The sequence below is a fragment of the Manis javanica genome, chromosome 13 (assembly GCF_040802235.1).
Source record: "Manis javanica isolate MJ-LG chromosome 13, MJ_LKY, whole genome shotgun sequence".
Taxonomy (NCBI): domain Eukaryota; kingdom Metazoa; phylum Chordata; class Mammalia; order Pholidota; family Manidae; genus Manis; species Manis javanica.
Genome location: NC_133168.1, coordinates 52,272,034 through 52,416,212, shown reverse-complemented (window position 1 = coordinate 52,416,212; position 144,179 = coordinate 52,272,034). Strand labels below are relative to the sequence as shown.

The 144,179-nt window shown below is 37.7% G+C and overlaps 3 protein-coding genes, 1 long non-coding RNA gene and 4 other non-coding genes across 10 annotated transcripts; 4 read left to right on the top strand and 4 right to left on the bottom strand.

Moving 5' to 3' along the window:
- Positions 1–76,883: 76,883 nt before the first annotated feature.
- Positions 76,884–80,379, bottom strand: RPS12 (ribosomal protein S12). Of its 2 annotated transcripts, none has more exons than XM_017660262.3 (6): positions 80,356–80,379; positions 79,386–79,437; positions 79,104–79,220; positions 77,943–78,045; positions 77,397–77,498; positions 76,884–76,976 (listed from the first exon to the last, which is right to left on the bottom strand). In XM_017660262.3, the coding sequence occupies exons 2-6, from the start codon at positions 79,397–79,399 to the stop codon at positions 76,914–76,916; spliced, it is 399 nt and encodes a 132-aa protein (XP_017515751.1). In that variant the 5' UTR covers positions 79,400–79,437; positions 80,356–80,379; the 3' UTR covers positions 76,884–76,913. The 2 variants fall into 2 exon arrangements, with proteins under 2 accessions (XP_017515751.1, XP_017515750.1); XM_017660261.3 differs by lacking the exon at positions 80,356–80,379 and adding an exon at positions 79,561–79,667.
- Positions 77,109–77,238, bottom strand: LOC118967825 (small nucleolar RNA SNORA33). The gene has a single exon (XR_005055074.1). It is a non-coding gene; the product is annotated as a small nucleolar RNA SNORA33 (small nucleolar RNA).
- Positions 77,585–77,661, bottom strand: LOC118967827 (small nucleolar RNA SNORD100). The gene has a single exon (XR_005055075.1). It is a non-coding gene; the product is annotated as a small nucleolar RNA SNORD100 (small nucleolar RNA).
- Positions 78,805–78,876, bottom strand: LOC118967823 (small nucleolar RNA SNORD101). Its single transcript, XR_005055070.1, has one exon. It is a non-coding gene; the product is annotated as a small nucleolar RNA SNORD101 (small nucleolar RNA).
- Positions 80,380–80,511: 132 nt separating the features above from the next.
- On the top strand, positions 80,512–90,999 carry LOC118967597 (uncharacterized). The gene is made up of 3 exons (XR_005054775.2): positions 80,512–80,672; positions 90,290–90,364; positions 90,840–90,999. It is a non-coding gene; the product is annotated as an uncharacterized lncRNA (long non-coding RNA).
- Positions 91,000–91,161: 162 nt separating this feature from the next.
- SLC18B1 (solute carrier family 18 member B1) lies at positions 91,162–118,674 on the top strand. The gene is made up of 13 exons (XM_073219625.1): positions 91,162–91,318; positions 92,498–92,637; positions 97,954–98,061; positions 98,388–98,461; positions 99,756–99,891; positions 102,249–102,405; positions 105,641–105,646; positions 106,488–106,624; positions 109,362–109,463; positions 110,714–110,803; positions 113,031–113,121; positions 116,707–116,800; positions 117,150–118,674. The coding sequence occupies exons 1-12, from the start codon at positions 91,276–91,278 to the stop codon at positions 116,715–116,717; spliced, it is 1,095 nt and encodes a 364-aa protein (XP_073075726.1). The 5' UTR covers positions 91,162–91,275; the 3' UTR covers positions 116,718–116,800; positions 117,150–118,674.
- Positions 118,675–119,219: 545 nt separating this feature from the next.
- Positions 119,220–119,326, top strand: LOC118967809 (U6 spliceosomal RNA). The gene has a single exon (XR_005055042.1). It is a non-coding gene; the product is annotated as a U6 spliceosomal RNA (small nuclear RNA).
- Positions 119,327–123,240: 3,914 nt separating this feature from the next.
- Positions 123,241–139,442, top strand: VNN2 (vanin 2). Of its 2 annotated transcripts, none has more exons than XM_017660263.3 (8): positions 123,241–123,391; positions 126,151–126,379; positions 126,502–126,632; positions 129,933–130,125; positions 132,350–132,638; positions 133,897–134,270; positions 135,188–135,358; positions 138,157–139,442. In XM_017660263.3, the coding sequence occupies exons 1-8, from the start codon at positions 123,369–123,371 to the stop codon at positions 138,346–138,348; spliced, it is 1,602 nt and encodes a 533-aa protein (XP_017515752.3). In that variant the 5' UTR covers positions 123,241–123,368; the 3' UTR covers positions 138,349–139,442. The 2 variants fall into 2 exon arrangements, with proteins under 2 accessions (XP_017515752.3, XP_017515753.3); XM_017660264.3 differs by lacking the exon at positions 123,241–123,391 and adding an exon at positions 125,524–125,674.
- Positions 139,443–144,179: the final 4,737 nt, after the last annotated feature.

The following is a 144,179-nucleotide window of genomic DNA, read 5'->3' as shown; positions in this document are numbered from 1 at the left end:
CCAATAGGATGTCTCACTGCTGAGCAGTGAGAACATCAGGGAACAGCTGACCGTCAGTACTGCTGGGATACCAGGAAACACACCTCTTTGTATACTGATATTGGCTAGTCTGAAAATTCTGGGTGGATAAGGTATTGCCTGTAAATGGATCCAATGTTTAAAAGAGAGGTTACGGCCACTTGACAAAGACAGGTAATCTTAGTCATCATAATACTGACCAGGCTACCGTCCGTGGCCATAGTAACTTATGCTGTAATCAGAATGACCAGTAAATAGCCTATCCATCCAATTAAGTCCTCAGGATAATTCAGAAGGTAGTTTCCTTGACTCTTCCAGAAAAACTAAAATGAAATCACGTTTTAGAAAAATAAAATAAAATAAAGTGGTCATCAGTGTTTTTGCATATTTTTGATGCCAGGAAAGAAGAGTTCAATAGAAAGTTCTCATTGACCTCCATTAAGGCACTGGATGAGGTTCTAATAAGAATTCCTCAGCCACATGGGATTTTAGGAGAAAAAGCCACAGGTGAGAAGAGGTCACACATGGATCTCTCAGGTCAAATTCATAATTCGTTTCCTATGACAAGTCATCCGTAGTATTTGTGAGTTAAACCTTAGTAAATAAGGTTCCATACTTCATCTGTTTGATGATCAAGCACCCTTAATACTTAAAAATAGTACAGCACAATTGTAAGACACTATGATTGAACAAGTTCTTATTCTTGGAATTAGAGTGGAATGAGAGACAGATCTGGTGCGGAGACAAGAATCTGGTTGATGACCTGACCATTTGCTAATTTGGAGACCTTGGACAAGTTTTTTGATGTATCTTACTTTCCTCAGCTAGAAAGTGGCAGCAATAATAATTCCTATTTGATAACACTGTTGTAACTATTGATCGATTTTACATATGTATGTAAGGGTGAGATATATTTATATATATATCCTGGCAGATATACAAGTCTTTGCTACAGCTGCTGTGGCTGCTGTGACCTAGGTGCCCAGCAAAGTACAGCATGAAATAGCTATCACTTACCAATATCTATCACTTCAGGAAGGAGCTGAAAAATGGCAACAGGTTGCAGAGAATGATTCATCAGTGTAAACATACTGATTTACAAAACAAGCAATAACCAGAGGCCTATGTGCAGTTCACTAATATGGAAAAGGAAAGAAACATTTCTTGAGAAATCTTGAGATGATTAAGACTGATTTATGAGACATACAACAGAGTGAGAAAAGCATTAGACTAAAGTCATCAGTCACAAGACATAAGAGAGAACAAAAAGAAGGAGACGATTGGAAGAAAGACATTGTTTGTCAAAGGAAAGAGGTAAGAATGGGTAAAGAAACGCTGAATCCAGGGACTGCAATGAGAGTATATAGCCATTAAAATTATGTGACTTCCCCAAAGCACTCTTAAATAGAGTTGTTGGAGCAGAGAGGTCCTGAGAAATACTGATATACTATCAAATTAACCAACCTAATCAGAATCCATTTACAGCTCAGATGTAAGTCCTGAAAGACACATAAAGTACATAAATATTATCTTAAATAAAATGAAAGGAAATGAAGGAAAGAATGTTAAAAGATATCTGTTTCTGAAAAGATGCTCCACATTGCTAGTTATCAGAGAAATGCAAATTAAAACCACAATGAGATATCACCTCACACCAGTAAGAATCGCCACCATCCAAAAGACAAACAACAACAAATGTTGACGGGGTTGTGGAGAAAGGGGAACCCTCCTACACTGCTGGAGGGAATGTAAATTAGTTCAACCATTGTGGAAAGAAATATGGAGGTTCCTCAAAATGCTCAAAATAGACTTACCATTTGACCCAGGAATGACACTTCTAGGAATTTACCCTAAGGATGCAGCACTCCAGTTTGAAAAAGACAGATGCACCCCTATGTTTATTGCAGCACTATTTACAATAGTCAAGAAATGGAAGCAACCTAAGTGTCCATCAGTAGATGAATGGATAAAGAAGATGTGGTACATATACACAATGGAATATTATTCAGCCATAAGAAGAAAATGAATCCTACCATTTGCAACAACATGGATGGAGCTAGAGGGTATTATGCTCAGTGAAATAAGCCAAGCGGAGAAAGGTAAATACCAAATGATTTCACTCATCTCTGGAGTATAAGAACAAAGGAAAAACTGAAGGAACAAAACAGCAGCAGAATCACAGAACCCAAGAATGGACTAACAGTTACCAAAAAGAAAAAGACTGGGGAGAATGGGAGGGTAGTGAGGGATAAGGGCGGGGAAGAAGAAAGGGGGTATTATGATTAGCATGTATAATGTGGGTGGTGGGGGAAAGGGGAGGGCTGTGCAACACAGAGAAGACAAATAGTGAATCTACAACACTACAACATCTTACTATGCTGATGGACAGTGACTGTAATGGAATTTGTGGGGGGGACTTGGGGTAGGGGAGAGCCTAGTAAACATAATGTTCTTCATGTAATTGTAGATTAATGATAACAAAATTTTAAAAAAAAGGAACTTAAAAAAAAAGATATCTATTTCTATTACTTCAATAGCTACTTCCCTTATGTTGGAAAACCTCATCTTGACCTCTTCTGAGCACCAGACCTATATCAACACCCAGATGTATTTTGGACCCCTCTGATAAACTAGTCCAGAGTTGGACTCATCCCTTCCACTGCCCCCTCCTCCAAAGAGCTCCCCCTTGTTTGTCAGCAGATGACATCACCATATTACCAGATGCTCAAACTCAATGCCTCTCTTCACCTCTTTCATTCATCTCCTTCACTAACAAAACAGTAAACCCTGTTAACTCTGCCTCATCCATCCCTCTCAAATCCACCCAGACCATTCCCTCCCAGACACTGCCTTGTCTAAGACATATGATCTTTTCATCCCCCCCACTTCAAATACGCCACTGGCTCTCCTTCAGCCATAAGTGAAATTTCAAGGCAGACATGGGGGATACTTACAGGACCAGTGTTTTGCTGGTCTGCCATGTAGAGTACTTTAGCTCTCTGAAATGTTTTTCATAAACAATGAAAAGAGAAAGAGCACCTCACTAATCATATTGCTCCCTATTGAGTCAGTTCATTAAACTTCTATCACACAGCATGCCATGAATTTTTCACAACTCTGGACATTTGAATGTGTTATTTCCTCTCTCTTCAACTAGCAGGCTCCTACCTATCCATCAAGATTCAGTTCAAATGTCACCTGCTCTATACAGCTTTCCCCAACTTCCTTAGGCAAAGTTCATTCCCCACCACTGCGTTCCCACGGCATTTTTGTACCTCTTTCATGAAATACATTTTTCATTTTAAATCTCAATGCCAGGATCTCTAGGGCCGGGCTCAATTCACAGAAGGTACTTAATAAACATCCATTGAACAACTGAATCTAGAGGTGTCCAAAATGATAGCTCCATCAGAAGCAGGTAAGAAAACAAATGTATCAATTAAAATAATTCCTCAAAGACAGATGGATGGAAATCATTTAAACAGGAGAGAATTCCCAGAAGATATGGTTGGCAACAAAACATAGTTTTAAAGGAGCTGGAAAAGTCTCAGAAGAAAAATAATTTATACCCCAAATCATTATTTACTTGTGGTTCTAACTTTGAAGACATGTCAACTGCATGAATGTATTCAGATTTGCGAGGAAATCTCAAGTTTTTCATTTTCTGGTATAAACCAAGCAGTACACTAACTACTCTTTTCCCGCATCACCAGCCCTCACCTTGTCTGCAAAACATGTACATTGTCCACCTTTCCATGCTCTCCACCCTATTTCAGAATCTCCTATGTCTACCACGTTCATGGGCAAAATTAGGTGGCACTGACTACTTGACCTTACCATACAACTGGGGTGGAATAAAGGAATGAGGGGCCAGCCTCATTCCTCATGGGCATCTCTATGAGCCAGCAGGTATATTGGGAGGGCACTTCCATTCAAGACTTCAGCAATAGCATAATTTTACTGTGACCGCATTATAGCTCCCAGCCATGTCAAAGAGTTTCAATGATTTGTGGCATCCTTTCGGACTACAGCCTGTCTGAGTGTTGTCTATTTGAAGGTGGACACCATCTATACTCACAGGCTGGGCCTACATGAGGAGAGCTGGTTACAGCTAAAGGTCCAAACATCGGTAACATTTATTCTAGTTATTTTCATAAAACCATTCTGTAGTTTGACACCTGTCCTGACACTGTGAGTGACTATGAAGGCTAGTGGGTCCATTTGCAAACTTGACCTCAAAGTTTTTGACACCCTCTTATTGAGAGGTGGAGTCTATATTCCTCTCTCTTAAATCTAAGCTGTGATTCCTTGACCCATAGCCAGTTTTTGCACTCAGACCTGACAAAATTGGTAATTTCTACATTCTGTCTTTTGGAACACTTGCTCTCAGAATATAACCACCATGCCCCTAGGAAGCCCAAGTAGCTCAGGTACAAAGGAACTGAGAGGCCTAGTCTCACAGCCCTCACTAACCTCTTGAGCAGACCAACTTGCCAGCTGTCAAAGATTCTTTTCTTGAACACAGTTTAGTATGACTCCTGAACCAACTCCTAAACCCATCTGTCAACTTCTTTATAAAATCTGTTTTAGCAAGAATCCCACTTTGCCAGTTAAACCAGAACCTCCTGCCCCTCTCAATATCCTATCACTCTTGGTAATCAGGTTCTTTATCCTCCATCCTCTCCCAGGTGATGTCTGATCACCCTGGACTGTTTTCTGCAGGAATCCTGTTAGGTCAGTTTAGCCAGAATCCCTCTTACCCTTGATGTTTCCTCTTAACTTTTCCACCCACCGACCACCAGCCACCCTGCTCCTGGGCTATAAATTCCCAGCTTGCCCATGTGTTATTCGGCCCTCTGTCTCTCCCCAACTCTCAAATCCCTTGCAGTGAGTGGTCCCTATCCTTATCATGAAGGTCCTGAATAAAGTCTGCCTTGACATCTTTATGGAGTGTCATTGAATTTTTTTTTTTCTTTAACCCAGCCAATAGCAGTGAGTCACCTTGAAAGTAAATTTTCTAGACCTCAGGTGAGCCTCCACAGCAGATGCTGCATGGAACCAAGATGAGCCTTGTCTAAAGTGCAGACCGAGGAACAAAATAAATGGGTGCTGTTTGGGCGTGTTTGGCACACAGCAATACACAACTGACAGGGCAAGTAACTGACTAACGAATGACAAGAAAGCAATCAATTTCAGACCAGGTTCTCATATAAGAAAACTACATTGGACTCGTAAGCTATTTTGCTGAGGAAGGGAAAAAATTTAACTTTTTATTCTGAAAAGTTTAAATCATACAAAAACTGTGAGATGGTCATGCACATACCCACAACCCAGCTTAAAGAATTATCAACTCAAAGGAAATCTACCATGGATTCTAGAGCAAATCCACGGCATGCAGTTTCATTCTGAAATACTTCAGAGTGTGTCTCTAAGAGGGAGCTATTCTTTTAAAAACATAATATCATTTTCACATCTAAAAAGAAATTGACAATAAGTCTTCACTATTTCCTTTGTATTACCAAATATTTTACCACTATTCATATTCCCCCAGTTGTCTCTAAAGTGTTTTATTTCAGTTTCTGTGTGAGGATCTCAACGGGCATTTAGTTTGATTCATTGCTTGTCTCATTTAAAAATTAACAGATTCTTCCTCTTATTTTATATTTTCTTTTAATGTTATTTATTGAAGGACCCTAGTCATTTGTCCTGCGGAGTTTCTCATTTTCTGGCTATTGCTGGCTGTCTCTTCATGGGTAGGTGTAACAAGTTCTTCTGTCCCCTGTATTTGGGTGGTTGCTTCCAGAAGCTTGGTGTACTCTGAACAGATTTTTTAAATTTCTTGTTTTGTTGAAAATTGACGCTTTGATGATTTTTCTCAAGACTTTTATTTGGATCATGAAATGTACATTACAGGCTTGTTCTATAGTCTTATCAGTAGAGAGCAGTGGCCCAGCCCGCACTTGTTTATAGTGCCAGTTACTTACAGAACAACCCTTGTGTCTTGGGACAGCAATGCAGGCTCCTTAGACACAGAGCAGATCTTCTCCTGAGTAACTCAGACTGTTCCTGCCTTCCACAAAAACTAAAAGGAACTTATTCATTTTACCAACAGTTAATGAAGATGAGTGAAGTAAAGTAATAGTGTTCAAGAAGACCATACTCTAGTGGAACACAAAAATGTAAAATTTATAGAATAATGTGGCAGCTGCAATTTCAAAGATAAACAATATTATGGAGATAGATACCTGCCGGGGTTACTTCTCCATTGACAGTGAATGAAGCTTTCCCTAGGTTACAGGCAGAGGGACATGTAGAGTGGTAGCTGAGAATATGGACTCTAGCACACTGTCTGGTTTCAAATCCCAGCAACACCAGATCAAATCACCCAACCCCTGTCTGCCTCAGTTTCTTTATCTATAATACAGGGACAATAAAATAATAACAATAGATTATTGTAAGGCTTAGCAAAATTAATGCATGTAAAACACTTAAATCAGTGCCTATGTCACACTAGATATTAGCTGTATGCAAGTGACCATGAAAGCATATGGATCGAACAAAATGATTTAGGTCTTTATTGAGATGGTAGACAACTAGATCTGTACCAAAGAGTCCAGCTTGTTGGAAAAGACTCAGTCTTGGCTGCAAACAGCATGAGTACAGGGTAGGTTTTCCTAGACTACCCAGAATATCTAAACACAGGGCCAGCCAGCCCTATCCTTAAGCAGAGTAAGAACTGATTTAGGACTTGGCCTAACTTCAACCAAACTCTCTTCCCACTGGGCCACTGAAAATGCCTCTGGGTCAAGAATTTCAGAAGAGATGGACTCATGTGTCTGAGAAGAGGTGATGCACTTAGATCATTACCCTGGAAGAGATTCATTTTTCAGATTAGTTATTTCCCATTCCTCAAGGCATTCCCTGAGTAATCAGATGCCAAAGTCAGTTTGATATTAAGAGGTCTTGAATGTTCTAGGACTTGAAATGTGTCAGCAGGATAGATGTTTTGTTGCCCTTGTCTAGCTTGGATTACTACTTAGTCTATAGGCACACACCTGATCATCTACATTTGCCCTCTTACAGCACTAAACTATGTTTTCTACCTTTATCTTGCATCTACCTACCACTTCAGCATTTTATTTTAAAAAATAATAATAATAATAATAACAATAATGGAGAAATGTGGGATTCACATATAAATCAAGTATAAAAATCAAACGAATATTCATATTTGACCTGATTGTTTATAGTTCATAATGCGTGATCAGAACCGAAAGTTTCTGTGATGAATGCCCTTGTACTGTTCACCATGTAAGAACTTATTCACTATGTAAGAATTTGTTCACCATGTAAGAACTTGTTCGTTATGCTTCAGAAGATTGGAGACTGTTGAGAATTAGGCTTGGGGTTGATTAATGATTGTGCATTGAGTCCCCTATACAGAATTTTATTGTTGTTAACAGTGTTTACTACATTTACCCATATTATCAAGTCCCCCCCACAGCCCATTAAAGTCACTGTCCATCAGCATAGTAAGATGCCACAGAGTCACTACTTGTTGAAGCAGATCATTTTTAACACTCCCCCCATTCAACAAAATTATCTCCAGTAGTAATCATGCAGTGAAGCAATAATAATATGACCAGAGAAGAAATGAATGTGGTGAATTATTTCTTTTATTAAACTTTGTATATCTATTTCTGTTAGTTAAAAAATTAAAAATAAAATAAATGTTTCATTACAAATTAGAGGAAAAGGTAATTAATATTTTTATACATTAAATGTGTACTTATACACTAATGTATTTTTTGAAAGAGGTCAGACTTTCATGTTGGTCTGTCGCAGTAGTGAAAAATAAACATTATATTTTCTGTTTCAGAGGTTAACTTCTGCAAATTTGAAAATGCTTTTGTCACAACTGACTTTTGTGTATTCATAAGCAGTATAGTCAAATTTTTAATCTATCTTTATTTATAGTTCATTAAAGAACATTTTTATTAATTTTAACTTTCAAGTTTCGTTCTTTTCACAATCACTATCCTATTATCATTTATTTTGAATTCAGTATTTAGAAAACAAGACTATGTAGTGTCATAGTACTTATGAGCACAAACTGCCCCCAAAGTGAGCTAGAAAGATTTGGAGCCCTTAAGAACAAACCCTTAAGAACTTGCTCTAAAAATGAAAATGCATAGCTGAGTTTCATGTGTTGGGGTCACACTAAAACTAAGATTTTCTGAATGAGCTTTCATGTAGAAAATGATGTTTACTAAAGGATAAGTAATGAAAATGTGCTAATTTGAAGCTTACACACATACACACACACACTCATATATGTATGTAATTAAAACTGAACAGTAACCTTATCAAGTGTTTAAACTTAAACAAACAAAAGATATTTTTCCAGAAATAGTTTATAACTAACTTTGTGTAGGATTGCTGGCACGTGGTCATAACAAAAAGCAGATTGACTAAAAGTTGGTCTTATTATTGTTGTCAAAGTCTTTAAGGGCAGCGCACCTGCTTACTGCCTTCCCTCAAGGAAGACTGCTCCCCAGCTCTGACCTTGATATGTCACTGAGGGAAGAACAGTAAGTAGAGGTTAATTTGGAATTTTTTTTATAGTTGCTATGTAAGAGAGTAATTACAATAGTAGTTTAAAAGTGTCAAATGTTCAGTGAGACTACTAATGTTCCTTTTTTTTTCACATTTGTGTTCATGGGACTTAATGCGAATAGACTGGGATTAGATCAAACATTCACTAGTCAAAAGTTTAACACTTTTGGAAATAACTGAATGTGATCACATTACCATTAGATAAAGTCTTAGAGGTGTAGGAAGAGTTGAATAGGAAGCACTCAATAAATACGTTCCAAAGAATGAACAAATTGTGCAAACTCACTGCCACTGACGATGATGGGAAAAGAGCATCTCACGCAGGGTGGAGTTTGTCTTTTGACCCACCTTAACGTCCTGCCCCTTGTTTTTCCTTTTTGCCAGCAGGCAAAGTTGACCTTTCTCTTGGTCTGCATTACCTGCAGGTCAGATCAAACATGTATCTATTAAATTATGAATCAGTGTGTATTATAACTTAATTTTCAATAACTTTTACATCACAGTGTATCTAGACTGCCAAAGAAATATATTTTCTCAAAGCTGGCAAGGACACTGCGCCCAGTACTTCAGAGTGAGTTCAGTGTTCCCCAGAGCTTTCTGCGAGTGGACTTTATTATCCATCACAGGTTTTACAGATAATCACTCTGCACCTCTGAGCTATTACCTGGTTTTTGGTCAATCGCTTGAAGGTGGCAGAGTTAAGCTTGAACCTATGATCTTCAGATTTTAGAGGAAAGAAGAAAGGTTAACATATCGACAAAGATAATCTGGATCATCTTGGGCTGGCAAATCCTACACTTTCAGAAAATTTTGATTCTTAAAGATGCAAAACAGAGGAATTTGTAAAATAAAAAAAAAGGACAAGGAAAACTGCTATAATTTGGAAGACAGAGCAGAGGTAAGAGCAAGGCATTTCTGACTTTAGACTCCCTGGAATAGCCCCTTTAAAGGATATTTAACATGGAGTTGACTGGTTTATATGAGATGATAAATATATTTTCATTGTTGTATAAGATTAAAGTTTTTGTGGGGAAAAACTGAAATTAGTGGTTGATCTTAATAATCTTAATAAATCTAACTAGAGATAAGCAAAGAGTTAAGAGAAGTCTAGTTCATTTTATCTGCTCTTTTAGTAATGCAGGAAATTGATGAAGAAATAAAACTCTTTTCTTAAGTCTAGTCTTTATTTATGACTTCCACCTTCTCAAGCAGATTAATAGCTACAGTGCTTGTCAGATAGTTCTTTGTGAAAACCTCAGCTACGTCAAGGGCAAGGTTTGCTAAAATCAGTACAGAGTCCTTTCTTTAGCTGAATTTTAATAATTCTTTCTGATTAAATGAATTATCTTCCTTTGGGTACTCATTGAATAACTTCTTTCCATCTTAAACTTAAATTCTAACTCTTTTTGATATGTATGTAATTTCAAAATAATGTGTGAATCCCTGTGATTTAAGTTTCCATTTTTAAGTCCTTCCTTTTGTTTAGTCATTTTAAGATCTGTAAAACCTGACAATAGCATATATATTTGGCATTACTGATAAAGAACACTTTGAGCCATTCTGATTCTCTAGAACTCAGTAATTCCATCTATTATTCACTGACTTAATGGTTTCTGCTGCTCAGCACACATCAATGCATTAACTTGCCTTTTTGGATTTTAAAATCTGGGAGAATTTCATTTTAAAAAGCAGTTCAAGAAAACCCCTTGGCTAAAGCTATAAGTAGAGACAATTATATGTAAGAGTTGCAACACAGGCTGGTGTTGTCCAGAAATTTAGGAGGTAGAAATTGAAATATGTATACAAAGGAGGGTTGATGTGGAATAATTAAAGAGGTAATAAGACAGAGGACATTCCACTTGGACAGAGGCAGAAAATATGTGAACAAAGTGAGAATGTGGTACCTAAATGGAAATTCTGAGAATAGTGATCTGATTAAAGAAAATTGCTTAAGTGGAGAAGACAATGTTGGATAGTAAAGTGAGCCAGATTTGGGACATTCTGAATGCCAGTACCAGAAGTCTGAGTCTGATATGAAGGGACTCATTATAGATTCTTAAAGGAAATCCAGGCTGTAAAGAATCAATATAAATGATAGAACATAGTGAGAAAAGGCTAAAAGTGGGCCAGTCAGAGTGATCCAGGCAGGAAGAATTCTGTGCACAGGCTAAGATCACGGCTTTTGGAAAAGGGAGGAAAACACACATGAATGTTACCTGAACAGATTGATGAAAGAAGAGATATAAAAACAATAGAGAGAAAAAAAAGATGATTAAATTTTCAAAACTGAATATCCACAAAAAAATCATTTTTGCCCACCTGAAATAAATCTTAATCCTAAATATTCTAAAAATATTTTACCTTGAGGGGATTTATGGGTAAGAATTTAATTATGAAACAGGGAACTTACCTTGGGGTACTGAAATTACATTTTGTAGCTCTGTTTTTTCTTATTAAATGCTCAAATAAATTCAAGAATTATCTTTGAATTTAGGGTGCACTTTAGCAACATAGAGACTATTTATTAGACATAAATTACTCTTATTTTTAAAAGTAAACAGTGGCAGAACACCATGAATATGAAAAGAGAAACACTTCACCAAATCTAAGCTGGATGGCAGTGTCCACCTCGGAAAGCATTAAATATTTTGTCAAATCTTTCAGTAAACTTACAGAGTATAACTTTTATGAGTGAAATACTAAGGTAAATGGTTGGTCTTATCCTCATAAGTAATTACTAAACTGTCAATAAGTGAAAAGTTAAGTGTCAATAACTGAATAATAGTTCATGAAATTGAATACAGAATATTATAGCCATTTTTAGATCTACTATATTGTATGTGAGCACAATTTGAGTCCATGTGTATGAAAATAAACATGTTAATTAGGATTTTACTTTTAATGATCAAGTTTTATAAACAATGATTTTCTCGTAAAATTTGTCAGTTTAATCCTGTGATGATTTTCTTTTGTTATCATTAATCTACAATTACATGAAGAACATTATGTTTACTAGGCTCCCCCCTTCACCAAGCCCCCCCACACACCCCACCACAGTCACTGTCCATCAGCGCATCAAGATGCTGTAGAATCAGTACACAGCCCTCCCCATGCTCCCCCTACATGCTAATTATACATGCTAATCATAATACCCCATTTCTTTTTCCCCCACCCTTATCCCTCCCTTCCCACCCAACCTCTCCAGTCCCTTTCCCTTTGGTAACTGTTAGTCCATTCTTGGGTTCTGTGATTCTGCTGCTGTTTTGTTCCTTCAGTTTTTCCTTATTCTTATACTCCACATATGAGTGAAATCATTTGATACTTGTCTTTCTCCACCTGGCTTATTTCACTGAGCATAATACCCTCTAGCTCCATCCATGTTGTTGCAAATGGTAGAATTTGTTTCCTTCTTATGGCTGAATAATATTCCATTGTGCATATGTACCACATCTTTATCCATTCATCTACTGATGGACACTTAGGTTGCTTCCATTTCTTGCCTATTGTAAAGAGTGCTACAATAAACATAGGGGTACATCTGTCTTTTTCAAATTGGGCTGCTGCATTCTTACGGTAAATTCCTAGAAGTGGAATTCCTGGGTCAAATGGTGTGCCTACTTTGAGGAACCTCCATACTGCTTTCCACAATGGTTGAACTAATTTACATTCCCACCAGCCGAGTAGGAGGGTTCCCCTTTCTCACAACCTCGCCAACATGTGTTGCTGTTTGTCTTTTGGATGGTGGCGATCCTTACTGGTGTGAGGTGATATCTCATTGTGGTTTTAATTTGCATTTCTCTGATGACTAGTGATGTGAAGCATCTTTTCATGTGTCTGTTGGCCATCTGAATTTCTTCTTTGGTGAACTGTCTGTTCAGCTCCTCTGCCCATTTTTTAATTGGATTATTTGCTTTCTGTTTGTTGAGGTGTGTGAGCTCTTTATATATTTTGGATGTCAACCCTTTATCGGATCTGTCATTTATAAATATATTCTCCCATACTGTAGGGTACCTTTTTGTTCTATTGATGGTGTCCTTTGCTATACAGAAGCTTTTCAGCTTGATATAGTCCCACTTGCTCATTTTTGCTTTTGTTTCCCTTGCCCGGGGAGATATGTTCATGAAGAAGTCACTCATGTTTATGTTCAAGAGAATTTTGCCTATGTTTTTTTCTAGGAGTTTTATGATTTCATGACTTACATTCAGGTCTTTGATCCATTTCGAATTTACTTTTGTGTATGGGGTTAGACAGTGATCCAGTTTCATTCTCTTACATGTAGCTGTCCAGTTTTACCAGCACCATCTGTTGAAGAGACTGTCATTTCCCCATTGTATGTCCATGGCTCCTTTATCGTGTATTAATTGACCATATATGTTTGGGTTAATGTCTGGAGTCTCTATTCTGTAGCTCTGTTCTTGTGCCAGTACCAAATTGTCTTGATTACTGTGGCTTTGTAGTAGAGCTTGAAGTTGGGGAGTGAGCTACCCCCCACTTTATTCTTCCTTCTCAGGAATCTTTTGGCTATTAGGGGTCTTTGGTGTTTCCCTATGAATTTTTGAACTATTTGTTACAGTTAATTGAAGAATGTTGTTGGTAACTTGACAGGGATTGCATCAAATCTGTATATTGCTTTGGGCAGGATGGCCATTTTGATGATACTAATTTTTCCTAGTCACGAGCATGGGATGAGTTTCCATTTGTTAGTGTCCTCTTTAATTTCTCTTAAGAGTGTCTTATAGTTTTCAGGGTATAGTCTTTCACTTCTTTCATTAGGTTTACTCCTAGGTATTTTATTATTTTTGATGCTATTGTGAATGGAATTGTTTTCCTGATTTCTCTTCCCGTTAGTTCATTGTTAGTGTATAGGAAAGCCACAGATTTCTGTGTCTTAATTTTGTATCCTGTAGCTCCTCTGCCCATTTTTTAATTGGATTATTTGCTTTTTGTTTGTTGACGTGCATGAGCTCTTTGTATATTTTGGATGTCAACCCTTTATTGGATCTTTCATTTATGAATATATTCTCCCATACTGTAGGGTACCTTTTTGTTCTATTGATGGTGTCCTTTGCTGTACAGAAGCTTTTCAGCTTGATATAGTCCCACTTGTTCATTTTTGCTGTTGTTTCCCTTGCCCAGGGAGATATGTTCATGAAGAAGTTGCTCATATTTATGTCCAAGAGATTTTTCCCTATGTTTTTTTCTAGGAGTTTTATGATTTCATGACTTACATTCAGGTCTTTGATCCATTTCAAATTTACTTTTGTGTATGTGGTTAGATAGTGATCCAGTTTCATTCTCTTACATGTAGCTGTCCAGTTTTGCTAGCACCATCTGTTGAAGAGACTGTCATTTCCCCATTGTATGTCCATGGCTCCTTTATCATATATTAGTTGACCATGTATGTTTGAGTTAATGTCTGGAGTCTCTTTTCTGTTCCACTGGTCTGTGGCTCTGTTCTTGTGCCAGTACTAAATTGTCTTGATTATTGTGACTTTGTAGGAGAGCTTGAAGTTGGGGAGTAAAATCCCCCCCCCTACTTTATTCTTCCTTCTCAGGATTGCTTTGGCTATTCAGGGTCTTTTTGGTGTTTCCACATGAATTTTTGAACTATTTGTTCCAGTTTGTAAGAATGTTGTTGTTAATTTGATAGGGATTTAATCAAATCTGTATATTGATTTGGACAGGATGACCATTTTGACGATATTAATTCTTCCTAGCCAAGAGCATGGGATGAGTTTCCATTTGGTAGTGTCCTCCTTAATTTCTCTTAAGAGAGTCTTATAGTTTTCAGAGTATAGGTCTTTCACTTCTTTGGTTAGGTTTATTCCTAGGTATTTTATTCTTTTTGATGCAATTGTGAATGGAGTTGTTTTCCTGATTTCTCTTTCTGTTGGTTCATTGTTAGTGTATAGGAAAGCTACAGATTTCTGTGTGTTAATTTTGTATCCTGCAACTTTGCTGTATTCCGATATCAGTTCTGGTAGTTTTGGGGTGGAGTCTTTAGGGTTTTTTATGTACAATATCATGTCATCTGCAAATAGTGACAGTTTAACTTCTTCTTTACCAGTCTGTATTCCTTGTATTTCTTTGTTTTGTCTGATTGCTGTGGCTAGGACCTCCAGTACTATGTTAAATAACAGTGGGGAGAGTGGGCATCCCTGTCTTGTTTCCAATCTCAGAGGAAAAGCTTTCAGCTTCTCACTGTTCAGTATGATGTTGGCTGTGAGTTTATCATATATGGCCTTTATAATGTTGAGGTACTTGCCCTCTTTACCCATTTTGCCAAGAGTTTTTATCATGAATGGATGTTGAATTTTGTCGAATGCTTTTTCAGCATCTAAGGAGATGATCATGTGGTTTTTGTCTTTCTTTTTGTGTATGTGGTAATCCTGTGATGATTTTTTACAATACAAATCATCAGTGAAAATGTAGTTAATTTATGGGATTTTTATGCATATCAGTTTTTATCCATGTCAATTTTTACCTATACCATTGTGGATTTTTTATTTTTTAATTGTGTGTGGGGCTGTCATTTGTTATCTGTCCAAGACTAATGTCCTTTGATCCCATTTTGTACACCTAGATTTGGCCTAGAAAAGGAATTGTGAGCAGATCTGAACTTCATCCATTCTATTTTTTGTGATTTCCTAGGACTATTTTTTCTGAGTCAAAATGCAGAATAGAACAATCCTATATCCTATGTTGAGATCAAAACCTCTGCTACACATAATGAAATAACCAGAGCAGAGCCACTATTAGTAGGAAACACATAGTGAGTCATCTTGAACGTGTATGGTGTAACAGCCTGCTTCCACTGAAGTAAAAATGAGTTTCTTTAGCAGCAAAAATCACCTCATTTGTCTGATTTTTAATTTTAAATTTCTCACTGTTAACCACATTCACATGCTCTTAATCTGCCAACAATAGGAGAGCAATAAGCTCTCTATAAAACTTGCTTCAAGCTAAAATTTCTGTCAGAAACTTAATCTTGTCTATGATTGTGTTACCTGTTCTCATTTAGAAGCTTGTTTTCCCTAATTAAATGCATGGTGATTTCTAAGACTAGTCCCACTGCTAATTGTTGTATAGGCTCTCTGAATTCTGTGGGGCCGGGAAAAACAGAAAAGTAAGTTCATAGATTTCAACACTTATGGATCAACTGGGCATGCCTCAGACTACAGTAAAATGCTTTGGAAATCTCTTTGCCCTGCCTTCTGAACACCTAGTAAGCATAATGCCTTCTAAGAATTCTGCTCTCCCAATTATTCACATGTCACTGGCAAATTTCTTGAATATATTTCTAGTCCTTGAGACATAACAAGAGAATATGTTTCCTTAGGATGAAGAAATTGGTAGCATGATGGATGGAATTCAGGAACATTAGACTAGCTGGTTGTCTAAGCTTTAATGAAAAACACACTTGAATCTTCCGTGCTAGATATGAAACGTTATACGAATTAGCCTGCAAGTGTCACAGTCCCTCTGTAACTATATCTGGAATAATTCTTGAGCTGGTCAAAAGTCTGCAGTAGAGACAATCTAAATGAAATGTACTAAATGAAAAGTAGTAGTAAATCCAAATATAAGCAACTAAAATTCACACACTTTAAAAAATAAGAAAACCTGCTGGGAAAAAAAAGCCCTTTTGTTTCCATTCTCTAAAGCAAGCCTTTTGACCTGTGATGCAACTCAACCTAGTTCAATGACTAGAACTGTGAGTTAGCCAATAATTATGGTATTATTATGGGAATACTGAAGTGTTATATAACATATGATTCTAGAGGCAGGTGGGAAAATCACTTAAGTGCAAAATCAGGGAGAAGAACCTAATCTGAGCATTAAGAATTCATTGCTTTCCATTTTCATTCCAAGAAACATTGGAACAACGATGTTTCTTTGTTTTGCAGCCTTATACGTTAATGAACCTTATTTGAGTTTCACATTGTTCTGACTCTTGTATTTCATGCCATTTTGTACAGAGATCATAAGCAATTTAAATAAATAAAAGATCAAACAAAATGTATTCATTTTAAATCATTCATATTATGTTCAACATTATAAAAGATAATTCAAGGATCACTTGCTTTATCCAGATAAATATATCTGTTCTTTAAAAAGTCCTTTTTTTAGTATGTAAAGAAAAAAGAGTTTACATACACCTCATTTGACAATAATGAATGTATTGTTCATAACTGAGACATTGGTGGTTTCTCTCCTGATCAGCATGCCATCCCAAAGAAGGATTATCATGGCAGCAATTTATTTCAGATTTATTCTGTCAGATTAGCTATTGATGACTTGAGACCACCCTATCTGAAGTAGAAAATGGAGCTTTTTGTTGAGAGAAAAAAGTGTTCATGATTTTTTAAGCCATCTCATTTTTTGTTTTACAGAAATATGAGAAGTGAATATGATTCTAACAAACTTGAGTGAATTTTCAAGTGCTGCTCTTGTCCACTTCTTTCACATATTTTCTGGTTATAAGGAGATTTGGTTCTACCCACTATATTGAAATGAAAAGGCAAAATAAAATTCCAATACTTTAGTTCTCCCCAGTAACCATCAAAGAGAGAAATTTGGACTGAGAACTAGGAAGAAATGATAAAGGAATGAAGTTCATCATGACATTTTTTTCAAATTATATGATTGGCTCTACTTCTCCAGCATTTTGGAAATTTCCCTACCCTGAATTTAAATGTTATTTTATTTCCAAATGTTTTGTGTAAGAGAAGTATTTAAGTGCTTCCCATGTAATATGTTCTAAAATTATATTTTCGCTTTCTTTCATTGAATCAGTAATGACTCAAAATTTTTACCTGATATAGTCTATGGTATTGCATTTTAACAATTTATTAACTAGAAGACATGATTCAACTTTGACTTCCCTCTGTGGGTAATTGTTGAAAGGTCTGATTGGGGTTTTCAGATTAGCCAATTCTGTCCTTGGTATCTATTTTTTAGCCTAACAGTCAATGTATGCTAAGTGCTCAGTCTCTGATATCACATATTAACATATGATCTTGGACACAAAAGTTAAACCTTCTCAGCCCCACATTCCTCAGTTGCTAAGGGTTACATATAATAGTGCCCTGCTCATAAGGCTGTGTGAGGATTACATATGATAATGTGTTCAAAGAGTTTAGCCCAGTGCCAGGGATGTGATAAACTCTTAATAAATGCAAGGTGCTGTTGTTACTGTTTTATGTTGGTCTTTTGATCCATGATTCTGAAATTTCTCTAAGTCTTTGGCACATATTAGGAGTTCCCAGATGGTAATTCATGTTATTATTTCCAAAAAGGATGCTTGTTTTAATTAGAATTCTTTTATTTGTAAACAGCAGAGACCAATTTAAGTTTGTTAGGCAAAACAGAAAGAGAGAGAAAAGAATGAAAAACAGGAGGGAGAAGTTTATTACAAGAAAATTCAGGAATGTCTCAGAATCCAATGGCAGATACATAGCTAAGCTTCCAGAAAGAATCAAAATGGAAACTGGAAGCCAGAGAAGTGTTCTCTTTCCACCTCTTCTCACTGCTTTTCTCACTAAATCTACATCTTGTTTTGAGGCAATCTGAAAAACCTATCCACCTGAAAAAAAATGAGCACACCACATCACTTATACACCTCCTGCATCCAAGAGACTAATCCAGAAGACCTAACTTTCTGGTCCCAGTTTCTATTTCCTTAAAGAGACAATATGGTTATCCAGACTTGGGTCCACATATCCACCTCTGACCAAATGCACTGTATTCAGAGATACAACTATGAAGAAAAATTAGGCCAAAGCTGAGACCATCTATGAGCCAGAGATGAGGGACTAGCAAGATGACCCAAGAGTGTCTATTACAACATTAACTCTAAAAACATAAACTATGTCTCATATATTCTTGTCTCCCCTAGAACACATAGCCCTGTTCAAGGTTTGTTAAAATGTTTGAAATGAATGGATGATTTGAATTATCATCAGTTTTTACACCTGGTCTTAATTTTCTGTTCTCAATGGAGCTGGGAACTTTATACCTTGAGGACTGTGACTTAACCTTTACTTCTCCAGTTTGAGTCATTCCAGTTTCTTTCAGCGCTCCTCCTACTGGTGTCTTCCTAATCTATAAGAATATTTTTGGTAGCAATGGCTTTATTTTTCTCTTCAGAAAAGAGCTAAGGAGCATATCTGGTATTTTAGTTACATGACCACAACTGACCAGTGAAAAATATGAAGAAATTACTTTTCATTCCCTACTCAGTTCTTCAAAGTGTGCTTAACTTTGTAATCATACACACTTCTAATATTCTCTAGAGGATATTCTCCTATGCTTAAACATTGTCTGATTTTGTTTGTGTAGTCAGTTTACTATCATCTTCAATAACTGAAGAGGAGATTAAATAGAGTTTATACCCCAAGGATAAAAAGAATCATACACCTACACATACAGATGCACACAAATTAATTCTCAGATATAATATTGTCAGTGATATTGTTGGTATTATTATTCTGAGGCTGTTATGTAGATAATGTGGAAAAGCAAATTAGTAGTAAACAAATTAGATGATATTCTAATTCTAACAAATTCTTGAGAACCAGGGTTCTCAGCATGAGAGGAAAGATACACATATGTAAACTAAAGAGACTAGGATCATGTAGTCTCGTGGAAGCACCAGTATAAACTTTAATTTTGTCTTTGTGTGTGTGTGTGTGGTATTTGTACAGTCTCCTGGTTTACTTCAAAATAACATGGGAGAAGAAAAGTAAGTTGAGATGCAAAATTATTGGCCATGAGATAATCTGGATGTTGAGTATATGAACATTTCTGTACTATTCTGTATTTTCAGATCTATTTAGAATTAATAAATTCTATAATAAAACTTTTTAAAGTAAAAAATAATCAACTAATTAAAATGCAGTGCAATGTAATGAAGGAAACTCTAAACAAGATGGTGGGAAACATACCTGTTCCAGTTCCTCATGAATAATATATAAATAAGATGCAAGGCCTAGAGAAAGTCCTTTATCTTCTCAAAGCTTTTATTACTCCCTTGCAGAGGTAGGATATAATTTATTAGTTGCAGAATAGGGACTGAACCAAATTTTCCATGGTCTTCATTTGAAGCTCTCTTATAATTATTGTTTTATAAACACATCTAAGTTCATCATGTTTATGATTGAAATTAGATCATAAAGCCCAATTTGATGTTTGGGAAGCCATTATCCATTGAATTTAAATATGTCCAAATCATTCAGACCAAAAATTGGTAAAGCTGTAACTGTTACTAAAAGCATGGTTAATAAATAGCAAACTATTGTAATTTTATCATGAAATTAGATTTCTGTTGATAATGACAACCAGTTGTACCTCCAAATCCATAATTACACCAGTAATGTAAATATAAAAGAAAAAAATTCAACAAGCTCTAAGCAATCTTCATTCTCACCTTGAGTAGTTTAATAGTCATAACAAAATCCAAATATAATGGAAAATATAAGAAAAATTGCAAAGTATTCTTTCAGAGAGGCATGTCCAAGATCAACTTTACCAACAGCTTTTCTAAAATGTCTACTACGTAAAATAATAATTAAAGCTATTCTCTCAAATCAGGCCTAAAACTCACTCAGAATGTAGTAAAGAGTTCACCTTTCAATTCTGTCAATTGTGCATTTCTACAAGGGTTCAGATGGATCTATACAGAACACTTTAAGTAGTAGGATTTTCTCTCACTTAGTACCTTTTACCAACAAAATAACCAGGAAAATTTTTACTTTTGCAGCCAACTAAATTTAAAAAAAGAAACTCATTTTAGGATTTGCCCTCACTCACATACACATTCATTCAGCAAGCTCACATACGTGTGAACACACATTTCAGTTGTACTAAACTTAATGTGAAATTTTAGATTAGAGTCTCATTTATTGGCAATTCTGGGAAAGGGTATTAGCTTAATCCCCAGTTAATGAAACCCTTGCTAGTGAATTTCCTTTGTCAACACTGCATTTAATGTATAGTGCTTCATACCTGCTAGATCATCAAAACCCACAAAGCGATTAGACTCAATTGGAATGCAAAAGTTGGAAGGAATGATTTTTGTAAAACTGTATAAAAAGACTATGCTCAGAAATGACATGCACTGGCTCTATTTAAGAAACTATTTTCCAACTTCTGTGTTTTGCTATTCAAAGTAATGAATAACTTTGCTTCATACATAACAAACCATTTCTTAGAAATCAAGACTCATGGATATACAGTTCCTAGAGGAAAAGCAATAAGGCCAGATATGGCTCAGAAAAATTTGGCACAGCCACTGTTTCTTCTTTTGCTTTTTCAAGGCTGGACATATACACAGAAATGACTCCAAAGATATTACAGCAAATGCTTATCCAGAAGATTTGAGAAATGTGCCTATAATAATCAAACAGTAAAGTTTAAAAAAAGTGACCAGTGATTCATACATTATGTTTACATTACCCATTTTCAAAATGATGGGCTATAATTACATTCAATAAAGACAAAATGTATGACACAATTTCTCTTTAGAAGTACAGGAGTCATTTCCAGATTTGGTTGTTTTACAATACGATTCCCAAAGAGAATTTCCACTAACAATGATAGCAATCACAGGGCAGAAACAGGCATTACAGAGACCATCAAATACAATACTTGCCTGTTAGTGTGAAAAATCTATGAAGATGAAGTTTATTTTTATTGAATAGTATAAAATAGAATTCTTTTAGCATAAAGTATAATGACAATTCCACCTTGACCCCTTCCTACCCTTTTGTTGTTTCTTCAAGGGAATAAATCCATAATTCCTATACAGTACAACTTTGAAATGATAAATACTGATTCTTATTCAAAATAAAATAAGGTCCTAGCTACAGGACCCAAAGTTTATAGCAAAACATCAATATACTGTCTATATTTAAAGTTCATTTGCTTATACACCATTTCTTACATGTAGAATCTAAACATCAAAACAAAACAGAAATAGACTCATAAACACAGAAAACAGATTGGTGGCTGCCATAGGGGAGGATATTGGGGGGATGGGTGAAATAGGAGAAGGGGATAAAGAAGCACAAACATTCATTTATAAAATAAATTACTCATGGTTATGGTATGAAAGCCCAGCACAGGAAATATAGTCAATAATATTGTGATACTCTATATTCACAGTAGCTACACCTATTTGGTGGAGCATTTAGTAATGTATATTAGTGAATCAATATGATGAGTGAATTATATATAATATAATATTGTATATCAACTGTATTTCAATTAATAATTAATTAACTAAAGTTACACTGCTTGAAATAACTCTTTTCTTATGTTTCTATCAATGTTTTCTTTAAACTTGCAGGACATTAAAGTACAAATAGTATGTTGTTCAGTCAAGAGCTTTTCAGAAATCCTTGAGTCTTTCCAGTTTGATTGTTACCATTTTTATCAGAAGAAAAGCTAAGAAACTGAATAATTATGACTTCAATCCAAAATGCTGTATAATTTCAGAGATACAATTACTTTGAATGAACTTCCTCAATTACATACACACAAACTCGAAGGCATACAAAGAACAGAAAACCCAGATGGAGTCCTACCTCCAGGCATAAAAAAAATAAATGTCTCCAGCTCTTGACTGGAATTGGCTTAACTTCTTATGCAACCGTGTGAGATTTGATAACCCTATTCTGCCCTTTTAGAAATAAAACCAAACATTTGTCTGCATGGCCACTAGCCCTGAACTTATCAACCTGTTACTTGTGAAAAGGTCATCTCTCTTATTTTCTCTAGCTGTACTATTTATTAATAGAAAACATTTTCGAGATCTTTTGTTCTACATAAAAAGCTGTCATGATATGCATGACTTTGGCCCTGTTATTTAATACAAGAGAAAGAAGTTACATCTACATATGTTCATGTATATATATTTATAGTACCTGGTATTATAATAAGGATATTAGCTGTTAAGGAAAACTATGCATCAAAAGAGAAGTTGAAGGAGGGGGGAAACAGTGTACAGTCCTTCCTCCTGACATATATACATAAATAGTCTGTCATCACCTTAATCTGTGTGAAGGCAGAATGGTCTGTGATACGTCAGGAGCCTTTTCCCAACTAGAATATCTTTTTCTTTCATACAGCTGTTTAAGTAGGGAGTCAGAACTCTTTCCCTTCCTTGAACTGGGGAAGAGGGAATGTGTGCATGCCTTCTTTACAAGGATATTTTGGAATATATAACAATATAACAATGTACTGATTTAAATCTTTGCAATCGGTACTGTAATAATAAGAGCCCCTAAAGAGCTTTGAGCTTTTGTGGAAGCAAAATCTCTATAAATAGTAATGAGGTCAATTCTCTCATATTTTGAAGGGCAGGAGTGAAGGTTTATAAAATAACATGAGCAAAGGGAGACTAGGCCTGGATGTAGTGATTTCCAAGTGTTTACAACACTCCTGCTCCAGTGACAGAGCAAAGTTAAACTTATAGTCTCTTTAAAATATGAGACTCAAGCTCATTATTTCCATAGTGGGTATTCTCTCCATTCTTTTATTGCTCCCTTAAACCATTCCTTCAGTTTACAGGTAAGTTTGCAATATTTTAAAAAGAAAAGAAAAAAATCATAAATAGACCAATTAAAGTAGCAATTTAAACAGATAGCACAAACACCATTTTGATGCAAGTATGTACTCAGAAGAAAAGTAGAGAAATTGGGAATTTTTTAAGTTTATTGATTAATGCCAGTTGGAGACCTGAAGGAATAAAAGAATGAATGAGGTTCACAAGTTTGGCTCTTTGATTTCAAACAACAGACATATACATTCAATTGTATAAAATTTAGTATACATAACATTAAAACATAACTTCCTTGTAGTGAAGCTACAGAAAACAGTTTTTCATAGGTTCTCACAAGCAAGACCCTATATAATATAACAAACATCTACTTAATGTAGACTTAACAACAAATTTAATAGGGGCATCTTTTTTTAAATTGAAGTATAGTTGATACACATATCATATTGGCTTATTGGCTTCAAGTATACAACATGGTAGTTCAACAGTTACACACATTATTAAATCCTCACCCCAACTAGTGCAGTTACTATCTGTCCACACACGAAAACGTTACAGAATCACTGGCTACATTCTCCAAGCCATACTACTATCCCCGTGAGGAACTTATATTATGATTGAGAATTGTCATGCTCCTTACCCCCCACCTTCATTTCTCAGTGTCTCTGAATCTACTGCTATTTTGTTCATTTTGTTTTCTTTATTTTTATATTCCACAAATAAGTGAAATTATATGGTATTTGTCTTTCTCCACCTGGCTTATTTCGCTTGGCATAATACCCTCTAGATCCATCCATGTTGTTGCAAATGGCAGGATTTTTTATGGCTGAATAACATTCCATTGTGTATATGTGCCACAGCTTCTTTATCCATTCATGTATTGATGTATATATACTTTGGTTACTTCTATATCTTGGCTACTGTAAATAATGTGGCAATAAGCATAAGGGTGCATATATCTTAACAAATCAGAGATTATTTTTTCCTTGGAAAAATACCTAAAAATGGAATTATTGGATTGTATCACATTCTATTTTAAGTTTTTTGAGCAACCTACCTACTTTTTTCCACAGTGGCTGCACCAATTCACATTCCCACCAATAATGTAGGAGGGTTCCCTTTTCCCATATATTCACCAACACTTATTTATTGTCTTTTGGATAGTGGCCATCCTAACTGGTGTGAGGTGACACCTTGTGGTTTTGATTTGCATTTCTCTGATGATTAGTGATGTGGAGCATCTTTTCATGTGCTTATTGGCTATTTGTATTTCTTCTTTGGAAAAACATCTGTTCAAATCTTCTGCCCATTTTTTAATTGGATTCTTTGGGGTTTTTTTAGTGTTAAGGCATATGAGTTCTTTATATATTTTGGATGTTAGCCCTTAATCAGATAAATCATTTATGAATATATCCTCCCATACTGTATGTTGCCTTTTTGTTCTGTTGATGGTGTCCTTTGCAGTACAGAAGCTTTTTAGTTTGATGTAGTCCCACTTGTTCATTTTTTAGTTTCCCTTGCCAAAGGAGATGTGTCCAGAAAAAAATTGCTTATGCTTTGTTCAAGATACTTTTGTCTGTTTTCTTCTAAAAGCTTTATGGGTTCAAGTCTTACATTTAGGTCTTTACTCCATTTTGAATTTCCTTTTGTGTATGAGGTTAGACAGTAATCTAGTTTCATTCTCTTGCATGTAGCTGTCCAGCTTCCCCAACACCATTTATTGAAGAGACTGCCTTTTCTCCATTACATACTCATGGCTCTTTTATCATAATTAATTGGCCATATACGCATGGATTTATTTCTGGGCTTTCTATCCTGTTCCATTTGATTTATGGGTTTGTTTTTGTGCCAGTACCATACTATTTTGATTACTGTACCTTTGTGGTATAGCTTGAAGTCAGGGAACATAATACCCCCAGCTTTATTCTTCTTTCTCAAGATTGCTTTGGATATTTGGGGTCTTTTGTGTTGCCATATGAATTTTAGGATTATTTTCTCTAGTTCATTGAAAAATGCTGTCGGTATTTTTTAGGGATTGCACTGAATCTGCAAATTGCTTTTGGCAGGATTGCCATTCTAACAATATTAATTCTTCCTATCCATGAGCAGAGGATAGATTTCCATTTATGTTTTCTTTCTTTCATGAGTGTGTTAGAGTTTTCAGAGTACAGGTCTTTTACCTCCTTGGTTAGGTTTATTATTAGGTGCTTTATTCTTTTTGATGTAATTGTTTACCTTATTTCTTGTTCTGTTAGTTCATTGTTAGTATATAGGAATGAAACATATTTCTGTATATTAATTTTGTATCCTGAAACTTTCCTGAATCCAGTTATTAGTTCTAATAGTTTTTTGGTAGAGTCTTTAGGGTTTTATATGTATTGTATCATGTCATCTGCAAATAGTGACAATTTTACTTCTTATCAATTTGAATGCTTTTTATCTCTTTGTCTTGACTGATTTACATGGCTAGGACTTCCAGTACTATGTTGAATAAAAGTGGTGAGAGTGGACATCCTTTTCCTGTTCCTGATCTTAGAAGAAGTGTTTTCAGCTTTTCACAATAGAATATGATGTTAGCTGTGGGTTTGTCACGTGTTGTTTATTATGTTATGGCACATTCGCTCTATACCCAACAAACAAAAGTCCAGGACAAGATGGCTTCACAGCTGAATTCACAGCAAAGATTTAAAAAAGAGCTAATTCCCATCCTTATTAAAGTATTCCAAAGGTAGAAGAGGAGGGAATACTTCCAAACTTATTTCATGAGACCAGCATCCCTCTATACCAAAACCAGACAAAGTCACTACAGTAAAAGAAAATTGTAACCAAGATCCCTGATGAACAAAAATGTGAAAATCTTCAACATAATATTAGCAAACTGAACTCAAAAATACATCAAAAGGATCATCCATCATAACCATGTGGAATTTATTCCAGAGATGCAAGAATGGTACAATATTTGTAAGTCAATTAATGTGATATACATTAACAAAAGGAAGGCTAAAAACTATATGATCATTTCAATAGATGCTGAAAATAATTTGACAAAATTCAGCTTCCATTCATGATAACAACTCTCAATAAAATAGGGCATCTTCAAATAAAGTTGGTGGTCTCTTGCCAAAGTACAATTCCGTAAAAGCAGTGGGGCAGAAGAGTGAGGTGGAAATAACAGTTGTGCAGAATTGTAGGGTTTTGTGGCTTAATGTTAGGATACAATTTAGAATATATATGACTGGGTTGATAACACATATTTCAAGCAATGTTCCATACATATGCACCTAAACTCTTGAAATCTATTGAGCAACATTAATATGTAGATTAAAATTCTTACCAAGTACCAGGAGTTATAAAGCAAGAGAAATATGTAACTTTAATAAAAGATAATTCTAGAAGATTACCAGAATCTCAATGAAAATATCAATGTGATAGTCTTTATACTAGAGGGAGAAATGAAAAAAGGCCCTAACATTTAAAGGACAAAACTTGTGTAAGGATTCAAAAAATAGACAATGGAAAATGAAGATAATGATGATTAGATTTACCATCTATTAAAATTCACTACAAATTTACAATCATTAAATTAATATGGAACTGATATAAGATCAATAAGACAGAGAAATGATTCTAAAACAGATCTTTGTTAATACATATAAAAATTTAATAAATGCTGAATAAAGTCTTAGAATAAGACTTTAGAAATGAGAAATTCGAGAAATATTTATAAATTTCACTAGAAGAAAATAAGCTATTAAGAAAGAAAAATAATTTGATATATTCAGCAGTCACCATAACCCAAATAAATTCCAATTGAATATAACAATTTCCTGTTTTTAAAAAAAGGGAATTAAAAACTAGTTGAAAATATAGGTGAAACTTATTTAATCTCTTCTTAGGAAAAGATTGTATGTAGAGACATACAACAGATGCAATGTATGAAACTTGGATGTTGGATAAAAAATTTAATGGATATACAAACATTTATTTGGGGGACAAGAGGGTAATAAGAATATGAACTAGGTATTAGATATGAAATATTGTTGTCGTCTCAGGTGTATTAATAGTACTGTAGTTATGTAGAAGAGCATCTTTATTCTTAAGAGCTAGACAATGAAGAATTTAGCAGCCAAGTGTCTGAAGCTTACTTTCAAATAGTTCAACAATAATGAACATCTCTTTCTCAAACACATGCACACACACATACATACAAACATATACACATGAGAGAGAAAGATAGGGTAAGAAAATAAGACAAAATATTATCAGCTAATGAATCTAAGTGAAACATATACAGAGCTCATTAGATTATTCTTTCAATTTTTCTCTAAGCTTGAAAATTCAAAAATAAAAAGTTGGAAGGAAAAATTTTGAATAAGAATAATAGATTTAATGAACTAAAAGCACAAAGCATCTATATGTAAAACAGTATGATGCTTCTAAATTTGACAAATGGTTATACACTTAACAAAGTTCATAGATGTTCTTAAGAAGACATTGGAACCTCAAAAGAAAAAAAGAGCAAAGGATGCACACAGCCACTCCTCAGAGGAGGTCCAGTGACTAATAATATATGAGAAAAAATGTCAATCTCACTATTTATCAGAGAAAATGAAATACTATTTTCCCTTAGAGGAGTAACAGAGGATTTTTGGCTTATTTATTTTGTTTTTAACAGTTATACTTAAATTACAAGTGTGCAGTCTTTTCACTGTTGAAGGACTTGTAAGATGGTACAGGTATTCTGGAAAGAAATTTAGAAATGGTTTTGTTAAGCAGAAAAATAGATATGCGCTGGTGGAGGTAGAATAAGGACAGTAAAGCCACTCAAAGGGACACACAGAGTTAACCAGATAAAACTAGAGAACCAGAAAGGACTCACAGAGTTAATCAGTTAATCAGTTGAAGCTCCAAAGGCCAGAAGCAACTTGGAATATCCAGATATGCCCCAGATAAACAAAACCATCCAAGCACAGCCCATGTCTTCATTGCATCAATTACATCATGTCATTGTAAGGTTTACTTTAGCCTGCTAAAAGGCCCAGCTTATTCTTTCCAAGAGTTTTATGGTTTCATGACTTACATTCAGGTCTTTAATCCATTTTTAATTTACTTTTGTATATGGAGTTAAACAATGGTTCAGTTTCATTCTCCTACATGTAGTTGTCCAGTTTTGCCAGCAACATCTGTTGAAGAGACTGTCATTTCGCCATTGTATGTCCATGGCTCCTTTATCAAATATTAATTGACCATATACGTTTGGGTTAATGTCTGGAGTCTCTAGTCTGTTCCACTGGTCTGTGGCTCTGTTCTTGTGCCAGTACCAAATTGTCTTGATTACTATGGCTTTATAAAAGCTTGAAGTTGGGGAGTGAGATCCCCCTACTTTATTCTTCTTTCTCAGGATTGCTTTGGCTATTCGGGGTCTTTGGTGTTTCCATATGAATTTTTGAATTATTTGTTCCAGTTCACTGAAGAATGTTGCTGGTAATTTGATAGGGATTGCATCAAATCTGTATATTGCTTTGGGCAGGATGTCCATTTTGACGATATTAATTCTTCCTAGTCACGAGCATGGGATGAGTTTCCATTTGTTAGTGTCCCCTTTAATTTCTCTTAAGAGTGACTTGTAGTTTTCAGAGTAGAGGTCTTTCACTTCCTTGGTTAGGTTTATTCCTAGGTATTTTATTCTTTTTGATGCAATTGTGAATGGAATTGTTTTCCTGATTTCTCTTTCTATTGGTTCATTGTTAGTGTATAGGAAAGCTACAGATTTCTGTGTGTTAATTTTGTATCCTGCAACTTTGCTGTATTCTGATATCAGTTCTGGTAGTTTTGGGGTGGAGTCTTTAGGGTTTTTTATGTACAATATCATGTCATCTGCAAATAGTGACAGTTTAACTTCTTCTTTACCAGTCTGGATTCCTTGTATTTCTTTGTTTTGTCTGATTGCCATGGCTCGGACCTCCAGTACTATGTTAAATAACAGGTGGGAGAGTGGGCATCCCTGTTGAGTTCCTGATCTCAGAGAAAAAGCTTTCAGCTTCTCACTGTTCAGCATAATGTTGGCTGTGGGTTTATCATAAATGGCCTTTATTATGTTGAGGTACTTGCCCTCTATTCCCATTTTGCTGAGAGTTTTTATCATGAATGGATGTTGAATTTTGTTGAATGCTTTTTCAGCATCTATGGAGATGATCATGTGGTTTTTGTCTTTCTTTTTGTTGATGTGGTGGATGATGTTAATGGACTTTTGAATGTTGTGCCATCCTTGCATTATCGAAATTGGAAAAAGAAGAACAATTTCATCCCTGGGATGAATCCCACTTGGTCATGGTGTACAATCCTTTTGATGTATTTTTGAATTCGGTTTGATAATAATTTGTTGAGTATTTTTGCATCTACGTTCATCAGGGATATTGGTCTGTAGTTTTCTTTTTTTGGTGGGGTCTTTGCCTGGTTTTGGTATTAGGGTGATGTTGGCTTCATAGAATGAGTTTGGGAGTATTCCCTCCTCTTCTATTTTTTGGAAAACTTTAAGGACAATGGGTATTATGTCTTCCCTGTATGTCTGATAAAATTCCGAGGTGAGTCCATCTTGCCTGGGGGTTTTGTTCTTTGGTAGTTTTTTGATTACCGCTTCAATTTCGTTGCTGGTAATTGGTCTGTTTAGATTTTCTGTTTCTTTCTGGGTCAGTCTTGGAAGGTTGTATTTTTCTAGGAAGTTGTCCATTTCTCCTGGGTTTCCCAGCTTGTTAGCATATAGGTTTTCATAGAACTCTCTAATAATTCTTTGTATTTCTGTGGGGTCCGTCGTGATTTTTCCTTTTTCATTTCTGATACTGTTGATTTGTGTTGACTCTCTTTTCCTCTTAGTAAGTCTGGCTAGAGGCTTATCTATTTTGTTTGTTTTCGTGAAGAACCAGCTCTTGGTTTCATTGATTTTTGCTATTGTTTTATTCTTCTCAATTTTATTTATTTCTTCTCTGATCTTTATTATGTCCGTCCTTCTGCCGACCTTAGGCCTCATTTGTTCTTCTTTTTCCAATTTCAATAATTGTGACATTAGACCATTCATTTGGGATTGTTCTTCCTTCTTTAAATATGCCTGGATTGCTATATACTTTCCTCTTAAGACTGCTTTTGCTGTATCCCACAGTAGTTAGGGCTTTGTGTTGTTGTCGTTTGTTTCCATATATTGCTGGATCTCCATTTTGATTTGGTCATTGATCCATTGATTATTTAGGAGTGTGTTGGTAAGCCTCCATGTGTTTGTGGGCCTTTTCGTTTTCTTTGTACAGTTTATTTCTAGTTTTATGCCTTTGTGGTCTGAAAAGTTGGTTAGTAGGATTTCAATCTTTTGAAATTTACTGAGGCTCTTTTTGTGGCCTAGTATGTGGTCTATTCTGGAGAATGTTCCATGTGCACTTGAGAAGAATGTGTATCCTGTTGCTTTTGGATGTAGAGTTCTGTAGATGTCTATTAGGTCCATCTGTTCTAGTGTGTTGTTCAGTGCCTCTGTGTCCTTACTTATTTTCTGTCTGGTGGATCTGTCCTTTGGAGTGAGTGGTGTGTTGAAGTCTCCCAGAATGAATGCATTGCATTCTATTTCCTCCTTTAGTTCTGTTAGTATTTGTTTCAGATATGTTGGTGCTACTGTATTGGGTGCATATATATTTATAATGGTTATATCCTCTTGTTGGACTGAGCCCTTTATCATTATGTAATGTCCTTCTTTATCTTTTGTTACTTTCTTTATTTTGAAGTCTGTTTTGTCTGATACTAGAATTGCAACACCTGCTTTTTTCTCTCTGTTGTTTACATGAAATATCTTTTTCCACCCTTGACTTTAAGTCTGTGCATATCTTTGGGTTTGAGGTGAGTCTCTTGTAAGCAGCATATGGATGGATATTGCTTTTTTATCCATTCTATTACTCTGTGTCTTTTGATTGGTGCATTTAGGCCATTTACATTTAGGGTGATTATTGAAAGGTATATACTTATTGCCATTGCAGGCTTTAAGTTTGTGGTTACCAAAGGTTCAGGGTTAGCTTCTTTACTATCTTACTATCTAACTTAACTCGCTTGTTGAGCTATTATAAATGCGGTCTGATGATTCTTTATTTCTCTCCCTTCTTATTCCTCCTCCTCCCTTCTTCATATGTTGGGTGTTTTGTTCTGTGCTCTTTTTAGGAGTGCTCCCATCTAGAGCAGTCCCTGTAAGATGCCCTGTAGAGGTGGTTTGTGGGAGGCAAATTCCCTCAACTTTTGCTTGTCTGGAAATTGTTTAATCCCTCCTTCATATTTAAATGATAATCATGTTGGATACAGTAGTCTTGGTTCAAGGCCCTTCTGTTTCATTGCATTGAGTATATCATGCCATTCTCTTCTGGCCTGTAGGGTTTCTGTTGAGAAGTCTGATGATAGCCTGATGGGTTTTCCATTGTAGGTGACCTTTTTTTTCTCTCTTTCTGCCTTTAATACTTTGTCCTTGTCTTTGTTCTTTGCCATTTTAATTATTATGTGTCTTGGTGTTGCCCTCCTTGGATCCCTTGTCATGGGAGTTCTGTGTACCTCTGTGGTCTGAGAGGCCATTTCCTCCCCTAGTTTGGGGAAGTTTTCAGCAATTATTTCTTCAAAGACACTTTCTATCCCTTTTTCTCTCTTCTTCTTCTTCTGGTACCCCTATAATGTGGTTATTGTTCCATTTCAATTGGTCACTCAGGTCTCTTAGAATTCTTTCATTCCTGGAGATCCTTTCATCTCTCTCTGCATCAGCTTCTCTGCGTTCCTGTTCTCTGTTTTCTAGTCCATTAATGGTCTCTTACATCTCGTCCGTTCTGTTTTGAAGTCCTTCCAGAGATTGTTTTATTTCTCTATTCTCCTTCCTTAGTTCTTGCATATTTCTCTGCAAGTCCATCAGCATGGTTATGACTTTTGTTTTGAATTCTTTTTCAGGAAGACTGGTTACATCTATCTCCCCAGGTTTCTTCTCAGGGGAAGATGTAGCAGATGCCGAAGCTGTCCGGGTTAATCTTGTCTGGATCAAATTTTTTTGCCTTTTCATGTTGACAGGTGCTATTGACTGTCAGCTGGGAGAGCCAAACTTTCCACTTGCTACTGGCCTTTCTTTACTGGAACAACTGCGACCCCTAGTGGCTTGTGTTGGGCAATTGTGTGTAGACTGGGTCTTTGTGTCTTGCCCAGCCAGTATGGAGGAAGCTCCCTTGCTGAGGGCATGGACAGCCTCAGGCTGCTTCTCTGCTTTGGCAGGGCCCTGGAGGAGTAATGGACAGGGGATTGTTTGGCTGTTTACCTCCGTGAGGGGTCTCAGAGCTGTTGTCCAGGTAGTTAGTGCACCTGGGTTTCCCTGGAATTTCCAGCTTCTGGACTGTGACCTGGGTTGTTTCCATCCAGTTGTTGCATCCCTGTCCCTTTAAGACTTTCAAAACACACTCGCTTTTCTTTGTCACAGGGGCATCAGCTTCGGGACCTGCTCAGAGGTCTTGCTGCCCTGTTTCCCTAGTTTCCAGCCCTCCACGCATGCACTGTGTTTGTGCTCTGGTGCGGATGGCTAGGGCTGGGTGTTTAACAGTCCTGCACTCCCTCTCCCTCCCTGCTCCAACTCTTCTCCTCCCGCCGGGTGTTGGGGTGAGGGGCCTCGGGTCCCCCAGGGCTGGGGCTTGTATCTTACCCCTTTCACCAGGCGCTGGGCTCTCGCATGTGTGGATGTAGTCTGGCTGTTGTCCTGTGTCTTCTGGTCTCTCTTTTAGGATTAGTTGTATTTGTTGTATTTTCAAAAATATATATGTTTTTGGGAGGAGATTCCCACTGTCCTACTCACACCGCCATCTTGGCTCTGCCTCAGGCCCAGCTTATTCTTTAACTTAACCTATATGCTGCTTTTTCCTCTTCCTCCATCCCCTAATCAAGTAACTTTGTAACCAGGGCAGGAGACAGACTTCAAAAGTGCAAATAAACCCATGTGGACAAAGAATGCTGAAGTCCCAAACCAACACAGTCCCCTAAATAACTTTGTTCTTAAGGCAAAACTCCAAAGGAATTATGAATTACCTATACTCATCATGCCTTATGCTGACCCTTACCCAGAAAGTCCCTATAATATCCCAGACCCCAAGCCCTTAAGCCTGCCTCCTCTCTGAAGCTTGCCCACACTTGCCTTTCTTTGAGTGTGTCACTCTCTCTGTCCTACTTCAGATAAGTAGGGAGGGGCTGCTGAGAGCGCTGATTTGGGCTTGCAAGTTCCTATTGCCTGGGTAACACAGACAGTACTATAGCTGTACGATCTTGCTCTTAGTAGACTGCTTAGAAATCTCTTTTCTTTGCCTTGGTGAAGTTCTCAGAACATAATCTCACTCCACACAGTGCTCTGTGGCTCCCCCAAATTCTGAAGTAGCAGGGACTTACCTCTCACACCATGCAGATTCAAGTGGATACTGGAAGCCAGGAGACAGTGGCTTTAGGAGTTGACAAGGGATTATGCCTTTAGGCTGAGTGACAGTTCAATGAGCTTCTCTTTTCTCTTTTCCTTCCTCTCTGCTTTATTCAAGCAAACCTGCCTTTATCTACCTTGACTCTGGGCCACTCCTCCCTTGGAGTATATTCAAGTAAAACTTTTACGTGCTTCACTACCACGTCTCTGCGCTTCAGTTCTTTGTTGTGGCAGGGACGAGAACCAAGGAAAATAAACTCAACCTCCCCCCCAACAGTTTCAGGAACATGAAGAGTGTACAACCTTGGACTACATAATATATCCCATGGGAAGAACAAAAATTTGGACAAACGTTATATGCGGAATTGCATTATCACATGCTGCATTTATAATAAAGTAAAATAGGAAACAACCTCAATGTCCACTAAAGTAAAGGTAAACCAAACTTATACTACATAGCGCATCCATTTAGTAGAGCATTATGACATTATCAAAGATGCTTATGAAGACTAGTGACACAAGAAACTTCATACAATAAAATATTAAGTGGAAAGCACAGGGTAGTGAGCCACATATACAGTATGACCTCAATTAGGGAAAAACCTAACTGAAAAAAATACTGTAGTATGACAAAATTGGAACAATTGGTGCCTGTAGGTAGTGTGATTATCTATGTTTTTTTCTATTTTTTGTACTATTTCATATCCCCCAAACTTTTCTCTCTGAGTCATATATGCTGTTGGTGCTCTACAAATGAAGTTCATTTGTAAATGCTTGAAAAAGGCGTTAATAAAGAGAAAGAATGGACTCTCCAGAGTACTGAGGTAACCAAAGCACAATGGAGTCCATTCAGCGCTAATTTGGTAATATAAATATATATTTACATTAAAAGAAACAAAACCAAACCATTTGGGATGAGCCATATACCTCAGGGACCAAATGACACTTTTTGAAAACTTTCCAGGCAAGTTTTCCCTTTCTGTGTTTTTATAAGGGTCTAAATATTTCCTGGAGGTTTTTTGCTTGCAAATGTTCCGTTTCGTTTTCTTTTTAATTTCAGATAAAAGGAGTTGGAAGTTAAATTAGTAAGGTGGGAGTAAAGGAAGTCATGAGACTCTCATCTCAAATGAAGCACACAGAATATGTGATTCCCCACTGCATAACTCCATACTTGTAAATTAGAAATTTTCTGAGCTCAGTTAAGCTCTTCAAATTATAAACAAGGCAAGTAGCTGAGCAATGTCAGGCAGCTTTACATCAAAAATCAATATACTGGGAAAAACAGAGATGACTGGTTTTTAATTTGTATATATATTTTTTAAATCTCCAGTTAAACTTAAAGACAGGAAGTGAAAAAGCCAATCATTTTGTTTGCACATTATTTCCCCGTGCTTCCTAATATTCTTCTAAAGAACCAGCCCATCCCCCATCTCAAAGAGCCTTTCCTCACAGGACTCACTGAATGGGCAGCAAAACCTGTAACCCAAATCCAGACCATAGCTGATTGGAGCAGAAAGATATCTCACCCGAGCGAGGTCTCTGAGCTTCACTCTTCTGGGAATCTGCAGTTAAAACACAGGCTGAATTGGTTTTCTGAGGGTACTCTACCTGTCCAGTTACCAAACTGGTGACTGAGACTACCAAAGGAAGACTGTGTGTCCACCATAATGAGCTAACAGACAGAGCTGCTCTGTCGGTGGGGAAACCAAGAAAATGATATAGAAACAAAGAGCAACATGAAGAATACAAGTAGTGCAAGGAAGAAGTGGTTGATGAAGAGTTGTGGTTTCTGAGATTTTTCTGTTTCAGCATCTCACTCAGGCCCAGCTACACATTCTACCTCTCATTTCAAAAAATACGCCTGATGTCTTATTAACACTCTCCCCTCATTTAGGTGTTATTTTGTTACTTGCAACCAAAATATCCCTGAGTAAATGATATACCCTTCCTTTCTAAATTACACTGAAATGTGGATCTGGCATGTAGCTTTCATCTACCTTTAAGAGATCAGGAGCTGAGTCAAATAATGTAACGTTATATGACAAGTTGCTGAAGCCCTGTGACTAAAAGTTAGATCTTCCAATTCCAGCTCTTCTGCTATTAATCCTTTTCCAATCAGAGGTAAATACAGCCACTGCTATTCTAGTAGCTACTAAACACATTAGCAGAAGTCTCCCTACAAAGTGGTGTAACCAGTAAGCAGAACCTGGGTTCTGCAGTTTGAGCACCATGTGAAGAGACCCTGGGTGAATGGTTTAGTCCAAAGCATCAGAAAGGCTTATTTGTAGCTCTACCATCAAACTTGTACAAATACCCAAGGAAATTATATTTTGACATTAACTGTTAACCAAAATTTATTGCACCTTCTATTTTAACTACAGCTGTTGTTTCAGTGTTGAATGGTTCTTTTCATCAAGAGAAAAGCCAAAGAAAACACTCTAGTTCTAGTGTTAAAAATATGCTATAAACTCAAACATCTTCAATTCTATCTAATAAGGAGCAAACGGTTGAAGTCAGTCAGCTAGAACGTACTCTATGCTCTTAAATCTCTGTTTTATGTAACTAAACAAATATAATGAAATTAGTAAAAACTATTATAAAAGCTACCATTTACTGAGTCCCTATGTTGTTTGAGGCACTAGTCTAGATGTTTTGCACACATTATTCATTCATTCAACAAATATTTGTTTTACTGAGTATACTACTAACTCTCACCATTCACAGGTGATACTCACCAAGAATATGATGAGCAAATATAATGAAGTCCCTGCTCTCAAAGAATTTCTTAGATTTCATATAATCTTATTGAAATCACCTTATTGTTGTTACCATTTTTTTAAAGAAGAAAACACTCCAGAGAAGTCAAATAATTTACCCAAGTTCACACAACTGATGAAGGGTAGTCTAGGCTTAAAATCTCAGGGTCTTTGCTTTTGACCATACTGCTTCTCATTAAATTACTATGGAAAATGAGACATATTTATAGCTATGTGAACACTGTTGAGAAGCTGATAATCACTGATAATCCAGGCCCAGACCTTCTCACATATATCAGTTCCTTGATGCATTTACTACAAATGTGGATTGCTTCCATAAATTAATGTTCCCATTGAAACCAGTAATTTCTTAAAATATTTAAATGACCTTTGAAATTTATCATTGGATTATCACTGGATTAGAATCTAAAATATTCCACAATCAATACAAACAACTTCCTAGGTGTTCAATGTAACATGAATACAAGTGACTTTCTTAAATCAGATCAGGCTGATTTTGTTTCTAATTGATTCATTCATATATATTGAGTGATTATTATGTATAAGGCCAGGTGCTGAGATACAGCATGAAAAAAAAAATCCATCTTCTGATGGTATTCACTTAAAACATATATTTTGTCATATAGTAGCAAGTACAGTAAAGAAAAATAAATCATAGGAAAAGGCTGGGGTATAAAAGGGCAGGACTTGTCATTTTAAATAGGCAGGTCAAGAGGGGCCTCATTGCAAATGTGAAATTTAAACAGATTCCTAAAGGACTTGAGAGAGTGAGCTACAAAGAGATCCAAAAAAAGACACATTAAGTTCAATGCCCCTGAGGTGGGTATATCGATCAAGGCTACCAAGAGGGTCAGGGTCAGAGAAGTAGTAAGCACCAGATTATATAAGGCCCTTATGGACCATTGTGAGGAATTTTACTCTGAGTGACATGGGGCATCATTGGGGAATTTTGAATTAAAAAATGGTATTATGTGTCCTAACTTCTTAAAAGTTCCCTGGCTATTATATGGAGAATGGACCATAGAAGAGTACAAGCTGAACACAGGGAGACAAGTTGGAAGACTTATGATAACTGTGGCAGGAGATGATGGGGGTCTTCCATCATGGGTGGAAGTGGCTGGATTTCTACCTGTGTTTTGATTTTAGAGCCAATAGGATTTGCCAACAAACTGGATGTAGAATTTTTGGAAAAAAAAAAGAAGTTAAGGATGACACCAAGTTTGCTGGCCCAAACAATAAGAAAGACGGAGTTGCCATGTACTGTAGGAGGAACGTATTTGAAAGATGGTGACTTCAGTTTAGGGCACATTAAATTCAGTTTGGGGACTGGAGAAAGTATTTCACAGAAGTAAGCATGTGTATCAAGTCTACTGAGAAGGTGAGTGATACAAAAACTGAAAATTCACTATTGGATTCAACAGTAGGAAGGTCTTGGTGACCTGGACTGAGCTGTTTTGGTGGAAGAAAAGAATGGGGTGGAAGTGTGTATTCAAGAGTCAGTGGAGAAAAGAACTGTAGGAGAAAAGTCAACTCTTTAGAAATTTTTTTATTTATATAGAGTATTTATATTTGCATATATACAGAAATGGTCAAAACTTGAAAGAGAAGGTAGAGTTGAGAAGATTTTCTTTATAACAGGTTGAGACAGAAGAAACATGTTTGTGTGTTAATGGAAACGATCCATCAGAAAACAGAGTATAGATGGAGTTTGTTCTTGCATAAGGAGATGAGATATCTTGGAGAGGTTGGTTTTAGAAGTGTGGGCAGTTCATCCACATCAGTATACATTCTTTTATGATTACAATTAATCAACATATTACATGACTTTCATAACTATTCCTATACTAGCGTTATTGCAATTAAAACTGTTTCAGTTTGCTAAAGGACTGTGCCTATTTTCTCATACAATATATATTAAAGTAGCGAAAATGAGTAATCTAGCTCAATTTTCATTGCTATTTTTCTACATTTATTCAATAATAAATATTTCCGTGTGTACACTAATGCTCACATGAAGTAGTAATGTATGCATGAATGTTGAGAGGAACCTTGTGAATTAAAAAAGACATGGTTTCCCCCTAGAATCTGCCCTTCTCCCACTTCTCTGTTATATGGCATACAATTAACTTTGCTTTCTGCCTGATTCATCTCCTACCTGATTGGCCAGTCCTGCTCTGTCTCCAAGTAATTTTTAAAATCATATTCTATGGAGGCATGATTCCATCCTCAGCTTTCCATATCTTCTCTTTCTCTACCCCATTAGACAATTTATATGGTGATACAGTGCAACTACAAATTCTGGAACATGTCCTCACAATTTTACTTCTTGCGTCTCTTGATATGTAGTTGACAACAAAGTGCCTACATTTAAAGGTTATGAATTTACCTCAGAGAAACATATTAAAATGCAAACAAATTACCTCTTGGTTTTGTCATTTGTGACACTATTCTGCCACCTAGGTTTGCAACCTCTAGGTCAGGATGAATGTCTCCATTTCTTTTTCCTCTCCAAATGCAAAGAGACAATAGAGTGCTCTGATTCTTTCAATGCAATTGTATTTCCTCCCTTTTTCTACAGCCAGTCTTGGGGGACATCATTTCTCACCTTATACCTGTATTGAGGCAATCAACTTCTAAATGGGTTCCTGCTTTCAGTCTCTCCTGGATTCAAGTCATTCTGCACAACAAATGTCTGGATAATATCTTTAAAATGTAGGTTTCACCATGTGACTACTCTAATTAAAAAGATTTAAATTGTAAATCTTCAGCAGTCCATTCAGACCTTTCCATCAATGAGGTTTTACAAATTCAGCTTCACGTGTTCCATCACATTTTTCTTTCTCATCTATATTATGGACAGTCCACTCAAAATAGGCCTGGCTCCTTACTTTCTTAAATGTACATCATGTGTCCTTTCCTCTCAGTCTTTGTTGTCCTTGATATCCCTCTCCCTTGGAGCTATCCATATCCACATCTTCCTCACAGCCCAGATTCACACACACTCTCCAGGAACTTCTGTGACAATTACCTTTCTTGCGCTCTGACTCCCCTCTGTTTGCAGCTTAAACTTGGTGAACCAGGCCTTGAATAAGCAAAAATATCCTGGGCACCACGGTTTTGTCAATGACAGAAGTTACAACATAGGCAGAGCTGTGGGAAAGACCCACATTCTTAGTTCTCCATTCAAATTCTCTCTGGATTTCTACTAAAAAGACAAAAGAAGTTTCAAATTCACTTTAAATGATTTTGTGATTGGCTATGTTACTTAGAGTCAAGAAGTGTCACCAAGTTTGATATTTCACACTTTATTGAAAACAGACCCTTTGACAATTACAAAAGTCTGATTATTTTTGTTTTGAATTTTTTGACAAGAACTTTCCAAATCAAAAATATATTTCTACTTACTTTGAAAGCACAAGAATTGTATTTGAGGCTTTGTAAATACACAGAGCAATCTTAATTTTCTTAAATTAGAAAACAGAGTTAGAAAGCAAAGACTGCAGGATCATACACTGCACCTTTCAAAGGTATATATTTATCAATTAATCATTAATCTATTCACTCAGCACCTTATCCTCTTGTATATTATGAAATTGATGCTAAAGTGAGATTCACTGTTTCATATTGACAATAACAGACATTGTATCAGTTATTCTCTGTGAAACAGAAAACACTGCTCTTACATTTGTTGAACATATAATCTTAAGAGATAAGTACTATTATTTATTTCCACTGTATTTAGGTAAACTGCCCAGGTTACAAAGTAGAACTTCTGGGATTCAAATCAAGTCTGTGTGATTCCAGAAGCCAGCTGGAGACCATTATCCACTACCTCACATTGTTATCTGTAACACGGTACTTCTTCATTCTACCAAATTCAGATATAATTTTGACATACTTCTCTACCTAAGAAAACACTTATCCACAAGAAAACTATTGTTAAAAATCCAGTTTTTCCTTAAGTAAAACACCTTAGAGACTACAAAAAAAGTTAATAGATAAAATATTTACGTATGTTCACTAACCTGAAGCCCTAAGATATGGATTGGCATGTTTAAATTCAATTGGGGGAAATTCTTGGCCAAATATATTTTGAATTTTGAAGAATTAGATGGGTCCAAATTAGCAGGAGGGATGAGATAAACTATTTCCACATGGAGACAGATGGACAGATGGGAACAAAGAATGTGAAGTGGAAAAGAGAGGACTCAATGCAAGCATAGGACAGGGATTTCCCTGGTCAAAGCAGGGATGGATTTGGCTGAAAGATCATGAGTAGTAGATACGTGACTATAGAGACACATTCAGTGCCATCATGTGTCATAGTTACGCAAGTGACACCTTTCTTTGTAGAATGGGTTTTGAGAAACAAATTGCCCATACATCTTCAATTAATCTTTATTTTTGTAAGGCAATACAGTCTAGAACCTTGCTACTCAAAGTACTGTCCAGCAGGAAATAGCAATATTAGAATCTCTCGGAAGATTTTGATAGGAATGCAGAATCTCTGGCCACACCATCAACAGAATCTCCAAGTAATTTTGAGCAGCTCTGTGCCTGTGCTCTAATACTGCTTTGGTCATTTCCTTAACATGGAACCCAAGGCAAATTCTTTCATCTCTAAACTTAAATTGCTCATCTCTAAAGTGGGAAGGATCCCTGCTATAATAATTCGGGGATTAATAGAAGAATCAAATGCAATGAACTATGAGAAAGCACGCTGAAAGCTGTAAATCACCATTGGAAGTCTGCCCTCGATGGGCATCTGTGGCCAGGGGAAATCCAGCAGACCTGGGCAGATGCCTGGAATGTCTTGGCCACCTCCCTCTCAGCTGCCTCCACCATCCCTGTGTAAAGCGTCTGCGAAACGTTTCACTTGGTAAAACAAATGCTCAGGTTTATGAAAGTGTCACAGGGCTGAGTTATCCCAGGAGATTCATGGGGTGATGCCTGACCCAGCTGCTCCAAACCAAGCCAAGGGATTTGCTGACATGTCAGCACACCTGCCGCCACTCTGTTGACATTGCTCCTTACTCCCTCCACACTCTTCCCATCCCTCACCAGCACCCGCCGAGGAGTGTGCGAAGGCTGGAGGAACCAGACAAGGCAGGCACTGGGGTTTTCTGAGTGTGGGCACGTCAGGTAAAAGGTTTACAGGCTCTGGACGCTCTCCAACAATGAAAGCAAACTGTCACAGGCCAGATCTTTCAGTCCCATGAGAACTCTCACCGGGGAACTTACTGGCCCAGCAAGCCTCTTTTACATAATGGTTTGAAGTTATTAAAAGTTAATGTATTTGTATAAAATTGTGTTCCACAGGGCCCTGCCCCTGGGGATGTTTAAAAAAAAGGGTTCTGAGCTCAGGTAAGTGTGGGGTGCTGCACACCACCCCTCTTCTGGAAGATCACAGAAAGAATCCTGTTTAACTTTGCCTAATCACACATTTTCCAAACTTATTTGATGGCAGAACACTTTGTTGCAGTATTGCCTATTAATACACTGCAGTTTAAACAGTAGTTACATTAAGAACATTACTTTGAAAATTACCAGTCTTTTCGGGTTATAATATTTATTTAATGTAACCTTGGTACACACAATAAACCATAGCATGGAGCACTTTTATGGAAGAGAGCTATTCTAGACCAGAAGCTTTTTGACTACAGAAACTGTGATTTTTAAGTCTCTGGCACTTGGCACGGTACAAGGCATTTAGCCAGTTCTCAGGGAATGTTTGTTAAATTTTTTAAATCAAAACAGAACCCTTTTTTGCATGAGAAAAGACATCTTCACTCTACCTCCAAAGGATGCAAAGAGTCCTTAAGTGGGTTTTGAGTGATGAAGATGTACATTCAAATAATTTATATGGGCTGATTATTTGCTACTGTACATAATGAGGAAAGGCGGCCATTCCAAAAAAAAGGGATTTGTATATAAATATACTGTCAATTTAGTCTCCGCCAACATAGTTTCTTAACATTTGCAAAATCTTTCAATATTTCTAAAGAACCAGAAATTCCTTTTTCTCAGAAGACAGGAGCCAGTGTCATTCTCTATAAAATAGTGTAAAAGGTGAATCATCTACAGGGACTTGGAACCACCATTCAAAGTTTGTAGTCCTTAGTTATCAAACTGCTGGTAAAGCAGAAAAATACATCCTGGAGGCCTTGATTGTTTTAAGTCAGGGCTAGTTTTTTGGCATGATATCCCAGGTCTCTTACACTGTGTCCTGAGAGAGGCATTCTGAGTTGCAAAGCTACCAGAAAAACAGAAAGGGAAGGGTTAGTGGGGAGGAGAAATGCACATTCTAAACTAAAAACAGAAACATGGATGGTGATGCTAACAAATTTTCCTCAAGGAGAGAGCCCTAGGTAAGCATGCGGAACTTTGAAGTGACCCACAAACATCTCCCGTTTAAGAACATTCTCCATCTCACCCAGATTGTATTTCCCGTAACAGGAAATAAAAACCCTTCGGGTTCTATTCAAGTGAATGATTTGCCACAGTCACAAGACCAAGTGACTAAATACTCTTAGCAAGCTTGTGTATTTATTGAATCCTGCTTTTAGAGCTTGTTTCAAACCTTGGCCTTGGAAGGATCAAGAGAAATATAACCTGCAAGCAAAAGTCCTGTTTTCTTGGGCTCAGAAAGGGATTTGACAAAAATTGCTTTATTAACAAAATGTCCTTTGTTATAGCCCCAAGGAAAAAAGAAGTCTCCACGTGCAAAAACATTTTCTAACGACTGTCCCAAGGACCCTATTGGTTTCTCACTGACTCTCTGGGACTGCCATGCCAATGTAACCCCTCTTCCATTTTTTTGACCTTCTAATATTTATTTTCAAATATTTATTTTCATATGTTTTTCTGATGCTACCAATAACTGAACAATATTAAGTTTCAAATTCAGATTGAGTATTTTTTAAATATCTTTATTACATTAGGCTTTATACACTGTTTAGGCAAGCATTTCTATGGAGATTTTATATACACACACAAACACATATTTACACAAACTCAAACAATAGTGATTAGAACTGGTTTTGGGTTTAAAGATACCATTATCACTGTAATACTCACATAAGACAAATATCAAATGGCAGGAAATAAAAACCCAATAGAGGCTCAATAAAATATGCACTAAGAACATGATAGATCTGGAAAAAATACTTCACTTCTTGAAACCTCAGTTTCTTCAGCTGTAAAATGCGGAAATAACAGAACCTATAATACAGTGTTGGGTGAATTAAAAGAGGGTACTTGGCCTTATAATGTTGGCTACTATTATTGATGCTGTTGTTTTCATTATCATTTTCATTATTAAAGCCCTGAAGATTATTATTCAATAGAAATTTACCGTTGCTAAATACAGAGAAGCAAAGGTTTACTGCTCATGTCACAACCTAATTAGAGCTAGGGACAAGGGTTTCTGAGTTCTGAGCCTGTTCTGAGTTCCATTCTGATCTCTTCTTAGAACTTAACTATCACTGGGAAGTCAGTACTTCTGAAAGGAGAATATAAAGGAATCTACCAACAAGTAGGTTACCCAAGTTTCCTGATGACTGAAATAATGTGAGTCCCTGTTCATATATGAATTGGACCCAACCAAACCATTCAATTTGAATTTGAGCATTTGCATTAAAAGTCATGTAAAATACAAAAGTATTAAAATTATTGCAACTTCATTTCCACCATAGATTATTGTGACTCACAAGCAGGAAAAAAGATAAAAATAAAAGGTTCAAAAAGAAAAAGAAAGAAAAAAAATGTATGCCTATTCCCTGTATGTGATCTGTGCTTTATTTTGCATCATGCTGGGAAAATCAAGCAAAAAATATCAACAATATTCTTATATTACATGTTTCTCATTTTTTGTTGTTTCTCTGAACCTATAGATTCTGGAATGTGGAAAAATTTCACATAATTATTTTGGTAAAATAAACATAAGTTTCTTTCTGAGAACTTGCAACTTCATATTTTACATTCAGAGGAATTTTTCCCAAGATTTTAGATAAAATATCAAATCTTCCACCTAATACACAAACCTGGCACACAAGAAGTTCTCAAGATAAATACTTGTTAAAATAAAGAATACTAATTTATTATGAAAGGGCCTATTAGAGTGCATATACACAATAGGCCTTTAATAATGATTATTGAATCTTAATGTTCCCTCTTCTTTACCAAATAACAACACAGAACTCTAATAAAGGATTAAAAAGTGGCTGACCATCATTCAGATGCAAAACCTTCTAGACTGCATTTACCTCTGTGTGGCGATAGGAAGGTTCATAAGCACCATAGGTGGCCTTCAAGGGCAGAGTGGATGAACTGCACTTAATGGTATTTCTTCACATGGCTAGAACTATCCTAAATCAACTGGCAGAAAGGATATTGATTATACACAAACTCTTGATAAAGTCTTTCAGGATAAATTTGTAGGTGAAATAAAGATCACAGATCATGTTATATCTATTTCTAAGACATATCATGTGGTTTGACATAGTAGCACTTAATAAAGTTGAAACACTGAGGAATATGTCCTAGGGAATACCACATTAAATGGATTCATAGCTGGCTAAATATGCTTATTAATCAATGCACAACTAATGCACAATGGTGAATAAAGGCTCCTCATAATAACCTTGCATTTATCAGGCCTTAAGTTTATAGAGTAAAAAAAATAACGTCTTTTTTACCTAGTATTACACATGAGTTAGTTTCTCTTAGTCAGAGACAAAAATTACCTCTGGTATATTTAAAGCAAACATATGTAATGAGAATAACAATGTGTAATGATTTGATAAATATTTTGCCCAACACATTTATTGGCTATCCTTATGTATCTTTTATCTTTTGAAATACTAATGTTGAAACAGGCAAGAAATTAACTAAAGGCTGAACACTAGTATGAAAACTGAGCAGTACTAGATAGAACTGGAGGGCAGGGAGTTTTGAAAGACCAGATAGAAAGGGACGGATGAGAAACACGAAAACACAATGGATTTTTCTAAAAACAAAGTACTCAGATAAATAGAAACAAACCTAGAAAAGAGGATAATAAATCAGAGCAATGTCTAAGGCACCAGAGTATCAGAAACCTCCAAGTATCCTAAACTGTAGAATTAGTTTTGCTCCTTACAAGCTATGCACGTCTGAATTTGGCAAAATCACATGGCTAGAACTATCCTAAATCAACTGGCATAGAGGATATTGATTATACACAAGCTCTTGATAAAGTCTTTCGGGATAAATTTGCAGATGAAATAAAGATCACAAACCATGATATATCTATTTCCAAGACCTATCATGTTGCTTGACATATAGTAGACACTTAATAAAATTGAAACAATGAGGAATATGTCCTCGGGAATACCCCATTAAATGGATTCATAGCTGGCTAAAATATGTTTATCAATCAGTGCTATAGAGAACATGTAACAGTCTCTATCTTTGCATACCAAGCCTGAGGAAAGGGTACACAATAAACATTTTCAGATCAATTTAACTTGGAGGGACATATCCAGTGGCTATCATAGAACTCTCATGTTTATCTGTGTTTTGAATAAATACCATAGTAGATTAAACTAGTCAAATGTATAGATGATACAAAGTTTGAAGGATATTTATTTTCATATATAAGATGCTGTAAATACTTTATTGATCAATAGAGCACCACCACACATCTTAAATACAGTAGTTAATGGGAACTACAGTAGCAACATTAATTGAGTGAAGTCAGAACCATTAGAAACAACTAGACACAAAGGTAATTTTGGGGAAAATGGTATTGCCTGCTCTCAAACAAGATTATTTTTCTCCTCTGGATGCCATTTAATTAGGTAGTATAATTTTGAAATTGAGTCTAAGTAAATATGTAATATATTTAGTTATGTCTGATTCAAAATTATAGGTGCATTTGAAAAACATTGAAAAAAGGTTTGGAAACTTGGTCTAAAAGCACATAAAGAAGCAGTTTCATGACATGACTCAAAAAATAAATTTGCAGAAGATAACATTTGTTACATAGTCACCAAATAAAATGTGACTAACCATCTAATTCAGAAAAAAAATTATTTTCCAGGGTTGTTAAAATTATAACATAAATAGGTTTTGAATAGATCCTTGGCTAGAAGTGTATCCAATTAAAGCACAGGGTCCATCTGGCACACTCTGAGCTTGGGACAGGGCCATGAAAACCAAGGGACTCCAGCTTACACTTAGTAGCAGTTCTATTTTCTAAACGGGAGACCTCTGAACCTGTAGGACAGCAGGGACCAAAATGTGCGGGACCAGGTTCCTGGGTAATGTTTCAGCAAGGGACGCGCATTTCATGTCACATGAAGATGAAAATAGTAAAGACGATGTCCTCAGCTTCCACTCCTTTTATTTGTTTGTTTAAATGGTTTATTTCCTACCATTTCCCACAAAATAAAAAGACCTATTCAGAGGTAAATTTCTATATTAGAAATAGAAATTTCTGACACATGCAGAAATGTGCAGTTAGATTTTTGACTATGTAATTTTATCCTCTATTTTCAGCTAGAGCTTAGAATTTTTTCCCGTCATAATTTTTCTAATACATTGTCATCTCTACATGACAGCAACTTGAAGGAATAAAAAAATTAAGGGAAGGAAATTAAAATATCATTTTAAAAGGATAAGAACTGCCATGGAGCAGCTCTGAGACTTCAACAAAATAGTCTAGCGAACAACATTTTGCCAGATCATTTGCTGAAATATTGACATGAGAGTTCCCTGAAAACTGTCTTAAGTTTCCAAAAATTTCACTGAGGAAATTGCTAAAAGAATAAACAATTAGTTCAGTTGCATACAGTGAAGAATAAGGTCTGCATCCAATGTGCATATTCTGTTTATAGCTGGGAAGAATTTATATTACTTTCCTAGTATTCCTTTTTCTTTTCAAGTATAAACGAACTCAAAAAATTAAGTAAAAATTGATGATCTAGCAATGTTTCTCTGGCTGCTATACAGCACAGGCAACGAGTTCTAGACTCCAATTTATTGGTTTGTCAGAAAGTTTGGTTATTTTCATCAATTTAGCTTTACATTTAACATTCCTCCACCTAATTGAAACCATGCGGACACATTTGGTTAGCATCCACATTTCTACTAAAGTAAAAAGGGTACTTTGTTTCAAATTCTGCACAGTTTACCAGTAAGCTATATTTTTCTTGTAGTAACAATTAAACACATAGTTGACACTTAATAGAAGACCTTCCTAATTCCTACCATCAATGGGCACAACTGGGCTTTAACAAAATTCCCTCGGCTGGTGGAGGAAAGAGCATTATCCATAACTTTGTTTTAATAATTGAATAAATGGTTTTCCAGGGACTAATCCTAGGGTTTTAAAACATGGCCCTTTGAAAATTACGATCATTTTAGAAGATTATTTAACCCACATTCTCTACTACTTGCCCTCCTGGGACCCTGCACCAAAGTGCTGGCAGAAAGGCAAGATCTGAGGGGTAAACAGGTAAGCGCTACAGCTCATAACTCGCTGTTCTTTATTTTTCAGTACCATTATTCAAGATGACTCTGGATGGGTTTATGAAGTGAATTACAGAAGTAACAGGTTGTTAGGATTTGTACTTCCTCTGCTTTGTCAAAGTAATTACAAATAAGCCAAAGATACAACAGCAGGATACTTTGAGGTTGACTAACTAATGAAAAAAAATGATGTCCAACCCCCTTTCCTCATTAGGAAACATGCCAAGACAAACGAGCAAAAACGAGAAGAAAGCATGATCAGAACGATGTGTTAAAATGTCTCCTAGTGACAATGACAGGATAGTCATGATGGCTCAAACTATCTATAGAGTTAGAATTGTCCTCTGGCATTTATGGATAGGCCACTGTTGGAGACAGAACATACATTCTTATGGCGAATATTTATTGAGCATGTACTATATACTAAACTCTGAGACATGATTGCTACACTTGTCATTTTCATAGCCATGGGGAGACCAGCAAGGTGGATAGAGCCTTGCCTTCCCATGTCTTACATTCCAGACACCTGCACCCTCTTCTTCCTCTTCCTCAGGCACAGAGGCCACAGCGTGGTTGCCATTCCAGTCTTGCCAAAGACTGGAGCAGGGAGGCCATACTGACATGAAGGAAGACAACAAGGCCTGAGTGGCTGAGTCAAGATAGGTCCTCAGGTCAAGTGGTGAGGGAAAGTTTCAGAGAGGGTGTCAAGTGCATGGTTGAGGATAGATGACAGACGGCCCACCACGTATTAGTTCTGTCTGCAGAGCCCATTGGTTGGTTGCCTGTGCCAGACTTGCTTGCCCTTCTTCCCTTTGCACAAAAGCAGTGCTTTTCTAGTGTAATTATGATCCTGTCACCATCTTTAAAATATTATTAGTGACTTTCCATTCATTGTCCTGAAGATAAAATAAGATACCATGGCATATAACATCTTTATGATCAGAGCCTTTTCTATTGCTTATTGCCTTTGACCCTTGACCTTAATGTGCCAGCATTCTGAACTTCTACTTCTGTGCATTTGCCCATGCTGTTCCCTCTGAGGAGAAAACTCTCCTACTCCATCTTGCAACCCCATTTCCCTGCCTAAAAGCACCAGAATTTCAAGTCTTGGTTCAAATGTTACTTCTCCCAGGTAATCTTCCCTGGTGCTCTAAATCAGCTCCTCAGAGTGCTTGTATAAAATATTTCCGGGTGGACCCACTCTGTGTTAACTGAATCAAATTCTCAGGGTTAGGCCCAAGAAACTGTATTTTTAGCAAGCATTCTGCTTAGTCTAATGTACAGTAATGGTTCAGGACCAATGACTTAGACTCTGGGATGATATAAAAAAAATACTAAACAACCCATACTTCACAGTCACTAATCAATCAAAATGGACATAGTGGCCAATCAGGACAGATGCCATGGCCAACTGAAGTGGACTCTGGCTACCAGCCTCTCCCATGTAGTAGCATGTGCTGACAGTAAGCCGCCTCTCTGCAGGGTTTCACTGTGCTCCTCCCTTCCTGCCAGCTGGATATATACTGGCTGATATACATTGAGCACTTCCTTTGTGCCAGGCTATTGTTCTAAATATCTTTCTTATATTACCTCAATTAACTTTCAAGATAATCCTATAAATTAGGTGCAAGTATTATTTTGACTAACAAATGGCAGAACTGAGACACAGAGATGTTGCCCAATGTCACATTGTCATAAGCAGCAGAGGTACAGTTCAAATACAGTCTGGCTCCAGAGCCCTATCTTACACTGCACCTGTCATGCTCTGTCCGGGGTTTTATTTAATTGCCAGCTTGGTTGTTTGACTTCCTCGCTGCATTGTGATCTCCTTCGGGGCAAACCTGATACATAACAGGCTGTCAATAAACTTTTGGAGAATGAATGGGTTTATTGACATTTTGAGGCTTGCTTTTAAAGAATTTCAAGGACAAGGAGCTTGGAAGCTTGTGGGACTTAGCACCTAACTCAGACAACCATCTGAGGCCACTGAAATCCACGCACCTAGGAAGTACCAGCCATAGCATTGGCTTTCCTGCCCCAAGCACTTTCATTGAAAGTGATGAAAACAGAACTGACATGCATACTCCTGGCAAGCAAAACCACGTCGGAAAGATTAGAACCAACATAGGCGAGAGGCCTCCTCCATAGTCCACAGAGTTTATTTCTTAGAAAAACCTTTCCAGAATGCCTGCTAGTAAAGCCAGCTGGAGCCCACACCTTCAGTACTGAAACTGGTTGTGACATGCAGATACACTACACAAAACCAAGACACGGAATCGCTTTCCCCAACAATAGAAGCTGATTTCTTCTCTCAGGCTGCAGCCCTGAGACTGTTCCCACAGCCTTGATTGTTCTTAACTGGGGCCCTGTCTTGAACTTTTCATAACTGCTGCAGCACAGAGAGCTCTCTCACTTCATCCTCTCAGCCTTCTTATCTTCTCTAGGCTGTTGTCAGCCCCACATAGGTTTCTTCCGAATGCCTTCCCTAATTCCCATTGTGTTGCTCCCTGGACTGCATTTAGGCAAATAGTCTTCCTGAAACCCTCCTTACATCAAGACACTATACTTTAAGACTCAGGGCATAAATCAATAGTTCGCCATTACCTTCGGTACAAAGTTCATACTATGCAGACCAACTTTCAAAGCCCTATATAACTTTTACCTGTGTTTTAGCCAAAATTCCTCACCATCTTCCTTAACAACACTTCCCTGCCATCAGGGAACATACAAATACCTGTTCTTCTCTCTCAATGCCCTGAGGCCTAGTTGGTGGCACCTCCCCCCTAGACCCCCTTGATCACTGCAGCCCGTGTAGTTCTTTCTCTTTCTGACTTTCCATAGCACTCATGCTTTAAACCAATCCCATCTTGACATAGATCATATTCTGCATTAATTTGTAATTGAACTGCCCACACTTAGCCCCCAGCACTCAGTCCAGGACCACTCAAGAGCCATAAAAGTTGGTGGATGTAATTCAACTTAAAATGAGTCTAAAATCATTCTCTTAGTGGCCTCCTGCTATCTTAAAAAGTATTCGGATATTTTGGGGGAATATGACAATACTTATTTACTGTAATTCTCTTCATAAAAGTCAGCATCTTGGCATCCATCTCAAGGAAGGAGTCCAGAAATTAGTGGGCAGAGTAAGATCCTGGTAGACTTCTGGCATTGCAGTGGGACATGGAGAAAGGGGTACTAACTGACCAGAATCAGGAGATTTCATAATGTTTAAAACTTATTGTATGTGCTTCCAACTGCTCAGGGAAGCCACATTCTTTTCCTTTCCATCCAAGCACCCCAAGGTCCCTCATTATTATTCAAGTTGCAGATCTTGGGGATTGGGCCCTGTTCTCTTTTCTCCCTCAGTTCTAAAAGAAATGCTTGAAGGTCTAGGTCTGCCTCTGATACTCCAACTACTCCTCACCTTAGTCCTGGTCCTCTGAGACTTTCCATGGTTTCCCACAGCTGGACTGGACCTGGCCTATATTATCCTCTCTGTGTTTGGACTCAGTCTCACAACTGGCCCTTTCCCATGGTGGGGAAACAGGGAGTGGGGAGGTTTGGGGAAATACAAATTAGAGGATTCATCTTCCTTAACTCCACTTCCACCTGAGAGCCGACTAACTCCTGGCTAGCCCATTTCCCAGCCTCCCTCAACCAGCACCGGGTGCCCACCCCAGCTTGCACCAAGCTTTAATGGTGGTGCCTCTCAGAACTAGGATCTAAGGCACGGTTGGAAGGGAGTACAGCCACTCTGAAGAACTCGAGTGTTAGGGAAAAAGTGAAATTAGTACATTAAATCACACAAGGAAATACCAAAACTACTGAAGTTTTGTTTCTGTTTTTAAGAATGGGGTGTTGCTTTCAAAATGAGGAAGAGAGAAAGTCTCAAGTTCTAAATGAATAATTGCAATTGGATGAAAAAACTAGGGAGGGCTTATAAGTAGCCCAGTAACTATCTGGAAAGATGCACTTATATAGCTGCAAGATTTTTACTCTGATTCTACACTACACATTGCCATTATAATCCTGTTCACTGTTTTTAATCAGTTACTTGTTCATAGAGGGAGTAAAGATTAACTGAAATGTTGCCCATGTTTGAATTGCCAAAGATTTGCTATCCCTATTCTAAATCAAAAACTTTAGCTCTGTTACCCAGGGAAGAGAACTCTTAACCAGAGATACTAAAAACTCCTTGGATGTGGACAGTCAACAATAATCTCAATGCCACTTCGGCAATCCTCTGGTGATTGGTCTTCCCTGTAATGTTCTTTACCATCCAGACTTCTCATCTCAAGATTTTCCCTGACTTAAACTTCAATATTTGGTTATCTCTTTTCAGAAGACAATTCTATTTCACATATACATTTAATATAGATGTGCCTTTTTGAAAGCAAATTATAATAATGAGAAACATATATACATTCAAGGAGTACTTATGTGACTCACTTTTCATCCAGCTAGAGTGCTGCTGACATGGAGAAATCACTCAAACTCTGGTTTTTTAGTTTATAAGGTCATTAGGCAAGTTCAGTGGAACTACAATCTATGTGTGCAGTACAGACACTAGACTCCTCTAAGGAAATATTTTACATTTCCTAAGGACCTGATTCCCCAAAGTCTTTCTGATTATGTTACCCACTATGAGAATAAAATTGGGACAGTTTATCATTCCAATAGGTTTTTCTCAAGAGAGTAATCTTCATGGAAAATAATATCACACATGTACGTTGGTAACTTGGCTCTACTGTTACAAGATGAATTAGAATTTCTAATTTCTAAGTTACCCATGTTAGATATAAGTGCAATTAAGAAAGTTTTGTCAATTTCAAAACCCCAGGATATAGGAAGAAGTTGCAACATCAGATTAAAAAGTAAGACCAATTATACAGTCTGCATTATTGCCCCATTCAGTGTGGATACTTCAATGAAGGTTTTCAAAACTATTACATTATCTATTTTATTTTTGTTTTTGGCCACTTCATTCTCTACAATCAGAAAATCAATATAGCATTTAAAAGGATCATACATAACATATATATAGGTTTACTATCTTGAAAATGTAGCTCCCTTTAGGAAGTTTAGGATGGCTTTCTTGGTTTCTTGCCTTGACTGATACTTCATAAGGGTTACATCCATGAGTGAGGTCTGAGAAATCTGGTAACCAACCATTTTTTCATAACACAATGTAATTCCCTTAGCAGTATGATGCTAAAACCAGGGAAGTGAAATTTCCTCCAGTATCTTTGGCTATAGCTATGAATTTCCTTCTGAAGAGACCACAAAGCAGGACCCAACCAGGTTAATAATCCTAATAGAACCAGAGTGAGTGAAAGTAATGAGCATAGACAGAGAAGCTGGGGAAACGTGAAACAGTAGGGAAGGAAGTCGACACATGGACAATCAGTCACCAACATCAACTTCACACTGGTTTATAAACCAGGATCTTGGGGAGAGTGGGGGTTGAGAATAGGAGCTGGGAGGAAGGTTGTTTTTAATATAGTGTTTTTCCTTTTAATCCTGTGGTGTTGAAAGCACAGCTTTCTCAAAGAAAATCTGACCTGTAGTCAACATTATAAATCACTCCCCTAACCTCATAAGCCAAAGGTCTGCAATGAAAATCTGTAATCAACACTGTGATTCATTCTTCTCTTCTAACCACATAAGATTAAAAAGAAGAGAGGAGAGAGAGAGAGAGAGAGAGAGAGCTCCTCTAACATCCTTATAGTCAGTTCTAGAAAACAAATACCAAGATAAGGTGAACTTTTTTTCTCAGAAAACTTTATATATATTAGCATCACTACTTGAAGATATTACTTGTTAGTTCAAGGCTCAATATCTTGAACATGAATCCCCACCAACATTTCTGAAATCAATAAACGCAGGACACAAAGTAATGGGAATAGTAACAGCAGAGGTAACAATTAGGTTATACCTCAGATCTTAAAACAATGAAAATTTTGCTTTTAAAATTCCAATTAATGTTATCAGAGTTTTTCCAGTTATCTCAAACTGTTCTCGTGGGTAGCCCGCACATCAGTCTCCCGGCTTCCTAGTAAATAGGCTGGGTTCTGCATATCACTTACACAAACAACCATGAATCTGTAAGACAATATATAAAAATCTCAGATCCTGAGTACTCAGAGGAGGTGCCAGAAAAGTGCCAAAGACAAAAGCCTTGAGTAGGAAAATAAATAAGAGAATAGAATACATCACAGGATTATGAAATAACAATTTGGCTCCAGATTTAGGAAAATTTCAATGTCATTATATTTTACATTGGTCAGAACATTTCTAGATTATTGTGACTGTACCTGCATATTACCTTTTTAGATGAACAATACAAAAGAAGGCAGTGTCCACTGGAGACCAATTGTTTTAGAAGCCATGAAATGAAGCAAAGCTGCAAAAACTAATTTTCGTGACAACTTGAGGAAAAAGAGATGAGGGTACACTGTGATAGTATAAGTCAGAGATGGGAGGACTAGACTGGTTAGTCTCTGTATCTTCAGAAGACACAACCAGACAGTTTTGCTAATACAAAATTTTACTCCACACAGAGCTAAGTGAAGTGGTAAAAAGAAATAGAGGTGGCTGAGTATTACTTTAAGCAACCAGAGATAGTATGATCATGTGCTAAGGGGGATGATGAAGAGATTCTTTACTTTCACCCAACACAGTGATTCTTCCTTCTCCATATCACAAATTAATATACTTAGTCATCATTAATCTGAACATATATTTATGTCCTCATTATAAAAGGGCATACTTTAAATCCATCTCTTTGGATTCTACATGCTTTAAAAGCATTAATGTCCACTACATCAGGCCATAGTTTCAATAATTATTTTCCATTGATATAAGGAATTATTTGATGGGAATTGATTAGAAGTTTTGAAATTATTATTTTTGAATGATTTGTTTGTGAAAGCTCCTGGGTCTTCTACTGGTGATTCCATTTCCTCATTCCCACACTAGTGACTGCTCCTAGAGTTGGATGCATGCCAAGAAGAACCATAAGAATCATTAATGTTTGGTACCTATATAGCATTTCCCATGCTCTCTATTATCTTACCTTGATTAATATCATTTCACAGCACTTGGCAACTCTTTTCATAGGTCTGCAACCTTTTTCCAAAACCCTTGGGACTAGTAGTATTTCAGAATTCAACTTTCTGAAGAATTTTTATGAAGACTTCATGGCATACTCTCATTAGGGTCTGTTTCTGTTCCTATAATCTAATATTAATATTTCTTCAGTGCAATTAATGGGAATTCATATGAAGAGGGATCAGCAAAGACTACAGATAGCTTCACCTTTCTCCAGATTGGGTTTCGCTATCAGCTCAGTTCAAGTCAGGTCAGGTTTTGCTGCCAAGTGAGTGAGAAAATATTTTTCAGTTTGAAGAACTTGTTGAATTTCAGAATCACAGATAAGAGACAGCAGATCTGTAATTATTTACTTGTCTATTTTCAGTTCATCCTCCCATTAGCATTTCAGAATCATGGATAATTGAACATTTTGTTTATCTTTTTCACTTGTTTCTAAAGCCTAGAATAATGAAAGACTCAATAAGTAGCTGATGAATGAATGAATGACTGGATGATGAGATGGTCTGGCATTAGAGCTCTGCCTAATAGGAGAATCCATATTTTAAAGCAGATCCTCTCTCTTAGGGACTTTATATAGTAATAACAGAGTGGGATACAAGCTGTGGACTGACACAAACACTGAAAAACATGACAAGACAAAACTGCCAATGGATAGGAAAGGCATTAAGTCAAAGCAAATGAGGCAATAAAAGGTGTAAGTAAGCAGAAGCCCTAGGGGAGAGAGAAGGTCATTAGCCGGAAGTATTAGAAATAACAGAAAAAGTGAAAGAGGGATGCCTGGTGCACATCGTGATAGGGTCTAAGACTTAATATCAGTGATAGCCTACAAATTCGCAGAACAAATTTCCACCAACTAACTGGCTATTGTTTGAGTTTGTTTCTTGCAGCCTGAAACAACTAATACCTGAGGCTCAAATCTTCATATCTTCAATGATAAGTTTGGAGAGATGATGCCAAAATTTCTTCCAACTAAAATAATTGTGGGCAGAGAGTGGTTCTCAAACACTGGAATGCAGAATCACTTGGAAGAATTATTTAAACTCAGATTGGTGGACCCATGCCCTATTTAAGAAGACTGGAGTGGAGCTGGAGAATTTGCCTAAGATGCTGCTGATGTTGCTGGTCTGGGGACCACAGTTTGAGAACCACCTGTTTACTCTAGCAGCAATATTTATTTTAAAAGGCACATGTGAGTCATTATCCAAATTCTAGCACCCTCTGCAAATTATTTGCATTTATCCATGGGTAAAGGCATGTCCAAGTTTCCCATTCGCTCTTGATATCAATTTGATTTCCAATTCTAAAATGCAGAACTTCTAGGGAAAAACAAGGAGACAATCTTTTCTCACCTTGAAGCTGATCTGTCCATAAAGCTAACGTTTTTTTGAAATTAAATGAAAGTTATGTTTAATCTTGTCTCACAGACACCCTGAGATAGGCTTCAAAGAAGAGAAATCTCAGTTTTCCTGTTCCCTTTGGATCTACTTCTGGAAGCAGCTTATTTTCTGGCAGCCAGACATCTTAAATTTCAAATGACATTGGCACAGTGAATCTACGTCCAATTGAGTTTAAGGCTCTAACAAAGTTGCTCACTTCCTGGCAGCAGGTTGTTATGAACTGAAAACTTCACAGAATAATTTTGATTGCTCTTACCAATGCAAAAAAGAAGCTAAATGGTTTGATTTTTTTTTGACAGTAATATCAAAATAATCATCAGAAAAAAATGTTTCAAATATAGCAGACTCAAAAAGTAAAGTCTCAGAAAATCTAGAATCATCAAATAATAGAATGACTTCTTTGGGCATAATTCTACTTCAAAGAAAGTAAATGCCATTGTGCACTTGCAAAGACAAGAAAATGTGTGTAAAATCTCTGTAAGTGCTTCATAGCTCATTAGAAAACTTCTTGGAAAATATTTTATTATCAAATGACACGTTGGCAAAACTATCCACCCACTTTCCTGTGGGAGGCAAATTGTGGTTGGGGCAGAGATAGCCCGGAGCAGTATTTCACGGACTGATCCATGGGTGATTAATTATCACATACAAATGTGGGTGGGACAAGGCCTATAAAAGCCACTCAAAGTGCACATCTGGGTCACCTGATCTTATAGAAACGAACAATGGATTCCTGAAGACTGAACTATGCATGGTACCATAGTCAGGAAAAAGAAGATGGAAAAGAAGGATTAAAAGGTTGACAGTGAACTTTTTTTTTCTTGCTGAAGCCAATTTAGTTTTCTTTGAGCTAAAAGGATTCTGCCTCAAGGCTGGAATAAAGCAGCCTTTCTAGGAAGCCACATTCATCACATCAAGGAAAAGCACCACAAAGGAGACAGGATGATAAATACCTGGTTTCGGGATCCTATGACAAAGTGTCCAGAAATGAGGATAAGAATTTATTTACCTCCTTGAAGCCTGGGCTCCAGCTCAAATAATATTCTCAGCAAAGTTTGCTTCATACCCAATCTATTCATCGGTTTAAAGCATTAAGTATATTAATTACATGATGTTTCATCATATTCTAAAAAGGTTTATGGAGTTGTCCTCTGATCTAGGACACACATGCAAGTTATTTGTTATGGTGACTGCTTGCTTTGCAGAGTCTCTGCCCTTGACCCAGTCCCATAGATCAATGTCAGGCCAAGTGAGGTCTCCAGCAAGGGACAGCATGAACCCTCTCATCAAGGGTAGGCTTTCAAAGCTAAAAGTTGGCCCCTGGATTCTGCAGTCAAACTGATTTGGGTTTAAATTTTACCTCCAAACTTAAAGGTGTATGACCTTAAGTAACTTAACCTCTAGAAGCCTCGATTTCCTCCTGTGTAAAATGAAGCTAATTATAAATCATGCCTGAAAGGATGCTTGTGCATTGAATGTGAGGTATTATACAAAAAGTGTCTATGCCTGGCGCATAGTAAGTGTTCCATAAATATCAGTTACTGTTACTATTACTATATTATTTCTTATAGTGGAGTTTCTCTTAATGACTTTCAGTTACCTGATTTGCCAGATTAATTCACCATACTATCCATTCCTTCTGCTAAGCATACAGACTAATAACCATGGCATTCTAAATGCTCTCAACAGCAGAGAAGCCTGTAATGGTACAGCTCCTGCCAGTTGAGTTTTATATTTAACAAAAGTCAAGTAAGCTTATTCCCAAACCTGATTGTAACAGTTGTAATTGTTACTGGAATTTAGTAATTTAATAAATGTTATGTAAACTTACAAAACGTAAGAGCAAAACAAAGAGTTGTTATCTCTATGGAAGCCAAGTTAAATGTTTTGGAAAGATTAGTGGAAAAATCATTTCTGCCAAATTAAGTGACAAAGCTACAGAATGTTAGAGGAAGAAAATTACAATAATCTAGGAAGTACTGCACGTAAATTATCTCGTAAGGAAATGTAAGATCATTCTACATTGTAAAGAAATGGGAGCAGAAACTGTAAACGTGGCATCTTGTATGTTGCTTACAGAAGAAAGATCCTGGAGAGCTCTGATGAGCAGAGTGTGTGTTGAGAAAACACCGTGGCCCCACACATCAAATGAGTGATGCAGAATATCTGCACGTATTTTTTTAGTGAAAATAGAATGTTTGATATATGAATATATCATTTCCCCTCCGCTTTAAATGATGTTTTAAAAAGCCAGTGAGATGACACCAAAAGTGAACTCTGATGTAAACTGTGGACTTGGGGTGTTGATGGGTCAGTGTAGGCTCACTGATTGTAACAAAGGTGCCACTGTTGGGGGGCAATGCTGATAGTGGGGGAGGTTATACATGTGTGGAGCAGAGAGCATGGGAAATTCTCTGTACCTTCCTCTCAATTTTGTTGTAAAGCTGCCCTAAAAAAATTAAAATATGTTGGGGATCACGGGGAAAACAGTGTAGCACAGAGAAGGCAAATAGTGGATCTGTGGCATCTTACTACACTGATGGACAGTGACTGCATTGGGATATGGGTGGGGACTTGATAATATGGGTAAATGTAGTAATCACATTGTTTTTTCATGTGAGACCTTCATAAAAGTATATATCAATAATACCTTAATAAAATAAATAAATAAATAAATTTTTTTAAAAATTAAAATATTTTAGAAAAAGAAAAAGAAATGAGCATTACTGGTCCAGCTGAATCAGCTAAAAGGGTTCCTATAGCATCAGGCAAATACCCTTACTCATTTAGCTCCATTCTTAGAGACTTCGAAATTTAAATAGGTTAAAGGAAGGGAACTACTTTAGCAAGCAGGTAGGGACTTTTTTTTTTCTTGTGATTAACCCACAGCCATATTCAGTCACATAAAAATACATTTCCTGTAGTACGAGCTCCAGGACCAAAAAGCATCATCACAAGGTAGCAAAAGTTGGGCATATAGAGTTCTCAAACGCTGCTCTACTGACTGGCAGCTTCAACATTAACAGAAAGCTTTCTAAAAGTACAGATTCCTAAGACCCATGTGCAGTACTCAGGTTTAGGAGGTGCAGGGTAGGACCCAGGAAACTGGTTTTTGTTTTTAAGTTTCCCAGATGTAATTACCTGATGGGTAACCAGGTTTGAGGAAGACTGATGCAAAGCACTACTGTCTCAACGCAAGCCGCAAATGTGAGCCGCATTTTCTGGTAGCCACATTTTTTTTGTACATACAATAAAATGTACAAATCTTAGTGGACACTTAACTGTAAGTGCTCAACAGCCACATATTGGCTCCTGGCGACACATCGGGAAGAGCAGATAGTGTAAAAGCGTAAACTGTTTTAGCAATGTCGTCAGTCTTGGTGACAGTACTGTATTTTGAAGGTTCACAACTGCTAAATGCTTGAGGAAAAGAGATGATTAGGAAGGTGAGAAGGAGACTGAAACAGCATGGAAATATAGGATGAATATGACATTTAACTCTTTGTTAACTGGAAGGTTTATCTACTATTAAGTTAAAGAAATGCACATCCCCCCACTGATGTCCACATACACAGGAAGTGAGGAAGCTGGAGAACTCAATTAAACAAGAGTAAAAATTGTCTACCATGGAACTCCAGGTTTTAAGTTCAAAAACAGAATTCCCAGAGTTGTTCACCTTTCAGAAACCTGTGGGACAATAGAGTATGGGCTAGAAATACCTTCATTGAAAAAGTAAACTGCTCAGTATAAAAGCAACTTGTAGAAGTATTTTCAAATGTTTTAAGCTGTGCACACACTTTTTGCATTTATCACGCTATTATGTTATTGAAAGCACATTTTTGGGACTGAAATAATAAGTTGGAATAAAGGGCTTAAAACATAGAACTGATGCGCGTTATTCTTTGGGAATTCAACTTATTATTGTTTTTTTTTGGTAAGATTTCAGCAGTAAAGTATTCTGACCAGGAATATCACAGCTCAAAGTGCTATAAATCAAACAAAGCAATTGTGAAGGAAAGTTCCTTAATTCTTCACCAAACACTTGTATCAATGAAAAAACAATCAGAATAGAACAAATTCCATGTCAGAGGTTAATGGAGATGTGTGAGGTATCAGGTTGCAGACTTTTATTATACAGTATGTAAAAAGTTCTGTAGGAGCCAGTGTTACATGTCAAGCCTAAAGCTGCATCTAAATTTACATATGAATCCAACATATGAAATACATTTTCTCACTTTCCTCACTTAATGACCACAGATGGCACAAAATTAGCTTTTGAAGCAACTATGGAGGTATTGATAAAATTCCAATAATCCAACTTCAAACTGAATTCTTTTCTATGCAATTTCATAAATACATACAGCTGATGGTAATGATCCTCTATCTAGGGATACATCTTTTATTTGTTCATCCATTAAAGGAACTGGATTTTCACCACACTGCCATCTATACTTTTGCTCAGGTTAGAAATGGCTAAAGAAACCTAGGATTCATATTAGAAATAAGCAGTAATTTAACAATATGAGCATCTAGTTTCCATATTTATACACACAAGTCACAATGGCTCTATATTAATGATTAATAAATTAATTGACTTTTCTGTAACTCCTTTAGGGATAGATCCAAAAAATGTTTGAAATCAGCAATTAGCATTTACCAAAGTATCTCTTTGACATGTTTAATAATTGACTATTAATTGACAATAGATCCCAATTAAAACTACAATCAGTTAAATAAACAAAACATTACACTGGGAACAAAAGTGTTAATTTATCACTACGCTTGTAGTTTGTGCTTATTTTTCAGTAGATTTTCATTTATCCATTTAAGTAATGATTGCATTATCAATATTCAAAGCCCCTTGTTAGGGGCTGAACTAAGTTAATATAATTGTAAAGAAAACAGTTTGTTCTTAATGTTCAGTCTATACGCACTATGCATACACGCAAATCCAACTGCAGATCAATGCACACACATTTGAAAAACCAGGCTGACTGACCCTGAGTGCCCAGCCTGCTCCACACAGATAAATGCCAGCTTTTCTTCCAAAAGTCCCTCTACCATTGTAGAATTGGTATATAAATTGCTTCCCAAGTTCTGCGGCCATTCTCAAGTTTACTTTTTTCCTTCTGCTTATTGTATTTTCAGTTTCTCTGGCCGTGCAAGTGCCCTCTCACTTGTCCTTCACAGATGTCTTCTCCTTCAGAGCTATGTGACACAGGAAAACTGGTGGTAGTCTGTTAATCCTATTTTACAAAGCAATATCATGCAAGAATCACAGGACGTGCTAAATAAATGTAACACCAAGGGGGGATAGTAAGGCTGGAGAGCTCAGATGCCCAGGAAATAGAAAAAGTGAGTTTTCATCATCATTTTTCCATCAATCTTTGATTGGCTGAGACTCAATATTGAGGAAGGGCATCTATCATCAGTCTGTAAACTTCTCCAAAATGTATCCTAATTCATTTCCTACCTAGGTGAGGATTAGCCCGGACCTGGGTCACCTGGCATCAGGCTGCTTTATTCTCTGTATGCAGTGAATGCAAGGGTTGTATGATGGGTGTTTTGCATTAGAACCATAGTCCCCCCGATTTGTCTTCAGGACTCTGTACAAACACCATCAGTCTGCAATCTCCCCAGTCCTATTGGGCACCCTAAAATTATTGTTAGAATACCCTGTGCTCTTCTATCAGTCCTGCTACCATGGAGAAATAAGTGGCACATTGGTTGGATAACTGAGTAAAGTTCAGTAAAGGAATAATTTAAAAAAAGAGTAAGCAGAGTTTGGCAAAAGAGTAAGGAATGTTGTAGTATCCCAGAACTAGCAATAGCAGATAGCAGCTACTGCCCTGGGGAGAGTAGGGGCTGCCCTGTCGACCTATAGGGCCAGGGTAAACCAACATGGAATCCCAGACTAAACCCACCCCCACCCCGCCTCGGCCCCTCCCACCCTGCTGGCACCTGTGATTGGCAGGACACAGCGCACTGAGGTCAATCTCTCCACAAACTCGGAGAATGGTGGGAAATGTAGGTAGACAGGCAAGGAGAAAATCCTGAACACAAGCTTGAGATGATGCCAAGATTTGAAGCGTAACAATGGAACTGACATTCTGATGGTTGCCTAACACCTGGGTTCTCTTTCTCTTCCCGATAAACTACAACTACCAGTTTCACTGGCAATCACTATCCTCATCTAACAACCGCTTGTGCAGCTCTGTCTTCCACGAAACCACTTCTCCTCACCTTGTTAATTGCACTGGCCCCATTAACACACAGCTTTTGTTTGAAACAGACTTGCCCTGGGAATTGCATAGGGTATTTACTACACTGAGCAGAGATGCAACTTCAAAGTGACTAAAATGTCACTGTCCTCCAAGTTGACTTAGTGTTTCCTAATACTAAACTCCTCCTAAGGTTTTTACTCCTTACAAAGCTCCAGCATGCTATCTTCTCCCTTCCCTGAATACTCTGCCCCCAACCTCCTGATGCTGGGACTCCAAGACCATCCCTCGCACTCAGTGACTGTAGTGGGCACAGGATGCCTTGCCTAGTCAGTGCAGCAAGTGGTCTAGTGGGTGATGAAGTGACGCAAGCTGGCCCAGGCATGCTGCTCCACTCCTCCAACTAGTCACCTGCCCCAAGACGGCTCATCAAAGTTCTCCCCTGGAATTTCTGAACTTGAGGCCAGAGAGACTGATGCACAGTTACTCTCTGGTCATCAGTGTGTTGAACTGAGCCTGGGAGCTCCTGGTGTCCCTGATTTCAGCCATCAGGAAGGAGTCCAATACGAAGGAACTTTCTTAGTCCCTTGTTCTCACCATGCTCCTGCCCACAGGAAGAAGGCCTTTTCATGTGTATTTCTCTTTGCCTGGAGGGAACTCCTTCCTCTCAGCCTATTTAGCTTCTTCATCTCCTATATCTCAATTCAAGAATTACCCTTACCTCCCTGTTTATAAAAATGAAGATTAAATTCTAGCAGAGGGAGACATACCATACACAAATAAATAATTTAAATATAGGGTGGTAAATGGCAAAGAGTGGTACAGAGACAAGGAAGTGGAGAAGAGATGGGGAGGTCTAATATGAGAAGGGTTTTTATTTTAAATAGTGTGATCAAGGGAGATCCTTAATGATAAGGCATCATCAAGGCAGAAACCTGAGGGCAATGAAGAAGTGAGGTTTACAGACACAGAGAGGAAGACCAACCATGCAGAGAAGACAGCAAGTGCAAATCAAAGGTCCTGAGGCAGGAATATGCCTGATCCTGGTAAAGGATAGCAAGGAGGCCAGAGTGACCAGAGGGAGAGTGCGGAGAGAAGGGATGCAATATACAGACCAAGAAGAAGAAGTTAACGAAGCAGTCAAAAAACGGAAGACAAATAAAGAAAGTATTTTCATAGAGGAGGGAGTGATCAATTGTCAAATGCTACTGAGACATCAAGAAAGTTAAGGACTGAGAATTGACCATGAAATTTAACAACATGTAATTCACTGGTGACCTTGACAAGGAGGAGTTCCAGAGGCATTTTCAGTGAATACTGATTGGAGTGGGTTCAAGATGAATTGGAAGTAGAACTGAAAACAGGGAGTCCAGACAACGCCTTTGCATAGTTTTGTTGAAAGTGGAAATTGAGAAATGGGGACAGGAGCTAAAGGGGATGTGGAATCACATACTTGGTCCATTTATTCTGTCACTGGCCTGGATGTCTCCTCTGGCTTCAAATCTCTACCACTTCCTCCCTCATCCTGATTCTGGCTGGTGACCTTGCTTCTTTATTTCACTGAGAGAAAATAGAAACAATCAGAAAGGAACAGCAGCTTGCCTCCAGGACATCTGCCCTCCTCCCTGCATCCTTACATATGCAACATGGAACCGGGTGGTTTGGTTGCATGCCTTTCTGCAGCTGTGCGGATGCAGGAGTGGAGGAGAAATATTCACTGGGGTTGCAGTTTTGCTAGGTGCTGATGACAAAGGGCGCTGGGGCAGAGATAAAATAATTATAAAAACAAAACTGTGATACATTCCATTCTTTATGACTCCTGAGAGCAAAAAGCTGCCTGACTGTCGGAGCCAGGGCCCTGCCAATTCACTAGAATGGCTGAATCTTGGCAGAGATCCCAGGATGTTGGCAGCTCACATTAGCTTCAAAGTTCGGAAATCTACTCCAACCATGCTTCACCACGTAACTATCCATTCTACATTTCACCTCTGCCCTTAACCAGACTTCTCTTTTCAGCCTGTACCATCCCATGGAGCAATGTTGTTTACCAATATGTAAAACAATTTTCTGTTTTAATTCTTTCATAGATCAGACTAAATTATATAGGAAAATACTAGGTTCATCTTTACCTTTCATGATCCCTGTCAGAGTATTTAACTGCCATCTTTCCAGGATGAATAACTTCCATTTTAGCCTAATCATATTTGGCAGTGCATATATCCCCAGTACACAAAATAGAACCACGGTTCATTTTCATGTCCTGCTTTCTAAAGCAGCTTTTGAATAAAACATCATATTAGGCATTTGGGAAAGCATATTAGAAGAATGTTCCCTACCTTCAAGAAACTCTTTAGTATGCAATCTATAAGCTAATATGGGCTGTGCAAATGAGGGGCCAGAGGAAGGAAGGAAGGGTAGGGGGAGAAGAATGCAGAGTAAAGGACAAGCTTTTCTGACTTTATTGCTTAAAGAAATAAATTGTAATCAGAAAAAAAAAAAAAAAAGCAAAGGACCTACACTGAAGAGTTTTCAAGGTAGAAATTGTGGAAATATTTAAACTAATTTTGTTTCTTAGATGACAAAAAATTCTACAGAAATAAAAAGTAACACATTATGTTAAATACCCAGTATGTAAGTAGTGAGCTAACAGATGTCCTGTTTGGGAAGTGCTGTTCAGAGTAACAGATCTATATGGGCACAACCAGTGCTCTTAATATGCATGTTATCTATGGAGGCACAAAGCCACAGTTGAGAGCTGAGGCCAAGGGTAGGGGTCTGAAACAGACAAACTCCCATTGGGCAGAACAACTTTCTACAATCTTTCTAAATAATCTTTAGACCAGCTTCTATGAGCCCTTAGGACCAGGGCCCTAATAAAGTCCATGGCCTATGAAAGCTATTTGTAAAACTTTTCTGAGAAGGTTACACAAATATATCATCTCAAGTACTATGTAACTGAAAGTTATGACCTATTCCATAGAGGATATCCAAATGTTTAGTAGACCTTAAAACTATCTTTATATAGGTTAGAGCTTTTCAAAGAAAAAGTAATCTGTATTTTTCATATATATGTAAATCTGTGATAATTCTGTCTCATCATAATGATAACCACAGCCATTTATGTTCTGGACGCTGGGCTGAGCACATACTATCTCAGTTAATGCTCACAAAACAATAATGACAACAACTATCAGGATTCCTATTTTAGAGAAAAAAGAATTGGGGCTTATATAAGTTAAATGACTTCTCTAGAGTCTCACAATCACTAAGTGGCAAAGCCAGGATTCACTGCCACCAGGATTCACCCCCTGACTATAAGGCCAATGTGGGCTAAACAATCACCATGTGGTTGTATGTACATATGTATGTGTATGTACATGTGTGTGTATATATATATACATATACACACACATATATAATTTTGTGTATATATATGTAATTTTTAAGCCGTTGCATTCCTGTCTCTGAGTTACTACTTTTCAAACACATCGTCATAGACACCCTAACAATCTCCCCTAACCAATCTGATCCTCAGTGACTGGCCCTACAAAGACAGCACAAATCCCTGTCAAATCCCATTTTAAAGGCCTTAGATATAAACAGGGATGAAAATTTGATATCAAAAGAAAATGAAAACAAAAGTGTCTTTTTTCACCATTATTTAATGAGGAAGCCCAGGATGTTGAAAAATAAAAATGAAACAGGTTTTAAGATCAAATATTCCCTTCCGACTACCTATGGGAGCCAGTATAAGCCTCCAACTGCATTCTGCTTAAATGACTATGGTTTTCATTTGTTCAAACTCACACTCAAGTCATTATTTCTGATATAGTAACCCTGTGAGTGATACAAGCTACCAAGTGATAGACTAAATTTCAGGTTCACCTTAGGGTCTCTGGTGAACCCATAAAAGCTGTATTTAGATATTGGTTAACCCAGGATTTTAATGGAAAAAGAGTTAGCCTGTTAATAATATGTTCTGTTTAAGTACACACAAGTCAAATGTATGCCATTAAAGAAGGGTTGTTTTCTCAAAAAAAAAAAAAAAAAGAAGTAAGCATTGCTCAAAGCAGATTATATGCAAGCATGAGGAAATTAAAGCTCAAAGGTTAATGAAAAGGAGCTACAGAAATCCATATTTTAAAGGTAGGGTATGAGGCAATATCTCCTAAACAAGACTTCTAAGAATTCAGAATTTTTAAATGAAGGTAAAGGTTGGAGGGCAACTCTCCAATTTAAAATAATCCTTTGAATCTTTCCTTTCTTTGCCAGGTAAAGACTTAACATAGGTTGCAAGAAAACTTCTTCATTTAGGTCTTTATTTTTACTCTTTTTTTCTTAAAGCCAATAAATTTTGATTCTCTGGGTACTCTTCCAATAAACAGTTGGTTAAATTTCCTGAAGGAAGCTAAGAAAGAATATTACAAGTTCTCTACATACATAATATATGTAAATTGATTTACAGATACTTTTTTAAAGTATTTCAGAAAACTGTATGTAGGTTGCACATTAAAGGTTTGTATTCCTTGGAAGGTGCTTCCTCGGAGATAGGTACCAAACTGGATGCTAACAGGAAGCTGAGGTTTTAGAACTTGAGACCTTGAGGCCCATGGATTTCCATCTAATTTTTTCTCTCCTGCTCTAACATTGCAACGAAACAATAGTACTAGTTCAGGTGCATAAATGTAGTTCTATTGATCTGAAATCCAGATTCCTTATTCATTATTATTAAAATCTGTTTAGAAATTTGAGAATATGGAAAATGGGTGTCTAGAATTTTTAGAAAATGATTACTCCATAAAAAAAAAGAGAGATTTAAAAAAATCCCACAGCTGTAGAACCAAGTTCTTTGTTAGGTTTGTACAGCTTGCTAAATCCCATAAAAACCTCAACATCTGACCCTTTTCCATTTTCACAAAGGAAAAGGCTATTACACTGAAAAATGTGTGTAAATGTCTGCAGCATTCAGAGGCATTAAAGTTTTATTTCACATTTGCTTCCTATATATCCTGCTCAATAAGACACTGTAGCGCCTGCTGCTGAAACTCTACTGTCTACCCATCAGCTCTCTCAACCTCCTCTTTTTAGAAGGGATTTGTTTGCACTTCTTTGCAAAGGGCTGAGGGCATGCTGCCATCTCCTGTTCACTGCCCAGAATGTAATGAAATTACCCTCAAACAGAAGGCCAAGTAGAATTAGGTAAAACTATGAACCAGAGACTGTTGGCTCTTTTATAATTTTTTTAGCCAAAAGATGAAAACCAATGTTATTCAACATGGCAATGCCATAATAATTTTGTTCTAAATTCAATATGTATTAGATAGAAGTTATTCTAGAGAAGTTTTGGGGTCTTCTGCTAAACATTAAATTTGGTAGTTCTGATTTCTCTAAATACTGTTTTTTCATATGACCTAAGTTTCAGTTATTTGTTTCATACAAAGTAAGTATAAATAAAACTTTTAAAAACATTACTATCATATATATTGAATTTTAATATTAGCTAAACTGTTCTCAGGAAGTTGATTTCTCTCCAATGATTCCAAATCTAGAAAATACAAAAAAGAAGTACATGATAGATAAAAGTTAACTAGAAATTACAGTCTTAGTTTTTGGAATTTTACCAAAGCACAGATAAAAGAAAATAAGTAACTTTTCAAAAGTTTCTTTTCATCTCCAAATTTTAGAATCTGAAAACATATCCACCAGAGAGTCCCTTATCTTTGAAAAATTGTTTTTCTTTTGCTTTTTGCTATAAATCAATAGCACTCATTCGTTAGCACAATTGCCTCCCCAGATTTGTATGGATAGGAACTGCATTCTCATCTCGGATGAGAATTCCGCTTAGGCTCATTCCTCTTGGAGAAATCCTTAAAAGGCAGGCTCTTCTTTGATAACATCAACACATTTTGTCAACACTATCTCAGAAAAATAGACACCTAGCCAAGGATTATTTTAAAACAGAAAAGTTCAATGCCTCTAACGATCAATTATAGAGAGTAACTTTAAAGTTATTTCTACCTGCTTCTGAAAATTAAGACTAACTTATTTACTTTATTTAATGGCAAGACAAAGCAGCTAGCTAGCTGCAATCATTTGTAAAACACATCCTCATTATTTGTGTCCAGTTTTTCCTCATATTGCTCTGTCCTGGACACACTGATCCCCTTATCTTCAAAGACTCATTCTTGAAGCTGGTAGCTCACCTGTTCATTGAAGTCTGCTTTGCCACACTCTGTATCACTGTTGTCATTTCTATTGTTGCCTGGATAATATGGAATAAATGCAGATCAGGAAAACACTTCACAGCAAGACTCAAAGTGAAGTGTTGCTCACTGATGGCCAATGGAAGATTATGCATGTACATTTTAACTTTGTATAAACATTCTTGCACATCCTTACACACCTCTTGTGGAAACCAGCTAAACTGCCATTATTAAGTTTATTTTTCAGGCACTAAAAAGTGCATATGTACTCATAGTATGTTCATGGTTCTCATCACTGGTATTTTTCACTGACATAGATCAATTTACAAAATATAATCCTTTTACATATATTTAATACAGAATATTTTAATCTTCAACAGAACAACAAATCCTACAATCTGTCAGTTTACCTACATGTCCAAAGATGTTTGGGGCATATCCTAGGATACAGAGCTCTGTCTTTTCAGGTGGAAATCAAACGAGATCATTTCTCAAGTTCTTCCATCTTAAAAGTTAAGATTCTGATTGCAAGTAGAGTCTGCAATGGGAAAATCTTATCACATCAGGGCTTAACTCCACGCCCAATTCTCTCTAGGCAGAGAGAGCATCTTCTCCAGAAATGTAGGAAGAAATTAGCAAGGTAACTTTTTAGTCACTCCAAATAGTTACTTCTAGAAAATAACATCATCAGTAATGATAATAGAGGCAAAGTAGCTAATGACTGTCAGAAAATCAATTACAATTGCCATTAATGATTACTTTAGGTGACAGTATTAAAGACGACCACTTGTGTCATTATGTAGAGCAGTAAAATCCCCTACATTTTGTATTTGGAAATAAGCTTAACTTTGGGAGGTGATCATGATAGACAGTGTAGAAATACAGGTTTTTTTTTCAAACACTAAATGGTTAGTCTTGAATAGAGCCCAGAATTACAGAAGCTCCCCTTCCTGACAGACCCTCTTCAAAGGACTAAGATCAAACATAAAGCCATTTGGCAATTGTTTAAGATAGCAAATGTCAGAGTAAAAGAAGTGTCTATTATTTCTTCACACAATTGTTTAAATCTCATCATCGAGGTATGAAGGAAGAAACAAACAATCATAAAGTTACAGGGTTAAAAGGAACAGTTTACAGGTTCTCCCACTTAACTCTACAGAGGATTTTGGTTTTGTTACTTATTATTTACATGTTGGGAGGGCTGTGGCTTATTGTTTTCCAGTGTAGATAAAGCAATGTAATTGTTATTAAATATATTCTTTTTCCTTAAATAAAAATTTGTATCTCTTAGCCAAACTGACTGTTAATTTCCAAATTTGAATGCCTTACTAGAAAGATAGTTCCACTGTATAGGAAGGACAAACGTTTCATTCTGCTGCTCTGAGAAAAATTTTCAGCGCCCACCAGTCTGGGGATTGGCAATCATTATGAGCACTTCAGCTTTAATAAAATACCATTTCAGTTGAGACTGGTGGTGATCACCAGGGAAAACAACTACTAAGGTTCTACCCAATGCAATAAAGGCAGAACTGGTCAGCTAATATTCAACTAATACATACTTATTTTCATCTAATGATTTATAAAGTTGATTGCTGACCTTCCAAAAACAAAGGTGAATTTTGACATTTTCTCATTTTTTTAACTGAAAAAATAATGTATGGGATAAGTAAAATATTTTGTACTAATTTACAATAACCTAAACATACTTTCTGATTCTCCCTCCTTCCTTGTCTATCCCTTTCTCTGTCTACATCTCCTCCCTCCCCCCATTTCTCTCCCCTTCCCCCACCCCTTCAGAAACATGGCTCGCTGTTGAGATATTACCTTCGTTAACCACAAATAAACTAAAAACTCACTTGCAAATTGTCATTATGCTGTAGGGTACTGGATTCATCGCTCAAGCAGGTTTCTGCTTCATTAAAGGTCCTGCTGCCACTGTTCTTCTGCTATGACAGGGGAAACACAGTGGTTTTACCAAAACAGAATTTGATGACCAATTCATTTTTTACCTGTTTTATTTTTACCGCCCCCCTAACACAATAGTTTCAAATTGTAACAATGGTAGCTAACCCTACCTCTGCCAGCATTCTGTTACCCAGCGCCCCAGATGGCAGCAAGGCAACCTTGAATGCTTTAAATAAGACTCACTTTACATGACAAGGTGACAATAAACGTAATAACAAGTGTGACTCTCATGCCTTGATCATAGTTATTTAAAAATCCAAGACTTAATATTTATGTTGTTTCCTCTCCACGCAGGGCTCTGCATTTTGCTTCCACACTTTAGCATCATTCATGCTATCATTTTTGTTTTTATTTTAGAGTAAAATTTCTACTTTACATGAAAGAAATTTGGAATATAAAATTTTGAAAGGGATTTTATTTCAAAATGCAGTTTGTGGATGGGGTTAGAAAATATTTTACTTTCTTCTTAAAAATTATACTTGTGCTCCCTCCTGAATTAATGGCACACTGCAGCACTTTATGATCCACGTGTGGGTTAAATACCTCCCAGCAAGACGTGACATGAGCCCATTTAGCAAAACATCTGCTAACCCCTGGCATTCACCAAGTATATCCAAACATCAAATCTACAAGAAATCTATAATCTGTACCATTTTGTATGTTAATATTTTATTTTCCCCTTATGGATTCCGTATTTATTTTTTACTGTGCATTTTGCTCCTTTTAACCTGGTGGCAGCGCTGTGAAGTATCACAGGCCTTTCACTTGGTATTTCTCTAACAAGCCAACCAGGTACAAACAGGATTTTTATATCCATTTGTAAATTTTAGTTGGGGGCAGTTGAGAGAAGGAAAAATAAAAAGACAAATACTACATTTGTGTAAGGTTTAATTCACATCACTTGTACAATACTGTGCTGTTGGCATGTGTCTCAATAAATAGGCTTCAAAAAGAAATTACTGCAGTGTAAAAATAGTTTCCCTGAATTCACATGCTTTTTACTGTTCCCAGGTCTCAAAATGGCTTTTTAAATTATTTTTTCAGACTCTTAGAGCTATGTTCCCCACATTGTGATAGGATATGTTTCTCTGCCTGCCCAGCTCCCTAGAGTGGAGTTGAGTGAAGGGAAGTTGAGACAGCTTGGCACAATTCTATTCCAAAAGAGGCCTAACTTGAGAGATGTACTCTTGCTGCCAGAAAAAAAGGAACACAAGAAATGAAAGTGTCAAAAGAGGTTGGCAGTTTAAGCCAAAGATGAAAATCCACTAATTACCTAAACAGGCAGGTCAAATCTATTCATCCAATAGAAAATATTTGAGTGCCTACTACATCAAACATTATTCTAGGCACCAGAGGTACGGCATGGAACAAACTCAAGTGCTTCCACGGGGCTACTATGCAGATTGTAATCTCCGAAGTAAATCCATAGCCTTGACATTCTCCAAATCATGCCCGTTTACCAGAATAGGCCTGCTCTGAACACTTTTGGTCTTCAGGTAGCTCCAAATCCTCAAAATAGTGGAAAAGAAAGGGGCCTAACAAAAATATACAATCCACCATTACAGATCAAAACTTTCTCCTCTAGGAGTAAGTCACAGAGTTTCAATTTCCTAGCTGTGTATAAAATAACTACAGTAACCTCACTGACAACCTCCCAAAGCACAGGATGGAAGACCTCACCATCTAGGGGGTGTGGATTCTGCAATACCAAGTAAAAAGTGAATGCTGCCAGGTGTAGTAAGCTAAAGCCCAACAATCCTCAAAGTGGGAGAACAATCTTTTCCTGAGGAGATCTTGCACACTGTATGTATATGCAGTCTGTGCTTCTCTTCTGGGCTTGTATTCCACTGATGGGTCCGTCACCAGGCACCAGCTTCTTACTGCCCTCTGCTGGCTAGATCTGAATTCTCTTAAAGCTGTTTTATCCAAGTGTTATTTTACTAGACAAGCATATAAATTCACTTGTCCACAACACAAACATTTCTAAAACTTTTGCATTAATGGTACTTAAAATTAGCCCCAAGAAGTTCCTGTACCAGTATTTCATTTATTAAAATGAAATTTTAAGTATCTTCTTACTACAAAAGCAATACGTGTTGATTAAAGAAAAGAGAGACTAGCTAAAGGAGAAAGAAAACATCTTTTTCCAGAAACAATCATTAAAACCTTGTGGTATACCTTTCCAACCTTTCTTTTCTGCAGGCCTGCACCCTTACATTCCTTTATTATTTACTCTTTTTGGTAACAAAATGTGGTCCTACTATATACCATTTGCGCATTGCATTGCTTTAAAAATATTTGCATTAACAAAATGTCCTTACATATTTTTATGGCAACATATCAATTATGTATATGTGCCACACTTCACTTAATCATTCTCTTCCTTCAAGCAACAAAAATTATTACCAATAGCTCTGTGATAAATATACTTACAGCCATAACTATTCTTTCATTTGTAACTGGTCAGTATGTTCTCGTAACTGAAGGCATTCTGAACTGAGGCTTTACCACTCATCCCCAACCCATTATAAAAAAAGAAAAAAGGCAAGGTTAATAGAATAGATCCCCCTGGGTTGCCAGGGACACAGATGATCGCCAAGGTCTCTGTCTACATTTTTCACAACTCAGTTTAATTCACACAGAGGAAACTGGAGACTGCCTATGAAAGCACTTCTCTCTTCTCTAGTACATTTCCTTCCCAAAGCCAGTTTGCTGTGGAAATCAACTAGGAATGTGGTGACAAAGATGGTCAGTGAACACGGAGCAACAGAAAAAGTAGGCAACTCTGAAGGGATGTTTCATGCAAACTAGGAGACTCTGAGCTTTAGTAAATGACCCTTCAGTGATTTACATAAGGAACCTTTAGGATCACCCTCCTCCCTTATTTCTCTTTTCCCAGTGAAAGCAAGATTGCAGTGCAACTTTAATTAGCAGTGAGATTAGGCTCTGTAGGTTTTAAACAAAAAGCTGGCTGAAACATCTCTCTTGGGATAGTTTGAATTTAGGTGTGCTTGTTATTTCAAGTCTAAGCCATGTTTTTTAAAAAAAGAACTTATTTTTGCCAGGGGGTGGGGGGCACTGAACTCCCATGTTTTAGTGTTTATGTAGCTCAAGGCCTGTAAATACCTGAGTACTCTAAGATTCATCAACTTTGGCCTCAACAATCCCTGTCCCCAGCACCTGGCCACCAGCAGTGAATCATAAGCCACCCAGCAGGTCCTCTCTGAGATGGAGAGCTGGGTGGCCTCTCGGGCGCCTCCATTACTCTGCTGGGAAGTTCTGGTGTGGCGGGCTCTCTGGGTTGAGCGGAGGAACCTGACTGGTAGGACAATGTCCTTCCCACAGCCCTCAGCCTGCCCCATCCTCAGTGTGGCGTGCTAAGAACTGTCTTATTTCCCCTCCTTGGCTAATGTCCTCCCCCTCCTTTTCTTTGGGCCTCTATAAGTGCAGGAAGAGGTATTAATAAAAAAAAAAAAAAAACAGCATTCCTTAAGCAGGACTCTACATATACTCATCTAAAAAGAAAAAAACTTCAAGCTCCATTTTAAGAACCAGATTCAATATATTTCCACACTTTGCTTGAGTTTCTAACACCTCTGCCTATAGAACACCTCAACAAGCCAGTTGAAAAGTTTTTAATAGTTATCAACATAACACAGCCTCTTTAGTTTTTCTATTGGTATCCTGGTCCATTTTTTTCAAGAATTTAAAGTGGCTTACTAAAATACACATAAATCTCAAAAAACTCAGGACCAGGTAAAAATTAAAAAGCAGAACAAGAGTTAAGAGCAGCAAGAAAATGGAGTATTTAGCTTGGTGGTTTCAATCAAAACAGGCGTCGCATTGTCCATGGGAGCAAGAAAACAGTACCAACTACTTGTCTCAGATGCTTTGGGTACATCAGGATGTCCTCAAAAGAATTCTGAATGCACACAGCAACTGGTTTCATGTATTTTCCTAGTAAAAAAAAAAAATTACATCTGCTTCCGCCTTGGCACTTTGGCATGGATGGGTGGTCCCCCTCAAGGGTCCCATGAATCTTTACGGACAAGTCACACCTAAAGCTAGTGACATTTGAGCTGGGTCTTTAAGACTGCCAGGTAGATAAAGGGGCACTCCAGGCAAAGGCAAAACTAACAGGGAGAAGTCACGGAGATGAGCACGATCACTTTCCAACTCTCAGCACTATCTATGGATGAGTGAGGCAAGCAAGCGACTCACAGTATGAACAGCAGTGGGGAGGCCATCAGTCACCTGGAGAACCTAAGACTAACACAAAGTACGCAATTGAGGCTGCCCTATGCCTGACCTAGGAGACTGGTAGGAACAGAATCAATGTAAATACTTGCAGAGCCTGATACACACTTCATATTAAATAGCTTTCCTTCCTTCTAACCAAAAATACAATTTAAAGGGTAAGTGTGCCTTTGAGGTCTACAAAATTTGAGGAACTCAACTGTGTTCACATTAAAGCTGATCACATGGCAGATCTAGAATGAACATGTCTGAGGCAGGCTACCAAGGTAGCCAGTCTCACTCTGGACTATTACAGAAGCATGAACAAGGACTGGAGAACCTGACAGTGGCAAACTCCAAATTGTGGACCAAATAAAAATTTCTAAAAAATGGCAGTGAGAGCTCATCAGAAAAAGACCAGGAAGGAGCTATTGGATTCAACCCTGAGAGGTCTGCGTACCCTCATTGATGTTTTAGCTGAAGACAAAACCCAGGAAAACTGAAGATGGAGACAATCTTGATCAGGATTTTGAAGAATGGACACAGCCAGTAATATTTAGAACAGTGTCACTTTCAGAGATTTGTGTGCTTAGCAGCTGAGGCATCAGTAAGTTTCTAAGTTATCAAAAACCCAAGCCTAGTCAGGTCAGGGGAAGGAGGTAATACTCAGTAAACCTGTTTAGCTTTAACAAGTTCCCAGCACTAATCTCAGAAGGGCAAATGAGCAAAATGGACACACACTTCACACTGTCATCAGCCATTTTCTCCAGCCCAACCTAAGGAATTTCCCAGCCCTTACACTGTGTTCAATAAATACGACTGTTTTTCACTGCCATCAACAGCTCAGTGCCAGAGAATAGGGACTCAGAATGTTTAGGTACAGATACAAGGAAATGAGAATTTAAAAGCAGAATAGATCATTTTCTTTAGAATGGTCAAATGGCTCAGTTGACGTTTAATGACATCAAATGCCAGGTCACACCAAGGGACCTAACCATGGTTCATAAAACCTTTCCATCCCAGAGCTTACAGCTGAGGCTGTTCTTCCCACTAGTGGATACAATGCTGAAGACAACCAGCCTGGTGTGTGAAGACACTCCTTGTGTTCCAAGGACTGAAAATTCCTTATACACAGATAATTATACAAAACCAGCACTCCAAAGCAAATGTGGCTGAAGTTCACAGCCTCACAACACATGCCCCGTAACCGTATAGCAAAACTGGCCAACTACAGAAGATAAATTCAAACCATCCTAGTTGTCAATGTACCAGTAATTCAGGTCACAAAACTTTAGTCCATACATGAACATGCCCAACCTGATCCAGTTTGAAATATTCTCCACACTGACATGAGTACACTGGAGCATAATCTTGCTTCTGTACCTAACATTTAGGTCAACAAAAACAATGGACACCTTGACCTTTCCCAGAGGGTATGTCCATAAGCACTTCTGGACATCACACATTTCCTTATGTCTCACGGCCTACATCCGATCCTGACCACTTTTGCACTTTTCCATTGACTTGTCTGGCTTTTGCCTTAATCCACTCACTGTCCAGCTCCAGGATGATAACTCAACACCCACACCTGATTTACCTTTGGCCCATTTCTCTGCATTATAGGTTGGCCTCAACAGTTGTAACCATCCACTCCCAAGAAACTCTGGCAGGCTGTTCTATTTGCTAACACTGAAGCTACTTATTGGTCACTTAGAAACCAAGAGGAACCAAATAGCCTGCTTCCAGTTATTTTACAATTACCTTCTGTCCTTCACTGGCCAACCTCTTTTTACTGCCCCAAATAAAAAACCAGAGATGAGGAACAAAAACCAAGTTTTTTATTTGTTCACTTCTTGCATTTGAAGTACTCCTCAATGACATCCTTGGCCTGAGACTCTTTGCCATAGTCCTAAAAAAGGAAAAAAAAAAAAACTGATTTTTAAACTAACATTTACAAACTCCATCAGGTTGTTAGCACTAGTTATAATTAAGCACTAAAAAATTAGCTCATTTAATGAAAATGCTTCTCATCATCACAACTTTTTGTAGCCATTTTCAGGGACCTTAATGACTTCAATGTCTTAAGGCTCGTAACATGGCTTTACTATTGCCAGCTTTCTTGACATTTCTGCAGAAACATATTCAGGTAAGCAGACTCACTAAGCTGGCTTAATTATGCCTTCTTTTCCTCTTCTGAAAAGAAGAAAACTATTTTGAAAATCACATTTTTTCCTTTAAGAGGTACTTGACTTACAGAACAATTTAGACTCATTACAGGATTACTCCTGGTTACCCAGCAAAACCTTCCTCCCCAGAGAGAAATACTCACCTTCACCACCACACAACTGCAACCAACCACTTTACGGGGCTTTCCCTCTCTGTCAATTTTACAGAGGCCTACCCATTCCCCTAGTTTCTTGTTGTCATCAACCTGTTGGGGGGAATATTAAGAAAAAGAAATCACCATATTAGGAGACATTAATGTTACTGGTAAAAAAAACCCAAACCCAAGAGGTAGCTGCAGTCAGATAGGGGTGACATGGCAGTTTCCTCAGGCAATTCAGTAGAGGGAGCCAGATGTCATCATGCACAGCACCAAGAGCAGTTAGCAGCAGTTCTTTCTACACCAACATCAAAATTAATCGTTCTACAGGAATAAAATGCTTCTATTAACTAGCTTTATCATAGCCCACAATGCCAAGTGTATGTTGTATTTTATTCTTTTCACATCTGCAGAAAGCAATGAGCTGATACTTTACAAAATTTGTCCTGGTAGGTGTGACAAAACAGCATTAATCCAGACACATGACCCTGACTGGCCAATTTTCATCAAGTTATCTCTTAGCAGTTCAGATAAATTAAATGGGTAACTTACCTTAATCAGGTTGATTTGATGTTCAGCACAAAGGGCCTCCACCAACTTGACATACATAGGCTCGTCACAGTTGGAAGCCAGCACACAAAGGTGGGCTTGGCGCCTGAAATGCAAAACCCACAGAAGCTTAAATTCAGGCCTATATCCACGACTCTAGTACTTTACAAGGTAGTTATCTTCGCACTAGCAAAACACAAGCAGCACACCCAATAGGGAACACAACTGCTTCACTCTGAGGACCGTTAATGAGCACAATTGTCATTCACCTATACCTAAAGTTTCAGTACCTCCTAAAAAAAATGCCCAGTGTATGTAAGGGAATGAGAATTTGTGACCCAAAAAAACACACGTTCTCTCACAAGCCAGCCTTACATTTAAAAACTGTTAGGTTGAGCACAACCAACCAGATAGGAAGTGTTATCTGGCCCAATCACTGAATCTTGTGCAGCACTGCCACGGTGCAAACTGTGCAGGGGTGATCATATCAGAACTGAAGTACTTCCAACAAGGAGCACTGTTTCCACTAGATTCAGGGCGCCAGTATAGACCAAAATCAAAAGGACTTCAATTTACCTGACTTGGAATCTCTCCCAGTGCACTGAAGTTCAGCTCATTGAGTTAAGCATGCAGTTGTCTTGCCAATGCAACCAGCTCAAAAACTGAAGTGAATACAAGTATTTACACACTCCACATTGGCATTGATTTCTACAGCTACGCTTACAATAGTCCATAAGTAACTGAAAAAAGCAGCTTCCAATTCGTTCATTTAACTTAATGGTACAGTTTTAAAATGATAAATTCCAAGTGTTCCTATCCGTCTTCAAGACCACAGTGAAATTAAAAGTAGCTCCTCGACCTACAGGTTTGTCAGACTGCTTAGTTTCACTCATAAAAGAGTGAAGGGGTATCCGACAATTTAAGTCATCATTCAAACACTGTAGTTTGACTTAAAGAATCAACTACTCATCCCCATTCCAACCAAAAACCTGCGAACTTTAAGTGGGCTATACAGATCCAAGTTGTGATACCTTTTTCTAGGTTTCCTGTAGGACGGATGCCATTCACCTTTTGTGCTAACACCTTGAACTTCACGCTCTCTTCCCTTGGCTGCAGTTTTGTTCCGGTTCCAACAACCCACAGTATTGAGACTGATACACGTACTTGTCTAAGGCTTTGGCAGCTTCGCGAATTCCACGTGCTAGGCCATCGTGGATGAGAGCGGTCTTCAGCACTTCTTGTAAAGCAGTATTAACGTCCATTACACCTCCAGCAGCAATGCTGAAATGCAACAAGTGAAAATGATCAGTGAATTCCCCACACGGCATCTACCATATTCGCCTTGGACTGGGCAGTCGGCGGTAACGGGAGCTGCGCTTAGGGTGCCAATGCTGACCAGAGCGGCCCCACGCCTTAACCACACCACGACCCCGGCCCTGTGCTCACCCTTCCTCGGCCATGGCGGTGGATTACGGGTGAAGTCGAATCTTGAAATGCACTACAACACAAGAAAACCAAACTGGTTGTTAAAAAGTTGTTTAGGCCCAGGTGCTATCGCCAAACCCAGCAATCACGCAGCTAGCCACGCGCACCACAAATACTCTTTCCCCCAGCTACTCACCCCGCGCCTCCGCCTCCGCGCGTGTCGGCGGCGGCAGGGAAAGAGGCCGCAGGAAGCCGCACGACGGTATTTAAAGGCTTCTCGGGACCACTCCCCCACCCTCCCCAAGCGCATGTGCACTCCCTTTCATGGAAGAGGTGGCTCTGGCGCTGCCGGGCCTGGAGAATATCTGTTTCCGTATTGAGGCAGCTCTGACACCGGGTACTTGCTAATCTGATTCAGGCGGTCGTTGTTACGCGCAACAGGCACCAATGCGGGCAGCCTCTCACAGAGGCTCGTTTCCGGCAGGGGGCGGGGCCTGTGGAAGCCCAGAGAGCTCGTTCTACGGAGCGCGGGAAGGGACAAGAGCTTCTGTCTGTGCAGTCTTGCTAAAACCAGAGGAGCCCAGATGCCCTCAGAGCCCTTTTTAACCCTTACCCCACCGAATTGTCATTTCTTGTGGACCCCAGTAACTGGGAGAACTTCCTGAGCAACACCGTCTCTGCCTTCTTTTCTAAGTCACTCTGAATGTCCGCGAATATGTAATTCTGTGGGTGATCCTCATCTGCGTTTTTCGTGAAACGAAAACCAACACGTATTCACTACTTTCAAGCATATTGTAAATTCCACTTTGGCGGAGATGTGTTAGTAAAGTGGAATCTCAAGCCAAGTGCTTGGCTCCAGTTCCTAGATATAGTTGGTTCTAAATAAAGGGTCTTTTTTCCCCCTTCCTTTTAAACTCTAGATTTTGGCTTGAATTCGTAATCCTGCGCGATCGGGATTCAGTGGGTGAATTTAAAAGACTTACAAACGTACCAGACACAGGATAGGGTCTGGGAATGTAGAGATGAAAGTGCGGCCTCCGAGAAACCTGGCATTCCAGCACCGCAGAGTGTGGAGTGGAATCGAGAACTCTAAAACCGGTTCTCCCGAAGAAATATTTTGAATTTTCTATTGGTTGGCAGTCCCCCCCGCGCCTGCACGTCCTGAGCAAATAACAGAAGATGAGCGAACGTCATCAGGAGTCTTCTTTCACTGCTCCTGGCAAGTCGCCTGGCCAGTCAGCAGTCACTATGCGTTTGACAGGTGCAGGCGCTGTTGAACAGAGCGAACAGCGAACAAATACATTCAGGGTTAAGAGTGCGAGATAGAGTTAATCAAAAGAGATATTCTGGACTTTGAAGACTTGATAAAGTTCATTTTTAGCTTTTCAAGTACTTTCATTTTTTCATTTTGTGTTGAACCTACGTTTTCCTATCATAACTCACCCTAAAAAAGTATTCCCTTAATTGTCCATTAATTAATTATTGAGCCTTGATTTTTTAAAAAAAGAGGCCAGAGAGTTCATAAAGACATTTGTTCCTGCCGGGTGTGTGGTGGGATTAAGATTTGAGTGCAGGATTAGAATACCTAAAGCTGAGGGACAAAGTGGCGTGGAGGTCAGAGTGGGCATGGTGAGGCAAGGGAGAAAACGGACTTTATTTTTAGGCTTGTGGCAGCATGTGAAATGGGCTCAAAACAACAACAAGCGAAAAGGCTTCCAAACAGGGAGAACGAGAGGAAAGGGGAGGATATTCTAAGTGGAGGAAAGAGTAAGGCCAAAGCGCACAGACACCTCCCTGGCTTTTTTGGAAGTCATTTTAACACATTCATATTTTTGAAAGAGAATATGGTAAATAGTGTTTTAGTAAATTTCTCATTATCTAAAGTTAATATGCTAAGCATGTTAGATTTTTTTCCTTCAATCCCCCCTAAAAAAAAAAATCTTAAGGGAGAAGGCAGGGAATTTGATAAAAGGCTCAGGAGACATAAATTGTGGAAATAATCATTGCCAAACAATGTATATAGGGGGAAAATGATTAAGTAACTTTAAGCTTAAATTATTAGTTTCTGTATTTTAGCTGCTCACAATCTGTTCTGTAGACTCTAGTATAATGAGCCTATACCTTAATATTTCACCTTATAAATACCTTTTCTGTCAGTTGTAAATCTCCCTCCTAAGAACCAGAAGTAGTCCTAGTTGTATGACTGGTTCTAATCCCAAAAATGAAATTAAAGGTCACACTGGTGATTCAAGGAATCTTTAAATAGATTCTCTTCCTTCACTTGTTTAAAGTCACCTCCTCTCAATTTTAGATATTACCAAAGGTGGAAGACAATACTAAATAGAGCTTAATGGCTAGAGTCACTCTTATACTAGCAGATTATAATAATTATATCATGTATGCAAAAGCGCTCCCAGGACATGGTACAGTGACTTGCATTTTGGAGTCACTAAACTAATGTGTACTGAATAAACTCATCAAATGAAGTTAAGTTTAAAGAAGCATCTTGGTAGATGGCATACTTAAAGAAAGCCATGCAGGGAACTACTGTCATAAATTAATGTCTCCTGTGAGTTAGTTGGAGGGGCATCCCAGAAAATCACTCAATTTGAAAACTTTCAAAATGTACCTACTTTTGAGGGTAGAAAATAAGGGAAATGGAAGCTAAGGAATAGGAGAGAACTCAAAATCTTAGCCCTCTGCATCTCGGGAACATGTAGGTCTGGCCTTGGCTTATGTAGCACACAGTTTTAAACATACTGAAGAAAAATTAGCTGTAGGTGAAGAAAAGTTTGAGCTAAAGAAGGTAAAATACTATTATATGAAGGGAAGAATCCAAGGAGAAAGAGAAATTGGTAGGAAGGAGGACAAAAAAGAAAATAAGACACGAGATGAATGCAAGTGGAATAGATTAATAAAGGCTGTAGGTAGTAGCTTATAAAGTTCATATGAAAGTCCTTTAACTGGAAAATCCAGTTTATTAAGGAGAAAAAGGTTGTGGTAGAAAATGAGGCCTAGATTATTATATAGCTAAGAATGCAGCCCATGTCAATAACATATTAAAGCTTTTGCATAATTTTCATCTAAATTTTCTTAAGTCTAGCAATATTTCCTCAGCTCTTGTTTTTTTTGCTACCAGATGCTACCTGCATTTGTTTGGGTGCTGTAGCTGCTTGCTACAGGGATGATTGAGAATGCGTAGCATACTGATGAAGCTAGAGATAATACTTAGTTTATGAATAAACTGACTGTAAACCAGCAACACAGGTAATATATAAATGAATTAAAGAGTAGAGGCCAATAGAGCAAACCTGAAATTAATATTAAATTTTTTCACTTGGGGCACAAGGAGGACCTGGGTGTGAAAGACTCCAGTCCCCAGGGCTGCTTCCTATAAATAATCTCTGCTGTTATCTGTGCAGTTTCTTTTGAACACTGGGTCCTAATGCTCTTAAATGTGTTTGATAAGCAGTTCTTGTTAGAGAATTAATGGGATGAAGCCAGACCATTCCTGTCTTTAGAACTAAAGCTACATTAAAAAGAAAAAAAAATCCCTACTCATTTAGCAAATTCTAACCCCCAACATCAAAGCTAAAGGACAGACTGGTGATGCAAGAATTGCGATACAGATTCTCCTTTCTTTCACTTTCTGACTGTAGCCTTGTTTAGAATATTTCTAGTTGCTGGACCTCAAGCACATAATCAGCAAAATATAACAGGGACTTGAATGAGTTTCCCTAAAACACTCTTTTGGTTTGGAAATTCTATGCCATCACTTCGAAACCATAATTTTAACTTTTAGTAAATGTTGAATGCCTCTATGGTCTGCCATATTTGTTTTCTGATAGTGTATGATTCCAGCCATGTGAGACTGGACTATATAGCTGACACCAGCTTCCCTCCTGTGGGTACAGGTTATAAATGATCTCTTTAATTGTAAATGCCAGTTGCTGCTTTTTTTATATTAGGACAAGCAAGAGTGTTAATGTAGAAAATGTGGATAATACTCTATTAATTATAGTTCTTTGCATGCAACAGAATGATTTGTGGCTTACATAAAAAAATTATTGGAAAGCAATTGGATGGTTCAGACTATTAAAGGGTTTGCTGACCAACCATGTTTGAGGAATGCTTCAAGAGATCTTGGTTACAGGAACTCATGAGAAGTTTCATAAGGCAGTGCTTCTCAAACTATATACTGTCTAAGGATTTTCCACCCAGTCCATCACACATCATTAATTTAATAAAATACAACAAATGTTAATTACCAGGAGGTTTTACAAGACTAACCCTTTTGCAGATAACAAATATGAGTCTAAAAGACTTTAAAACATTTGCCTGAGGACACTGAAGAGTGACAAAAAGCAGACAGAAGTGGGGGGTAGGAGTGGTGATCAATACTTGCAAAAAGGAATGGCACTGGCTGGATTCCATTTATCTGGCTTTTAGCATAAGAGCAGCCCCCAGTCATTGCCACTCAGGGCAACTAATTGTCAGAGTTCCTCAGTTTTACTAACTGGAAAATGGAGGATAGAGTTTAGAGCAACCATAGCTTGTGGAAATGAAGGGGAAGGGGAAAATAGCAGAAAAGAAAGTCAAAAAGCAGTAGACCAACCTTGTGTGTACCAACTCTCCCTAAGCTCTGGCTGGCCCCTGAACTATACACGCAGGGGACAGACTCCAGGCCACAGAGCAAAGGCTAAACAAAATGCACAGAGATTTTAGCTGCTTCTCTTCACTGGGGAAACATATTCCAAAGTTTGGGTCAAGGCAGGTTAACTCTGCTGAAATTTAAAAAAAAAAAAGTTCTTTGAAAAAATACGACAGAATCTAGACTCTACAATGTATTACTCATGGTTCTTGATATGATCCAAAATTATTGCATATCTAAGAAACAGGAAAACATAATTCATACTCAAGATAGAAGGCAATCTATGGAAAGTGACCCCAAATGATCAAAATGTTAGAATTAGGAGGCCAGAATTTTAAAGCACTATTAAACATGTGTCTGGAATGTTAAAAAAAAACAAATAGGAAAAATAGAAAACATAAGAGAAAATAAAATAGTAATTTAAAATCTGAAAAGTAAAACAGAAATAAAAAATTCACTGGAAGAGTTAGTAGCAGATTGTAGATGACAAAAGAAAGACTCGGTAAACTTTAAACTAGATCAAATTGAAATTATCCAATTTGAAGAAAGGAAAAAAACAGTGAAAAAAATTAATAGAACTGTAGTGATCTGTGGGATAAAATCAAAAGGTCCAACATTGTGATATTAAATACATAATCCTAATATATATGCAATTGGAGTGCAAAAAGGAGTCAAAACAATGACATAGAAAATATATTTGAAGAAATAAAGTCCAAAAGCTTCCAAAATTGGGTGAAACACATAAACTTCCATGTTCAAGAAACTTGTGAACCCCAAGAAGTATATATTAAAACACAGAATACTTATATGCATCATACGTGAACTACTAAAACTCAAAGATACAAAGAAAATTCCAAAATCAGCCAGAAAAAAAAATAAAATACAGGAAACCAATAATGCAGAATTATACTGATTTCTCTTGAGAAATTATAGGAGCCAAAAGGCAGTAGAACCATGTCTTGAAAGGGCTTAAAGATAACAACTCTCTACCTATATTTCTATATCCAATAAAACGATCCTTCAAGAATGAAGACAAAGACAGTCAGAGATGAACAAAAACTAGTAGAATTCATCACCAGAACATCCACACTTGAAGAGATATTACAGAAAGTTATTCATGTTGAGAAATAATTTAAAATGGAAAATAGGTATTCTGGAAGGAATGAAGGACCTCAGATATAGTAAATATGTAAGTAAACTTAAAAGACTATTTCTAAATAAAAAACTATATTGAAAGAAAAAATTACAGCATTCCATTATGGACTTTATATCATTTGTAGATATATATGAAAAATAAAGCATAAATAATTGGGAAGAGATACTGGGTAACTGGACCCATTTGGGTGCAAGGTTTTTATATTTTACATGAAGTGCTACAATATTAACTCTAAATGGACCAGAAAAGTTAGATATGTATATTTATAATCCCGAAGGAACCACTAAAAGATAACTCAGAGATATATACAACAGATAAATTAAAATATAATTCCAATTTTTTTTTCATTTAAGCCAAAAAGAAAAGAAAGGGGAAACAAATGATAAAAAACAGATGGGAAGATATAAAACAAATGACAAAACAAAATAATTTAAAAAACTGCTTAAATTGAAAAGCAGAGATTGTCAGAGTAGATTTTAAAAAGTCAACTGTATTCTGTCTGCAAGAGATGTATTTTAAATATAAAGACACGGATAGGTTAAGAGTAAAAGAATGGGAAAAAATATACCATACAACCAATAAACATAAAGGCTGTAATGACTATGTTAATATCAGTTAAAGTATACATCAAGAGTATTACTAGTGATAGAGACATTTCACAATGATAAATGAGTAAATTCATTAAGGAGATATAAGAACTGCAAATATAAATATAAATACCTATACACATATATAGTAGCATATAAATATGTATGTATGAATATCTATCTCTATATACAGTAGCAGAGCATCAAAATTTGACAGAATTAAATAGTATAATAAACAAATCAAAAAGCATAGTTGGATATTTGAACATCCCTCTCTCAGCAATTGATAGAATAATTAAACAAAATAACTAAGGTCATAGAAAATATGAACAAAACTGTCACTTCGACCTAACTGACTTTTAGAGACCACTACATCCAACAATTGTAGAATATTACTATTTTCTATTACATATGGTACTGCTCACAAAGACAGAGTGTATTCTGGGCCATAAAACAAGTTTCAGTAAATTTTAAAAGATTGAAATATTCTGGAATATTTATTTGCCACAATAGGCTTAAGTTAGAAATCAGTAATATAAAGATACTTGGAAAATCCCCAAATAATTGGAAATTAGAAACACAGCTCTTATTAACCCATGACTAAAAGAAGGAAACATAAGAGAAATTAGACAATACTTCAAACTGAATGAAAACTTATGGGATGCCATTAAAGCTGTGTTTAGAGGGAAATTTAAAGCCTAAATGCTAATATTAGAAAATAGGAAAGAACTAAAATCAATGATACAAGCTTCTAAAGCTTGAAAAATAAGAGCAAAGTAAACTCTTATTTGGCTTTACTCAAAAAGAAAGAAAGGAAGGAAGGAAGGAAGGAAGGAAGGAGAGAAAGAGAGGAAGAAAGAAGATAGTCTCACTGGTGAATTCTGCCAGACATTTAAGGAAAAATTAATGCCGATTTACATACTCATCCAGAAAATACAGGAATAGGAAAAACTTATGACTTGTTTTATGAGTCCAGGATTACCCTGATACCAAAGCCTCACAGAAGAAAAGAAAAGAAAATTACAGAGCAACATTACACATAATAATAGAAAAATCCTTAATAAAATGATAAATTGAACCCTCCTCATATAAAGAAGATAATATGTCCTGATTTCATTTGGTTTATCCCAAGTATGCAAGGTTGTAGTAGCATTAGAAAATTAATCACTATACTTCATCATATCAACAAAATAAAGAAGAAAAGCCATTTATAATAAATTCAGAAGAGACATTTGATAACATTCAACATCAAATCATGTTAAAAAATCCCTCAAAAGATCCCAAATAGCCAAAGCAATCCTAAGAAAAAAAGAACAAAGCTGGGGGGATTATGCCGCTGACTTCAAGCTCTACTACAAAGCCACAGTAATCAAAACAATCTGTAACTGGCACAAGAACAGACCCATAAATCAATGGAACAGAATAAAGAGCCCAGACATAAACCCATGCATATATGGTCAATTAATATACAATAAAGAAATCATGAACATACAATGGGGAAAAGATAGCCTCTTCAACAACTGGTGTTGGGAAAACTGGACAGCTACATGCAAAAAGAATGAAACTGGATTACTGTCTAACTCCATACACAAAAGTAAACTCAAAATGGATCAAAGACCTGAATGTAAGTCATGAACCATAAAACTCTTAGAAGAAAACATAGGCAAAAATCTCTTGAATATAAACATGAGCAACTTTTTCCTGAATGCATCTCCTTGGGCAAGGGAAACAAAAACAAAAATGAACAAATGGGACTACATCAAGCTAAAAAGCTTCTGTATAGCAAAAGACACCAGTAGCAGAACAAAAGGCATCCCACAGCATGGGAGAATATATTTGTAAATGATTCATCTGATAAAGAGTTAACATCCAAAATATATAAAGAACTCGTATGCCTCAACACCCAAAAAACAAATAAATGAATTAAAAAATGGGTGGAGGACCTGAACAAACACTGCTCCAAAGAAGAAATACAGATGACCAGCCAGCACATGAAAAGATGCTCCACATGACTAATCATCAGGAAAATGCAAATTAAAACCACAATAAATTATTATCTCACACCACTTAGGATGGCCAATATCCAAAAGACAAGAAATAACAAATCTTGGTGAGAATGTGGAGAAATGGGAACCCTCTTACACTGTTGGTAGAAATGTAAATTGGTGCAACCACTACAACCACTATGAAAAGCAATACAGGGGTCTCCTAAAAATTAAAAATAGAAATACCATTTTACCCAGTAATTCTACTCCTAGGAATATGCCCAAAAGAAAACAGTATCCCTGATTTGAAAAGACATAAACACCTGTATGTTTATAGCTGCACTATCTGAAATCACCAAGATATGGAAGCAACCTATGTGTCCATCAATAAATGAATGGATAAAGAATATGTGGTACATATACACAATGGAATATTATTCAGCCATGAAAAGAGAAGAAATCCTGCCATTTGCAACAACATGGATGGATCTAGAGGGTATTATGCTCCCTGAAATAAGGTGGAGAAAGACAAATGTCATACAATGTCACCTATTTGTGGAGTATAAAAACAAAGCAAAACAGAAGGAACAAAATAGCATAGACACTGTGAAAGGCCTAGTGGTTACCAAAGGGGAGGGATTGGGGAAGGGTGAAGGAGATAAAGGAGCACAGTAATTTGCAATCACAATATAAGTTGGTCATGGGGATGGTAGTACAGCATGGAGAATATAGTCAATGACTCTGTAACATCTTACTATGTTGATAGATAGTAACCACACTAGGAAGGGTGAGGATTTAATAATATGGGTAACTGTTGAACCAGTGTGTGGTATGTTTAAAACCAATGTAAGATTGTATATCAATGATACTTTAATTAAAAAAAAAAAAGAAGTGGCATTTGAACAGAGACTGTGTTATTCCATTTTAGTTTGTAAAGTAAAAAGTATTTCATGTGTATATATGTCTAGATAAGTGTATAAAAATTTGAATAGAAAATTGTGGTAAGCTGAGAATGGCTCCCAAAGATATGTCCACATCCCCAAATCTGTGGAACTTGTAACTTATTTGAAAAGAGGGTCTGTGCAGATGTGACTAAAGATCTTGAGATGAGATCAGGTTCTTCTTTGGAGAATAGACTTTGTTTCATGATTCTTCTAGTGACACAGAATATACGTGTAGCTTCTTGTCAACACATGGCCACCCACTCCGTTTTGTTTTATGCCTCAATTAGCCTAACTGAATCCATCTTGGTTTTGTGGCATAGCTGGATTTTAGGGGAGGTGAACTCAGTTTTGTCTTATTTTCACACTATTGTAGAACTCATCACACTATAATAAATCACTTTTAAACTATATTCTCTGTGCTGTACTTTTGATCTTCACATTATAATAAATTAATTGGTGTCTATTTTATTTGCTAGAAGGAGATATGCTACTTGAGGGCAGATGCTGGATGGAGCTCATTCATCTTTAAAATCACAATATCTAAATGAGTCCAGGATGGCTTCCTGGATGGAGGGAGCTCAACAGTCTTTTGTTTTATCTTGGCCCCAGAGAATTTCCTAGGTCTCAAACTTTAACTCTTCTCATATAGTTAAAAAGGTGAAGATAAGCAAAGCCTCTATTTTTTGTGTGTGCCAGGTTTGTGAAAGTGAGAGTAAGTAGCACCATCGTGTTTGCATGTCACTACTTCACATACTTTATCCCCAGTGCTCACCCTATGATGCCGGGGTTCTTGTTCCTGGAGCCAGAGAATGAGCTTTGCAAACACTCAAGGTAGGAGAGCAAGGTACAGGCTTTTATTTACAGGTTCAGTGAGAGGACAGAACCCCTGGCTCACGCCGGGAGGGGGCAAGAGAATCCATGGTTGGTTCGTTGTCTAGGGCTTTTATGCGTGGTTGAGGATTTTTAGGAATAGGGGTAAGGGCTAGGGGTGTAGACTTGTTAAGTGGTCCCAGAATGCTCTTTATTGATGATAACAGAAGAAATTTGCTGCTCTGATTCTTTCTCAGGATAGCAGTTTCCCTCTGGGAGCATGTCAATTAAGACTGCCTGCCCTGCCCCCAAGGTGGGCTGGGTTGTTGCCTGTTTGCTAAAGTGTGTTAAGAATCTTACTTCTTAACTTCTTGGACTGTTTATAGTTGGGCTTGCTTACTAAATTAGTCCTTTTCCTAGGTTGCAGATTACTTGGTTAGGATCAGAGAAGGAAATACAGCACATAGGTACTGTTAAAATAAGTTGGGCCTTTTAGCAGGCTAAGGTAAATTTTACAGGGTCATGATCTAAATTGATGCAGTGAAGTCACGGGTTATGCTGAGACACTTTATCTGGAGAACACTCAAACATTCCAGGTTAAGTGCTGCTGGCCTTTTGAGCTTTAACTGATCTCACTGAAGATGTCTATATTCCTAGTCTGGTATCTTTACCCTAGAGAATCAGTGTGACTGACTTTGCGTAATGCTTAACACAGAGTTTTGATAGGGACTTCTTTGCACATTTGTTACATTGTTCTGACTGTAATTATCTTGCTTTGCTTTTTTTCCGAAGGGCCTCACCCTACTCTGCCTAAACCGGGCGTCACCCTACTCTGCCTAAACCCACGGTCTCTGTCTCACCTACAAGGTAGGAATTATAGTCCCAGTTGTACATATGTAGAAACTGACCTTATCGCCAAAAGTTACAGCTAGTAAGTGCCCCAGATTGACTCTCAGGCATCTGCCTCCGGAGGCTGCAACCCAGCCAGTCCACCGTGCTGCCTCATCTTTCTTGAAAATATTTTTCTACACTAGGTGCTTCCCAATAATTGATGTAATTAATTCACTTCCCGTTTACTAATGTGAACTTCAGTAACTACAGACACTACATCATTTACCCACTGTGAAAAATAACGCAATGTTGAAAAGAGTCGTTAGGAGCCTAATTTTCTAATCCTCATTTGTGTCTTTCAATTTAGGTACTCTCTCTTTTCTGTGTCTAGATAAGCTTCCTTTCTGGCTGTTAATAGAAATAAATTGTATTCATTTTAAGGTGGGGGGTTCAATTTTATGTAATGTAGACTCACCCTTTATTTTTTTTGTCCTGTTTTGTCTTCATACAGAATGAAAATGTACAGCGTTTAACACAGAGAAGACAAGTAGTGGCTCTATAGCATTTTACTACGCTGATGGACAGTGACTGTAATGGGGTACGTGGGAGGGACTTGATAATAGGGGGAATCTAGTAACCATAATGTTCTTCAAGTAATTGTACATTAACGATACCAAAATAAAAATAAAAATGTACAGCGTAGCTCTGAAGTGGTGGATTACGATTATAGCCTGGGATTTAAAAAATACAAAAAGGGCCGCCCCGCCCCGCCCCGCCCCGCCCCGCCCCCGGGAGCACCCGGAGCGCGCTGTCCCGGGGCGGTCGTGGACGCGGGGCGGCGCCGAGCAGTCATCGCCGGCGCGTCCGCTCGGGCGCTGGTTCGAGGTCGAGTCCGAGGGCGCGGGCTTGGCCCCGGGAGCGGCGGCGCCGGAGTCCGCTCAGCGCGCATGGACGAGCCCGGGCACCCCGAGCGTTCGTGCGCCAGCGAAGGTGACCGAGAGCAGAGCGGGGAGCGCCTCCGCGGCTTGGGTCCTGTCTCTTCATCTACAATCGTGTCACCTTGAGCTTGGGTTGCTTCTGAACGATCCCCGAAACCTGATAATGGGTTCGGGTCCGTGGTCCTCTTCTCCCTGGAAGGGGTTAACTCGGGCTGGCACTGGTTGTGCGTCTAAGCAGTTTGTCCTGTAGCTCTGCGCTGAAGCCCTGTGTGTTTAAGAATGTGTTCAGAGAGGTAAAGTATACCGTGAGACAAACGGAAAGCATTACTGATCTTGCACCCTCTGTTCCCTGCCTTTTAACTTTCAGTCCCCTTCCTCATCTATTTCAAAATTTTTACAAAGGCTATTAGGATTTCCTCAGCTTTCACAGATTTGTGTGTTTTTGTTTTTTGTTTTTGTCTGGACTGCACAGGTAACCTCTGATAAATAGAACAAATCAAATATATTCTTCTTAAACTGTTTTCTCTGAACTATTTAATTTAAAAATGGGTGATAGATTTGAAGCTGAGTAATTGACCTGGTACCTTTACGTGAAATGAAAATTTAGCCCTGGGAATAATTACTAAATTAATGGGTGAGAAAGACCAATAATTAGTGTAAAATATGCATGGATGTATGGATTAGTGGGACTTGTCATTCCAGGAGCATTCAGCTGTAAGTATTAATTTGCCAATTGAATGCTTTAGCTTGTTTTCCCCAACTTACATTTCTCTTGACTTCAGTACTGCCCTAGAATGCTTATGCAGCTAACAAGCCATACTTAAAACATTATTGAGTCCCTGTACAAGCACAGGAAGCTAGTAACTTGAGAAATTACATTATATGTACTTCAGAAAACATTAGAGATCACCCTGTTGCCTCCTTTCCTTGAGGGAATTTTTAAACGAGAAAGCACTAAGCCTAATGGTAAAGGCAAAAGAGATCACATGGTCTGAAAAATTCTGCACTATTCTAATAGGGAGTAGTATGTTAATGGAAGCAGTATGTTTTCAAAATTGCAGTGATGTACAAGGACGGTGCTACATTTTATCACATAATCTATATTCAAAATAGCCCAAAGCTCAGCAAATGTTATCTTCGGAGTGCATCATCTGTGCATGGAAGTGATTTTGTACTTTGATCAGTAGTCCTAATTAATTGTCATTATAATTGTAGCATGTTTGCATTTTAGGTGATGGCCCTGCAAGAAGTGTAAAAGGGACATCCAGCCTGCTTTCAAGAGAACAGCTTTTTGTACTGGTATCGGCAGCTGCCGTTAACTTAGTTTCTATGATGTGCTATTCTATGCTTGGACCCTTTTTCTCCAAGGAGGTGAGACATTTATATATCCTATGAACTGTAATTTTTTAAAAAGTCTTTTGAATGTTTTCATTTTTACAGTATGTAAAATGTAAAAATCTGCAATTAGTAATAAAGATGATGCATAGAACTTCAGCAAACAGAAGACTTCTTACAGTATATTTGATACCTGAAAAAAAGGGGTTACTCTAAATAATTGAGATTTTAATGTTGCTTCAGAAGATCTATGTGAAGAAAGTAACTGCGTTTCCTGGGGTTTTGAGCTGTTAATATTGGAGTTAAGAAGACATGGCCCACTAAATTCCATTTTCTGACTTGAATTTCTTGTGGAATCTAGTGGTGTGCCAAGGAGGAATTCTGATTAACATTGGCTAGTTCCTTTTAATCATAGCCTTTTATGTGGTGTTAGGGTTTATAGATAATGGCACAGACTCAAAGGGAATTAACCCCTAGGGATACCACCTGCAGTCTGGAGGTAAGGGGGATGTAGTATGAAAGGATCAGTATTGGTTTGGCTGAGTGGAGGTAGTACATCTGCGTGTTTTACTCAGTGCTCTTTGCCAAAGCCTCAATTCACAATGCACTGGCCCCTCTTAGTCCTCTAACTGCTTTGATAACGTAGCTGGTTAGTCTGCGTGCTACAAAGGAGGAAAAAAATGGCTTCTCTGCTAAAGGAACAATATGACTCTGTGCCCACACAGTGTTTTTTAGCCTTTGGGGTGCTTCCCCACATGTTCATCCCATTTGGTTCCCACAGCAACTCCGTAAGACAGGCAGAGTAGTGAGAATCACCAGCCAATGAAGAAACTGACTGAGAAGTTGCATGACTGGCCCGATTTAGTTCTGTGTACCGAATGGGAGTGCAGGGGAGAGATCTAAGGACTTTCCACTCCAGAGTGTGCTGGGCATTGGGTGCATCGAGGCAGAAAAAGGACCAGGAAAATGCCCCTCTCTTGTCTGTCCATTTGGAAAGAAAAAAATATGGAAACAAAGTTGCCAAGTACTGGGGCATCCTTTGAGAAAAGGAAGTCTGAAATGTAATGAGACTGGAGGACAGAATGGTTAATTTTGCCAAGAGTGAGGATGGAGAGATGAGAGAGGGAAGAAGGATGGGTGCTGGAAGGTACTTCACAGGATAACTCTAAGGTGGGTCTTGAGGGATGGTGGTTCTCAAGGTGAATAACAGAGGCAAGCAGCTTGAGGTAGGCATGGGGTTAGCAAAGTAAACATGTTCTCAGAGAGCAGCAGACAACTGCATACAGCTTGAGCCTGGGGTGGAGTGAGGTCTGAGAGCAGGCAGAGGACCCCAGGGGTCAGGTTGGAGTTAGAACGCAAAGGTCCGTCCATGCATGTCAAAGATTCAGTGAGAGAGGGGCATCACAGGTCAGCATGAGCAAGACAGGAGCCTAACCAGATGTGGTTTTTGGAAAAAAATAATGATGGGTGGGGGCCTGTGGAATTAGAGAAGAACTAGAGTAAATGGACCAACCAGTTAGAGGGGTGTTTCCCAGTTCAGTGGAACACAGTGAGTACAGTTAATAGTTTCCTCTAGTATCAAGTGTTGGATTTGGTTTTTTGCTTACAGGAGGGAAGGCTGAAAGAAAGAGAGGTGGGGGAAAGCATTCTAACTTTAAAAGTCTTAGATATGAAGAGTGCGCGTTTCCTTTTTATTTCTTACTAAAGCCTTGTGGTTGACAAATGTTCTGGCAAAACTCACCCTTCCTCCTGCATGTTCTGTGACCCTTCCTATTAGCTAGAGCTAATGGGGCACAGGAAAAACAGGGCCCATCTTAAATTCTAGGGCAGGATTCCTATTTCTACTCATCCTTTATCTGGCACCCTCCTCCTTTGTTAGAGGATTCCATGTGAACTAGAAATCTCTTTTAATAGCTGTTCTTGCTTTCCCAATGTGGAGCAGGATCCACGTTCCAAAAGTGGTATTCACTGCTGCTGTGGTATGTGATTCCACAATATCCGAAGTCACCGCCCTGTTTCCTCAGTGAACGTGGACACAGGCACAGGATGGATGCCGTCATGGCTACTATGACCATGCCACCTTTGCCCATTTCTGTTCTCCTCTATAAATTGGGGCCAGCTAAAAGTACATCCCTTATTTAATTGTTGTTAGGAATTGTAGATCCTTCTATTTTTGTACATGAATGCAGTTTTACACCAGAAGTAATAGTAGCACTGGGCGTTCCAAAGAAATAGTTTTAGAATAAACACTATATCATCTGTAACAAATTTGGGCACTCACTGATAGAATAAGCTGTAAACATTCATGGATGATAAATGGCTGTAGGTGTTCAGGAGAAGTATAACGTTAGGAAAGGGGGGAGCAGCATCTTTTATCTGTATTGGTGATGTCAGGAAAGAGAACTTTGTCTTCTCTGAACTGTTAGGTATTTGGATTGACATCAGAAACAAGGAACTAGACTGAAGGGGTCTTGGTATGACTCATGTGCCATCTCAAGGAACTTCTCGTTCTGGCACAGTGTTTTATAGGAGTTCAATCCTAAAACTAAGTGTGATATTGAGTAAGAAAAACATTTCCTTCTGTGTGTTTCTCCTTGACTTTCACACTGCTACCACACTCACAACACTTCTGGCACCAAATACGTGAGGGCTTTGTTTTTCCCCACACCAAGCAATTCTCTCTGACACCAACTGGGAGCCCTAGGATTAAATTCAATTCCAATATGTGACAGAATTCATTCAGCTCCCACAGGTTAGGGGCCCAGACCCATGAGGATTTCCCCACTTCAGATGCCAATTACAAGTAGTAGGTCCCTAGCTTACCCACAATTTTGTTGGGCTTCGCTACCAATAGGGGTTCCCATGACTCTCCTCCTTCTCTTGGATATGATTATTGGCTAGAGTGTCTCACAAATCTCAGGGAAATATTTATGTTTACTGGCTTATTATAAAAGAACATGGTAAAGTATGCAGGTGAACATCCAAATGGAAGGGATGGTAAGGCAAAGTATACCCGTCTCCTGGCATGCCACTCTTCTAGCACTTCCATGTGTTCACCAACCTGACACCCTCCAAACTCTGAACTTCAGGGACTTTTGTGGAGACTTCATCACATAGGCAAATGATCAATCATTTGCTTAATTTCCAGCCCCTCTCTGGAATATGGGGGTAGGGTTGAATATTTCAAGTTCATCATCATGGCTTGGTCTTTCTGGTGAGCAGCATCCATCCAGGAGCCCACCCAGAATCACTTCATTAGAGCAAAAAACACTCCTATCACCCAGGAAATTTCAAGGGCTTTAGTTACTTAGTCTTAGAAATCAGGGTCACTAAATATATAAGTATTTTCTACCATCTCACAGATACCAAAAGGGAAGCATGTCAAGACTAACAGTTTGCTCAATGTCCGGGGTGAAATAGAGATTAAATTCTGTGAGCTAAGAATTTTTGCTTTTGTTTGTAATCTCTAATCATGGTTTTTGCTAGCTAAATCTAACAATTCCTTTGTGTGTGGGGGTGCATGCTTTGTTGAGGTGTAATCAATATACAAAAAATTGCACATATTTAATATATCCATCTTGATGAGTTTGGACATGTGCATATATTCATGATGTCATCACCACAATCAAGATACTAAACATCTCCATCACCTCCAAAAATTCCCCTGTGCTCCTTTGTGTGTGTGTGTGTGTGTGTGTGTGTGTGTGTGTGTGTGTATGCATGTGTGATAAGAGCACATGAACTCACCTTGCATAACAGAAACTTTATATCCAATGAGCAGTAATTCTCTACTTCTCCTGCTGAAGCCCCTGAGCACCACTATTCTTCTGTAAGTTTGACTACCTTAGAAATCTCATAAGTGGAGTCATCAGTATTTGTTTTTCTGTGGCTGGCTTATTTCACTTATTTCCTCAAGATTCATCTGTATTGTTGCAAATACCAGGATTTCCTTCTTTTTAAAGGCTGAATAATATTCCACTATATGTATATGTCAAATTTTCTTTATCCAGTCACCTGTCAATGGACATTTGAGTTTTTCTGTATCTTGGTTGTTGTGAATAATGCTGCAGTGAACATGGGGGTGCAAATACCTCTTTGAGACCTTGCTTTCAATTATTTTAGATATATTCTCAGAAGAGGGATTGCTGGATTATATAGTAGTTCTATTTTTAATGTTTAAGGACCCTGCATATCATTTTTCATAGTGGCTGCACCATTCTACATTTCTAGCAGTGTACAATGGTTCCAGTTTTTCCACATCCTCGCCATCACTTGTTATCTTTTGTTTTTTTTTAAGTAATAGCCATCTGAACAGGTGTGAAGTGATATTTCATTGTGATTTTGATCTGCATTTCCTTGATCAGTGTTGCTGAGCAGCTTTTCATATGCCTGTTGGCCAATCATATATCTTCTTTGGGGAAATGTCTCTTCAATTCTCCTTGGCTCATTTTTTAATCAGGTTCTTTTTTTTTTGCTGTTGAGTTGCAGGAGATTTTTATATGTTTTAGATATTAATCCCCTATCTAGTAAATGGTTTGCAAATATTTTCTCCCATTCTTTTCACTCTTGTTTGTTTCCTTTGGTGTGAAGAAGCTTTTTAGTTTGACATAGTCCCATATACCTACTTTTCATTTTGTTGCCTGCAATTTTGTGACCTGTACTTCTGATCTTGTTGCCTGCATCAAATTCAAGAAATCGTTGCCAAGACCAGTATCAAAAAGTCCCTCCGCTCTCCATATTTTCTTTGAGGAACTTACTAGTTTCAGGTTTTACATTTAAGTCTTCTTGAGGTCTGACATTTAATTAATTTTGCATTGATTTTGTGAGTGTGTAAAATAGAGGTCCAGTTTCATTCTTTTGCATGTGGATATCTAGTTTTCCCAATATCATTTGTTGAAGAGACTTTCCTTTTCCCATCATGTGTCCTTGACACTCTAGTGAGAGATCAACCATGTGTGTGTGGGTTTATTCTTGGCTTTCTAATATGTTTCATTGGTATATATGTCTGTCTTTATGCCAGCATCATACAGTTTTAACTACTGTAACTTTATAATTTATTTTTGAAATCATGAAATGTGATAACTCCAGCTTTGTTATTCTTTCTCAGGATTATAAAACTAACAATTCTTTATGGACATGTTGAGTGAATAATTTTCATGTCAGAGACTAGCTTCCCTTCCTTTCCCCAAAATAAAAATATTTTTAAAAATTATGCTAAAATAAAAAATAATCTCTGAAATTGCTGCATAGACTGAGGTTACAAGAAGACTATGCTTCGATATAATAGTTCCATTTCCCACATTGATGCTAATTTGTCTTTTAAACTTTGTTTCCTTTTCTTCTTCCTTAAAGGCTGCAAAGAACGGAGCCAGCAGCACAGTCACTGGTATGATCTTTGGGTGTTACTCTTTGTTTGACTTGCTGGCAGCTTTGGTATTTGGAAAATATCTAAGTATTAACGTTCATGTGCACATTTTAATTTCTAAAACTTGTGTAATGAGTTATTTTAATTTACTAGTCTAGAAATTCCATTGATACAAAAATAACCACCATTGTATTTTATGAGTTGTGCCACTGTTGACACTTCCATTCTTAGGGCTGATTGATTTTTAACTTTTTCTATATTTGAAAGTAATGTATGTTGTCACTCAACTAAAGAATTGTTCTGTATTAATTGTACTTAGCTTCCCCATATCTTATATTTTCTCATGCAGTAGATTTGTTTATGTCAATATAGACTTGCAGTAGTCATCAATTTCTCTACTTTTCTTTGACATTTATTATAGCTTGTACAAATTGGAGCAAAATTTATGTTTGTAGCAGGGATCTTTGTCTCAGGAGGAGTTACAATTATCTTTGGGTAAGTGATGTTCTGATATGTTTGAGAGCTTGAACAGAATTTGTAATCCATCTTCAGTTTAAAGTATTAATGTACTCTTTAAATCAGTCAGTACCATTGATTGTCTTTTGAATGCCTGGCATGTGACTAGTGGTAAAGGGAGTTGGGTATCTTAGCAGAATGAATGTAAAGAAGAGAATCCTCAAGGGACTCACTGTTAAGCTGGCTACTGATTCTATTCATTAGAATCCTGTGACTGTGAGTCACAGAAATTTAACTCACTTTTTGGAGTCATAGGAAATTTTTGGCCTAAGCCAAAAAGTGCATTTCTTACCCAATCAGCTGAAGAAAATCAGGATACAGATGTTAAAATACTGTCATCAGAAATTTCTCTCAAGTGCCTGGTTTTGCGTTTCTTTTCTGTTGCTTTGTTCCTGGACAAACTTTCCCCTTGAGATGACCATAATGGCCCTGGCTGCTCCTGTAGGAAGAGAATGCCACTGTCTTGGTAGCTGCTAGTAGAGTCACATATCAGAGCCCCAGTGGCCTGATCTTTGTTGGTAACTCATTCCGGCTTGAAGGTCACTGTAACCAGGAAGAGATACTCTGATTGTCTAGGCCTGAGTCACGTGCTCACATCTGAGCATGGGAGCCCAATGGTTCCCTCCATTGCTATTTTCAGAAAAAGGGGAAATAATTGCCAGAGACAAAATAGCTATCGAAGTTCTTAAGCTTAGAGTCCTTAAACAAGCCTCAGAGTGGCAGCAAATATGGAAGAGCTTACATAGGTTTGGGGGGAACATAGAGGAATCACAAGAGTACATAGTAAGATTACAATGAAATAAGCTCAGGAAAACCTTCATATCAAACTAAGTGTTTTTCTGTTTTCTCTTGTTTTTGTGGGAGCAGGTCTTCTATTTTCTGCATTCATTCTCTTTTTGGAGGTTTGAGCCGCACCTGGCTGAGGGGGTGGGGGGGACCTGAAACTCAGAAGTCTTTCTTCTGTATGGGTTCTTGCCAGAGTGATTCTGTATGTTTCAAAAAGCCTATTTAGTATTAGTGTTTAGGAGATTCATTTTGTCAGCAGAAAAAGACAACTAAACTGTCATTATGACTCAAATTGTTACAAAAAACAAAGAGGTAATTTCCTAATACTGTAAGTATAATAAAGCAACTTAAAAAAAATAAAAAACTACAAGTATATAATAAACCACATATTTTAGAGATTTATTCTAGTAACTAGTGAGGTACTACTATTTTCAGTGAGTAGAGTTAAAAAGGAGAAAAAAATCCTCTCAATCTTCCTCTCTTTTAGCATTCCAGATGGATCAATATTTATTGCTATGTGTTTTCTAGTGAGAATAACAGATGCAATCAGCTTCGCTGCAGCAATGACTGTGTCTTTTTCTATCCTTGCAAAGGCTTTTCTAAACAATGTGACTACCATATTCGTATGTATTTCATAATTTTTTCCTATTTTCCTTTTAGTGTAGGCTAAACTATTTCAAGGTAAAGCTGCAGTCCATTCTTCTAGACCTGCTTATTCTACCCTCTGAGTTTTTGTTACCTCTTACCCCAATTTCTACTTCTAGCAGCAGACTGCCAAAAAACGTACTGTTAGTCTTGTTTAGGTCTCTGGCTGGTCTTAGAATCCCCTAAATGGGCAGTTCAATAAGTAAATGTGGTCCAAAGCAAATCTTCTTCTTTTGCCATTTTTTTAAAAAACCTCCCTAGTAGTATCTTGCTGACTCTCTGCAGCCTGCATTTTGGCTGAGCTGCTGGAAGCATGCCTCTGTTTGGGAAAAGAGTTATCCTCCATGCGCAAACACTCTATTTCCCAGGTTCATGGAAGAAACCTTAGAGATCATCTTAAAGACCTTAAGTGCTTCTTTGCAGTGTGAGGATTGCCCTCTAATTTAGCCATAAAAATCGAGATCTTTGTAGCTTCATACTGATGTATATTTTCATATATTGCCTAGATCCTTAGACACGCTGCTAACAGTAACCAGATTCCCATCCTATCTCTTGGCTGCGCCCTCCGTGACCCCAAGAAGGCTTTTCCATAGTGCTTTTCTCTGGATCCTTGCATCCCTGAAGAATCCATAGTCTGCATATGGGCCCAAATGCCACCCCCAGAGCATCTAGTTGTCATCTAGACCTCAGGGCCTAATCAGCTTAGCACCAAGGATTCACTCATTTATCCATATCAATACTATAGTTTGAGAGTTTGACCACTGAATACACTAGTGCCTGTGTAAATAATTATTTCTTCCCACTTTGCATCAAATACTGTATCTATTTCTGTATCTATATCTGTTGACTTGGATGGTGATTAAATGTAGAATTCCTGTCTTATTTATGAAATGTTGAAAGTTATTAATGAACTTTTATATCCACTGTGAGGTCTGAGAATGTACGGTGGCAAGGCACAGGTCTCTGTTGAAAGCCCCTAAAAACCAGGTTGATTCAAAATGGTACAATTTCTGTAATAGTTCTGTGATAGTAAACTATTTTCCATAATACTATTTTATTTTAATTCTAACAGAAAAAGAATTTCATATGGTATAAAATTTAAAAGTTATAAAAGGAAATATGGAATATAATAAATATATTACCTATCCTTGGCCTTCATAGACACATCTCTTGTCCAGGCACCCAGTCCAATATCATCCTTCAAGAAGGCAACAGATATTACAGGTTTCTTCTGGACTGATTCCACATGTGCACATGCAGGTGCATGCATGTAACACTCACACTCACACACACACACACACACACACACACACACAACTGAGAAAGCATGGTTCTTTCCCCTATATATTATTTATTATAGTGGTTACATACTTTGTGCACTGTTAGAATCTTGCTGATATACTAACAATGAAATCATCTTGGAGATCTTTCTATACCTATACATCAAGAAGTTCTTATTCTTGATTTCTCTTTAATGATAGCATAGTATTTTGCTGTATGGAAAAACATACATCCAGTTTATTTATATTGTTTATGAATATTTAGGTTTTTTACATCTTTCAGTTTGGAAATAGTGCTACAGTACATAAGCTTGTGCACATACCACGTCACCTCCTTATGGCTATACCCGTAAGTTAGATGCCCAGAAGCAGCATTTGGGTTCAGAGTACATGCACTTGTAATATTGACAGATTTGCCAAATCGCCCTCCTTTATTCACTCTCCTGCAAGAATACTTCTTTCCTCACTGTTTTGGCAGTGTGGAGTGTTTGATAAGTGATAGCAAAAATCGGCATCTTGTGGTTTAAATGTTCACTTCTTTTAAAGCAAGGGTCAGCTTTCTTTTACATGCCTACGAGCTATTTTTATTTTCTTCAGCTGTCAGTAGTCTATAGCATTTGTCCATTTTCCTGTTGGGTTGTTCCTTTCCTCCCCACTGTTTAGTATTAGCTCTCTTGATGTATTTGGTGAAATTAGTCCTTTGTCAGTACTTTTTCCCTATTCTTATTTGTCTTTTGATGTGTTTAGCCATCTGTAGTTTTTCATATTTTCATGTGATCATATTAATCAATCTTTTGTGTCTCCTGAGTTTTATATTGTAATTAGAAGACCTTCAGCACTATATAAGGGTTAAAAATAAAACAACTCCCTCATTTTATTTTTCTAGTACTAGTATGACTTCAATATAATATGCTGACACTTTTGGTCCATCTTGGGCTTCTGTGTGTAAATTGTGAAGTGGATAGAATTTTTTTCAGACAGTGTCCATTAAATCTTCATTTGTTACTTCAGGCAAAATGCATTGACTCAATTTTCTTTTGTTTTCCCATTTTTAGGGAAGTCTTGAGATTTTTTCTGGACTGAAACTAGTGCTCGGGCCTCCTTTAGGTGGCTTCTTATATCAATCCTGTGGCTATGAGGTGCCTTTTATTTCTCTGGGATGCATAGTTCTGCTGATGGTACCACTCAACATACGTATTTTACCTGAAAATGGTAAGATCACATTTGTTACTCACTTTAAGAATCTTCAATGCAAATATTTTTATGCTTAAGTATTGTTATACCAGTTTAACAAATGCTCAATTTTATTTTGGACAATCAATAATAGAATGTTAAAGCACCCTGAAAGAACTGATTCTCTTTTCAGAAACACTGCTGTAGGTAACCAGTTTTTATGAATTTCTGTATATCACAAATTCTTTCTGACTTTTTGAACTAGATATTTAATGTCTCATCATAAAGCATCACCATATGAAGGGTTCACTAGAAGTCTTTTTGGAGTTAATTAAATATTCAGAATGACAAGTTACCATGGATCCCAGATGGTGCCATCTTCTTGGAAGGCTATAAGACAGGAAAGGAGGTCAGACCTTCCTTCCCAGGGACCCTTGCAGCTAGCTGTCTGTGAGCATGGCCCCAGTGTGAGGACTCAAGGGCTACATCAGGGAGTAATGGGAGTCATCTTCGCCTCAAACTTCATGCCCAGAGTAGTCAAACTATCCTATAACAATCCCATAGGCATAGCTGCATGAAGGACACACCAGGTACAAGGGTCCACACACTCACAGAGGCACAAAGCCTGGTTCATTTATAATTACTTCCGTATGGCTGAAATTTACCAGGCAGGAGTTATATTTACTATAAGCAAGATTGCCCAGTAACATAACTAGCTTTTTGCCCTTACCAGATTACAAGGAGAACAAAGCTAGAGAGTTAGTTAACAGCAGGGCTAAAGAGGAGAGCTAGAGATCATTTCTAGAGAGGGACTATCACCCTAAAACCACGGTGGCACTTGTCATTTTTCTACATATGATGACCGTGGTTTCTGTAGTTGAGCATCCTGGTTGCTTGGTTCATGGATGAACACGTGACTGATAATTAAGAAGCTAACACCAGGTGGGAGTCTCACGCAGTGGGGAAAAGAGTTTTGTTCACCCTTTACCATATGAGGAAAAAAGACTTTGCTTGCTAGATAATGGTAGGACATGGTATTTAAAAATTCTGTGGTTAGCTGCTCTCCTCATCCCCTTGCAACTCTCCCCCACCCTCCACTCGGCATCTGTTGCTGTCCCCTCTCTTCACCTCCTTTAGGTGGCTTCTTCTATCAATCCTTTGGCTATGAGGTGCCTTTTATTTCTCTGGGATGCATATAGTTCTGCTGATGGTACCAGATTAGTTACTTGGCAGTTATTTCTCTTCATTTCTGTTACTCCTCAACTAAAATTTCCCTGCATCTTCATTGAACTTAACAAAGTCCCAGTTAGCTATACTTTTATGAGCAAATGTTTGACAAACTTGCTGTTTATCTGTGGAAAGAACTTCTATTTAAATGAATGGAAAAACTGGCATTAAAAAGATTCTATCCCAGATGGATAATGTTATGGTTGTAAATGTAGGTTTGGGTGTTCCTATGAAGGAGTATTTTTTAGGACCATTGTTTTGAAAGAACTTATAGATAGAAGCTAAAAAGTTAAATTTTCTTTTATTTTGATGATATTGGCAGATTTTGTGTTCTACAAGTCCTACCCCACGCCTTTACCTCCTTCAAGACCCATAGACAAGGTGGCTGAGAGCCAGCGGTGGTCTCTTCTTCTCCCACATCCTTCATATCCGCTCACCAAGGCCCCTCTTCTGTACTGCTCTCAAGAAGTATTTCTAAAACATAGTCATGGACATGCCAACTCTCTTATCAAAAATCCCTAAATCCATGAAATGTGAACTTTATCCAGAAAACCATTAGGAGCCAGTGTTAGATTTCAGCAGAGGAGTCACAGGATCTGAAATTTCTTCCCCTCCCTGCCTACCTAACCCTTGTGCATCCTTCCAAACTGAATTTGTGTTACTCCTGTGGGAAACTTTCCTGAGCCTTCTTGACCATTGGCCTAAGTGCTGAGCAGGTAGAGCTGCAGTGCTCAGCACTTCTCCTGGCCCCTCCCACCTGAGGGGTATCCTCCATCCCTCCACATTGCCTCCCCTCACCTCCACCAGCATCCTCCTATGACAGGGATTGCCAACCAGGCAGTTGATCCCTCTAAAAGAATCTATCAGCATTGGAGGGAGCAGAGAGAGGACCTGCATAGGTTGGTGATTCTGCCATGTGTCTCTTGAAGCAAGTATCACCCTAAGTTCTCATTATCTGGGCTTCTTCAACAGCTTAATTAAACTCATGTGTTTGTTTTCATGGACATTCTTATATATTCTTCTTGTTTTAAACACTTTTCTCACTTTGGATTTAGAGAAGGGGAACATTTATGTCATAATAGTTTGTCTTATGCCATAAATCCATAATATCTTTTTATATGCACAATAACTTTAACTGATGAAAGTCGATGTTTTATAATTAATATCTTAAAGGTGACTAATGAACATCTTTAGTATCCAATTCAAATGAATTCTCCCTGCCGGCCCTACCACTCGGAGCCACACGGTGGTGCTTGTCCTCCATCCGAGTCTAACTACACCCTCCTGTTTCCGTAGGTGAACGTCCTTCCCTGGGCACAGTTGGCTCAATGTTGAATGTTTGGCTGATAATTAAGAAATTAACCTGGTTTAACTCTGTCCCTCCTATCCCGACGAAGTCTAAATGTAGCAGTTCACATAGCTGAGCCATTCCTTGTGCTTTTTTGTATTTTGCTGCATACTGGATCATTATTCGCCAGCAATGTGTTAAGTAATGAACCATGGGTGGATGCCACTGGAGAAGTGAGGAAACAGGGGTGCTGATCCCGGCCAAACCTGGCCGCTGTCATCTCTGGCCTCGCTCCCTGCAGAAGCTTCCTGGCTGGTCCCTGGCACAGAGAACTCTCTTAAATCTGTCCATAACGAAATCTCGTTAAGCTGCAAACCTGATTCTCACGCCTTGTATGAAATCCCTAGTGATCGCTCAAGTTTCTTAGCATGTTTTACAAAGTCCTGCTGAGTCTTACCACCATATTCTTCTGCAATAATTCATTCCTCTCCCAACTATGCTTGTATCCCTTCCTCCAATGTCTATCCTCTAATTTTGTTTCTCCTCTTTCATGTCCTCAACACAGAAGTTTCCTCTTACCTTTGAGTCTTGCAATGTAACATGTCATTCCTGGAATAACATGCCTGGGTTATTTTTCTTCTTTCTTGCCTGCTCATCTTAAGCTCATCCTTTAGGCACAAACTTAGATAAAACTGCTTTTGGAAAGCCTGCTAGTTCCAACCCAACTCTCTCCACTCCTTACTGTAACTTTTCTGGAAGGACAGGGTCTGGGTTTATCTGCCCAGCATTTTGCATGGTACCTGGCTCAGCAAGGCTTTTGTTCAGTAAATTGATTGGAAGGTAAGAAAGTCACCAAATAATAGTGAACAATATAAAATTAAGTATCCTTTAGGTGCTAAAATATATGGTATAGAATAGGCAAGAGGAAGGTAAATTTTGTGTACTAATTACAGCCAGAGCCAGACCTTACAGAGTGAATAGAAGCTGACAAATTAATAGGAGAAGAAAACAGCCATAGGATGTGACTAGGGGCGGAAACAACCCTGCCTAGTGCTGGGAACAGTGAGAATGAGGAATGCTGGGAAGTGAGGTTGGTGCTCCATTGACCTTGAATGCCAAATATAATTTACTCATGATTCAGTATCACCCCTCTCAATCCAGTGATTTTTTTTTCCAGCAGAAAATCATTTCCTTGTGTTCTTTGATTACTTCAGATTCCTCCCCAGCATACACACATTGTTTCTTAACAAAATTTCTGGCTTTGCCCCTGCACAAATATTTAACTTCACACATTCTCTGTCTCATCAGAGCGAGGCCTCACTTGCTTCTCATTTTTAACCAATAGTCTAAGACCCCTTCCCCTCACACTGATTCCAGTTGATTCTTTTTGAATTTGGGAAATTGTTTTTAAGAAAACTGAATATGGCCTCTAGGTTTGAATAACTTATATGCAAATACAAATAATATTCAATTTTAGGCAAGCTCAGAGGTACAGTTATTGTGGTTACCAGATAAAGTGGTTTTACCAATTTTACTTTACACAACAGTTAAAAGATAAATTAAGTGATTTTAATTACTCTCATTTCTTTTTTCATTTTTACCCCAGAGTCTGATCCAGGTGAACATTCATTCTGGAAACTCATCACTTTACCCAAGGTCACCCTTATGGCCTTTGCCGTCAGCTCAGTCAGCTCATGTTTCGGCTTCCTTGATATTATTCTGTCTCTCTTTGTTTTGGAGAAAGTAAGTACTTTGACTGCTGAAGAGCTCTGCTTGGAGAAGCTGGACGTGATTGCTTGCTTGTGGACCCTGCTTTGCAGAAAGTTCTCTGCATGGCTTCAAGAAGGAGGCAGAATTAGGGACACCCAGGTAGCTGTACCTCCTCTCTGTGACATCCCTATAACTAGGGGTCTGATTCAGTGTAAAATGAGAGAAGCCTCTTACTAAGGGGCTCGAGCCTTGGTCTCCTTTCTAGAGGAGGAGACCTTGGATCCGTTCATGTGGTTGCAAACAGCAGGATATTTTTTAATTGCTGAATAATATCCCCTTGTGTTTATGTACCACATCTTGTTTATCCATTTATCTATTGATGGCCACTTGGGTTGCCTCCATACCTTGGCTGTTATAAGTAATGCAACAATAAATATATGGGTGCATTATCTTTTCAAATCAGAGATTTTGTTTTCTTCGGGTAAATTCATGGAAGTAGAATTACTAGGTTGAATGGAATTTCGATTTTTAGTTTTGTGAGGAACCCCCATATTGCTTTCTACAGTGGTTGCACCAATTTGCAGTCCCACTAACAGTGTAAGAGGGTTCCCGTTTCTCCACATCCTTGCTAACTTGTTATTTCTTGTCTGTGGGACAGTGGCCATTCTAACTGGTGTGAGATGACACCTCATTGTGGTTTTGATTTGCATTTCCCTGATGATTAGCGATGTGAAGCATCTTTTCATGTGCCAGTTGGCCATTGTACTTCTTCTTTGGAGAAATGTCTGTTCAGGTCCTCTGCCCATTTTATAATTGGGTTATTTGATTTTTTGATGTTGAGCTGTATATGTTCTTTATATATTTTGGATGTTAACCCCTTATCAGATAAATCACTTACAAATATATTCTCCCATACTGAAGGTTGCCTTTTTGTTCTGCTGATGGTGTCCTTTGCTGTACAGAAGCTTTTTGGTTTGACGTACTCCCACTTGCTCATTTTTTATTTTGTTTCCCTTACTCAAGGAGATATGTCCAGGAAGAAAATTAGTCAAGCTTATATTCAAGAGACTTTTGTTTTCTTCCAGGAGTTTTATGGTTTCAAGTCTTACATACAGGTCTTTGATCCACTCCAAGTTTACTTTTGTATATAGAGTTAGTAATCCAGTTTCATTCTTTTGCACGTAGCTGTCCCATTTTCCCAACAGCAGTTGTTGAAGAGGCTGTCATTTCCCCATTGTATATTCATGGCTCCTTTATCATATACTAATTGAGACTATGGGCTATATTAATCTGAGATGTTGGAAAGAAACTGAGTCTCCATTTTTTAGTGCTGAAAATAAACACTGAATTCTAAAAGTTTGATGTCATAGAAATGTGTTCTTAGGTATTTTTGGAAAAAGATGATTAATGATATAGCAAAGTGTATTACCAAGTCAGAAATCTACTAGCTGCAGCCCATATGACTTTATCTGAGACACTTGAAGTACAAAAGCAGTTGTAAGAAACACAAACCCTTGAAGCCACTAAAGACAGTTTTGGGTATTTCACAGATAATCTCAGGGACTATAATTTTAGTGCCTGGCCCAAGGTCTAGAGAATAATATAATACCACACCTTAAACATTGAACATCCATGAGGTAACACATAGGGAAAATCTTTTGTGTTTATGTGACATATTCTATTCACACTATTGACATGTCTCATTAAAGGTAATTTTTCTGTTCTTCAAATAAGTGCCCAAACAATGAAAGAAATTTGTACCCATCTCTGGTAAACCCAAGGTGTTCATGCTCTATCTTATAAAAAATCTTTAGAAATGTATTTTCCTGTTTTTGTATCACATTTTTTAAATCTTATTGACCTTCCTCTGACTTCTTTTCAGTTGCTTGAATTGGTAGTTCACTGTCCAGTTATTGGTTGCCTAGCCTTTTAGTGTAGGAGGGTTCCCCTGTCTCTCACAGTTGTAGAATCAGAAGAAGATATTTTTTACTTCTTTATCTTGCTACTATCCTTAAAGGACTCATTTTTAGGTTGTGTTAGTATTTGTCAGAAAAATTGTTAAAACATATACTGACTCATAGACAAATCTCATGGGCTTACTTAAGAAAAATGAGAACTCAGTTAGGAAAAGGCATTTATATCATGTTGGTAATAATAAGAGTATCAGAGTTATGTGGTAGCTTACTGTTTTAAAAGCCTATTATATTTCATCATACCATCTAATTATTTAATTAAATATTAATATGCCTTTGAGATGGAATAAGAGATAGTCTCATCAGTGTTTTTACACCAGTGTACAGGGTACAGTGAACATCACCTGGGAATTTGCTGGAAATGCAAATTCTTAGGCCCATCCCAGACTTTTGATTCAGAAATTCAACCCCTAGAGATTGGGTCTAAGATCTCCTTTTAACAAGTTCTCCAGGTAATTTTTGTGCACACTAAAGCTTATAAAGTGGTGGTTTACGTTTAAAAATGCTATGATTCATAGAAGCAAAAAATTATATGTTTAATATCAAACGTTACAAAGCCAAAGTTCTAGGAATTCTGACCTCTGGTTAGGTTTTTCTCCCCTATAGAGAAAAAGTCACCAATTTACAAAAGTAAAACAAAAGTAGGAAGAATGCTGACAAAAATTAGGAAGGTTGCTGAGTATTATCAGTAGAAAACTTACGGTAGAAAACAAGAACTGAAGAAATAAATTATAAGTGGAAAAGAGAGATGTTTATTTACAAAGTCTTAACCATCTAATATGAGACTTATTTTACAGTTTAATTTACTAGCTGGATATGTGGGACTGATATTCCTGGGTTTGGCACTATCCTATGCCATTTCTTCACCATGCTTTGGTCTATTAAGTGACAAAATGCCAGTATGTACATTTCATTTATAGTTAAGAATTGCTTTTGTATGTTGTTGACTACGGAATTTCCAACTGCATCTCCAGAACTCTAGAGGCCCATTGATGAGAACTGACATAGTCAATATTTTAAAAATTTCAGCTTTATTGAGGTATAATTGAGTAAACTTGTAAGATGTTTAAAATGTACATTTGTGTATGTATACACTGTGGAAGGAGTCCCTATCTAATTAACACATCTATCACCTCAGTTATTTCCTTTGTTGGGAGGAATGAGAGCGGTTATGTTCTAATATATTAGGTTTTTTGAGCTGTTGGAGAGGCTCCAGTGTGAGGTTCCAGTATCTTCTGAACAGTCCTCACCCTAAGCAGATTGACTCTTAATTTCTTTCTCTAAGAAAAGGGGAGTCTTATGCTAAAACTGTTAAAAACTATTGGATTAGACTTTCTGAAGAAAAAAAACTCCCTGATGCAAAAAAATGAACTGACCTTAATAACTAGAGCAGAATCCCAGCTGTAATTAAGATTTGATCAAATTCAGAGGAGACAATTTAGTTTTCTGTGGGAATGAAGGATTAGCCATGTAAATATGCATGATTATCCCATGGTCATTCTGACAGAAAATCCCTTTTATTCCCCTTTGACTTGTTCTAAACCATTCAGATTAGACAACTGATACAGAGAACTAGTAATGTTAGCCAAATCTCAAGCTTCTGTGGCTTTAGCACTTTGTTTTCCTCTATTCATTAGATTTACATATATATTATCAATTACCTGTTACTTAGTAATCAGTGTGACAAAAATGTGTTGAACAGTTTCTGGAATTTGCTTTTGAGACATGCTCTTATATAACTGAGAAGATATTGTACCCCTATAATTATTAGCCTGCTTTCAAGTAGTTTACATGGAAAACATTTATTTGGTACTTTTTTAATAATGTGAATTTTCTAGATATTATATCTATTTGGGGGTTCCTTGCCATGACTGTTTTTAAAATTGCTTTATTTGGAATAGTTCATGATGCAAAATCTACGATGTACTCCCTTCATAAGGAACCCTGTCCGCTAACTCCCTCTCTTGGGGTATATGGTCCTTGCTTTTGTGTTTACCAGCTGCCTAGTTTTGCTTAAATGTAAAATTTTCTTTTTGTCAGTGTATTTGGAATTTTGAATATCATGACTTGTGTTCTTCAATGATTTTTTTGTAATTTTGATTATGGAAGGTCTTTACCTCTTAAAGTTTCTTTGGACTCTCCTTACCAGCATCTAAGGACATGGTTTGTGGTGTTTGGACACTTCATTACAGCAGGATGCTACATACTCTTAGGACCTGTCGCAGTCTTACACATTAAAGATTAATTTATTCTATGTTTTTTGGCTGCAGCATTTTAGAAATTATTTCAAAAATTTTTGGTGTAATGCTAGGTATGGTTTTATATTCTGAGCCTTATTATTTAAATAATTACTGCTATTTGGGACTATATTGAATTGTTAGAATGACAGCATTTTACCATACTAGAAACTAGTGTAATACAAGCAAACAAGAATGCATAAAACCCTCACCAAATGAGAGAAATGCTTATTCTCCCTTCAGGTTTCAGTTGCACGGTCGTGCCTCACTTTGAAAATAGCACTGTTGTCACCTGCCTTTAGCTGATAAAATTTTAGAGTGTATTTTTGTTTTGTTTTTTTCCAGTCCTCTACTTGTTTCTTGAAACAGGGACCAAATCATTTTTGTTTCTGTATCATCCTTAGTGTGTAGTAGCTGCTCATTAAGGACTGTGTATTTGCTAAAGTAAAGTGAGCTTCTTAGAGATTTTCAGGTGCTCCTGAGAAAAGCATGCTATGGAAAGCAAAGATTTCAGGGTCCTGCGGATGTGGGTTTGCATTCTGGCTTTGCCACTTCCTAGATATGTGAACCTGGAGGAATCACTTAACTTCTGAGAGCCTCAGTTTTCTCATTTACACAAAGGTGCTGATAATACTTCCATAGCAGGATTGCTGCAGTGATTCAGTGCAGGTAGCAGATGTGAAATAACTGGCATTGTGCAGGGCATGGAACAAATACGTTTCCTGTTACATCCTTTGCTACCCCCTGCTATGCCATTTTTCAGTCAATTGAATTTCAAAGCCAAGTGATTGAAAGAACATTAGCATTGACATTTTCACCAATTTTGAGAGGATTTTGTATGGTGATAGGAAGGCAGGTTGACTGCAGGCATGTGATCTGTGTAACCAAAGGGAACTGAGATATGAGGGTAATTGATTTCTTCTCCCCAGAATGTAAGGAGCTAAAAGGTGCTGTTACTGAGAGAAATGGGGTCAGATGGGAATGAGGATGAGACTAGCCATATCACCTATGAAAGTGATGCTGAGGTTCTTGTTTGCAGAGCTGAATGATCTTAGCAAACAGTCAAGGTAGGAGAGCCAGGGAGACTTTAAGAGATACAGTGAGAGGACAGACAGAGCTCCTGGTGTGAGCCAGGAGGGGACAAGAGAACCCGTGGTGGTGCGTTGTCTAGGGGTTTTATAGGCAGTAGGGGTGTGCACTTGTTAAGTGGTCCCTGAATATTAAAAATTAACTTAACATAAGGAATTTCCTGCCTTGATTTCTCTCCGGGATACCAGTGTCTTGGTCTGGGAGCAGATCAAAAGGCTGCCTGCCCAGCCCACAAGGGTTAGCAGACAGTATTGCTTATGAAGGGAGTACATTGTAGATTTTGCACATCATAAACTATTCCAAATAAAGCAATTTTAAAAACAGTCATGGCAAGGAACCCCCAAATAGATATAATATCTAGAAAATTCACATTATTAAAAAAGTACCAAATAAATGTTTTCCATGTAAACTACTTGAAAGCAGGCTAATAATTATAGGGGTACAATATCTTCTCAGTTATATAAGAGCATGTCTCAAAAGCAAATTCCAAAAACTGTTCAACACATTTTTGTCACACTGATTACTAAGTAACAGGTAATTGATAAATATATATGTAAATCTAATGAATAGAGAAAAACAAAAAACAAAGTGCTAAAGCCACTCTGTCTGTTTGCTAAAGAGTAAGTTAAGAATCTTACTTGTTAATCTTTCTGGGTGTTAAAATGCAATCTTATCTTTAAGGTGGAATCCTTCCTGCCTTTTACTATGTTGTTTACAGCTGGGTCTGCATGCTAAATCAGTTGCCCAGTTTGCAAAATCACTTCATCAGATCTGGAGGAGGAAAGACAGCACATAGGCCTGGGCCTTTAGCATGCTAAGGTGAACCTTACACATGATTATAAATGATTAGCATAATGAAAACATGTGCTACTCTTCTTTATCTGGGGAATATTAACTGATCTCACTGAAGAATGACTCTAGAGCTTAATGTTTTGGTAGGGGGTTTCCTTGTATGTACTTACATTGCTCTGACTATAAATATCCTGCTTTGCTTTTTCCAGAGGCCCTCACCCTACTCTGACTACACCCCGCGGTTCCTGTCTTGAAAGGAATTTCTCTGGGATCCTGCCTGCCCTCTTTAATGTGAAACTTTGTGTCTCTTAAAATGTTTATTTATTTTTTCTTCTGTATCTCCTTTGCAGCCAGCTTTGGATATTGTTTCTGGTATTAGTCATAAATGACATCTCTGCTGGAATGAGTGTCATCCCAACTTTCCCCGAGGTTCTCAATTGTGAGTAGTAAGTTACTTCTGTTGCTTGAAGACCTGTGTTGTGAATAGCTGTGGGCATCAAAGGCTTTCTTGAATTTCTCAATTTTGAAGGATGCTCATGTGTTTTCACAATACTAAATCTTTATGATTTCATGTACCACAGTACTGTGATATAAATAGCATAAGCAATAATACAATAACATAAATGATAAATATAATGACATTAATAGAGTAATAGGTAAAATGAGTTGTGTATAAAGGTGTGGCATGGTTTATGCTTTGGTATATATTTTTAAAAGGCAAAGCAAAATGGAAAGGTTTCAGCATTGTTCCTTTCTCCTGGAGAAGGTCCATAAGAGAGCAGAGTACCAGATAAAATTCCAGTACTAATTCCGTTTGGTGGGGTATTTTCCCATGCCTCCAGGCACTTCCTCACACCAACTGAGTATCCTACAGTTAAACTCCGTTCTGTCACTATAAACCTGAGACAGCTTCTGATTCTGCAGGATAAAGGTTCAGTCCCACAAGATGCCCCCTGCTTTAGCTCAACCACACGTCTACGTGTTCACCTGTCCTTCTGACAAATTGATCAGCTATAAATCAGGAGTTCCCATGACCCCCTCCTTGTGTTTGATTAACTTGCCAGTGGGGCTCACAGAGCTCAGGAAACCAGTTTGTTCACTAGATTACTGGTTTATTACAAAGGATGTTAAAGGATACAAATCAACAGCCAGATAAAAAGATACACAGGGCAAGTTCCTGAACACAGGAGCTTCTGTCCTTGTGGAGTTCGGGGTCGGGAAGCATTCTGGTTCACCAACCTGGCGGATCTCTGAATGCCATCCTTTTGGGTTATTTGGAGGCTTCATTACGTAGGCATGATTGATTAAATCATTTGCCATTGGTGATTGATTCAACCTCAAGCCCCTTTCCTTCCCAGGAGGTGGGGGGAGGGTGGGACCAAAAGTTCCAGTCCTCTAATCACATGATTAGCTCTCCTGTTTAAGTTATTTTAAACACAAATACTGAGAAGAATAGAGAGAATAAAGATTCTTTTGATCTTTTGAGTTCACATCATATTTTTTTTAATTTTCATAATAAACATTTGAGAAGTAGTTATAATTTTAGAATGGTTTAAAATTTTTAAGCCTTATCATTATCAGGTAGAATTATTTGCTCAAACTAATGCTCTGTCCAGGAATTGGCTTTTTTCTTTAGTACTTACACTTTCAATTTAATAAAGCCTTATGATTGAGGGATCATGCAGCCTTTAGGAAGCAACTCTTTTTTTTTTATCTGCATTTTTTTTTGTAGATAATTATTTTTTATTGAGGGGTAGTTGACACACAGTATTACATTAGTTTCAGGTGTACAACACAGTGATTCAACATTTATATACATGATAATTCTACCTACCAGCTATCACCATACAAAGTTGTTACAATGTTTTGACTATATTCCTTATGCTATACATTACATCCCGGTTACTTATTTATTTTACAATTGGAAGTCTATATATATATATATATATATATATTTTTTGAGAGGGCATCTCTCATATTTATTGATCACATAGTTGTTAACGACAATAAAATTCTGTATAGGGGAGTCAGTGCTCAATGAACAATCATTAATCCACCCCAAGCCTAATTTTCGTCAGTCTCCAATCTTCTGAAGCATAACGAACAAGTTCTTACATGGTGAACGAATTCTTATATAGTGAATAAGTTACATGGTGAACAGTATAAGGGCAGTCATCACAGAAACTTTCGGTTTTGATCACGCATTATGAACTATAAACAATCAGTTCAAATATGAATATTCATTTGATTTTTATAGTTGATTTATATGTGGATACCACATTTCTCTCTTTATTATTATTATTTTTAATAAAATGCTGAAGTGGTAGGTAGATGCAAGATAAAGGTAGAAAACATAGTTTAGTGTTGTAAGAGAGCAAATGTAGATGATCAGGTGTGTTCCTGTAGACTATGTGTCAATCCAAGCTAGACATGGGCAATAAAACATCCATGGATGCAGATTTTTCTCAAAACTGGGAGGGGGGGTGAGGTTCTAAGCCTCACCACTGTTGATCCCCAATTTCTCACCTGATGGCCCCCCTGTGACTGTGCCTGTCTTAGGTTGTTCCTCCCTTGAGGAACCTTACCGTCTCTGGCTAACCAGTCATCTTCCGGGGCCATATAGGGAAATGTAAAGTTGGTAAGTGAGAGAGAAGCCATATTGTTTGAAAAGGTTAGCTTTTTACTTCTTTGCAGATTTATGCCCTGTGGCTTCTATGCCCAGCATTTGTCTTGAGGTATCTTTACCACTTGGAGGAATTATGATACTCAGTAAATTCTATATGAGGCACGAATTCTATTTAAGGGTTGTAATTAGGAAGGAAGAAGAAAAGCTGTAGAAGTAGCAGGCAGAAGAAAACATGGGAAGATTGATTATTTCTTTGACATATCTTCTTGTAGAGTAACTTCAGCATGTATAGGTTTTAACCTACTAATTAAATTGCACACACACATTAACATTATAGGAGTACAGTTACATGACCAAAGCAGACCTATAATTACCAGCCATCTCCAGTGAAACCAAGAAAACCAGTTAGGCACCTTAGGCATTTGTGAAAACTTATCTATGATATGGTGGATATTGTCCAACTGAACTTGAACAGTCTGAGAGAAATCAGACAAATTAAAACAACCCGTTCCTGGGGACTGATCACAGCCCATATGTTCTTTTAACAGTAGATAGTCTGTAGTTGTAAGATTTTGGAGTGCTACAATTTGCACTTCTCCTAATTCTTGGTTGAGTTCAACAGTATAGATCCAGTCAAATTTGTTGTTTTACTGTATGCACAGGCCAGCTTAGATATCTCCTTCTTCATTCCCATGGCAAGTCCAGGAACCGGTGGGATGAATGCAGCTATAGCTGTAGCAGCACCTGGATCTTTGTTGAGGTTTTTTGATGATCATCTTCTGGTATGAGTCTTCCAGAGAGTGCTGATGTTGGAAGTTCTTCTTCATATTGTATCTTAGTTCATTTTCGGGTAGCCAAATTAGGCTTTGATCCTCTGTATAAACACAAACAGACCCTTTGCCTACACTTTGATATGCCCTTTATACCATTGTGTAGAACTCATTGGAGGTCACCAAACAGGAACTGCTTTTTTTTTTTTTAAGAGGAAGGAGTGTTATCAGAAAAATGTACCTCCATAGCCGATCATCTGACACCCTTTAAGTGATCAAAATTAAGGATATTTAAAGCATGCGTTAATCGTTGATTTACAGTTAATTTTATCCTATCAGGGAGTAATCTCTCTTTTCTTTCTTTCTTTTTTTTTGTTAGCATTAATCTACACTTATATGATGAATATTATGTTTACTAGGCTCTCCCCTATACCAGGTCCCCCCTATAAGCCCCTTTACAGTCACTGTCCATCAGCATAGCAAAATGTTGTAGAATCACTACTTGTCTTCTCTGTGTTGTACAGCCCTCCCCTTTCTCCCACCCCCACCATGCATGCTAATCTTAATACCCCCAGGAAGCAACTCTTTTATTGCACTATTTAATACCCTTTCTTCTTTTCATTGTTAGTGCTTTTATAGGACTGATACTGGGTGGATTTCTGTATAAAAAAATTGGTTTTGAATGGGCAGCTGCTGTCCAAGTTCTGTGGGCTCTGACAAGTGTGAGTAATCCATCTTTTGTTTTCCTTTTCCTTATATTTGTTGGGAAACATGATTTGGAGACATGGCATTAACCCATACCTTTAACTGTGTTAAAGGGATTAGTGATGAGCTTATTTTATCTGTTGGACCACTCAAGGAGAAGAAGTTTTTTGTTCTCCCCTTAAAGGTTGTGGGAATAGAAAAGAAATAGAATTTTACACTTGTTCTTCCAGACAGCAGATATCTGGGCACTTTGAGCCACATTACATGTTAGACACTTTTTAAGAGATAGAGATATAAGTATTAAGTTGTTTTATTTTTTTTAAGATGAAAAATATTGAGGTTCCCCTCTCTTTTCCTTTAATGTAGATCTAACCTTCAAAATATCCTTGGTACAGAGAAAGAAATAATTACTCTCTTGTCTCATGAAACCTAGCTTTAAGAATCCTGGATTGATACAAAATTGTGCGATTGATGCTGCTGGCTTTGAACATCAAAGTTGGAAGGGTTTCCTTAATTTTACACCCAAAACTCCTTGGAGCCCACACCAGCATCCTCTAAGTGTCAGCAAGTTTTGGATGACTCTTTGTTGGGCTGCACTTAACTCTTATTCTGAAAAGCTGACCTGCAGAACCAGCCATATTTGAAACGTTAAGTATGAGACTAGTTGAAAATCAGCAGAAGTTTGTGTTATAAAGTGACTGAACTTGTTCTTGAAGATGTTATTGATGCTAAGACTACTGTTTCCTCTGTTTACTTTTTATTCCAAGTGTACTGATTCTGTGAATGTACCTTTTTTTATTAACAGAGAAATGAATGTCTTAGTATGCTTAAACATAATATAAATATGATTCAAAATACATAGAATGATTATTGTGAAATCAGTTTTTTTTTAAATATGCTTTCTCTGTGTCCTGGGATTTTGTGTTTGTTCTTGTTCGTAAGGAAGAATTTGTGCATATCAGGCAAAACTCAGGAGCATTCTTAGACCCTCAGCTCTTCTAAAAATTGTGTTTGTGTGAAAGGTACAAGAATAATATTACTCAAGACTTCTATTTTTGTACCACATTTTGAATCATGATCTAGATTTATAAACAATGCTTGGTATAACATTATTCCTTACCCTTGATATCTGCCTCAATTCTACTCTCGGTTTGTTTTTAAAGCATACTCCTTCCTGGTAGATGTATCTCTTTCCCAGTGTAAGCGAGCCGATAGGAATGCTTGTTGTATTTTAGGGAAGAGGTTCCTCGGACTTTATGTAAAATCCATGCGGTTGAGTGAAGAGAACAAAACTCTATTGTGCAACTCTAATATCTCTGAAGAATCTTCGTGGTGTAGTTGCCACATTTAGCTCCCCTCACCACCTTTTTTTTAAATAAAAGAAATGGTTTTATCTACTTATTAATTTAAAAATATTTATTGAATGCTTTCACTGAGCTGACACTGTGTTAGGTGCTAGGGATTCAGCTGTGATCCAGATAAACACAGTCTCTGCCTTAAGGGAACTTAAGAGTTCATAGTAGGGACAAACTTAGCTCCCTGCGGCTTCACCGGGCAGCGTCTGCTCAGCCCTGTGGCCAAGGATGCCGCGGAGCGCCTGCAGTTTCCTCCGCTGCAGCACGGGGCCGCTGTTAAGCACCCAAGCCAGGCCACTGCAGTGGGATTTGCACCTCCCCCACCCGCTCAGGACCGCCAGACTCCTACGGTTACCGGCGCTGCTCACATTCCTAACACGCTTCTGTCAATAACATGCCACCGGGTACCTGTGTATTTAAAGACCCTTTGGACGAAACCAACTGCCTCTTCCTCACTTTATGATTTTGCAAGTTTTAAAATAAATGACAAAAGTGTTTAAAATATGAGGAAGGATAGAGGAACTCTGAGCTTAAAAGGTAGGTCAAAACCATCAAAGGAAATCTCTGTGTGTTTATATTATTATGTAATTACATTCTTCTAAATATAACAATGGTGCCCAGCTTAAAAATCATCTGAGAATGAATGTAGAATATAATAATAAATAAGAACGCTTTTATGTTAAGATCATGCAACCTACATATGTGATATACAAATTGTCCACAAGAAAAATAAAAAAGGGCAAACAAAAAAATCACAAATTATTTTTCTTTTAAACTTGTTTAGTTTTGAGATCATTGCTGATTCAAATGCAGTTTTAAGAAATAACACACAGAGATCATATTTACTCTTTCCCTAGCTTCCCCCTGTGGTGACGTCTTGCAGCACTGCAGGACAATATCATAAGCAGGGTGTATTGATATAGTCAGGATACAGAACCTTCCCATTCTTCAGGTTGCCCTGTTACAGCCATACCCACTTCACTCTCACCCTGACTCCCTCCTAATTTCTGACAAGCACTACTCTGTTTTCCATTTCTATAATTCTGTCATTTCAAGAATGTTATATAAATGGAATAATATAGTGCTCGCTTTGGCAGCACATATACTAAAATTGGAACTATACAGAGAAGATCAGCATGGCCCCTGCGCAAGGATGACACGCAAATTCGTGAAGCGTTCGATATTTTAAAAAATAATAATAATAAAATAAAATAAAATAAATGGAATAATATAGTACATTACCTTCTGAGATTTTTTTATTCGATATAATGCTCTTTAGATCTATCTACATTGTCGCTTATGTCAGTAATTCGTTTCTGAATATTGCTGAGTAGTATCCGATGGGATATATAGCTTGTTTATTCGTCCATTTAAAGACATCTGGTTTGTTTCCAGTTTATGGTTATAACAAAGCTGCTGGGAACATTCATGTATGGGTTCATACATGTATAACATACAACTGCTGGACTACCTGGTAGTCACATGATTTGTTTTCCCCCAAATAACCCATTTATTTTACATAGGAAATTTGATTTGGACAGAAAATATTAAATATCATACATTATAAAATATTCCATTTACTTTTGTATTAAGTTATCAAGGTTTAACTATGGTAAATGTACCCTCTCAAACCTAGTTGGCAAAAGAGGTGGATAATAAATAACTGACATAGCCAACTAATTGTTATTAAAGACAATTAACAAATGAGAAACCAAGAGGCAGATACCTCTATATAAATCACATCCAAAGGAAATTATTCAAAGACTAGTCCTATGATAGTTATCTTCCTTTTGGTATCACTGCCATACATCCTCAATTTATGAAATAAACCCATAGGAGAATAAGGCTCAGAAGCAACCTATTTAGACCGAAAAAATGAAATGTTGTTTAAGGTAGTGAAGGAAACTGAGGCCTGCTTATTTAGCCTTCATTAGGAACAACTTGCGACTCTTAAATATTTGCAGTAGAGAAAATACACAGCTCCACTTCTAAAGCCCAGCCTATTTATAGTTGAGGCTTATAGGTAAAAATTTAAGAAAGCATGGTGTTCAGCAATAAATTGATTTGTAATTTAGTGCAATTCCATTATCAGTACTGAAAACAACTCAAAAGTGTATTTCTTGTTGACAATGGGTCAACAATAGCATGACAAATATAAAACGTACATTATTACTATTCTAAAGTTTTTGTCATTCAAGACAAATTTGAATACCAAATTAGTTGTCACATTATTACATATTTCAGAAATGACAGCTGTAAAATCAGTTGCTGAATAAAGTCAGATACGGATTTTTTTCTTTTAAAAGAATTAAAACCAGCATAGAAAAACATTTCATTTCATTTGAACATAATACCTTTCCTCGCACACTTTGTGAATTTAGGGCTCCATTCATTTCCTCTGCTGTTTTCTGTTCTATCACTACTGCTGGGTGTGCCTTTGTCTCTTTTGTTTACTTATCTGCTAAAGATCAGACCACTTGATGCTGGTGAGTCAGTTCCCAAGAACAGGGCCCAGCCACTAGATCTGGAATGTAAATAGTGTGAGGACAGGGATGTGCTTTAGGAAGTAGCTCTGTCGCCTCATAGTAAGGAAGCTGCGATGCTGAATCATACATATGCCACTGCAAATTTTCTGAAAGAAAAAATATTCTTGAGGCAAAGCCGCATTGTCAATTGGAAAAAGCTGCCCAGGGAAGGAAGATTATCCACAGCTTCATTTCTTTTGCTGGTGAATTTTTCTTAATGCGGCTCTCAAGACTTCAGTTGGTTGATTCAGAAGAATGAGAACTCTCAAGTAGATACTGCACATTAATTGATATTCCATATAAGCAAATTCCCTGTGGTAGAGCTATGGCATAAGACTCAGATTCTAGGTGCTCAGAGCAGATCCAATCCAAGACTTCAGCTTTTCTTCTCTGTCTTTGCATAACATAGTCACTTTGGTGAATGGTGGAGCATAAAAAGAAACTGAAGAATCATCTCATAAAAAATATCTTCCTGCACTGAGGTCTGTAAATTCAACACAGACACTCCTACACAGATGTAGGAGGCGCTACGACGCGGCCCTGCCTTCCTATGTAGTGCTGCCTTGCAAGAGGGAGCAGAGTCATGATTAGTTTTTTTAAGAAAGTGTCTGTATACCGTTTTACATTCCCAACAGCAATGTCTGAGTGGGCCAGTGTCTGGGTAAGTTTTTTGTATGTGTGTGAGGTTTAAAACAGTAGGATAATGCAAGAAATAAGGGGTGAGAGCTACTGATCAGAGGGAGAATTCTAGTACTGCTGCAAGTGAAGCCATCAAGATTAATTAGTAGAAATGAACTTCAGTTACAGCAGAAGCCATTCAGGTCAAGTCGACACAGAAGAGGAAACATGAAAGATTTCATGGAGCAAAAGAACAATGAGAAAATTGAGAATGTGGATTTGTTGATATTCTTTTAAGAAGTTCCTAGCCAAGAACAGGTGGGCAGCTGACCAGCGAGAGTTAAACACCTGGATTAAAGCTGCACTGGTCATTGCCCTCATGAAAGAGCCTCCATCTTATGGGCATGAGCCAGTAATTGTCACAGCAAAAACTATTCACATATCATCACCAATTTGCAGATGAGGGACTGTGGCACTAAGAGAAGACAACTTGCTCTGAGTCACACAGCTACAAAGTTCCTAGGGTTTTAGTTTTATTTTTGTACCATACCCTTTCAAATGCATATTTCTACAACTGCCCACATACATACGTTAAGTGGCTTTATCCAGCTCTTTAGGATTTGTTTCCATTGTGGCTGTCATCATGACTTACCAAAACCTTGACTCCAGGCTGCCTTTGTTCAGGCTGCTGTAACAGAATGCCATAGACTGGGTGGCTTATAAACTACAGAAAATCATTTCTTTAAAATAAGGTTTTAAAAGAAGGTTATTCTGTTTTTCTTACTTCTTATTTTGATGTGTCATCTTTACTGCCTGTGAGGAAATGCTGTCAATGTTTTACATGCTATTTCCAACACTTAATTTCTCAATTACCTGGAGGCAGGTAAGTCCAAGAACAAGGAGCTGACATATTGGGGTCTGGGGAGGATCCACTTCCTGGCTGCAGACTGCCACCTTCTCTCTGAATCTTCACTTGGTGGAAGGGCAAGGTAGCTTCCTGAGTCTCTTTTATAAGGGCATAAATCCCATTTATGAAGGCTCTACCCTCACAAACTAATGACCTCCCAAAGCCTCCATGCCTAATACCGTCATATTAGTCATGGGGATTAGGATTCAACCTATGAATTCTAAGGGAACACAAACATTCAATCTAAAGCACCACCCGAGAGAAGTTTGAAAAGTTCCTGTTGGTGAATACAATGAACTTTTGGCAGAGTTCAATGGGAACTAGTTAATCTACAAACAAAACCATCAACCAGAGAGCCTGTTACTATTTTCCTTTTGAGGAAGTGGAGGCCTTCAGTATGCGAGGTTGCTAGCAGTTCAAAGGTGTTTCTACAGCTCAGCATCCCATAGCCTAAACTTCTGAGAGCAGAGAGCAGAAGGATAGATGGAACCATGTGAAATGCTGTTGCTGTGGGTCAAAAACTGTTGGCTATTGACAACATCCTGTAGAACAACTCTTTCCATTCAGTAGGGCATTCAGGGAGCCACGAGCTATGAGGTGTCATTAGTCTCTCAGATTCTGTCTTGGTTTCAGGTGCATTAACTGTCTGAAGAGTTGAACACCCACCCAAGTTCAGAACTGGAGGAGCGATTTACTGGGTAGGATCTGGTTGCAAAAGATGGTTGAACTTCAGGCTGGTTCTGCTCAGGCAGACATTTCCTTTCACACAGGCTGATTGGAACTGACGTGCTGAAGACAAGCCAGACTCCAACAAGGACAAGAGAGAAACACTGCTCTTTACCATTAAGTACTTTTTTGGGATACAGCATCATCCTTCCCTTGGTACCAAGAGAAAATGGTTTTAAAAGAAGGTTATTCTGTTTTTCCTACTTCTTATTTTGATGTGTCATCCTTACTGCCTGTGAGGAAATGCTGTCAATGTTTTACATGCTATTTCCAACACTTAATTTCTCAACCACTTGTTGTTTCATATCTGGGAAAGAGACCAGACCAGTAAGTCCTACAGCCTGTGTCAGAGCCCAGAGCTGCTCCTTGTCTTCCTGTGGTTGAGTTCTTTTGTGCCTTGACTGTGCCTCCACGACCCCATGGATGTGCATGCATCTCCCCTGCCCAGCTTGGCATGATCCAGGAGTTGGTGTCCAGGTATCCTGTCCCACATCCTGTCTCCAGCAGTTCCCCAGGACAGCACCCCAAATAGACTAGATTAGTTTAACTGAACAATAATAGTTGTGTGGGCCTAACAATTAAATAGTACTAAGTAGTCAGGATCTTTGTTTTACTAAGTAATTATCATCCCTTTTTGTAGTTATTATCATACATCATAATCTTACAGAGGACTTGGTGTGTGTGTTTGACTCTCAAAATAACCTTGCGAAGGCAATAGAGAAGGTATGATTACCTGAACTTTTAGGTGGGAAAAATTCAAGAAAGTACAGTACAAAGCAAAAACAACACTTCTACTCTTCGTATTAAAGATGTAGAACAGAGCTCAATTGAATGTTATTCTAAGAGATGATCAGATTTACAACTAGCAACAAATGTTTGAGTTAATGACTGTTTTTCCTAATGACTCTAACCAAATAATTTTGAATTGATTATAGCTTTTTACCCTTGTAATTAAGTCTATTAATCACAAATAAGGAATGAGGCTCTATTAGTGAATTATAATTAATCAATCTCTCTGTGACAATGTAACATTATTTTATAGCTGGGTCAAACTAAAGAAGTAAATGTTACTTAATCACCTTTATGAACACAAAAATGTAAGCTCTGAGAGTTCTATGTCCTGAATTTGGTCCTTTATTTCTGAAGATTTAAAACAATATCTACTGCTTCTATGGTTGATATCTGTAAAGATCATTCACTTTTTCTTTATATCTCAAGGATTCTTCTATATTTAAATTGTTACTCATTTACTGATTTCTGACTCTTCCATGCTATTACCTTTGTTACTCAGATTCTCAAGTTTTATAAGCCAATTTTGAAATGCAGCAAAGGAGAAAAAGGGACCTTGACATGGTCAGCTTGACTTCATGTCAGAAGCCATTTCTTCTTTACCCCTACAACCAAAAAAGCTCTAATTCACACCATTTCTCTCTTTTGTAGACACAAAGAGAGAAAAACCATTCAGAAATTTGGAGACATTAAGATATGACAGACAGATACTCTTCTCAAACAGAAAAGACTGTTAGCTCATCTTCACCAACCTACCCAACTACTTTCAAGCAAAAGAAATAATGAAATATTATTAATTGGTGAGATTAAGTAACATGAAAGTAGATCATGATTGAAATAATTCTTAGAGAGATGGAAGGGCTTAAGAGTCTTCACTAGTCATCAATTGCATCGGACTGCATTGAAAAATTGGCAGCTTCACCTGTAGTATTCTTAAGATGGTTATTTTGAATTGGGTTCCTTAAAAGACTAGAATGTTCAGACACTTGGACACAGACATTAAACCAGAGCATAGACACATGCATAGTGTATTGGGCATAGAGGGAAGATTCTAGAATCAGGAGTGAGAAGTTACACCCTGCTCTAAGTCATTCTACTTCTCTGTGCCTCAGATTCATGTCCTATAAATTGGAGGCATTTGGGTTACATGCTCACTAAACTCTAAATGCACTCCTAATCTACTATATAGAAATAGGTTACATACCAATGACCTATGCTGATATAATAATTATATACAAACTACATAGTGTAATCACATACTAACAATCTATATACAATATGCTAAAATTTTATTTAAAATATCTATCCTTTCACATTTTCCACTAAAGAGCTTGACCATTTTTCTAGAAATTATTTTCAGTTTTCTATCCTATAGGAGTAAGAAGTTATTTCTTTAATAGCGAATTCTATTCAAAGCAGAAAATATGAGCAGACCTTGTTTATAGATCTTAGACCTCTGCTTTATTAAGAATTTTATCTCAGTATGAGGGTAAAGCATAGAAGAATTTTATTTATTGCTCCTCTACTATTCTGTCTAAAAGTATTTGAATGACTTTTACCAAGAGGCCCTGATTAAAAAAACAAAAACTAAATTCTTGCCTGGTAGGATTGGGACCAAGGAAGGGAGAACATGGATATCCTGGGAAGGCATCAAAGGTTACATAATGTATGTGTATTCTTAAAGCTCATTTATATAATACAACTTTTGCCTGTAACAAAAATGAAAGTTATATGTTATCTGGGTTATAGCAGAGATGATCTTTATGATTATCAGCCTGAGACACTTCCCCTTCTAGTTCCAAAGGAAGGAAGGAGAGAATAGGGAGGGAGAGAGGAAGCTTAGTACCCTGAGGGCCCTGTAAGCAGCGGCCTTGATTTCTTATCTGGCCCAACGCCAGGGAGCTGCACCTAGAGGATCGGTGCTTTGGCACTAAGGACATGACGTGCATGGGTGGTCTTAGTCGTTCATGGGTAAGTCAGAGGGTCATTTGGGTGGATTTCATTCCTGATATTGTTCGATAGTGCATTTTTCCAGTAGTAAACACTTGCAAATCTTTTTCCTCTCCTAAAAATAAACATGAGGGAAGTCATTCGGCAGAAGAGAAAAAAATTGTTGCCTAGCTTTTGTAATTTAATAAACGTCGTGTATGTTGTATTATGATTTTCACATGAGAGTTAATTAAGTTACTTTTCTTCCTAGTAATAAAAGGATACAATTGTACCATATTTGAATTTTTTTAAAGTGAGCATCAGATCTTATCAATAATACCTGTTGTGTAATCTTTGTAATATGTCTTTATTGTATTCATTGAACTGCAATAGTTTTTTCCTCAGTACTAGTCAGGAATAACGTTCATAAGATTATAAGAACCTATTAACTGGCAGTTAAGGATTACACAAATGTTTACACCTCTATATATACTACAGAATGTTACTTTCACTTTCAGAAATCATCAGACTGCTACCATGATCACGTCTTTTCGAACCTCTGTGGCAGTTTTTGCCCTAATTAACCTGCATGTCGGTGCTCTGGGTACTTTCATAGCTGCAGTATATGAACATGCTGTTATTTTGCCAGATGCAACAGGAAAACCCGTTTCTCAGGAAAATGCCTTGCTCCTTATGAACAAGAATATAGATATTTTGGAGAAAGCGATTAAGCAGGCAGCTGCACAGGTATTTTTATTCTGCTATTCATAATTTATGGGAGAGATGTGAGAACTGGTGGGAGATTGAAGTGTTGGATTGCCTGTGTTACACATGGAGGAATGATTTTGATTTGACTTTGTTCTGAACAGGGTGCCCAAATCATTGTGACTCCAGAAGATGCACTTTATGGATGGACGTTTACCAGGAAAACAATTTTCCCTTACCTGGAGGATATCCCAGATCCTCAGGTGAACTGGATTCCATGTCAACAACCCCGCAGGTATTTGCAGTATCCTAGTTGTTTCTGCAAAAGTGCTGCAATTCTTTAAAATGTGCATATTCACCGTAGTGAAATGATAGGTCCTGAATTATCATGTATGTGGTGTGCATTATTGTTATAAATCATCTTTGTGTCTGTTAGATTTAAACATTGCACTTAGATACCATTTCACAGTCATTTATAATTGAATGCCTTAATTAAATTTGGAGAAAGCAGGATATGTATAACTAGGATCAGAAGCTAAGAGGAAGAGGGCCTCCTGAATACAAGAGGGCCTCCTGAATAAATTAATTTCTGAAGAGGATAGTGCTTGTGTTTGGAAGATATTCCCTAGTTTCTGTTGAAGGTACCATATTTCAATTTCCTGGAGTCTCTCTGGCCTAGAATCTGCTTCCCAGGCAGAAAGACCTCACTAGGTACTTTTCAGTGAATCATAAGACCTTATGCTTTGAAACTTTGTACTTTCCTAGGCTCATAAAGCTAATTTTCCTAGGAAAAAAGCAATCTAGAAACTTTCTAACATAAATTATATTAAACATTTTTATGTATATTTAATATATGAATCCTATTATCTAAGAGGAAGTGACTGACACAAAGTTAATGAGGTCCAGATTGCCCACTTCTCTGCGTGGGCTGCTTCACCTCTCGAATCCTCTCTCTCTCTTACCCTCACACCTTCTCTCTCTTTCACCACAAATTAAGTTTCTGAAATGTTCTATGCCATGTTTTTGCTGAAGGATTATGGATACTACATTTTTTTTAGCCATTCCTGGCTTATTCTGACACTTAGATAAGGTTTATCAGGAAATGGGTATTCTTAGCTCTAAAGTGATTAACTACACCGAGAGGAGAGTGTTGGGCTACACGACAGTGTAATCTTTCCGTCCTTCCTGTTCTGTGCTGATGCTCTTTACAGTGAGAAATTTTCTTTTGTGCAAGTAGAGAGGCTAATAGCTGGACAGTCTTTCTGCAGAGAATTTTTGAGAACTGGGAAAGCTTCTGTTTTTCTCACAGCAGCCACTGAATTCTGGATTTCTTGTTATAAACAACGTATGTTGCAAATTTATGGGCGAATCAAAGATCACACAAGCTTTGGAAGCTAGACAATGTTGGCGGACAGGTTTGTCCATATCGTTAGTAAATACCTCTTTCATAACCTTACAGTAAAAGGAACTGCAACATTTTGACATAAGTTGCATGACATAACTTGCATCATCACCCAATAATCACATTTAATTAATTCATTCAGCCATTATGTGTTGAGCACTTACTATGTGAGATGCTATTCTAGGAATAGGGGATACAGCACATAAGGAAATCTCTGCCCTTCCTGTAGCTTATGAATATTTAGTGGGGGAAAATTGTAAACAAACTAACCTACTGTACAGAATGTTGTATGGAAATCAGAATAATGGGGTGCTTGGGTGAGATGAAGTATAGGACCTATTGTAGTTATTCTTTTATTTGGATTGATTAGAGGGCTTTGAGTGAGTATGACATCAGTGCACTGGCAAGGGAGAGAGATTATGAGGTGAGATCAGAAAGTGCCATGTTGTGGGGTGAAATAGATCATGTAGGGTCTTGAAATCTATATAAGAATTTTGTTTTTTCCTCTGGGTGCGATGGGGAGGCATGGAGGGTTTTGAGCCACAGAGTGACCTATCTGATTCATGTTTCAAATCGGCCATCTGGCTCTGTATTAGGAAAAAACTAGGAGGGCAGTGGCCAAGCGGGCAGACCACTTAGGAAGCTAGTGTAGTCATCCTGCTTAGGGCTGCTGGGACTGGAACTAGGATGAAAGTGGTGGAGATGAAAAGAAATGGTCTGTTTATGGACATGTTTTAGATATGAAGGTGACAGGATTTATTGCCAGAGTGTGGGGATATGAGAGAAAGACAAGCATCAAGAGTGCCTCCCAAGTTTTTAGTCTGAGCAACTGGCAACAGGGAATTGCCATTTATAGATATAGGGAGCACTGGAGGAATAGAAAGTCTGGGATGGAAATTAGGGTGTCAATTTTGAGTATCATAGTTTAAGCATCCAGGTGGAGGTGTCAATGAGGCAGTTACATATGCAAGGCTGGTATGAAAGAACAAGGTCAGGGTTAGAGATGGAAAGTCAGGAGTCAGAATACAGAAGGCTTTTAACAATATGATGGGTCCACTATGGACAGAGTTAGAAAAAGAGAAGAGATCTAGAAAATTCCAATGTTTAGATTCAGGAGAGGTGAGGGTCCAGCAAAGGAGAATGAAAAGAGCTGCCAGTGAGTAGGAGAAAGAGAGAGTGGCCCAATAAGCAAGGGGAAATGTTTCCAGGAAGAAAGTGTAATTAACTGTGTCAGCTGCTGTATGTAAGTAGTGTGAGATCCAGTAAGATGGGGAGATCACCAACGGTGTTAGTAAGAGTTTGTCTGCTGGGATGATAGAAATGAAAACTGATTTGAGCGCTTCAAAAGAGAATGGGAGAGGAAAGGCTGGAGACAGCAAGATGGACAGCTCTTTCTAGGAGGTTTGCTATTAAGAGGGAGCTGAGAAATGGATTATATTTAGAAGGGCATGTGGGTTTAAGAGAGTATCTTATTTTTTAAAAGATAGGAGGTACTAGAGCATTTTTGCATGCTGATGGAATGATTCAATAGAGAGGAGACAACCAGTGCTGCAGGGGAAAATGAATAATGAGTTGCCAGAAAAATAGATATGATGTGGAAAAATTAATCAAGTTCAAGTAAAATTTGTGGCTTTTAAAATATGATTTTTCATGGATAGTTTTTATATTGACTTCCACTACACTTTGACTCTTACTGTTATTATTTCTGTATGAAGTAACTAGAAGTTTTTGAAGTTGAACTCTCTTTTTAAAAAAGATATAATTGACATTGACCGACATTGAGTAAGTTTAGGTGTACACCGTGTTGATGTGATATATTCATATATTGCAATATAATACCACCATAGCATTAGCTAACACCTCTATCATGTCACATAATTATCATTTCTTTTTTGTAGTGAGAACAGTTAAGGTGTAGTCTTTTAGCAATATTGAAGTGTATAATATAGTACTGTTGACTATAATCACTACACTGTACATTAGCTCTCCAGGACTGATTTATCTACTAGTTGCAAGTTTGAACCCTGAAATAACATTTCCCCAACTTCCCTACTCCCCAGCTTCTTGTAGGCACTATTCTACTCTGTTTCTATGAGTATGACTTTTTTTAGATTCCACATATCAGTGATATCATACAATATTTATGTTTCTCTGTCTGATTTATTGAAATGTCCTCATTAAAATTTGATTCAGATTTGGTCACACACCAGTACAAACAAGACTCAGCTGCCTGGCCAAGAACAGCTCTATCTATGTTTTGGCAAATATTGGGGACAAAAAGCCGTGTAATTCCTCTGACTCCAACTGTCCTCCTGATGGCTATTATCAATACAATACTAATGTGGTATATGATAAAGAGGGGAAGCTGGTGGCACGATACCATAAGGTAAGAGGGGCTGAATATGTGAAATGGAGCCTGCTTTGGGGGCAGTGAATCCTGCATTTAGGGGTATGAGCTCCATTCCCTACTTCATATATGTTACCAGAAAAATTTTTTTTTCAAGTGAGCAGTATAGAAAATGACATTTCAGTAAAAAACTAATCTGGAAAAAAATGTAGGCAAAGACCTTTTAGAAAAGTGTTGTCATAGTCCAGGATTGAGAAAATGTTTCTATATATAAAACAAGTAACTTTAATATTGACACAAAATAGACTAGAGTGACTGTAACCTGGATACCATTTAATATTGAAATGATACAAAGATGTTTCCAAATTGTATAAATCAGTTTCAAGGAAGTTAATTTCTGTTTCCTATCAGATCACAAAAATGATCACTCTATTTTCTACATCACCTAATTTAGCCTTTTATAGATTTACGGTCAAATCATAGCATTTTTACTTTAAACTCTGAACTGAAACAGTAAAATAACCATAAGCCATAATTTTATATTAAACTGGTCAGGGAGAGAGCCTGGCCTTTTAAATGGAGCTATGATGTCAGTGTGAATTTTCCTCTTTTCCTCCCATATTTTTTCTAAGCATCTTAAATTGCCACTTCAGAATCTTTTGTGTAGAAAAATTATTTCCTGCAACTCCCAGTTAAAATAGAAATGTTAGTCAAGAGGAGTAATAGTATCAAATGTTTTAGATTATAATCCTCTGTCAGAAAAAATTTTTAACATGAATCCTCAATATATCTATATTTATTTTTGTGTTCATAAATAAGATACATAACTTTCAAAAATTTTCTTCATAAGCTTGTGGGTTTTGACACAAAGCCTCTTTGGGGAAACTTCTCTTCAGATATAATTAAACTTTCATGTTCTCAAAAATGTGTTTAAAATTGGAAATAGAAATATCAGGTCTTCCATTTTCTTGTCTTCAAGACTGTTTGAATTATTAGTATCATTTTTAAATGCACTTTGTTTGCAAGCATCATCGCTAGCTATTCTCCCATTTTGTAAGTGCTGATTTAGTTAAATTGGTAGCATAGTAGGTCCATCCACTGAACCAGGCTCGGGTAAACTGCAGGATGGCGCAGTGCACTGAATGTGGGCCCACTAGCCAGGAACCTGTGGTCGTCCTGTGTAAGCTGAGGAGCTCTCAGTCACCCCTCAGGGTACCTCAGAGACCATTGTGTCCTCTGACCTCTCACATAGGGACTGAATAAGAGTACCTTTGTTGATCCATTGTTAAAACACTACTAAAAGTTCAATTTCTTTTTTATTTTTTAGGCAGAAACGTAGAGGGGAATTTTAATTCCCATCCCTTGGCATTCCCTACTTTGAAGACTTTTGTTAAGATGGCCCCAATTATTGTATTAGACTAGGTTAGTTTTTCAAGTTTACCTGAAGGAATCAGGCAGAATTAAATAACACATTCATTTTCAATAGCAATTTTGAAAGCTGGGAAGAGTCTCTGAAATTACTTTGGATGTGACACTGGAGCACCTCTTCTATTAACAGACACTTAGTGCATATCTTTGGTTTCTAGGTATCAGGGATTCAAAGGACAATAGTGCATATTATTTTTCTTTGAATCCCTGATACTAGAAACATAAAAAAGAAAGCTTCCTCAGCTTTCAAGAAACTTTTGAAATTTTTTTCTCCAAATTTATAGAGATTGAATAGCTTTCTCCAGAGATAATCCATTTAAAACATCCATCCATATGAAATATTTTATACTTTACACTTACATGATGCAAGTGCCCAATATTGCATCACTCCTATCTTTCCAAAATAAGCCCTTGTTGGTGGGAAATGCTTTGTTAAACTTGTTTCATAGGGATAGACTGTTACTTAACCACTCCTGGCCTCCAAACCTACATCTTGATCCTCTAAGGAACATAGTCTTTGGAATTTATGTGAAGGTGTTTGACTCCCAATTGAGGGTGGAGGCAAGTAGGGAGGGGGAAAGAGAGAGAGAGAGACAGAGACAGAGACAGAGAGAGAGCAGGTGGGGAGGGGTGTAGGGATGGGGGGAAAGAGAGAGAGGCTGTATTTGTCCACATTTGCCTTGGAAATTTACTTCTAATCATCAGATTCATTCACTTCCTACAGATTTCCTCTTGTTGACCGTAACCAAGTCTATTACTAAATTCTGAGGGCTTTGATGAGTCATCTCTGCAATAAACAAACCTTTTCTGATTTTATCCTCTCCATTTGTCGTAGTACCACCTCTACTCAGAGCCTCAGTTTGATGTCCCTAAAAAGCCAGAGTTGGTGACTTTCAACACCACATTTGGAAGGTTTGGCATTTTCACATGCTTTGACATACTCTTCCATGATCCTGCCATTACCCTCATAGAAGATTTCCAGGTGGACACCATCCTGTTCCCCACAGCTTGGATGAATGTTTTGCCCTTTTTGACAGCTATTGAATTCCACTCAGCTTGGGCTGTGGGAATGAGAGTTAATCTTCTTGCAGCCGATACACATAATGTTGAGCTAAAAATGACAGGTAATTCACAACCAAATGAGGTTCGCACATTATACTTCTAAATGCAGAGAGACTAATGCCTCAGATAGGACTTGTAATAATTTTTTGCTTCTATGTTGCGACTCCTCACTATGTTTGTCATCCTTTCACAACAAAAGAAAGGCTAGGGCTTGATTCCTATAGCTGTGTTTGTGTTAGGTCCTTTATGTGTATTATTTCATTTATCTCACAACTCATGAGATGAGGATTGTCATCTCACTTTTATAGATTAGAAAACTGAGACACAGGGGATGCAAATAACATGCCAAAGGCTGCCAGTTAGTAAGTGACAAAGCACAGAACAAGATTTGCTCTAACACTGGTGAAGGACAGAGGAATGTGTTATTGACATGTTGCTATGTGACAAATTATCCTAAAAGGGAAAATAGTAAAAGTGGCTTAAAATAACACACATGTATTGTTTCACATTTTCTGCTGATCAGTAATTTAGGGTCAGCTTACCTGGGTGGTTCTGGTTTGGCATGTCTCTTCAGGATACATCAAGCTGGTAACTGGGCTAGCAGTCATCTGTAGCCTTGACTCACTGGCAAGCCTGCTTCCAAGATTGCTGCCTCACGCAGCTATCGACAGGATCCTTAGTTTTCCAGGGGCTACTGGCAGGACACCTCCATTTCTTGCCAGTTGGGCCTCTCCAGAGCGTTGTATGATGTCTCCTCATGACATCTGACTTCATCCAGAGCAAGTGAGAAGAGAGAGGGCAAAAGCAAGACAGGGAGGGAGGAGAAACTACATCACTGTCTATGACTCGTCACACAGCATCACTTCTGCCATGTGTTCTGTTCAGTAGAAGTGAATCACTGAGTCCATCCAGCACTCAAAGGGAAGGGAATTAGATCTACCTCTTGGAGAGGAAGTTGAATGTTGAAGGAAGTTTGGACAGATTTGAAAACCACCACAGTGAGGAACAGGAGAAAATTCAGCATCTCCTTTCCCTACGTTTCAGGAACTCCCAAATACAGAGATTCTTATATTTGGTTTAATTTTCCATCCTGCTAATAAATTATCCTATTATAGTCAAAGCTTATTGACATTTTGAGACCCTTGAACATCTATTTTAATTACCTCCAACAGAGAATAAGAGGAGTACTTAGTGTCCATTGTAGCTACAAGCCTGTGTTCTGTCTCACTGTGGTTACTGTGGTGACATGATCACATGCCCAATTCTAATGGTAGTGTTGATTTTGTTTTTGTTTTAAGAAGACTCATCTTCTGTTCACAGGCAGCGGTATCTATGCACCACATTCTCCCAAAGAGTTCTACTATAACATGGCATCCGGCACAGGAAGGCTCCTCCTCTCAGAACTGGACTCGCATCCCCGAGCCTCTCCTGACTACCCACCGGCTGTGAACTGGAGCGTCTATGCCAGGACTATCAAGCCATTCCCAGTACAGAAAAGCATTTTTGGGGGATTGGTTTCCCAGGATAGGTTCAACTTCACAGAACTTTTTGAAAATGAAGGAAACCTTACAGTCTGTCAAGAAGATCTCTGCTGCCATTTAAGCTACAGAATGGCAGGAAAGGAAAAGGATGAAGTGTATGTTCTAGGCGCTTTTACAGGACTTCACGGCCGAAGGCAGCAAGAGTACTGGCAGGTAATCTCAGCTCAAGTGAAAGGGAGTGTTTAAATGTCAGTAAATTTAGGGTTAAATTTTCATATTTGCCCCAAGGAACCAAGTGCTTTTTCTTGTCATAACTCCATGCATTGCCAATATTGCATGCATGCATGCATGCACACACACACACACACACACACACACACACATACACTTTGGGATTAATTGTATTATATTAACAATGGGAGTTAAGCATAATCTGATTTCTTCCTTTGAGCATATTAAAAAGATATTATTAACCTGACCATTATGATTTTCAATTTGACTAATCAACTAGTTTATATATTTTAGTGAACTCCAGTAAGACTCCTTAAGTAACTTTGCTGACATATCTGAACATAAACAGTCTTGTTTTAACTTTTAAAACCAACAATGAGTAGGGATACCACTTTTATCTTAACTTCTCTTAAAATCTTATGTCCTGTTCATTTTATTCCCTTCCATGATAAATATTTAAAACACTAACTTTTTACATAATGTTGGCTATTCATTTATATTTTCTTATACTCTATGCCCACTGCCTTCTCTAAAGAAAAGAATATGAAAAAAGACATGGTCAACATCTGAATCATTATTTTAGCTTTAGTACTACTGTTGGCCGAAGGCCTCCCCTCTCTTGGGCCAAATGCCATTCTCTGACATGCCACTAATGGCTTAAATCTAATTTTCTAAACTGACTTCTTTCTTTTGATCCACTTGTTACCCAGGAAGTGGGGTCAGTTCTCAGGTCATTTGCCATTTCCAATAAAGCAGGTGATTTTAAGAAACATAATCTAAATCTCTTTATCAAATGGAGAAAATGTGTGCTGTGTGATGGCTTTAAACTGGGTCAACAGTTCAAATACAAGTAACTCAGATACAAAGCCTTGCATTTTATTCGCACCTGTCCCACATAGGTATGCACAATGATGAAATGCCAAACTACTGATAGGACAACTTGTGGAAAGCCAGTGGAAACTGCTTTGACAAGATTTGACATGTTCTCCCTCAGTGGCACATTTGGAACAAATTATGTTTTTCCTGAAGTGCTACTTACTGACATTCATCTGTCACCTGGAAAATTTGAGGTAGGAGGATTTTAAGATTATTTTCACTTTATCTGTTTTCTGAAGCTAAGTAAAGCAGGATACAGCAATTGTATTAGTTAACTTTTGCTGTGTAGCAAATTTCCTCAAACTAAGTGCCTTTAAACAACAACCACTTCTTGAGTCTTATTTTGAGGTTGGCAACGTTAACTGGACACAGCCACGCTGTTCTTCCAGTCTGGAACAGGTGTAGTTGACCTTGGCTGGGCTCACCCATGCATCTGCCACTAGTCCGTGGGTTGGCTGGAACTGGCTGGTTTTTGACTGCCTTGTCTTGGACGGCTGGGGTGACTTAGGTCATACTGTCCCTGTGGCCTCACATCTTCAGCAGCCTTGGGGTTATTCACACGTTTGTGGAAAGAGTCCAAGAGCACCAAGAGGAAAAGCAATGGGCAAATTCTTTTCAAGTATCTGCTTGTACCCTGTTTGTGAATGTCTCTTCAACCAAAAGCAAGACACATGGCCAATGTAGATTCAGGGCAGCGGTAGCTTTCTCAAGGGAAGAGTCATAAAAATCACACTGCAAAAAGGCACAGATGAAGGAGGGGAAATTGTGGCCACTTTTGTGGTTTTCTGAAACTAATTCTAAAATGATGATGCTTCATTTGAATAGCACAGTAAGATACCTAGAGCCTGTGGGGTTGAGGCATCATTCACTGAAGAATGTTTTTTATAGATTTTTAAATTTCATTTTATCACTTGTGGAGACAGGGAGATAATAAGATGTTTATTTCACAAATTATACTGTCTGTAACAATTCACAAATTCAGTTGGTCACAAATTAGAATTAATACACTGCTGGCTTATATCTGCTAGTGCACAGCACATGCACACACACATACGTGTACTCCAGCAGTCTGAATCTTAATGTATTCTCTGAATTATGGCAAAGAGTGGGAGGGTTCCAGTAACTTGAGCAAAATCAGTGTGTTTTCTATGAAAGAAAATAGGATTTATGTACTTCATCTAAGACATTAAGCAAGGAGGTCTTTCAAATTGTAGATTGCTTATTTTCATATATCTGTGTCTACCTATATCCTTAGGCAAGGATATGTCATATTTATAAAAAATTGTTTAATTCTGTGAAACAAACAGTTAACATACAATATAGCCTTAAGTCTGGGAAACCCAGAGAACAGGAATCTTGGCTTAAATGCCAACCACAGAAAATCATGATCAGATCTGAAATGAGGAGTCTGGAACTGAAATCTAGTAGTCGAAAGGTGGTTCGACTGGTGCAGAGAAGCATAGATGAATTGAAAATATCTTGGATTATTTCAAGGAAGTGAGAGAAGGGAGAGCAAGATTCATATATGTGAGCTTTGGAAAGCATATGGTCTGGTACTATTGGTGCACAGTATCTTATGAGCCCTGTCATTGACACTGAGTACACAGTCTAGTTTTCCACATAATATATTGACATTCCCACCTGCCATGTCATTACTCATAGAAATGTATCTCCTTGAGGAATTATCCCAGAGAGTTGCTGAGCATTTCTCTCACAAATGCATCTCATTCACAGGAGAAAGACAAAAAAACTGCTAGTGTTTTACAGACCAGGTGAGAGTTCCAGAGCCAGAAATGCCATTTCACTGTCACTATGAATCACATTAGATTTGTATATTTGGATAAAGTTGGAGGGTGATAGTTGATGAGGACTTGAGAGCATAAAGAAATTAGTACTTAGCTACCTCCTTTCTCTGTTTTAAATTTTTTTATCTTAAGTGCCTTCAGGCAGTTGGGAACAGTTAGAGAAGGTTACAAAAGAGTAAATGGTTGAGTCCTTACCTCTGTAGTATTTGTAGGTCTCAACTCTTAACAATTCTCAGGTCCTGTGCTGTTTCCTATCTCTGGGCCCTGGCCCCTTATTCTTGGATGGAAGGAAAGAGGGAAAGGAGCGATTGCACCTATTCTTTAAAGTAGGCACTTACAGTCTGATTATCAATTGGATCATGTCTAATCTACTCCAGCTCACTTGCAGAAAGAGAGAAAGAGATATAGATTGTGTTACTCCCCAAATTATGAAAGAGGCATTGGGCTGGTGGCAAGCAGGGTTTTGGTATAGCATTTCATGGAGGCCAGGGAGCTAGTCGCAGTTTCACAAATATGGATTCTCCATGGCATGACTTTCCTTGAAGTTTACCAATTCTAAGGAACAGACACAACTGACTTCACAAGATGGTTAAAAGAGGCAACCAAATTATCATTTTTTAAATATAGATTCACCTCATATGTCATCTCAAGAAAGCTCTCCATCGCTGTGTTCTCTCAAGTTCCAGTGATAGACCAGAAGTTTGTTTTGTGAGCACAAAATTACAACAGAAGGGGCCGACTATTCACAGACAAGATGTTCATGAAGCTATGGTAGCTTGAGGCAATGTGCTTCTCCATAGGGCTGGTTATCTAAAGATCATGCTGAGTCAGGGAGCCTGCTTTCCTCAAAAAAAGCGAAATGAACAATAATCAATTCTTGATTTCTTTTTTTAGTTCTTTCTCTAAAGACCTTGCTGGTCCTTTCATAAACATATTGCCTCTAGAAAGATGAGATACAGTATTGCAAATGACAAGTTTTTTACATAACTTATGTTGGCAATATCTTCTTGAGGATTTCCCCATTTTCCTTGACTTATGGACTCTCCAGGAGCAAATATTTCCACATTATCTTAGAGGATCACTTCTGTAGAGATTTCAACACATTTACTGAAATTTTAAAATCATTCTTCTGCCGATAATACATATTGTAATCAAGCTGACTATGCTTGTCTCACTTTTTTCTTTAGGTACTAAAAGATGGGCGTTTGGTAAACAAGAATGGAACATCCCAGCCTATCCTAACAGTGTCACTCTTTGGGAGATGGTACAAGAAAGACAGGCTGTCCATCTCAGGCAAAACCAACAAGTCAGCAACAACTTACCTGTCAATATCCACTTTATTAATGATCTTAGCTTTACAGTATATTGTGACTATCTAGAGCATCTCTTTATCACATTCATTGGTGCATCACGTATTTTGCTAAATGTGTTTATCAGGTTCCCAGGTTTACTAAGAAACTTTGAAAGGCTATCTTAGCAGTGTAGACTAATGATTTCTAAATTTGTTCTTTTCTCTTAATACTTAAAAGGGTAACTTTTAAGTATTAAGGATATTTGAGGCCTTTTTTGGGCTACTCTGAAATGTTGCAGTGTAGTGTAGTAGAAAGAACACAGGTATTTGGGTCAGATAAATGAGAATCAAATCCCAGCTCTAGCTTTATTTGCTGTGTGACTTTGTCTACTTGTGCTCAGAGTAAGCAGAGTAAAGAGATTTGATGCTCCTGTAAACATAGCTACAGCCTTTGAAGAGAGCAGTAGTGATGGGAATTGAGAGGTTGATGACTGAATTCTATTTGACATTTAAGATAATTAGAAGCCATCTAGTTTCCTATGCTAGTGATTTGGAGGGAAATCTGCTTTCCAATCAGGTGGTAAGAGTGAGTTTTATCTGCACACTGAAAGTTGTTTTCAGATGCTCTAGAAGAAATGGTGGGCAGTCCAGGTTTGTATCAAATGTTACCTGGCCCAGAGCATTAATAACCCTAAGCTCTACCACCTCAAGGTAAATTTAACAGGCAAAAATCCCATAACACAAAGACCATGACTGTTAATAGTGACACTGTTTTCAACATTGAGTAGTCTACTTTTTTCAAAATACATAGATCTCATGCTACCTGAAATAGTGGTATATTTGTTACTGATCACTTAATGCAGATATTCTTAAAATTAAAGAAATGACTTTAAATTTTCAGATCTTTTTCAGACTTTGTACATCCAAATTATTTTGTCTAATGCTCTCACATTAAAAAATCATAATTAAAGCATTTATGTTTTCTTTTTTGTGTATTGTAGTATATCTACTCTTAATGGACTCAATCTGAATATTCTATTAACATGCAGTAGGAAATTAAAACTACTTTTATAATCAAGTGGTTACTGTTAAGAGAAGGGATACGGAGGTTGTCACATTTTGTGTTTAATTTTAATCTTTGATATTACAAATGACAAATAAAACATTTTAAATGATTGCTAATTATAAGTCTCTCAAAAATATTGTTTGAAGTTAAATTCCCCAAGGTTGATAAACTAATCAGTAATGAAATACTTATCTGCTATTTATTTGGTCGAAGTCCAACTGACTCAATAATGTAGTATCTACAAACAGATGGAAAACAGTTACCTTTGTTCTGTGAAACACCTTATATTTCATGTTATAAAGACAATCATATTTGATATATTTACCACTAAAGGGAGTTTCTAGAACAGAAGTCATGCAAATTTACCTTTGATATGTTTCTAATGTATAACAGATTGTCTGGAACAAAGGTGCTGATTGAACTGATAAAACTGTTAAGAATAGACAGAATGGGTACCCAAATTAAGTACCTCCTCTGTATTTGTGACAGAATAGTTATATAGGTCTTACTGGATGAAATACAAATATTTCTTTGGCCAGACCACACCTCCAATATGACCATATATGAATTCAAATTGAAGTATCTTACTGATGTACAGAATATATCGTGAATTAGAGCACTGTCGTCTGGAGATCACATAAAAACAATTGCTTATAATGTACTCCTGCTGGGAGACATCTAGTAAAAATATGCTATGCTTCTGACTACATGAAAACAGAAGTAGGAAGTATGTTGTTGGAGGGCAGATAGGGTGCCTTACTATCAAGTCCTAACTCATGTCTCATGGCAAGAGACCTATTCATCAATTAGACTTCTCACTGGCTTGCAAGGAATACAGATGTATTTGAAAAGAAGATAAAGTGATAGTATAAGAAGTTAAGTGAAAAACTAAAGGTCTAAGAAGAAATGAAAAAGGCATAAGTAGAATGGATGTCAGGAGCTTGGAGGTCTTCAGAAATGCAAGCTGTTATTGAAATGTTAAGCCTTGGTTCTCCCAGAGAGAGAAGGCCAAAATGATCAAGGGAATCAGGAATGATACCCAGGCACTTTGTAACTTCCTGTGGTGAATTTTCCTCTCCACTGCCCTCCCATATCCTGTGTTTCTTAAAGGTAATATGTTGCATGTAGTTAGGATTTGGGATCACCCCTTTTAGCTCCAGGGTGTGTGGTATATTGCCCAAGCCTAGCCAATCACAGACTAGTCCCCTGATTTATGCAGGACTGAGCACATGTTTGAAGGTTGGCCAATAAGACTCCTTCCCAAGACTTTTGATAAAACAATTGGAAAAGAAGTGCTCTTGACTATGATCAGAGGCACAAGGAACATGTAAATCTGGAGCCTCCAGGAAAAATCTTCATTGCACATTGAAAAGAATGTTTCCAAGGATGAAGACAAAGGAGAGCTGAGCCAAAGAACTCTGAAGACATCATTTAAGCACCAGCTCCAGCCAGATGAAACCAGTATTCCAACCAGACCTTCTAGTTATGTGAGCTGAGGAGTGTCATGTTTCTGCTCAGTGTTTGAGTTGGATTGCCATCACTTGGGCAAATGTGCCTCCTCGTTTTTGTTATCTTTATCTAATTCTGCATAGAGAGTTGCACAAAACCTCTAAATGTAAAAGTCCCATGTGCTTCTCTTCAGGGAGAACTTTGAAGGCTTGGTATGACTCTGAAGCCAGTCTCGGATATCCTAAGCTCAAAAAACAGAGTGGGTGGCAGTAACTCCGTACAAAACAGTACATGGCTTTTGTCATATGTAGGAAAAGACAAGTGGGAAGCCACACTGGGCCCACGAAAGAACCTGCCTGGGGCTTAGAAATATCAAAGCCCTGTCTTGTTTCCTTATGAAACATTCATTTATTAAAAAGCAAATGTATATTCCAAGTTCTTTAAAATTTTATTATAAAAATGTTTCTAACACACAGAAATGTATAAACGACTGTATAACAATCACCTATCAGCCCAGTTTACACAATAAGATGTTATGAATAAAGCAGTTGCCTCTCAATATTCCTTTCCAATTGCATCCTCCTTCTTTCCTTGTTCTCTTCCTCCAGAGGAAATTACTCTCCTAAAATTTTTCTAGATCATTCCCATGACTTCTTGGCAGTTCATTGCATATGTACATATTCCTACTTAGTACTACTTGGCATCGTTTTGAACATTGTATATATGGCATCAAATTATACACATCACTCTGCCTTCTTATTTTTATATAAGAAATTGTGAGCTTAATCCTTGTAAATAGGCATCACTCTCTCTCATGCATTTGCACTGCTGTGTGGTGTAGTAGCATATGAATGTGCCAATTATTAAGCTATTGTCTCCCAGCTTCAAACCCATCCTTCCATATTCTTCTTTGAGATGCTGGGGCTGGGACTAGGCAAACTATGTCTCCTTTGACACCTGGTTCCCTGTTGGGTTCTGCCAATAGGGAGTTAGAGGGGTACGGAAGGTTAGAAGAAGAGAAAAGGAACTTTCCATTTGCTCACTTGTCAGGTTTATGTCGCCAACAGTTATTGTTCCTGGCGTCAGTAATTGTCCCAAGGGCAGCTGGTTCTAGTTTTCAGTTGCTTTTCCTACTCTCAGAACAAGTGCCGTAGCCCTCCTTCAAAAATACCAGCACTGGTCAGTGTCTGCAGAGGTTTGAGTCTCCTTCCAAGGGGCCCTCCTCTGGCATCTGCTCATCAGCACTAGTCGGAGAGCGGCCTGCCTCCGGGTCTGAGCCTCTGCAGAGTGACTGTCTCCTAACTCCCTCCTCTTCCCAGTGTTCATGAACTAGAGTGGTGTCTGCTTTCTGTAATGCTGTTTCTGTGCTACCTCAGAGTTCTGTATTTGACCTTCATTCATCACTCATTTAACCAAATCCCTATGTTTAAATTACCTTAAAATAACTGGCGTGGACTGTTTCCCTGGTTGCATCTTGTATGATGAATGGTTAAAGCAACATTTATTTGTCCTTTCTTTACTGATGAATAAGGTGAGCATGCCCAGGCCTGCTGCAATGAAATCTTGGGTAAGCTTGATGATATAGTAAGAAACAAAATGAGGAAGCACCCAAGGGTGGTTCTAGGCAGGTTGTCATGGCCTCTCTCCCAGCCATCAGTAAAAAAGCAGCATTGTCTGGCCTCTGCTTTGCTACCATGTTCTTCACCCCACAAGGGCTGTAATATCATGAACTTTGGGTGCACCTGTGAGAACACAGGCTTTGTGGCCACTTATGTCCTTGATCTTATGATGTTTATAAGATTTCTAAGTAACCAGCTGAACCGAGAAGAAACATTAGATGACTCTGAATCACCATTTTCAGCAGTCTTTGTTTTTGAACCTGTTTCTGTAGTTCAGCTCAGCTCAATGGATGCTTAGGTTTTTCTACTTTTTGGTTATTTATCAATAGTTATTACTATCAACTATTATAAGTAAAGTTTGTCTGAACATCCCTGTATATGTCTCTTGTACATCTTAAGAAATCAAATGATGTTTTGGATGCCTGCTATATGAGAGGGAGGCCTTGTGCTGGATGGTGATAATAAATAAAACAGAAGCTTTGTTTCTTAAGGATCTCCATCCAAAATAGGAGACAGAGCATCGCCATCACCACCACCACCACTCATTATCGCAGTGATTAAATACTGAGCACTTAGAACATGGCTCACCCTGTGCTAAGCATCACATGTAATGCTATAATAAAAGTGTAAGTATGATAATGCAGTGATTGGTAAAAGAACCAGTAATGGGTGAATTTCACCTTGAAAGCCAAAAAGATGTCAGAGACCAGCTGAGCAAGTCAATTTGTCACTCTAGGTAGTTAGTCATATATGCAAAAATACAGAAGAACAGCCTGCTGTAAGCACAGTCCAATATACTGGGTTGGGAGAGGATTAAGGGGGGAGGAGAAGAGAGACAATGGAAAACAGGCAAAGGCCAGATCACTGAAGCACATGTGAGATCTGGGCTTCCTCCTTAAGCTCACAGAAAGACCCATTGAAGGATTTTAGAGTCTAGTATCATGATGAGCTAATGGGTAAAATAATAATGATAATAATTGTGACAGTGGTTGGGAGGACAGAGTAGAAGGGAATATTCTAAATGCAGTGTGGCCATATAATAGACAATTCTCATAGTCCTCTGAGGGAGGTGGTGGCAGAATTTCATCTGGGGATGTGCTTGAGGAACAGCAAGAAGGCTAACACAACTGGAGCCAAATGAACATGGGAGAAATTAGAGGAGTGGATGTTAGAAATAAGAGGAGCCTGGATCATAGTGGGTCTTATAGGCATGGCAAGAACTTGGCGTTTTACTCTGAGTGAAGTAGGATGCCATTCAAAGATTTTGAGCAGAAGAGTGACAGATACAATTAATTTTACATTTTAGTAGGATCACTGTGCTGTTGTACCAAAGGAGAAGCAGTGGTACAAACACCAGGTAGGAGGGTATTGGAATAATCCAGGCCAGAAATGATGGTGGTGTAGACTAGAGTTGCGGAAGTGAAAGACTATCAGACTGAAAATGTGTAAAGTGAGAGACAAAGATAGAAGGAAGGAAAACTCCAATGCCTGAAAAATGCAAGATTGAAGAAGCCATTAACTGAGATCTGAAAGACTGCTGGAGTGTTAGGAGGGGAAGGTCTAAAGTTTCATTTATGTTGACTTGATATGCCTTCATATATCCAAGTGGAAATTTCAAGTAACTGTTCTTGAATACAAGAGGTCTGAGCTAGATACAAGTCTGTGAGTTGCCATTATATAGATGGCATTTAAAGCCTTGAAATGGATGAAATCATCTGGGTGAGGGAGTGTAGATAGGAACAAAAGATTTCCAAGAAATGAACTCCATGATGCATTGATGTTAAG

Excerpts from the sequence above, each read along its gene's own strand:
- RPS12 (XM_017660262.3), bottom strand. Across the intron at positions 78,046-79,103 it reads GCTGCCAAAGCCTTAGACAA|GCGCCAAGCCCACCTTTGTG; the intron begins GTACGTGTATCA and ends TTTGCATTTCAG. Across the intron at positions 77,499-77,942 it reads ATCAAATCAACCTGATTAAG|GTTGATGACAACAAGAAACT; the intron begins GTAAGTTACCCA and ends TCCCCCCAACAG.
- SLC18B1 (XM_073219625.1), top strand. The coding sequence starts at position 91,276 with ATGGACGAGCCCGGGCACCCCGAGCGTTCGTGCGCCAGCGAAG. Across the intron at positions 99,892-102,248 it reads ACAATGTGACTACCATATTC|GGAAGTCTTGAGATTTTTTC; the intron begins GTATGTATTTCA and ends TCCCATTTTTAG. Across the intron at positions 109,464-110,713 it reads TATTAAGTGACAAAATGCCA|CATCTAAGGACATGGTTTGT; the intron begins GTATGTACATTT and ends TCTCCTTACCAG.
- VNN2 (XM_017660263.3), top strand. The coding sequence starts at position 123,369 with ATGATCCAGGAGTTGGTGTCCAG. Across the intron at positions 126,380-126,501 it reads TTAAGCAGGCAGCTGCACAG|GGTGCCCAAATCATTGTGAC; the intron begins GTATTTTTATTC and ends TGTTCTGAACAG. Across the intron at positions 135,359-138,156 it reads TGTCACCTGGAAAATTTGAG|GTACTAAAAGATGGGCGTTT; the intron begins GTAGGAGGATTT and ends TTTTTTCTTTAG.